The sequence below is a fragment of the Theropithecus gelada genome, chromosome 1, assembly GCF_003255815.1.
Source record: "Theropithecus gelada isolate Dixy chromosome 1, Tgel_1.0, whole genome shotgun sequence".
NCBI classification, from domain to species: domain Eukaryota; kingdom Metazoa; phylum Chordata; class Mammalia; order Primates; family Cercopithecidae; genus Theropithecus; species Theropithecus gelada.
Window position 1 is genome coordinate 87,567,120 of NC_037668.1, and position 128,777 is coordinate 87,695,896.

Consider the following 128,777-nt stretch of genomic DNA (forward strand, 5'->3'; position numbering starts at 1 on the left):
CCTAAACAAATTAAATTAGCTTATTTGTGCAACAGCAGATGATTCATTAGCTTCCTAATTGCTCTCTCTTCCCTGCTTCCCTTCATTAGCATGATGTATAAATATCTAGGAGGCCCCTTTTGAGACTCATTGGTTGATCAAAGTACTGAATTATTTCTATTGGCAAGCAAAGGTAAAGTGAGAAAGCCTTGAGCCATGGAATCATTGAGTCCTGCATTCAAATCACAGCTTCATTACTTAACTACTTTACACAGTTTATGAATTCATCCATACCAGTTAACCTGTTCGTCTTTGTTTCTTATCTATCAAGTGGGAGAAAATCAAATCTGCCTCATGGTTAATGTGAGGATTAAATGGGATAATATGTAAAGTGCCTAGCATAGTACCTGACATAAAGAAGTATAACAAATATCAATTTTTCTCCTCAACTAATTCATATTTTTTATATAGAACTTCTAGAAGTATGGCTTCCAGTCAAGTTGGACAACTTTATATCCAGTTTCTACAGGTAAACGTCTGTGTTCCATCAATGACACCAACCATTACTGAGCTCTTACTGTGTCAAGAGTGCTGGAATGGTCCCTGTTGCATGGTGCACACAGGGGCCAGCACCGGGTTGAAGAGAGAGGGAACGTACATAAAGAACTGAGAACCATGGAAATCTTGTGCCAGTAGCCCATTGAATGCCACCATTGATAGGTGTGTGTGGAAAGGCTCATGTGGAAATAATTAAGGCTGAAACATGTCCAGCCCTGCCTTTCGCAACTCAGCTAAGCTGCACGTACTCAAAGTCTTTTGTCAGCAGCTTCAGCTTTATTCCACCTAGAGGAAACCTAGCCTGAGGCAGGCAGTACAGAACATGCAGTTCAGACCAGCCTCAACCCTTCCCAGCCAGTAGGACTGGAATTCGTCATTCTGCCATGAAGCCCTGAGCACCTGGGGCCACACCAAATGGCAGCTTTCTCCCCGAAAGTACAAACACGTTTGCCCAGGCTGGTTTGAACCCCTTGAAACTGCCACACTATGCTTACACTAGGCACAAAGAAAAGTACATATTGATTCTTCTCGCTTGGTTTGCTGCATTATTTCTCAGCCATTTGTCAAAGTGTATTCCTCACATTACATTTTATTCTGTTTGAAACCCTCCCAGACTCAGGTCTCATGTACTTATCTCATTTTTGGCTCACCACTCCCTTCAAATTTAACTTTTGAAACTGTATCTCTGAGTAGAACCTTGGCTCTCCTTTAAGCATAGGTTAAATTTTCCTTTATGCTAGTCTGACTTATAAGTCATTTCTTCCATCCCGCCTGGCCCCAGAAAGCCCTATCCCAAGTTAAACCATATGGAAGGCTTATGTATCTACACCCACCAAAGAACTGACCAGTACATGTCTGATTTGCCCTCCAGATTCCCTGCTAGGGCCAAATGTTATGTGAAAGGCTACCTAAATGGAATCCTGATACGCTATCTAGCTTTTAACAGCTATCTCCCCCAGGGGCCAAATCCAGTTCCCTATAATTCTCCAGTCACCAACTTGGGCATTGTTTTAACCCAGTCAGACTTCCCAGAGAAAAATCCAAGAGCCTTAAACCATACTTTGTGTTTAGAAACTCCTATGCCAACCACTTTTGATGTGAGTGACAGCTATTTGAAGGTATTCTCTGAATGCGTCCTGATCCACAGCATGAGATAGTATTTCATTCTCTGGTCTCCTTGTGGTTGAAGGATCTTGTGACCAGTCTGTTGAATGAGCTGTGAGACATTATGTGCGTTATTTCTGGACCAAGTCTTTGATTGTCAGTGTGAGAATCCTCAGAGCTTTCTTTTCTCTACACAACAACCAGCAAATGTTCCAGATGGGGAATTCTCCCTCAGCCTGGGTCCAGAGAGAGGATGGCTGCGAGCAGAGCCCCTCACCAGTGCACAGTGAACATGTGGCTTGATGACACACACACTTTTGTTTGTTGAAAACACTGAGGTTTTAAGTTTGTTTCTTGCCTCGGCATAATCTATCCTATCCTAACTGATGTACCTCATGCCATGAGAGCCACACTGACCTATATGGAGGCTAAATTTGCCCTGATCAGAACAGCTGGCTCAGTCTTGCTTGGGGCAAAATTTGCAGTTAAGTGGATCCCTGTGGTCCCAACTCTGAACAACTCCATCACGCTCCCTTTCCTGACTAGCATGTGTTGGGCTCCCAATCTCACAAGAAGTCAGGAGAGCACTTTCTTACTCTCTGCCAGGGTTCCCCAAGAGAAGGTTTATTAGTGGGAATGGTGTTTAGGTGCAAGTAATAATAAGCCTCCTGACAGCTAAATTAATATGATAAGATAGTTGTTATTTACAGGGACAGGCAGCCATCAAGTCGACTTGTGGATTCAACAGTTCCATCAAAGAGCCAGCCCTTTTTATCTTCCTATTCCTCCAGTCTCTGTCAGCTAGCTATTGACCTCAGTTTTGTTACTTCTGATTGCAAGATGCTGTCATCTCTAAAGGCATTTTATTTTCACGGCATCCAAAACATGAGCATCTTCTCTCTATGCCATCCTTGTTTTTTCTTCTTTTTTTTTCTTTGTTGTTGTTGTTGTTGTTGTTTTTCCCAATCAAGGAAGATCCCCCCAGCAGACTTCTCCTTAGGTTTCATTGGCCAGATTCTGCATCATACTCCAGCCACTATGGATTGCTAAAACTGGCATAGAGAACTCATGATGCCTTCCCCGGGACTGGGTATATTGCTGTTCCAATGAAATCATGGTTCTGTTAAAAAGGGAGGGAGGGATTGGCTTTTGTGTAAGCGACTAACACTATTTACCAAAATAACACTAGGTTTCACTTTTAAAAAAGAGCCATGGCCAACTAAGTTTGGGAAGCACTGAGTTAGATATGTCTTGTTACTATAGAATATCTTATACCTAATCTTGTAATATACTCATGTGCATTGTGAGCTACCTAGAGAAAAACAACCTGTGAAGCATTTCCCAGACTTACTCCTTTAGACAAATTTTTTTACAAAGCATTTTATTACATACACATAATGGAACAACTATAGTATTTTCAAGGCTAAGTAACCAAATCATCATGTTTCACCTGAGCTGTATAGATGTTTTTCTTTCATGTTACCTGTTGGAAGGTTTATTCAGCAAATTGATAGCTCCTATAATTAAAAATTTGGTTATCTAATTACAGAATTAAAATGATATTCACTACTGTATCAATTATTGCCTTATGGATCAATGTTGCTAATTATCAGTGTTTAAACTAGTCATTAAAATAGGCTCAAAAATATCTCTACTTGGAAATATAAGAAGTTTCAACTGAAAGTTGTCCTTTCAGTTAAATTAAATTGTAGCTCCAGACCATGGGTCAAACTAATGGGATAGCAAGTGTCACATTAACTAATTATTAACTAATAATACAATCATGCATTTCTTTGTTATCTTTTTAAATTTAATATTTCCATCCATTCTAATTTTGAAGTCTTTCTTTTCTTTATTCTACATTCCATGTAGGAAACTCCCTAGTAATACATAGCAGGCCAAGAATATCACGTCTCTCCAACTTACTTCCTCTCCTTGTGCACACCCTAACTCCAAACCATACATACAACACAGACAACCTTAACATATTAGGTCTTTTGCTAAAAAGAGTAAAAAGTTATTTCCTTAAGATCAAGCAACTACTAAAGGATAATGTAGCTAACATTAGCTATTTTGTGACATGTGAAATTTTTAATACTAAATAGCATGAGTTGCATTAAAATTGTGCTGATTTAAATTTTAACCTTGTATAGATATTTTCATATCATTTCGACAATATACTTCTAAGCTGTTTATTTACTTTAATGATTTTGTAAGAGGTTTCTGCATACACTACAAGATAAAAACTTGTTGCAATTAAAAAGGATTTGAAGAAACGATAAAGTTGAGTTATTTTAACAGTAAACATGTTTATTTTTTGTACAAATGTGCGTTTTCCTTTTTGACATCTACATAGTAATTTTTAAAGTATAATTTCTGAAACATATGGCTTAGCTGTTCTACACAGGTGCTACACAGAGCTGGGGAGCATATTGTGCTTATGTGTATTCAAGCATATGTTTCAATCCTACTCTTTTTACAATAAACCCTTCATCGACTTCCTGCTATTTATATTAGGAACATGTATTTGGCCTTGATTTCACCTGCTCTTTTTGTAGAGAGACTTACAAAGAGACTCTGGGAGATTATGGAATCTACAGGAAATAAATACAATGTTGATTTTGTTAGAAGGTGATTGAGTTGGTAAGGAAGTGGTTAAAAAAATAAACCTTTATGACTGTAAGTGCAGAATGAGATAACAATGTGTCAGTCTTTTCATTTTTTTCTGATTATTTTACTCTCCCCAAAAACCCTTTTACGTTTGTACAAAAACTTAACTCAGTGTTTAAAAAATATTGTTTCTCATACTATAATCACAACTCTAGTTTTAAGAATAAACAGTTAATATACCCATAGGAATAACTAATAATAATAGTAGCTATCAGTGGATAAATGCTCACCATGGGCAGGCTGTGGTCTATGCCTGATCCCACTTAATCTTCGTAACAAACCTGAATGATCAGCACTGTTATTTATATTTTACAGATGAGGAAAACGAAGCACAGAGCAATTAAATAACTTGCCCAAGGTCACCCGAGATGTCTGGCTGAAGTTCTTAACCATTACCTTACACTAATCAACAGCAACAATAATAATAACCACCTTTCTAGGATGCAAATTATGTTCCAAGAACTTTGACTATTTCACTACATTTCCATAGCCCCAAGAGTAAATAATATCCTGTTCTATTGAAGAAGAAACTGAGGTTGCAAGACATGAAATTACTTGCTCAAGGTCACACACTGGTAAGTAGCACTAAATCACCTCCTATGAGCATCAAAAGATAATTGGGGCTGAGATGGAGCTGAGATTTTTTAAATATCAGTGGTAGGAGATAGACAATGTGATGCCTCATTTAAACTACATGGCAGTGGTGTCCTATGACTAGGAGAGGAGAAGCGGGAAAAGCTGAGGCCTCATGAAATAAAAATCAAAACAAAAAGAATGCTTGGTGATGCTATTAGTATATAGTCCCCTTTCGACACTTAATGCTCAGAAAGAGTGAAGATTTACTGCTAGAGGGACTATGTTTTTAACTATTTATACTCCAGACACAAGCTGCACTGCTATAGAGTCAGCAATTTTTTTTTTTTTTTTTTTTTTGGAAAGGGCTAGATAGTAAATATCTTTTGGCCTTTCATATTATTTGATCTCTTTCACTACTGCTTAACTCTGCCATTGTAACAAGAAGGCAGACACAGACAATATGTAAATGAATGGGCAGAACTGTATTCCAATAAAGTCTTATTTACAAAAACAGGTGGTCCTGCAATGTGGCCTGCAGGTTGTAGTGTGCCAGCCTCTGCTCTGGCATCTGGGGTGGTGGCTTTGGGAGTATTGAGGACCAGTCCCCTAAGTGCGGTCACTGGCATTCTCATAAGTGTAGTGCAAACAGCAAGGCAGTGGGGAAGTTCCTTTTGGGGCACTAGATATTAACCAGATGGAAAGGAGTGCCACTTTGGGAATTATACAGTATTTCACAACTCCCAAATAAATGTATGATTTGAAGCAGAAGACTCAGTAATAATGGAGTGTGGCACTTATAATGAATGACCAATGAACATTATATTTTTATCTCCAGACAGAAGATACATATGTGGATTTAACGGTCCCAAGCTCTCTTTCAATTCTCCATCAAGTTTCTGCTCTTGTTTTTTTTTTTTCTTTTTTCCTTTTTAAAATAAGTTTAATATGTTTATCAATAAGTCTGAACTTGATTTGGTATATTCATCAAATGGTTTCATTTTTCTACTTTCACAGCCCTCAACTCTGTGATGTCAAAATTCCCTTCCCCATCGGTAACAGATCCTATCTGGCTACTTTTCATTATTAAAGGTACAGTATACTTAAATTTATACTAAGTTGTGGCATAACTACAAAGAGAATAATTACTTCTGCTTTCAAAACTCTACTTTCATCTTCCCACACCTCATAGGATATATACCAAGGATACAATTAAATATATTTAGTAATCTTATTCTTAGTAATAATATTAGTATTCATATTTTTAAAAATATACTAGAATGTATTTTTCATAAAGCAAATGTTTATGTCTTTAGAAATCAAGACTTTTTAGAGTGAAATAAAAGGCATACAAATATAAAAAGTTAAAACACTATAATCTTTAATTTCAATAGGAAATACCAGTATCAATTTTTTGTTGCTGTTTTGGCTTTGTAAAATTGCTAGCTCTTTTCACCAAGAATACATAGAAGCACTGACAGGCCAATATCAATTAGCAATCAAAGGGCAAAAATTTTAGTCTCTAAATACCAAAAAAATCGAGTTCCCTTGTTGAAACTGCCAGTACCATATTGAGGACGAGAAATATATAAGATAAGCCTGGGATATCTCATTGTAAGTGAGAGCAAAGAAGCTATCAAAGACTATTGCATCACACTAAAATAACATTAGGGCCAACTCGAAAGATCTTCCACTGACCAAAGGCCGACAATTTTTGTATCAAAAAACTATGACTACAATGAATAAACATATGTGTGTGTTTATATATGTATAAATATCCATAAGTGGTCCCTAAATATCAACAGAATTTATACTTACCCACTAAATAATTCTGCATCATACTGGTCATCAAATTATATATCCTGCAAATATATTCAGCCAAATCCTTCCACCTGCATCTAAATTTACAGTGATATCAAACTATAATTTTCTTTAGAGGAATCCATGTTTCTCACCAGAAAGCAAGAATAAATGACAGTTTTCTCAAATTTGAAGAACACGAAGATCATAATAGTTGCCATCCAAGTTCAGATCCATGGTCCCTCTAACTTAAGGATTCTCACCCCTAGCTGCATGTTGGAATCACCTGGTGAGCCTGTGCTTTACCTCTAGAGATTCTGACTGAATTGTTCCGGGATGTGACCTGGCATTGCTATGTTTGAAAAGCTCCCCGAGTGATTCTACCATGCAGGTGGCATTTTAAAACACTAAATTGGATGATGGCTTTAACCTCATGCTACCTGTGGGAGGAGGCCCCATGGAACAGGAATAAGCAGGAACATCCTTCAGGAAATGCACCTAAAAACACCATCACCAACCATAGCAAGTCACGGAATGCCAGACATACCAGATCAGATCCTACTACTTATTTAATCTCCTAAAAGACACTGTAAGGGATATACTGTTATCCTCATTTTTGTAGATGAATACTTTGTTATTTGTTTAACCAAGATGTTAAATAAATAAATTACCAGTGGTCTCAGAGCCAGTAAATAGTGAAGCCAGGACTCACTAGGTCTGCACCATGCAAAATCCATGCTCTTCACCATGCTGCATGCCAGGTATATCTTCTTCCTGAGTCTTAGCTAAGAACAGGCTGCTGTGTAGGTTGAGCAGATAACTGTTCAGTATCAGCCTGTGGTGACGCATTTTTCATTACTCTTCATCAAACAGCCACCTCTGGCGACATGAATACTGCCAAGGTTGCTTTTATAGGAGAGGTGTAGAAGGCAGAGGTGATGCAGACTTACTTGAGAGTACTGCAAATGACTAGTGGTTGTCAGAACCATTCCCTAATGTGAGTAGTTTAAAATAAACTACAAATTGTAAGGGAAGGGATCAATATTTGATGACTACTAAATACTACTTTCAGTAGATAATCTAGAATTTCTTTATAGGAATTGCTTAGGAGGCATAATATGGTGGAAAGGAGAAGCTAGCCAACTTGTAATAAAAGTGCTTTTGCAAAGCCCTTTCCATAGGAAATGTGAACTGTTTAGATCAGGGAATTGAAAGGGAAAGTCAGTAGAAATTGTGGAGGAACTAAAGCCCCCACCTTCTAAAAAAATCTACTTCTTGTCACTGCTGCTGTCCCTCAGACGGGCAAAGATATTTAGGTAACCATCTGATTGGGGTTGAAAGGAATGAATCGGCTCCTCTGCAAGCTATACCTTGTGATTGTAATTAAATATTACCAATCTTTACCTTTAAGAGACATCTCTTGGTATCAAAAAATTATGATTATAGTGGATTAATAAATATGTACTTATACATCCATGAGCAGTCCTTAAATATAAACATATTTAATTTATACCTACCCATTAGAAAACTCTGCAAGATACTAGTCATCGAATCATATATTCTGCAAATATATTCAGCCAAATCTTTCCACCCTGCATCTAAATGTATGGTGGCATCTTCCCACACACCTCCACCTCTTCCACTCTTGGAGTCTAGGTTCTTACCACATCTAACAGCTTCTTGGCTAACCCTTTTGCCTCCATCCCTCTGCCTGACTATTGCTGCCAGTCTCATCTTAGACACCAATCCTGTCTTTCACTTGGTCTCCTATATTTTAAGGGATAAAATAAAATAAGAGGAGGGCCCTGGGTATGTGCTAAATGGGCATGTGGAAGTATAGTCCTACCTCACTGTGGTAGAAGTGTAAGAAGCTCAAAAACAAATGCTGGAATTATACCTGCAAGGGATACTGAGGTCAAAGGCAAGACAGCTGGCCAAGCCAGATTGTTCTTCCAATGGGCCAGGTGAGCAATGGATGTAAGGTGTAGAGCCCAGGTGAGGAAGACAGAAAGCAAGAACTCAAGTAAGAGGTAGTTTAAATGGTTGCCTCACTATCATCATCCAGACAAAATGCTGACGATAGTAGTGTCTTCTTGTATGAAGTCCAGCGAGTATGCCAGGTGTTCCTTAAGGAGCTGGAGTAATGTGGATACCCCTGACTCCAATACTCGGCACACTTAGGCAAAAGGAGTTCTTCAGCCCACATAATCTCCAATGGATGTGACACTGGGTCTGGCTGTTGCATCGCTGAGACTCTAGGACCTTCTCCTCCCATCAGATCTTTCCCTTCCATCAGGTCCAGTTCTGTCCAGGACTCTCCATAAGGCAGTGGTGCATGATATGCACTTCAGTCAGCTCTCATCAGCACCTTCTCCTTCTAAGCTTTGCAATGCTCTGAAGCTCAGGCCAGGTCACAGCACACTGACCCTATAACCAGCGGTTAGGAAAGCAGCCAGCATTTCTCTGGTAGCACTGAAAAACCTTTTCCCCTGAGTTTAAGTCAGGCTGGAAGACAGGGAATTCCATCGTGCCTTTTGTTTCTGTCAGAGTCAAAGCAGGAAATAGCTGCCAGCTGAGTATTCATAACAGGGATTTCAAAACTGGGAATTAGTTGCACAGAAATGGAGGAACTGAGAGCCAAGCATGGGGTAGTGAGGCAACCCAGAGAATCATAACTGAAGGGAACCACTGAGACCCTAGGCCAGAGGGACAGAGGAGGAGGCAGTGTTACTGGCCCCTGGGCGAAGCGGGCACCCTGGCAGGACTGATGACACTGCTGTGGAGTTGCTGCCCAAGACAGAGAGGGAGGAGAGAAATACTCCAGCTTCTTCCCTCTTCCTTCCCTCTAATGTCCCACCAGTGCCTCCCATTGGCCAAATATGCAGAATTCAAGGGTCAGCCCCCTGAAATACAGAGCAGAGCAGGAGAAAGTGAAGAACCAATTTGAAGGCAATATGCCAGGAGAGACCAATTGCCCTTGTTTGTCAACCTTCACCACTGCTCCAAACACAAAGCCCTCATACACACTTCCATAACAGGATCACTCCTGGCTTACATGCCCCACAATTTTTCCTTGTCTTTCTGCCATCCTTGTGCCAACCCACCAGCTATGCCTTATAAAGCCTCCATTCCACTGTAAACAAACTACTCTATATCCTGCCTCTTCTTCAAATATGCTCTCTGACTTGAATTCAATCCTGATTCACACCTAGCAAAAAGCCCTGAATAGTTTATTCATTCATTCAACAATGACATATTAAATGGAAATTATACCCATAATAACTAACCTTGCATTGTTGTATGTGTTTTATATATATTAAGCCCTCCAATTCTCACAACAACCTTATGCCCCTTCTATAGATGAGAAAACTGAGACAAGAAGTGCTTGAGAAACTTGCCAGTCACATAGTCTATAAATAGCAGGGCCAGGAACCTGCCTCCAGAGACCAAAGTTTTACCCACCATACATCACTGTTCCAGAAATGGATATACAGTAGTGACCAATACAGAGATCATCCCTGCAAATAAAGTTTAGCAGAAGAAGACATTTTTAAATTTTCATTTTGTAATAATTTTAGTTTTACGGAAGACTTGCAAACAACACAGAGAGTCCCATATACCCTTCACATTGCTTCCCCTAATGTTAACGTCTCACACAACCATACAGTATTTATCAATACTAAGAAACTTTCATTGGTACAATGCTACTAACTAAATTACAAACTCTAATCGAATTTCACCACCTTTTTGATTATGTTTTCCTTTTCTAGAATCCAATCCAGGGCACCATGTTGCATTGGATAATCATATCTCTTTAGTTTCTCAGACTTCCTTTATTTTTTGTGACCTTGACACCTTCGTAAAATATTGACTAGGGCCAAGCGTGGTGACTCACGCCTGTAATCGCAGCACTTTGGGAGGCTGAGGCAGGTGGATCACCTGAGGTCAGGAGTTCAAGACCAGCCTGGCCAACGTGGTGAAACCGTGTCTCTACCAAAAGTACAAAAATTAGCTGGGCGTGGTGACGGGCACTCCCAGCTACTCGGGAGGTTGAGGAGGAGAATTACTTGAACCTAGGAGGCGGAGGTTGCAGTGAGCTGAGATCACACTGTTGCACTCTAGCCTGGGTGACCAAAAAAAAAAAAAAAAAGGATTGGTTAGGCATTTTATAGAAAGTTCCCCCATTTAGGTTTGTCTGATATGTTCGTACAAGTAGACTAGAGTTCTGAATATTTTGGACGAATGACATAGTGGCAAAGTGCCCTTCTCACCACATCACATCAAGGATACAAGCTATAAACATGGGCTGTCACTGATGATGTTAACCTTATTAATTTAGTTAAGGTGATATATGGCAGATTTCTGTGCTGTAAAGTTTCTATTTTTCCCTTTTCATATTCTGTTAGTTAGAAGTGAGTACTAAATCCAGCCCTCACAAGGGGGGCAGAGTTAAGCTCTACCTCGTGGAGAAGGCAGCAACTACCTTTATCATTTGGAATCGGCAGGAGATATTTGTCCTTTCTCCTCCATTTATTTATTTATTTATCCAATCATTTATCAATCAGTAAACATTCATGAATGTTCATTTTAGTTTTTAGGTTATATTCCAATACTGTCGTTTATTTTGTTGCCCTAAATGGGGCAACAAGTCAGAGCTCCGACTGCCTAGCTTTGGCCAGGTTGACCACTGGCCAACCTTTTTCAGGTTGACCACTGTGCCCTTTTCACACGTCCCCATTTTGTTGAGCCCTTCCTTGCATTCTGTCACTACAAAATGCTCCAGGCTCATCTTGGATTTTCCCACCCCTGCCTTAGAATCAGTCATTTCTCCAAAGAACACTGGTTCCTTTTACTGGAGAATGGTATCAGAAACCAAGATCTATCTGGGTGCTGGAAGTGCTTCTAGTTTCTCTCAGTGGAAAAAGATAGAAAATACATGTATGTATAGATACTAACCCATGTATATACACATAAAAAGACTTTGAATAAATAAAAGCACAAATGGGTTGTTATAAATGCTATGAAGGAAAATACCAGATTCTTTATAAAAGGGTTATAGATACAATTTAATACAAATGGGGTTAGGTAGAAGTCAAGATGGTCTTCTCTGCAGTTAAATACTTGAGGTGAAATCTATTCGACGACTAGGAGTTAGGCAAGTGAAAGGGCAGAGCGACAGCATTACAGGTAGAAAACCCATCATTTTAAAGAACACTAAATAGTAAGTGTTCAGTGTTTAAAGAGTTGGATGAAGTCCATCGTGGCGAGAGTAGAATGATCCAGGGGATATGTAACCACAAGGGGGTCAAGGCTGGATCACGTAAGGCCTTGAAGGCCATGATAAGGAGTTCAGATGTCGTCATGTGTGTAATGGAATGCCACTGAAGGGTTTTTAAAAGAGGAGGGAGGTGCGTTCTACTTCACATAGAGTTGTAGAATCATGTGAAGTGGAAACCTCCTCAATTTCCTCAGCTCCTCAATCCACACCCCACCACCCATAAGCTTTTCCCTGCAGGCACCCATCTCCAGGGAGCTTTACAGTTGGCCACCTCACTCTGGTCCACACTAGAGTCTTATCTTTCTGGTCTTTGGATTTTACCAGGCCACATCTATAAAATGACTTATATGAAAAATACTTGTATACCTTTATTGTAAAATTTGCTCTCATTTACATTATTTTTTCATTCACTCAGTCTTTTCTAGGAACTATATCTGATGCCTCCCAGAACTCCAGGATCTACTAAATATTAAGAAAAGTATTTCCCTCTATTCCTCAGCTGCCAAGGAACTCATGACTACATTTAAAATACACACAATTGTATTTTCCTCAGCTATGAAATCATGATAATATAGTTCTCGCCTTCCCCTTCATTGATTAGTTGCCTTTATAGCATGCTAGGATTATTTTACTATACCAGTACTTTTATTGTAAGCTAATCGAAGATGTTTTGGAAATTAGAAGTTTCACCATTTTTAAAAATTCACAAAAAAAAGAAGTCTTTTCTGCCACTTGATAAAGGAATTTTCTCTTTAACACCAGTAACAGCCTCAGAATGAGGATTCTGGTAACAAGGAACCCCTGAGGTTGCTCTGTATTTTTCTGAACAGTTCTAATTACTGTAAAGTTATTAAATGTTTATTGATTGTAGAACCAAATGAATAAACAATGGTCTGTTGTTCTCCTAAGTTCAAAATACATTAAGAAAACAATTTGTTTATTAAAAGCATGGATTTTTAAAAGCATGGATCAAATATAAAAATAAAAATAGAAGGGCTTTATATAATATGTAAAGTAGTAATATTAGAATGCAATAAAGACAAATAATTATCCCCAGAGGAACACTAGTACAGGCAGGCTTAATAATGGTTTATTTTTTCTTTCCTTTTGTGATAATTATTCACTCATTGGTACTAAGAGATGCTGACAGTTCACTAACAACATGATTGCTTTTGCTTCACATATTCTGGGCTTTCCTCTCGTTTTAGTCCTAAGACAAATTATTCAATTATTTTCAGGTGCTAAATTTGTTTTAATAGTGTCTATTCTACATAGATATGTGATTCTCTAATTTTAACAAAATTAGAGCAATTTTATTTTGGTATTTTAGAAATATACTGAATGCCATTTAAAATGTTAAGGAATTCTTAGTTTTTTCACCATACACAAATTTAAGTTTGAAAGTGAAGTCAGAATAGACTTGAGACTTAGATACCCAAGACTTGGGTCTGAAATGCAGCCATACCACATACTAGCTGTGTGTGAACTTGGATAAATTAATTAATCCCTCTGGGTCACTCTTTTTTTCAATTTTAAGGTAGATTTGGTGGTAATCATTTCTCTACCCAACTCACTGCGTTGTTATGAGGTTCGAAGAAATAATGGCTTTGTATACCATAAATTTCTTGTCAAATATCGGTAACAGTATATGTATTCACTTATTTCAAAAACATTTGTTAAACACGCACTCTATGCCCAGCACTGTGCTCATGCCAGAAATGTGCAAATGTTTGAATAGAAGATTATGAATATGATGATGTCACTGTTTCATAGGTTTAAAATGTACATATCTTACACCAACGTAACAACATGAGTATGCAATAGAGTTATGATATTTCTTCCCATTAAGGCTTTTGATTATCTTTTACTCATTTTAGATGCAATAACTTTATTCTAGCTTTGTCATAGATATTATATACTGAATGTAACTAATTAAACAATGTAGCTGAAAATCTTGTAAACAGGATACCATATATGATTCTCTCATTTCTAGTTAGAAAAGTCAGAAACTGGTTAATTTTTTTTTCTTTGGGACAGGGTCTCATTCTGTTGCCCTGGCTAGAGTGCAATGGCATGATCATGGCTCACAGCAGCTTCAAACTTCTGGCCTCAAGCAATTCTCCTGCCTTGGCCTCCCAAAGTACTGGGATTATAAGCATGGGCCACCATGCCCAACCTAATTTTATATAACTAGTGAATTCCACCAGGTTTTATGTTTAGTTCCCAGTGTTGTCTCTTATTGTTTCTTCTTATTTTGAACTGACAGTGGGCCCAGACAAAGTTTTAATATAAATCGTCACGGGGAAACACTCTTGAGATCTTGTGTGTCTTCCGTTTTTCAAGAGTTTATTTCACAGTCAAGCAGAAACAACAATATGGACACTAAGAGTAAGAGAAATGTGTGCTATAATTACAAGGGCAGCAACGAAATATAATTACTACAGGGGTAGCAAGAGGCAACAAGATAATAAGCTGAGCTCAGTGATTCAAAAAATACTAAATGAGCATTTACCAATGTACTTTGCTAGTGATAGGGAATACAGTAGTTAATACAGACCTGATACTCGCTTCATGGAGTTTAGAGAAGTAAAGAAGGGTTCCGAAAAGTTAGGGGGAGTCTTTTTTTATTTTTATTTTTAGAGACAGTGTCTCACTCTGTCACCCAGGCTGGAGTGCAGTGGTGCAATTACAGCTCACTGCAACTTTGATCTCCCAGGTTCAGGCAATCCTCCTGCTTCCACCTCCCAAGTAGCTGGGACCGCAGGCACAGGCCACCATGCCTGGCTAATTTTGAAATTTTTTTGTAGAGACAGGGTCGCACTATGTTGCCCAGGCTGGTCTTGAACTCCTGGGCTCAAGCAAGAATCCTGCCTCAGCCTCTCAAAGTAGTGAGATTACAGGCCTGAGCCACTGTGCCCCACAAGAGTCTTCTAAGCAGAGAAAATGGCACCTGGGAGGGCCTTGGAAGTAAGAAATGTGGTGCCTTCAAATTACTCCTGGAGCATAGAGGACATTTACTGAAGTGTCCTGTATATCTTTGTATTCCTCACAATGTCTGGAATGGGTTGTCCACAGATATCTTTGAATCTATAATAAACGGTGAACACCAATAAGCATGGCACCATTGGGTCTAACAGTCCTCCTGGAGCCTGTCCGGTTCCGAATGTCAGAACATTAATATTTTCATTGGGAAATGTGAGTCATGATAGTACTACACAGAATGATATGGAAATATAATGAGGTGATAAAGGGGCAAACTTTAAAATGTAAAAACATCAAATGTTTTTGTTCATCTTTGAAACAATTGGAACAGTGGAAAGAACATGGAAAAGAACAAAATCAAGGAAGATACTAGATTGAAAGGGGTCAGAATCTTGAACATTAATTTTAATTCTCCAATATGTCAAAGAATAGCCATTTGGGTGTCAATGTCAGAGTCTCATATACTCAACTTGGGGAGAAACAGAAAGTGCCAGGCTGTTGGCTTAAGCAAGGCTCGCAGACCAACGCACCTGAGTTTCACACAACAGACCAGTTTGCTTAAAGAATATCTTAATGATGCACATCAAGCAGTTTTGATACTTCTCCCACAGAATCAAACTCTTGATTATATATTTATACACACATAGGGAGATATAGATGTTAAAAGGAAACTTGTTAAAGCTTTATCTTGAGTTATGAGAAAATATATGTGAAAACAGATAATCTATAAATATTTATAAAACTATAAGAAACTTATACATCAGTAACATTTTGATAATTATAGTGACTCATGTCAATATAATCTTATGGGCAAATCATTAAATTGTTCTTTGGAAACTTTCACTAAATGGTCTTGAATAGAATCCAAGTCTTGAATTGCTTAAATTAATTCCACTCTCTCCTGAATGGTATTGTAGTGCTGCTTCAGGGTATTAGATAATGGAATTGCGATCCTACAGTTTTATTGGAGATAATTATATTAATAAGGCCAAATAGGTCTTTATCTAGGATGAAAGAACCAAATAGTATAGCATTTTAAAAAACAACCATTGAGATATTCTTGGAATAATGCCACAAATTTAAGTCTGGGGGAGAAAAATTAATTATTAGAAGACAGAGTACATTCACATATTGCTCAATTTGCCATTTACTTAAGTACTTGAAGTATGGGAAGCATTCAGACTATAATAATGCTTATCACATACAAGAAGCTTGGGTTAAAAGCTTTCTGAATATCCTCTATTAAATACAGTAGCTGCTCTCCATAGGGCATTACCATATTAAAGATCCCACAATACTATCAGCTAATTTACTGGTCATATTACACCAAGCATATCAAATTGGTTTTAATTCTTCTGCCAATACTAATTGATTGGTAGTGGCTGCTGGGGGCACTTTGTTACAAAAAGGCTGTGATTGTAAAACAAACTCTAAAGCAGAGATCATGGATATGTATGTTTAGGGGTGGAACTGGGGGGTTCACAACCCCTATATAGTGACAGTAATGGCTCTCTATTAGAGAAAGGGCGGATTAAGCATAGGCTCAAGGTTACAGAACTATTTATTCATTTGTTTATCATTCACCTCATCAAAAATGATATGGAAGAAAATATAGGTAATATACAGTGATAAAGAAATCAGAGCAATGGGAAAGTAAAATAAAAAATTAAGACAAGGCCACTAAGAAATACAAGCTATAAAATCCTGCACACTTAGCAAAGGGGACTTAGAATTTGACTGTAAGTTTCCTGATAGTCTAATTGAAAGTGGAAGGCATAATCATTTACAAGATTCAGGCTGTCTTAAATATAAGGCAGGTCCTATACGTAAAATGTAAGACAGACATTCTGGTACAAAAGAATGTAAGTGGACTTAGAAGATATGAATTTAAATCATAGGTCTGCCATTTAGGAGACAGGTCACTTTTAGCAAGTTATTTAAACTTGACTACTTCAATATCTTCCATTGAAAAATGTGGATAATAATGCTGCTTCATGAATTGTTTTGAAATAAACAAAGAAGTAAATATGCTCTTTATTTTCGTTTGGTCACTAGATCCATTTGCCTTGCTTTTCTGTCCTACTTCCTGTCCTGGGAGGTTGACCCTAAAAACCATACCACCCAGGCTCCCGTTGCCCTCTGGCTTTCTATTTGGTTCAGCCAACAAGAGGTACTCCCTTTCCACTACCTCAATACCACCTGTCTAACTGTAGCTGCTCTTTTTATGACTACAACTCCTGATGGGCAGTTGCCTTCTGCATTAGTCCATTTTCATGCTGCTAATAAAGACATACCAGAGATTGGGAAATTTACAAAAGAAAGAGCTTTAATTGAACTTATAGTTCTATGTGGCCTGGGGAGCCTCATAATCATGGTGGAAGGCAAGGAGGAGCAAGTCCCATCTTACATAAATAGCAGCAGGCAAAGAGAGAATGAGGAAGTTCCAAAGGCGGAAACCCCTGATAAAACCTATTCATTACCACGAAAACAGTATGGGGTAGACTGCTCCAATGATTCAGTTATCTCCCACTGGATCCCTCCCACAACACGTGGGAATTGTGGGAATACAATTCAAGATGAGATTTGGGTGGGGACACAGAGCGAAACCATATCATTCCACATCTGGCCCCTGCCAAATCTCATGTCCTCACATTTCAAAACCAATCACATCTTCCCAATAGTCCCCCAAAGTTTTACCTCATTTCAGCATTAACTCAAAAGTCCATGGTCCAAAGTCTCATCTGGGACAAGGCAAGTCCTTTCCACCTATGAACCTGTAAAATCAAAAGCAAGCTCGTTATTTCCTAGATACAGTGGGGGTACAGACATCGGGTAAATGCAACCATTCCAAATGGGAGAAATTGGTTAAAACAAAGGGGCTACAGGCCCCATGCAAGTCTGAAATCCAGCAGGGCAGTCAAATCTTAAAACTCCAGAATGATTTCCTTTGACTCCATGTCTCGCATCCAGGTCATGCTGATGTAAGAGGTGGGTTCCCATGGCTTTGGGCAGCTCCATCCCTATGGCCTTACAGGGTATAGCCCCACTCCTGGCTGGTTTCATGGGCTGGCATTGAGTGTCTGTGGCTTTTCAGGTGCATGGTGCAAGCTGTTGGATCTACCATTCTGGGGTCTGGAAGTTGGTGGCCCTCTTCTCACAGCTCCACTAGGTGGTTGCCCCAAAAGGGACTCTATGTCAAGGCTCTGACCACACATTTCCCTTCCACACTGCCCTAGCAGAGGTCCTCCATGAGAGCCCTGCCCCTGCAATAAACTTCTACTTGGGCATCCAGGCCTTTCCATACGTCTTCTGAAATCTAGGCAGAGGTTCCCAAACCTCAGTTCTTGACTTCTATGCACCCACAGGGATAACACCATGTGGAAGCTGTCAAAGCTTGGGGCTTGCATCATCTGAAGTCACAGCCGAAGCTCTACAATGGCCCCTTTCAGCCATGGCTGGAGTGGCTGGAACTCAGGGTACCAAGTCCCTAGGTAATGCATGTAGTTCAGGGACCCCGGGCCCAGCCCACAACACCACTTTTTCCTCCTAGGCCTCTGGGCCTGTGACAGGAAGAGCTGCCATAAGGACCTCTGACATGCCCTAGAGACATTTTCCCCATTGTCTTGGGGGTTAACATTTGGATCCTTATTACTTTTGCAAATTTCTGCAGCCATCTTGAATTTCTCCTCAGAAAATGGGATTTTTCTTTTCTATCACATTGTCAGGCTGCAAATTTTTCAAATTTTTATGTTCTATTTCCCTTTCAAACTGAATGCCTTTAACAGCACCAAGTCACTTCTTGAATGCTTTGCTGCTTAGAAATTTCTTCCACCAGATATCCTGTCATCTCTCTCAAGTTCAAAGTTCCACAGATCTCTAGAGGAGGGGTATAATGCCGCCAGTCTCTTTGCTGAAACAAAACAAAAGTTACCTTTGCTCCAGTTCCCAACAAGTTCCTCATTTTCATCTGACACCACCTCAGCCTGGACCTTATTGTTCATATCACTATCAGCATTTTTGTCAAAGTCATTCAACAAGTCTCTAGGAAGTTCTAAACTTTCCCACATCTTCCTGTCTTCTTCTGAGTCTTCCAAACTGTTTCACCCTCTGCTTGTTACTCAGTTCCAAAGTTGCTTCCACATTTTTGGGTATCTTTTCAGCAATGCCCCACTCTACTGGTACCAATTTACTATATTAATCTGTTTCCATGTTGCTGATAAAGACATATCTGAGACTGGACAATTTACAAAAGAAAGAAGTTTAATTGGATTTACAATTCCATGTGTGTGGGGAAGCCTCACAATCATGGTAGAAGGCAAGGAGGAGCAATTCCCATCTTACGTGGATGGCAGCAGGCTAAGAGAGAATGAGAAATACACAAAAGTGGAAACCCCTGATAAAACCATCAGATCTCATGAGACTTATTCACTCCCACGAGAACAGTATAGGGAAAATGCCCACCAGTTCCCTCCCACAACATGTGGGAATTATGGGATTATAATTCAAGATGAGATTTAGGTGGGGATACAGAGCCAAACCATATCACCTTCCATGGTGCTAGGAGTGTGCATTCTCTTTCTGGTTAGAACCCTGACTGATAAAATGAATATTTATAAAATGGAATAAGTGGGAGAAAATAGAGTCTCACTGTTAAACTCCTACTACAGGCCCTGCACAGAGGCAGGCATCTTTATAGTGGATATTCAATAAATGCTGCTAAATTTGAAGAAAAGGTAATAAGACAAGGTTAAGCAGAGAAGATTTCACAAAAATCTGAGACACAGGATTCAGATCTTTTGCATCAGATGACCCCATTTCCCAAATTTGGAATGTGAACAGAAGAAAGAGAGACAATGAGCATTGTCTGTTCAGCTCAGCAAGCCTGGAAAACAACAATGCTAGTATGTATGGAAGATATAAAATACTATTCTAGGTTTAAGTAAGATTCAAAGGAAAATAGTACAGTAAGGGCAAGTACATGATTTTTCACTTGTCATTTTGTGAATTGGGTGTAGAGTGGAGGTGAGCAGACATAAACATAATTAATGGAATGGCCATTTTTCTTATATGACTAACCATTTTTTTACATGATTTATAATTTTCAAATGCTGTTCCCTCAGAAAAGAAATTTTACCTCATTTTCACAAAAAAAAGATCAAGTTGAAGAATGACTTCAACAGTAGAAAAAGTAACTAGTGCCCACAAAGTATATTATTCACAGTGTCTAGCACAGGTACAGTGAAAGGTTCATGGGTATCCAGCAAATTCTGTTGTTGGTCCTGGAAACCAACAAAATCAGATATTCAAAATGTCCTTCTTATTTACAAAAACTATTCTACTTGTTATTGCTGTCAGGAGAGACCCTCTCACTCAGATCCTCTCTATCGAGAAAGTAGAAAACCCTGATAAAACCATCAGATCTTTTAAAAATTTTTAAATTTCTCTTTTGAGCACAAGGTTTTTGTTTGTTTGGTTTTGTTTTTTACAGGAAAATGGAGATGTCTTGGATTCTTGTGCACAAATTGTCCTCAGAACCAAACAAAATAACCAGCATAAGTAGGAGAGAATTCACGAAATAAGAGACTCATAAAGTAAAATATTTTGCTTTTTTTTTTTTTGCCTTTTTCATCCTCCTTTGATTTTCAACATGTGTAAATCATTCTATTACTATAAACTTAATAAAGAAGTAAAAGAGCAAAGACCAAAAATGTAATAATGAAATAAACTTGTTATCATTTATAATTTTTTGGCATGATCAGGTTATCTTTGGTGTACACTTCAGGGTTTTGTATTTCAAACACAACTCTTCTTAAAACTTTTCATGTGTCCCAAATGTGACCTAGTTTCATTCGGGGAAATGAATGGTGAGTGTTGTACAGACAAGTCAAACAGACATGGCTATTTTAGGAGACACTAATGTGGTGCTTACAGAAACCAAATATGTAAACCCACCTGGCCAGGAAAACCTTTGTTGAGTATATACTTTGTGCTGAGCGATATTCCAGGCTTCAGAAATGAAAACACAAAGAGCAAGGCCCAATCTTGAAGAACTCATAAACTAGTAAAAGAAAACAACACAAACATGTTACAAGGCAAAAACAAATTACAAATGTAAATAATAAAGCCAAAGCATAATATGTACAATAATGGAAGCCTGAAAAAGGTAAAGAAGTATTACATAAAATGGACCTATTTGTTCTGTCTTAGGAGAGCTCTTAAAAGGCTCACAGAAGAGGTAGAATGCAAGCAAATTCAAAAGTTTAAAGTCCAGTTTAGAAATTTTCTTTCAATTGTCATGACCTGTTTATGGACAAATATCCACTTGAATCAATAAGAAAAGGAAAATGACTAGCATAATGCTGCACATAAAATAAGAATTAAAATGCTTCTTCTCTCCTCATGTATCTTTTAAATTAAGGTAAAATTCGTATAACATAAATTCACCCTTTTAGTCGTTTTAAAGTGTACGATTTTTTAGTACATTTTGAAGTGTACAGTGGTGTTTAGTATACTCACAATGTTTTGCAACCATTACCACTACCTAATTCTCGAATATCCTTATCATCCAAAAAGAAACCCTATGCCCATTGAGTAGGCACTGGCCTTTCCATTTACCCTGACTCCTCCAGCACGTGACAACCACTAATTTGCTTTCTGTCTCTATGCCTCTTCTGGACACTTTATATAAATACAACCATACAATATGTAGCCATTTGTGTCTGACTTCTTTCAGTTAGCATAATATTTTCAAGGTTCTTCCTTGTTGTAGCATGAATCAGTGCTTTATTCCTTTTCATAGCTGAATAACATTCTATTGTATGCATATGCCCCATCTTGTTAATCTATTTATTGGTTGGAGGACAGCGGGTTGTTTCTACATTTTAGCTATTGAGAATAGGGCTGCCTGCACATTCGTGCACAAGATTTGTTTAAACATTTCTTTTAAATTATCTTAACTATATACCTAATGATACGGTTTGCCTGTGTCCCCACCCAAACCTCATCTTGAATTGTAGCTCCCATAATCCCCACGTGTTGTGGGAGGGACCTGGTGGCAGGTAATTGAATCCCGGTGACTGGTTTTTCCTGTTCTGTTCTTGTGACAGTGATAAGTCTCATGAGATCTGATGGTTTTATAAAGGGCAGTTCCCCTGCACATAGTGTCTTTCCTGCCACCATGTAAGACATGCCTTTGCTCCTCCTTCACCTTCCACCGTGATTGTGAGGTCTTCCCAGCCATGGGGAACTGTGAGTCCATTAAACCTCTTTTTCTTTATAAATTACCCAGTCTTGGGTATTTCTTCATAGCAGCATGAGAACAAACTAATACACCTGGGCCTATTAGTTGGGTTTTATGATAGCATTGTTGGGTCTTATGATAATACTAGGTTTAACTTTTCGAGGAACAACCAAACTTTTTTTTTTTCACTTTGGTTGCACCGTATTACATTCCCACCAGCCATGTATGAATGTTCCAATTTCTCCACACCTCACCAATATTCATCACATTCTGTTTTGTTTTGTTTTGTAGTTATTGTTTTGTTTTGTTTACTTTTTTCCCATCCTAGTGAGTGTGAAGTATCTCATTGTGGTTTTCCTTTGTATTTCCCTAATGACTGATGATGCTGACTATCTTTTTATGTGCTTATTGGCCATCTGTATATTTTCCTTAGAGAAATGACTATTCAGATCCATTGCCCATTTTTGAATTAGATTGTCTTTTGTTATTGGATTGTAAGAGTTCTGTATAAATTCTGGATATAAGTCTCATCAGATCTATAATAGGCAAATATTTTCTCCCATTCTGTAAGTTGTCTATTTTTTTGATAAATCACCCACTCTAGTGATGTAGCCACCATGTGCTCACACATGTCCTATCAGGGGCCCAAGCACCAGCCCATTCAGGGTCTGTCACTGCCAGTGATCCTGTTCATTCCAGCAACTGAGTCATCACACACCTCACCCAGAGGCCAGAGGACTGGCCCACCCAAGGTCTGCCACTGGTGGCAAACTCAGCCACTCCAGTGGCCAAGCCACTGAACAGCTGTGTAACCCCCAAGACCTAAGGACTGGCCCACTCAGAGTCTGCCACCTCTGGAAACCTCACTCACTCCAGAAATAGAGCTACCAAAGGCCTACGAGCCCTCTCAGGGGCCAGAGATCTGGCCCACTGGGTACTCAAACTACACTTTGCAAAGCTGCACCATAGCCTCCACAAACTCTTGCAGCCTAGGCCACTGAGGCACTTGCAGACACTGCTAACATTGAATACATCAAACAAAATCACACAGAAAATACACTACTGCACCCACCTGAAACCAAAGTCAAAACACTACCCAACCAACACTATAGGACAAATCTACAGGAAAAATTCTTTCTTTATGAAAGTTACTCGATAAAATGAGACAAGGCAACTGCTATACCAGATGTGCAGATATCAACACAGGGACACAAGATGTATGAAAAAGCAAGGAAACATGATACCTCCAAAGAAACACAATAATTTTCTAGTAACAGACTCCAAAAAGAAAATCTATGAAATGCCTAAAAATGAACTCAAAATAATTATCTTAAAGAATCTCAGTGATATATAAGATAATACAAATAGAACATTCAATGAAATCAGGAAAACAATTGATCATCAGAATAAGAAATTCAACAGAGATAGGTATTATAAAATGGAACCAAACAGAAATATTAGAACTGAAGATTTCAATGAATAAAATAAGGATAACAATCAACAGCTTCAACTGTTGACTGAATCAAGAAGAAAGAATTTCTGAATTTGAAGACAGGTCTTTTGAAATAACCCAGTAAGACAACAAAAGAAAAAAAAAAGAATTAGAGAGAATGAAGAGGCAGACAAGACTTCTGAGACATTAAGTGAAGAAATATTCAGATTATGTAAGTTCTAGAAGGTGAATAAATAGGAAAAGACATTGAAAATATATTTAAATAAATAACAGCTGAAAACTTCTCATATGTTGAGAGCGATAGGGACAATATGACCCAGGAAGCTCAGAGATTCCCAAATAGATGCAACACAAAAGGTTCCTCTTCAAGGTAAATTGTAGTCAAACTGTCAAAAATCAAAACGAAGAGAATTCTAAAAAGAGCAAGAGAAAGTGTCAAGTCACATATAAGGAAATCCTTGTCAGACCAACAGAACATTTTTCAGCAGAAACCTTATAGGCCAGGGAGAATGGGATAATATATTCAAAGTACTGAAAGAAAAAAAGGTTGCCAGCCAATAATACTACACCCAGCAATTATATCCTTCAGAAATGAAAGAGAAATAAAGTTTTTCACAGATAAGCAAAATTAGAGGAAATTTATCACCACTAGACAGGCCATACAAGAAATGCTTGAGGGAGTCCTAAATCTGGACGTGAAAAGACGATACCTACCAACATGAAAATTCATGAAAGTATAAAACTCACGAGTAGAGCAGACACACAAAGAAGAAAGAGAAAGGAATCAAACATTATTACAAAACCACCAAACCATGAGAAACAATAAGAGAGAAAGACAGGGACAAAAAAATGTAAAAAACAGCCAGTAAAAAATTAAGAAAATGACAGAAGTAAATCCATACCTATCAATAACAACTGTGAATGTAATTAGTTTGAATTCTCCAATTAAAAGACATGGATTAGCTGAAAGGATAAAAACAAAACAAGATAAAACGATATTTTGTCTACAAGAAACTCACTTCACCTGTAAAGATACACATAGACTGAAGTAAAAGAATGGGGAAAGATTCCACATAAACAAACAAACAAACAAAAAAAAATGAGCAGAAGTAGCTATAATTACTTATATCAAGCAAAATAGATTAAATTTAAGTCAAAATATATAAAAAAGAGACAAAGAGAGTCATTACATAAGGATAAAGTGATTAATCCCATAAGAGGATATAAATTCTAAATATATATGCGTCCAACACCACAGTACTCAGATAGATAAAGTAAATATAGTTAAAGTGTGAGATACACTGCAATATATCAATAGGTGGGGACTTCAACACTCCACTCCTAGCATTGGACAGATAATTTATACTGAAAATCAACAAAAAACATAGAACTTAAACTGCATTATAGACCAAATAGACCCAACAGACATCTATCAAATGTTTTAACCAACATCTACAGAATACATATTCTTCTCATCAGTATATGCAACACTCTCCAGGATAGACCATATGTTAGGCCACGAAACAAGCCTCAACAAACTTAAGAAATTTGAAATCATATTAACATGTTCTTTAGATCACAATGGAATAAAGCTGGAAGTCAATAACAAGATGAACTTTTGAAACTGCATAAGTACCTAGAAGTTAAATAACATGCTTCTGAATGATTAATGGTTCAATGAAGAAATTAGGAAGAGAATTTAAAAAACCTTTTGAAACAAATGAAAATAGAAACAAAATATACCAAAACCTATGGGAGACAGAAAAAGCAGTTCTACCAGGAAAGTTCATAGCAATAAATGACTACACCAAAAAAGCAGGAAGATTTAAAAAAAACTTCACTTATACAGCACCTCAAAAAATTAGATAAACAAGAACAAACCTAGCTTCATATTAATAGAAGAAAACAAATAATAAAGATTAAAGCAGACCTCATGAAATAGAGACAAAAAATACAAAAGATTGACAAACAAAACAAACAGTTGATCTTTTGAAAAGAGACTAAGAGACAAAGAAGAAGATCCAAATAAATAAAATCAGAAATTAAAACAGAGACCTTAAAACCAATGCCATGGAAATACAAAGAATCATTCCAATTTGCCAACAAACTGGAAAATCTAGAGGAAGTGTATAAATTCTAGTACACGTAAAACCTACCAAAACTGAACCAAGAAGAAGCAGAAAATCTGAACAGACAAATGGCGAGTAATAAGCATCTCCCAACAAAGAAAAGCTCAGGACCAGATGACTTCACTGCTCAATTATATCAATCTTTTAAAAGAGAACTAGCAACAATTCTTCTCAAACTATTTCAAAAAAATTAAAGAAGAGGGAACTCTTCCAAATTTATTATATGATGTCAGTCTTATGCTGATACACAAACCAGAAAAGGACAAAACAAAAATGAAGACTACAGGCCAATATCTGTAATGAACATAGATGCAAAAATCCTCAATAAAATACTAGCAAACTAAATCTAACAGCACAGCAAAATGATTATACATTATGATCAAGTGGGATTTATTTCAGGAATGCAAGGATGGTCCAACATATGCAAAGCAATAAACGTGATACATCACATCAACAGAATGAAAGACAGAACATCTCAATAGACACAGAAATATCAATAGACACAGAATCATCTCAACAGACACAGAAAAAGTATTTGACAAAATTCAATATGCCTTCCTGATAAAAACTCTAAACAAATTAGGTAGACAAGGAACATACCTCAACACAATAAAGCCTATGTGACAAACTCACAACTAATATCCTACTAAATAGGAAAAAATGAAAAGCTTTTCCTCAAAGAAATCGAACAAGACAAGGATGCCCATTTTCAACACTCTTGTTCAACTAGCCCTGGAAGTCTTAGCCTGAGCAATCAGGCAAGAGAAAGAAATAAAATGCATCCAAATTGGAAAAGAGAATGTCAAAATGTCCTTGTATGCAGATGACATGATCTCATATAGAGAAAAACCTGAAAACTCCACCAAAAACTCTTAGAACAACTAAAAAAATTCTTAACATTGCATGATTAAAAAATCATCATATGAAAATCAGTAATGTTTCCACACATCAATAACAAACTAGCTGAAGAGGAAATCAAGAAAACAATCCTATTTACAATAGTTACAAAAAAGACACCTAGGAATAAATTTAGCCAAAGAGGTTAAAATTTTTTACAGTGAAAACCACAAAACACTGATGAAAAAAACTGAAAAGGAAAAAAAAATGCATGAAAAAAAATTCCATGTTTATGGATTGGATAATTAATATTGTCAAAATGACCACATAATCCAAAGCAATGTACAGATTCAATTTAATCCATATCAAAATGTCAATGGCATTCTTCATAGAAATGAAAAAAAACCCTAAAATTTGTATGAAATCACAAAAGACCCCAAATAGCCAAACTAATTCTGAGCAAAACGAACAAAGCTGAAGCCATTATAGTTCCTGCTTTCAAATTATAATGCAAAGTTTTACTAACCAAAATAACATGGTACTAGCATAAAAACAGACACATAGACCATGGCAAAGAGCAGAAAACAGAAAAATGAATTAATGTACTTCTGACCCACTGATTGACAAAGGTGACAAGAATATCCATTGGGGAAAGGACAGACTCTTCAAAAAATGGTGCTGGTAAAACTGGATATCTATATGCAGAAGAATAAAATTAGACCCCCTACTTCTCACCATACACAAAAATCAACTTGAAATGGACTAAAGACTTAAATGTAAGATGCAAAACTATAAAACCACCAGAAGAAAACATAGGAGAAACACTTCTGAGCAAAGATTTAATGATAAGACTTCAAGAGCACAGGCAACAAAAGCAAAAATGACAAATGAGATTATATCAAACTCAAAACCTTCTGTACAGCAAAGGAAACAATCAAGAGAATGAAGAGGCAAGGGATTAATATCCAGCATATGCAAGCAACTCAAACAATTCAACAGCCAAAAAAAAAAAAAAATTGATTTAAAAATGAGCAAATGATCATAATAGACATTTATTTTTTTAAAAGACATACAAATGGCAATGTATATGCAAAAGTGCTCAACATCACAAACCATTAAGAAAATTTAAATCAAAACCACAATGAGATATTGTCTCACCTAGTTAGACTAGCTGTTATTAAAAACACACACACAAAAATGCCAGCAAAGATGCAGAGAAAAGGGAACTCTTATATTCTGTTAGTGAGAATGTAAATTAGTATGGCCATTATGTAAAACAGTATAGAATTTCTTCAACAAATGAAAATAGAACTACCATATGATCTAGCAATTCCACTATTGGTTATGTATCCAAAGGAAAGGAAAACCATATGCTGAAGTGTGATCAGCATCCCTGTTTATTGTGGCACTATTCACAACAGCCAACATATTGAATCAACCTACCTACATGCCCATCAGTAGATGAATGGATAAAGAAAATGTCATATATACGTATATATATGCATATATACGTATATATGACATATATATATCACAATGAAATATTATTCAACCATAAAAAAGAATAAAATTCTGTCATTTGCAGCAACATGGATGATCCTAGGAGATATTACGTTAAGTGAAATAAGTCAGACACAGAATGATAAATACCACATGTTCTCACTTAAAATATGGAAACTAGAAATGCTGAGCTCACAGAAGCAGAGAGTAGAATTGTGGTTGCCAGAAAAGAGTAGGTGAAGGAGGGAGTTAGAGAAGTTAGTTCAAGGATACAAACTTACAGCTAGATAGGAGGAATAAGTTCTAGTGTTTTATACAATTGTGGGATGACTACAGTTAACAGTAATATATTATATCATTTCTGATAGCTAAAAGGAGCATGTTGAATGTTCCCAACACAAAGAAATGATGGATGTTTGAGATGATGGATATGCTAATTACCCTGACTTATCAATACACATTGTATGCATGTATTGAAATGTCACTCTGTATGCACTAAGTATGTATAATTATGACATTTCAATTAATTTTTTGTTTTTAATTTTAATGAAGTTTATGTTATCTATTTTTTTCTTTTGTTGCTTGTGCTCTTGACACCATAGCTAAGAAACTATTGCTTAATCTAAGGTCATGAAGAGTTACACCTATATTTCCTTTCAAGAGTTGTATAGTCTCAGCTTTTACCTTTGAATTTTTAAATCTGTTTTGAATTATTTTATGTATGTGTTATGAGGTAAAGATCCAAATCCATTCTTTGCCATGTAGACATTTGTTTGTCCAAGCACCATTTTTTGAAAAGACAATTCTTTCCCCCATTGAATGGTCTTGACATCCTTATTGGAAATCAATTCTCTAGATATATTGATTTCTTTCTGGACTCTGAATTATACTCCAGTGACCTATATATCTACCCTTATTCCAATAGTACATTGCTTTGATTTTTGTAACTTTGTAGTAAGTTTTGAAGTATGGGTTTTCTTTTTGCTTTCTTTTTCAGGATTTTGGATGTTCTGCATCTCTTGCAATTCCACATGAATTTTAGAAGCAGCTTCTCTATTTGTTCAAAAAAGAAGTTGAAATTTTGATAGAACTTGCACTGAATCTGTATATCAATTTGGGGAGTATTGCCATCTTAACATTCTATCGTCCAATCCATGAACATGAAATATCTTTCTACTTATTAAGGTTTCCTTTAATCTCTTTCAGCAAAGTTTTATCATGTTCAGTGCACAAGTGTTACACTTCCCTGGTTAAATATATTCCTAAATATTTTACTGTTTTGATGTTATTTTATTTTTGTTTTACTGTTTGTTTTTGTTTAGTCTGTTTGTTTTTGAGACAGAGTCTCACTCTGTCGCTGAGGCTGGAGTGCAGTGGCATGATCGCAGCTCACTGCAACCTCTGCCTCCCGGGTTCAAGTGATTCTCCTGCCTCAGCCTCCTGAGTAGCTGGGACTACAAGTATGCACCACCACACTCAGCCAATTTTGTATTTTTAATAGAGACAGGGTTTTGCCATGTTGACCAGGCTGGTTTTGAACTCCTGACCTCAAGTGACCCGCCTGCCTCAGCCGCCCAAAGTGCTGGGATTGCAGGTGTGAACCACCACACTCTGCCTGATGCTATTTTAAATGAAATTGTTTTATGGTTTCCTTTTCAGATTGTTTATTGCTCATGTGTAGAAATACAATGGAGTTTTATATACAATAGAGACATCCATTGTAGAAATACATGGAGTTTTGATATTGTATTTTGCAACTTGTCTAAATTTCTCTATTAGCTTGCTATAGTTTGGATGTGTGGCCCCTCCCCTCCAAGTCTCATGTTGAAGTATTAACTCTATTGTTGAAGATGGGCCAACGAGAGGTGTTTGGGACATGGGAGCAGATCCCTCAAGAATGGGTTGGTGCTCTCCTCATAGTAATGAGTTCAGTTCTCACTCTATTAGTTTATGTAAAAGCTGGTTGTTTAGAAGAGCCTGGGGCTTCTTGGTGCCTTCTCTCTTGTTCCCTCTCTCACAATGTCACATGCCTGCTCCCCCTTCCTTCTTCCATGAGTATAAGCTTCCTGAGGCCTCACCAGAAGCTGAGCAGATCCTGGTGTCGTGGTTGTACAACCTGCAGAACTGTGAGCCAAAGAAAACTCTGTACAAATTACCCAGTCTCAGATATTCCTTTATAGCAATGCAAAACAGATAATGCATAGCTTTAGTAGTCTTTTGTTTGATATAAAATCATGTCATCTGAGACTAGAAATAGTTTCACCTCTGCCTTTATAATATAGTTGCCTTTTATTTCTTTTTCTTAACTTGTTGATCTGGCTAGAACATTCAGTATAATATTGAATGGAAGTGGCAAGAATGAAAATTCTTATCTTGTGCCTGATATTACAGGGAAAGCTTTTGGTCTTTTACATAGAGTTTGATGTTAGCTATGGAATTTTCCAGATGGCCTTTATCATGTTGAGAAAGCTGCCTTCTATTTCTACTTTACTGAGTGTTTCCATCACGAAAGACTGTTGAATTTTGTCAAATGCTTTTTGTCATCAATTAAGATGAATGTGTGGGGTTTTACTCTTTCTTTCATAAATGTTGTAATATGTTGATTTGACTTCTTTTCATAAGTTGAACCACCCTTGCATCCCTGGAATAAATTCCACTTAGTCATGAGGTATAATCCTTTTAATCTAGTGTTGGATCTTGTTTGCTAGTATTGTGTTGAAAATTTTTGTATCTATATTCATAAGGGATATTGGCATGCAGTTTTCTCTTCTTGTATCTTTGGCTTTGGTATCAGGGTAATGCCAGCCTCATAGAATGAGTTGGGAAGTATTTCCTCCCCTTCTACTTTTTGGAAGTTTGAAAAGAATTACTCTACTTCATAAAATATTCAGTAGACTTTGCCAGTGAACCCACCCAGTCATGAGCTTCTTCCTGTTAGAACTCTTGATTACCAATTCAATATCCTTACTTGTTTTAGGTCTATTCAGATTTCATCTCAAGTCAATTTTGATTGTTTGTTGTGTGTTTCTAGGAAGTTGTTCATTTTGTCTAGGTTATATGACTTTTTTCACATAGAAATGTTTATAGCATTCTCTATAATTCTTCTTATTTTCATAAAGCTAATAGTAATATTACCACTTTCATTTTTTATTTTAGTAATTTGAATCTTCTTTTTGTCTTCATCAGTTGAGCTAAAAGTTTGGCAATTTTGTTGATCTTTTCAAAGAACAAACTTTAGTTTCATTAATTCTCTTTATTATTTTTCTATGTTTTGTTTCATTTACCTCTGCTCAAATCTTTATTACTTCAGCCCTTCTGCTTTCTGTGGGCTTAGTCTGCCTTTTTGTTTTGTTTTGTTTTTTTGCTAGTCACTTAGGAAGGTTAGGTTATTTATATAAGATTTTTTTTTAATGTACGCATTTAAAAGTGTAAATTTCCCTTTGAGCACTGCTTTCATTGTGTCTCATAGATTTTGGTATGTTGTGTTTTCATGTTCATACATCTCTATTTTCTAAATACCCTTGTGATTTCTTCTTTGGCCCATTGGTTATTTAAGAGTATGTTGTTGAATTTTCACATATTTGTGAATTTTCCAGTTTCCGTTCTGCTATAGATTTCTAATTTCATTCCAAAGACACTTGCTATGATTTCAATATTTTAAAATTTATTGAGATTTTTTTAAAAAGTTTAACATATTGTTCATCTTGCAGAATTATCTGTGTGCACTTGAGAAGAATGTGTATTCTGCAGTTGTTGAATGGATGTGTTCTGTACTTGTCTCTTAGGTCTAGTTGGCTTATGGTGTTATTCAGGTCCTCTATGTCCTTGTTTATGATCTGCCTAGTTGACTTATTCATTATTGAAAGTGGAATATGCAACTGTCCTACTCTTATTGTTGAACTGCCTACTTCTGTCTTTAATTGTCCATCTTTGCTTCATAGGTTTTGGGGTTCTGTTTATAGGTTTATAATTGATATATGTTCTTGATGAATTGACCCTTTATTATTCTGTAATATCCTGATTTGTCTGTTGTAGCAATTTTTTTCTTTTCTCTTTTTTGAGATAGGTCTTGTTCTATTGCTCAGGTTGGAGTAGTACAGTGGTACAATCACATCTTACTATAGTCTCAACCTCCTGGGCTCAAGCAGTCCTCCCACCTCAGTCTCTCAAATAGCAGGGACCACAGGTAAATACAACTAAGCCCAGCTAATTTTCTTCCTTCCTTCCTTCCTTCCTCTCTCTCCCTTTCTTTTCTTTTCTTTTTTTTTTCTTTTCTTTTCTTTCTTAGATGGGGGTTCCCTATGTTTCCCAGGCTGGTCTTGAACTCCTGGGCTCAAGTGATCTTCTCTCCTTGGCCTACCAAAGTGTTGGGAGTACAGGCATGAGCTACTGTACCAGGCATAATTTTTTTCTTACACTCTATTTTGTCTGATAGTCATATATTTACTCCAGCTGTCTTTTAGTTAGTGTTTGCATAAAATAGCTTCTTCCATTTCTTAGCTTTCACCTTATCTTGTCTTTGAATCTAAAGCCAGTCTCTTGTAGACAGCATACATTTAGATCATGTTTTTCAATCTTTACTGCCAACATTTGCCTTTTCATTAGAGCTTTCATCCATTTACTTTTAATGTAATTACTGATAAGGTAGGATTTTTGCCATTTTGCCATTTGCTTTCTATATATTACATTATTTTTTGCTCTTTAATTCCTTTGTTACTGCCTTCTTTTGTATTAAATACATATTTTCTAATACACCTTTTTGATTACTTTCTCTTTTCTTTTTCTACACATTTTAAAGTTGTATTCTTAGTGGTTGCCCTCAGGATTACAATTAATGTTTTCATTTATAGCAATCTAGTTTCAATTAAAGTTAGTTTCAATTGTATACACAATGTTTGCATTTATACAACTCCATCCCTCTCTTTATGTTGTTATTGTCACAAATGGTATCTTTATATATTGTGCATTTATAAACATAGATTTATAATTTTTGTATTATACAATTGGATTTAAATCACATAAGAAAAAGTGAGATTTATAAACTGAAAAGACATTAATACTGACTTTTGTATTTATCTTCATATCTACTTTTACTGCTTTTTTTTTGTATTTTTTTCTTTTCTCTTTCCTTTTTCATTTGTTTTGTTGTACCTTTATTCTTTTCTTCCTTACTCCTTATTTTCTTTTTTAAAAAATTGGTAGGAGAAAAGAGAAAAGTGCTTTTTGCTTAGGATAGACTTGGCTCTTTGGGCTCTTTTTTTCTTCTTTATGAATTTTAAGATAGTTTTTTTTTTTTTTCTAATTCTGTAAAGAAAGTCAATGGTAATTTAATGGGAATCATGTTACCTGACTTCAAACTATAGTACAAGGCTACAGTAACCAAAACAGCATGGTACTGGTACAAGAACAGACACATAGACTAATGAAACAGAATAGAGAAATCAGAAATGAGACCACACACCTTCAACCATCTGATCTTTGACAAACCTAACAGAAACAAGCAATGGGGAAAGGATCTCCTATTTAATAAATGGTGCTAGGAGAACTGCCTACCTATATGCAGAAAATTGAAACTGGATCCCCTCCTTACACCATATATAAAAATTAACTCAAAATGGTTTTAAGACTTAAATGTAAAACCCAAAACTATAAAAATCCTAGAAGAAACTCTAGACAATACCATTCAGGACATAGGCTTGGACAAAGATTGCATAACAAAAATATCAAAAGCAATTGCAACAAAAGCAAAAATTGACAAATGGGATCTAATTAAACTAAAGGGCTTCTGTACAACCAAAGAAACTATTATCAGAGTGAACAGATAACCTACAGAATGGGAGAAAATTTTTGCTATCTATCTATCTATCTATCTATGGTCTAATATCCAGAATCCATAAGTAACTTAAACAAATTTACAAGAAAAAAAAATCCCATTAAAAAGCGGACATTAAAAAGTGAACATGAACAGATCCTTCCCAAAGAAAGACATACATGTGGCCAATAAACATTTGAAAAAAGCTCAACATCACTGATCATTAGAAAAATGCAAATCAAAACCACAATGAGATACCATCTCATACCAGTTAGAATGGCTGCTGTTAAAAAGTAAAAAAAACAACAGATGCTGCAGTGGTTACAAAGAAAAAGGAACGTTTTTACACTGTTGGTGGGAGTGTAAATTAGTTCAATCATTGTGGAAGACAGTATGATGATTCCTGAAAGACCTAAATGAAGAAATACCATTTGACCCAGCAATCCCATTACTGGCTATGGACCCAAAGGAATATAAATCATTCAATTATAAAGATACATGCATGCATATGTTCATTGCAGCACTATTTACAGTAGCAAAGTCATGGAATCAACGTAAATGTCCATCAATGATAGACTGCATAAAGAAATGTGGTACATATACACCATGGAATGCTATGCAACCATGAAAAGGAATGGGATCATGTCCTTTGCAGGGACATGGATGGAGTTAGAAGCCATTATCCTCAGCAAAGTAATGCAAGAACAGAAAACCAAACACTGCATGTTCTCACTTATATTTGGGAGCTCAATGATGAGAACTCATAGACATATGGAGGGGAACAACACACCCTGAGCACCCGTGGGGTGGGGAGAGCATCAGGAAAAATAGCTAATGGATGCTGGGTTTAATATCTGGGTGATGGAATGATCTGTGCAGTAAACCACCATGATACAAGTTTACCTAGGTAACAAACCTGCATATCCTGCACATCTATTCCTAATCTTCTATTTTTTTAAAAAAAGAGAAAAGTGTTCTTTATTATTATTTTAAGTTGAAAAGCTTATAATGTTATTGGTGACTAATCCTTTCCCTTGTCTTTGAAACTCACACACTGTGTTACAAATATGTCACCGTGTTATTTATTTGTCCTTTTAAGATGCAAGTCCTGCGACATCAACTAGATGTTAAGTATAATATGGGTAGAAACTCTGCCTTATATTTCTCCACATTTCTAATGTCAAAGGAAACCCTCTATTACAGAAGATATTCAGCATGTGGTTGTTGATTTTGTACTAGATAGCTCACCTTATTTCTTCAGGCAGGCAAACTATTATTGTCCCCATTTACAGTGAGAAAACTGAGAGCCAACAGTTTAGGAACTTGACCAAGATAGGACAAAAACATGTTCTTCTGTGCTTTGTACCCAATATTGTTTCTCAGGCAGCTTGTTTCAGTTATCTCTTACAAGCCTACAACAAGCTTTCCCACCACCAGCACTAACTTCTGGCAACAGATAGTACTTGTAATGAATAATCCAACTGAAACAGCATTCAGTTTGAGATCCTATCTGTTCTTTTTGAATAAACACTGAAAGCAAATGAAATAGGAAATTGTTTCCCACAGACTTTCTGAGCAATAGGGAGAAACATTTGAACCCTATTCTCAGCCGAACGGCAGTGAGAGGGTGACTGTGCATGCAGATCATGCTGAACAACTTCAAGTGAAACACGGAAGACAGCATGACCAGAGTTTGCCCTTCTTGAAATTTGAAGTGGGTGAACTGTGTCTTCTCAGCCCTCAGACCTGCTTGCTTGGCTTGGAGAATGGCCCGTGGTAGTAGAAGTCACAGATGAAGCTTTTGGGGTCAAATAAATAAGGGTTTTAATTTGGGGATATCTACAATACAAAAAGTAACTTTGAACAAGTTACTCCCTCACTTGCAAAAATAAGATTTTTATGAGGATTAATGTAAATCATGTATGTGATGGTGCCTGGAATAGAATAAATTGATGTTAGCTTTCTTTCTTCCTCCATGGGCCGTCTAACTTGACCATTGCCACCATTATCCCTTATGAAATAAATAGGCTGATAAATATGTTCACCTTAAAACGTAAATGACTATTAGGTTCAATATTATAGTTTTTACAAATGTGACCCTATTTTAACAGGTGACCAAAATCTCATTTTCAAGGAATGCAATTATGAAATGGAGCCTACTTTGCTCATAGACATCCAGCCTTACTAAATATCATTCCATGCAACATGGAATCAAGGATCCTTGGAGAATTGGCTGAGTCCAGAATGGGGTCAATGAAAGTACAAAATGATCCTGTAATATCCTGTGCCTGGAAGTACACAAAAAACAATGGATGCATGCAAAAAAGGTGCAGAAGCCAATGTGAAGGTGTTCCCACAGGCTGAACTTGTGAGGGACTGATGATTTAAATGAATCATGTCAGGAATGGATTATAACGTGCTGAATAAAAATATATTTATAGTCCATATTTGCACTTTAGAAAACTTAAAGGTGGATATGAAGAAAGAGGAAAACCTATTTTTATAGAATAATGCCAACTAATAGATATAGAAGGAATAGTGGAAATAGAAAACCACCACCCTTTTACACACCATAGTAATACTTGATTCTGATAATAATTATTAATGGATGCTAAAGGCATTGAGTGAAAAAATGGGGGTAAAAATATACACACACATTCTCAGATTATTTAGTAATAACAATGGGAAAATATCTTTACAACAGAGAGATCTAGTGGACATCTTTCTAATCAAATGGTAAAATTTAATGTCCTTAGTAATTAGACAATCTAATACCATGTTATTGCTAATGTGATACACTAAGTTCACGATACAATCTCTTCCAAAAATAGTTGAACCAAATCTGACCACAAAGAAACAATCCAACAAATCTACTAGACTCTTCAAAAATGTTGCTGTCATTAAAGATCTCTCTCTCTCTCTCTCTCTCTCTCTCTCACACACACACACACACACACACACACACACAGAGTGGAGAACTGACCTAGATTAGAGGAGACTGAAGCAACCTGTCAAATACAATGCATAATCCTGATTCCTTGACTTTGAATCCCAGAAAAAAAGAGAAAGAAAAAAAATTGTGGACAATTAGGTAAATTTAAAGAAGGATTGCACATTATACAATACTATTATGTCAACGTTAATTTTCCCAACTATAATAATTCCATGTAATTAGGTAAGAGAATGTTCTTATTCTTCAGAGATATATTCTGAAATATTTAAGGGCTAAGGGTAATTATTTATGTTACTCTTGAATTATTTATATGCATCCCTCTCTATCTATCAGTGCGGTAATTATAACCTAAAAACGGACTTTGTACATTAAAAAAAATATAGCCTCACAGGTAGGCCAGTTATTTAATTCAAATGGCCAACTTATTCTTCAGAAAAATTTGAGGTTTATATGAAAAAGTGGGTAAAAATAATAATTCAAGCTCATCTTCAGATACAAAATGCCAAAAGCTTAACATATTCAAGGGCCCTGACTCATTTACTGTAGTCATGAACCTTCAGTCAGTAGATTCTTCAATAGGTAATCATTAATTTCACTCATCTACACACAATGGATTGTCTTGTTTCACCGTGTTGAACAAAAAGGATATTGACTCCCTGAAGAACTATTCCAGTAACAAGGGAAAATACAGAAACTGCAATGATTGAAGAAGGATTGTATATGTTTTATTTTATTTGCAATGATTGTCTTTAAAAATCAGCTCTGATCTCCCCAAGGATGAGTCTCCTCTTCACATCTGGAAAGAGGTTTTCTGAGGTATGCAATTTATTAGTTGCATGAGCTTGGGTACCTCTTGATGCATCAGTTCCCTCATTAGTAAGATAAAGTTGAGAAATATTACTTTCTTTATCAGGTTGTTAAGGATAAATGAATTAGCATAAGTGAAGTACATTGAATAGTGCATAGCACCTAATAAGTGCTCCATACGTTTTAGCTATTATTATTGTTTTTTATAGCTTTATGATTGGATATGTTCTCAGTCACCAATTGTGTTAATACAGAACTTTTTTTTTTTTTTTTTTTTTTTTTTTTTGAGATGAAGTCTCACTCTGTTGCCAGGCTGGAGTGCAGTGGCGCAATCTTGGCTCACTGCAACCTCCACCTCCCGGGTTTGAGCAATTCTCCTGCCTCAGCCTCCCGAGTAGCTGGGACTACAGGCATGCGCCACCATGCCCGGCTAGCTTTTGTATTTTTAGTGGAAACGTAGAGATGGGGTTTCACCATGTTGGCCAGGATGGTCTCGATCTCTTGACTTTGTGATCCTTCCCGCCTTAGCTGTCCAAAGTGCTGGGATTACAGGCGTGAGCCACCGCACCTGGCCAGGAAACCTTTTTTTTTTTTCTTCTTTGAGACGGAGTTTCGCTCTTGTTGCCCAGGCTGCAGTGCAATGGCATGATCTCGGCTCACCACAAGTTCTGTCTCCCGGGTGCAAGCAATTCTCCTCCCTCAGCCTCCCGAGTAGCTGGGATTACAGACATGCACCACCACGCCCGGCTAATTTTGTATTTTTAGTAGAGATGGGGTTTCTCCATGTCAGACAGGCTGGTCTTGAACTCCTGACCTCAAGTGATCTGCTTGCCTTGGCCTCCTAAAGTGCTGGGAAGGAAATATTTTTATAGTGGCAAGTCCTTTAATGAAATGTGTAGCTCGCTCTTTTCTGTATAAGGCTAGGTCCTACCCAGCAGTTTTGTTTTTCATTATTTCTTGGTCATTTTGTTTTAAAGATCTCTGGAGAATACTCCCAAATCACATTAGGAAGTACTCATTTACTGGGTTAAATCGTTTCAAACATTTTACTAGCCATGAGCTTCAAGGAATTTTCTGCAAGAGCTTTTTGCACATCTTTCCTGGCATTCCAGAACATTTTTGTTCTTTGTTCTTACAGCCCAGTTTGTTAATGCTTATGATTAAGAAGCCCCCTTTTCTAGTGTCTATAAATGATCAGATAAACTTCTTCCCTCTAATATTTTGATGTTTTAAAATGTATTATATTATATATAAGTTATACTTATCTAACACATGGAGGGAAAGCAAGATATTCTAGCTCCTTAGGCAAATATCACTTTAATGTATTTTCAACTGATACACTGATACACAGGTGGAGGCTTCAGAATACCACATTTTGTAACGATAGTTTCAAATGTAGTTTTCTCAAGTGATAATAAAATATAAGCAATATTTCTAACATAGTGATCTCTATCATCCTTAAACATTATGTTCTTATTAAATCTGTGAAACCAGTCTTGTGAATGTGATTGTATCTATTTTCCATACATATAATGTAATTAAGTAATTTTAATTTTTAAAATATTAATTTTCAACACACTTAAAAACAATAGGAGCAGCCAGGCATGATGACTCATACCTGTAATCCCAGCACTTGGGAGGCTGAAGCGGGAGGATTGCTTGAGCCCAGGAGTTTGAGATCAGCCTGGACAACATAAGAAGACCACATATCTATAAAAAGATGAAAAAACTAGCTGAACATGGTGGCACATGCCCATTGTCCCAGCTACTCAGGAGGGAGAGATGGGGTGATCACTTCAGCCCAGGAATTTGAAGCTGCAGTGAGCAAGGATCATGCCACTGCACTCAAGGGGGACACAGTGAGACCTTGTCTCAAAAACAAACAAACAAACAAAAAACCAGTAGGAGGTACCCTTTGTTATACTGTAATTCTTGCTTTATAGAGACAAACATCTAAGGATTAAGTGATTAGACACTCACTATGTGTCACTGTTTGGTCTTTGTTTTAAAAACCTGCTTACATGGATTAAAAGGATTTTTGTACATAAAAAATAGGTCACCAACTGAATGAGAACCATGGATCATCTCTTCTAACAGAGTGTAAAATGATGACAGGTCTTGTGATTCACTCAGATAAACTGAGATATAAACTCCAGGATTTATACATTAAAATGATACTTTAGATTGGTTACATTATCAGTATATTTTTACTAAATGCCTATTTTTACTTGTTGTTTTTAGGTATTTGAAAATAAATGCTACATTTACCTTGCTATTTAAACTTTTTCTCATCAGAGTTATTAACGACAAGATAAATTATGTGCGATTATATTTGATTTAGAATTTTGGGGTGAGTTTACATATGCTGAATACATGAAATGGTTACATTTATTTTTACTTAATAAATGGCAAGCTAAACACTCTTCCTGTAAGTTTAAAACATAATTGATAAGATTACTCTGTATTGTGATTTATCTTTTTTGTAACTTTTGTTTCCCCAGGAACCCCAGTCTTAAATCCTCCAAGGTGTCATTCATTTAGTTGTTTAACACTAAGCCCCTGCATGAAATTATAACTATGTCTAAAATCCTTTCTCACTTGGAGGTTTGTAATCCAAGAACCAAAGATGCCAACATTCTTCCTCTGTGACTATTTTAACTATGTGGTTATGATACCTATTGCCACACTTTCAGTCATACTTGCACACACTTAAACACCATGCTTTCCCATTCTGAGTGATGGCACCCTCATCCCCACCCAAAGCGACTATGGGTGCTACTGCTGTACAGAGTATACTGTGGTGTGCTGCCTGGATATCTCCATCATCTGGAAGTGCTTTCAGCAGAAAGCCATCAGGCATCAGCCTTCTTTATGAATTGCCTAGGCTGCCATGCCACTTCTCCAGGGCAGCCCACACGCAATGAATGATTTGTCAATATGGAAGCGTACAGACCAAGCTCCCCTCATTCAAACTTGGAACCACTTGGAAGGACATTTCCAGCTTCAGCACTCCCCAGGGATAAGTCAAGACTTTCATTGAGCCTGCGTCACAATCTGCTTTCTCCCTCTGCCCACTACTTCTTCCTTCCCTCCTCTCTCACAGCTGTTATTCCCAAGAGCATTTCTTAATAACTCTCCAACATGCTAATCTCCATCTCAGGGTCTACTTCCTGGAAAATCCAATTTACAATAGGCTGCAATAACCAAAGTCCTTGAAGTTAAGCTTTTTTTTTTTTTTTTTTTTCCTGTTTATGGTACAATTTAAAAATCTCTTGCTCTATGGATGCGTGTTCTCTAGTGACAGAGATGGCATCTCCCTTAATTTGAACTTGCACTTGGCTTCAATTTCTCCATTGAATCCTTAGAATAATCTCTCTTTGGGCAGTCCAACAGGTTGGCAATAACATCTCTTGGAACTAAAATGCATTAAAAGGCAGTTTCATTAAGTGATATAAAATCTGTGTAACTCAAGTCTTCCAAAGCCCTAGAAGTAAAATTTTCAGTATCTCATACAGTTCCTAAATGAATATTAATTTCATAACAAGAGTCAGTTTCAAGCCAGTGTGAAAAATAAATGTGTATTCATTTTTACACACAGTGGAAAGGAATCCACATCCTTGATCATCTTTCTCCAGTCTCTACCTTAATAGTTAATGCTGGCTAAAAATATCCATAGGGCATTTGTCCCTATCTTTCCATTCCCATTACCTAAACTTGCAGATCCAAGTCAATTATGGTCAAGGTTATTCCATTAACAGAAAGTTAAATCTTACCCATAATGTCTGGGAATATCGGGGGAACCCGGCCCTGCTAGTTAATGTGGGTTCTTTTCTATTTCCCTAAGCATTGGCTGGTCTGAGAAATAAAGGGAAAGAGTACAAAAGAGAGAAATTTTAAAGCTGGGTGGCCGGGGGAGACATCATATGTTGGCAGGTTCCGTGATGCCCCCAAGCTGTAAAACCAGCAAGTTTTTATTAGCGATTTTCAAAAGGGGAGGGAGTGTATGAATAGGGTGTGGGTCACAGAGATCACATGCTTCACAAGGTAATAAAATATCACAAAGCAAATGGAGGCAGGGCGAGATCACGGGACCACCAGATGGGGGCAAAATTAAAATTGCTAATGAAGTTTGGGCACGCATTGTCATTGATAACATCTTATCAGGAGACAGGGTTTGAGAGCAGACGACCTGTCTGACCAAAATTTATTAAGTGGGAATTTCCTCGTCCTAATAAGCCTGGGAGAGCTACAGGAGACGGGGGCTTATTTCACCCCTTCGGCTTTGACCATAAAAGATAGTTGCCCCCAAGGGGGCCATTTAGAGGCCTACCCTCAGGGGCGCATTCTCTTTCTCAGGGATGTTCCTTGCTGAGAAAAAGAATTCAGCGATCTTTCTTCTATTTGCTTTTGAAAGAAGAGAAATATGGCTCTGTTCCTCTCGGCTCGGTTCACCAGCAGTCAGAGTTTAAGGTTATCTCTCTTGTTCCCTGAACATTGCTGTTATCCTGTTCTTTTTTCAAGGTGCCCAGATTTCATATTGTTCAAACACACATGCTCTACAATTTGTGCAGTTAACGCAATCATCACAGGGTCCTGAGGTGACATATATCCTCCTCAGCTTACAAAGATGATGGAATTAAGAGATTAAAGACAGGCATAGGAAATCACAAGGGTATTGACTGGGGAAGTGATAAATGTCCATGAAGTCTTCACAATTTATGTTCAGAGATTGCACTAAAGACAGGTGTAAGACATTATAAAAGTATTAATTTGGGGAACTAATAAATGTCCATGAAATCTTCACAATTTATGTTCTTCTGCCATGGCTTCAGCTGGTCCCTCCATTTGGGGTCCCTGACTTCCCACAACAGGATTGGTCTTGCTCCCCTAAAGCCTAGCATGGTATTTGATGGAGCTCAAATACACTTTAGGTATTTGTGCCCACTGTGGTTACAGGTCTAAGAACAAGGAAGTGTTGTAAAACATCAGTTTTCATTCCTGTCTCTCTTTCTATGACTCTGCCTAGGGCATATAAATCTCCTCCCTCAGGGCCTGGACACTATTATTCCAAAGTACCTCCCAGATTCTTGTCACAGCTGCTGCATTCCACTGCTTCTGGACTTTGATGTTGACTTGAGGTAGCCTGAATTTGCTATTTGCTATAATTCTTTGCATATTTGATTGTGGACCACTCTTGTGGGCATCATCCAGAAAAGCAAACTAATCCCTATGGTGGATCTCGTATCGTTCTGTCTATCTCTGTCTTGGTTGCTGAGATTAAGCCTATGTTGTAGTTCTTTCCTTTCTCCCTCTTTCTTCCCTCCCTTCTTTTATGCCTTCATCCTTCCTTCCTACCTTCAACATTTGCAGGACATGTGTTTGGAGGTCTGTGGAAGGGGAAGATTTACCTAAACAATGCTGTCAGAATTCTCTGTGTGTGGGTTCAACAATTTCCTTCAGGAATGAATGCTTTGCTGCTGACATCCAATTGCACTGTTTGCTGCTGGTGTGGTCTCTCTACTAGCATGACTGCAGGAACTGTATGTCTAGATCTGTGTCTGTCCAGGTCAGAGTCTTCTAGCTGATATCCATTCTGAGACATTCAGGGTTACCTAGAAATCAGCAGGGAAAGCCTTAGAATTCTCCATTTCTTCATTTCATCACTTGTATGTGTAAGACACAGATATCTTCTTTACAAGTAGAGCCTAATACAGTTCTATTTAAAGTGCCTAGCTAAGGATTTTCTCCTCTTATCATTTATCTATTTACTTACAGACCAACTTAGAACCTAATATCTCTTTCTGATCCTTTCTCTCTAACACACACAAAAAAGTTTGTTTGAAGTAAAAAATGAATATTCATCCATTTTGTGAAATTGGAAAATACAAAAAGATAATAATTAATTACCATGAATATGTTTACTAATATTTTAATATTTTTTTCAGCTTTCTTTTCAGTGCGCACATGCACACACATGTGTGGTGTAAAGAATAACTAAAATGTACTGAGCAACGACTATAAGCTAGGATTTGTATTAAGCATTTTACATACATTTGACCCTCACAACAACCGTACTGAGGTCATGTGGAAAAAATTGGGTTTGTTTTTGTCTGCAGGCATCATTCCTCCTTTCAATGGGCAACAGCTCTGTGATCTTGCTTTGGGTCTTCAGCCTATGTGGGGCAGCCAGTCTAGGTGCTCTATCCTCTTCTGGGAAAGGGTTAGACACAAATCCCAAAACAGGCCAGTCAGATGCTCTCCCTGGAACTGGAATCTTGAACAGAATGACTCAGAAAGACTGAACAGCCATTTTACCCTACTCATCCAGGTGGTGGTATCCTGAAGAGACTCCCATAGTTTTTGCTATATAGATCCAATGAGCTATTCTGGGACATGCACTTTCCCATGCTGGGTTCTTCAGCTCTTCTTCTGAATCTGTGAACCCTCTTGTATTCTTCCAAAAACTTAAATTCTTAAAAAAGTAAGCTACCAGGTTTGGTTTCTCCCACTTATCACCAAAAAAATTCCTAATCAATACAGAAACACACAGAAATATACTAGTATTATCCGAGCTTAGAGAGACTGAAACTGAGCTTTAATGAAATTGTCATTTGTTCAAGATCACCCAGGCAATAAGAAGTGATATCAGGTCTCCATAACATTAAACTTTGGGCTTAATTTTAGCCAACTCTCTTCTCAATGTCCCTCTGTATGGATGCATACACATGCACACATGCATGGGCACACGTGTGTATGTGTGCATGTATTCCTACGTATATTCTTCACAGTTGAGATTCTACCATATTCATAATTTTAAACATTTTCAGGCTTTACTCCTTTTCTGTGACAATAAAATCATGGTAGAAATTTTCAAATTCACTGTAAATTACAAAGAAGGTAAAACTCACCCATTATTCCAATACTTAGACTATCATCATCACTATCAACATCTCAGTATATTTTCTGTAGTCTCTTTCTTTTTCTCTCTCTCTGGGTGTGTATGTGTACAGTATATATACACACATCCAGGCACACCCAAATAAGGATCCACACACAAATATATATTTATATTTATTTATTTATTTAAAGTATTTATCAATTTATTTATTCAAGGTCTTGCTATGTTGCCCAGGCTGATCTCAAACTCCTGGACTCTAGCTATCCTTCCACTACCTCAGCCTCCCAAAGTGTCGGCATTACAGGTTTGAGCCATTGCACCTGGCCCATATATTTATGTATATGTGGGGATCTATGCTGTATGCACAGATTGCATAATGACTTTTTTTAAACATTATGTGATAAGCATTTTCCTGAATAATTAAACTTATTTTAAAACATTTTAATGCCTATGATACATTTCATTGTATAACTATAACTTACTGTGTCTAATCATTTCTCTTTCAGACATTTAATAGCTGTTTCTTTTCTTTTTGCTTTGATAAATAGTACTGCAATCAACAACTTTGTTGGCATATGATTATTTTCTTAGATTCTGAAAGTGAAATTATTGGCTTACAGACTTTGAACATTTTAAAGGCTCTTGATATATATATAGTCAAAAAACTTTTCAGACAGATTTTACCAATTTGTAATCCCACAGCTAGGGTTGAAGAGTTAGTTTCACTCAACTCCCCAAACATGGAGGCCAACTTCTAAAGAATTAATGCCAATTTAAAAGTTGGAAATGATAACTTATGTTGTATTTGGCATTTCTTCTAAAGCATTTTTTTCTGATTATAAAGTAATATAAGCTAATTGTAGAAAGCCTAGAAAATATGGAAGATTAGAAAAACAGTCATTTTTCATTTGTATATAAATATAACAGTTTTATGATTATTCTTTCATCTTCTTCCTGTATATATATTGAAATACATAAATAATATTTATAATATTGAGGTCATATGGCTGATACTTTCATCTGAATTTTATTTAATAGTATACATTGTGACAACTTTCCTGAATTATCAAATATTCTCCAAAGCACTGAATCTGCTGCAAAATATTTAGCATTTCTTGCTTATTGGGCATTGTATCAATCGATTATACAATTGATCAATACATAGCATTGCCATACATATCATTGTTCAAAGCCTCCAAATGCACTTCTGATGATTTCAATAGGATGTATGACTGATGCAGAATAAATTGGAATAATGGGTTTAAATAATATGGATATTTTAAAGTTTCTTGATAAAGATTGCCAACTTTTTCCTTCCCTGATAGTTTACTCTCTATAAAGTACAGAAGCCTAACTTAATTGCTCCCCAGTTACTCTCATGAATTATTTTATTTGAGTAATTTGGTCACTTGTGACTCTCAGTGATAAATATGTTGAGAAGTTCCCATATGTATATATGATTATAGTAACTCATATTTACAAAGTTCACAATTTACATTTACCATGTATGTTTACATTTTAATTACAATGATCTTAGGAATGTGGAGGTTGGGGGCCATAGGAGAACAGCCAGTGGGGAATAAAGTCAAGATGCAGACCAGGTCTTCAATTCCTAAATCTTGTAGTTTTCATTAAATCACATTACCAATATTCCTAGTTCCAGCATATAAAGTGACTCCAGAGGCGTTAAGAAAGTTCTGGAATAATGTTAAGGGAGTCAATAGAAAACGTACGTACTGTATTTTTAGAATGAGACTGTTTTACACTTGGGGGCTTTTAATTGCAGTCGTCCATCAGTTTTAAACTTTCAGTGTCTAAATATAAAAACGCAGCAATATAAAAAATAAAGCCAGCTGTTTTCTTACTCAGAGCATGAATTGATAAATTTATGAATGAGTGAAGTGACAGCAACACTAAGAATAGTCTAGCCCTTTTCAATAACCTAAGCCATCATTACCTTGGAGAGATTCCAATTTTAGGTCACCTCCCCCGCCCCACTCCACCCCGCAACATTCTCAGAAAAAGTAAATTTTCAACCAAAGGAAAATGGATACGTTGATACCTTCTATGTTTTCAAAACATTTCGTTTATTTTGCTACTTGAAAACCGTCTTCCCTTTTGCCCCATGTAAAATAAAATTGCTCATGGTCTATGGTCCCGTGAGAGCTTATTTAAGGAGCATTGACGGATTTTATTTTCCTTATAAATGTGGCACATTTGCCACGTGTGCAAATGAAAACATCCCATTCCAATGAGTTCTAGGAGGAAATCAGCTCTGCCTTCCTCGAAGAGTTTTAATTCATGGGTATGATCTATTTCTTTCTTTATTTCATTTTATTTGACACAGAGTCTTGCTCTTTTGTTCAGTCTGGAGTGCAGTGGCGTGATCTCAGCTCACTGCAACCTGTGCCTCCCGGGTTCAAGCGATTCTTTTGCCTCAGCCTCCTGAGTAGCTGGGATTACAGTCATGTGCCACCACTCTCAACTAATTTTTGTATTTTTAGTAGAGAATGGGTTTCGCCATATTGGCCTGGCTGGTCTTAAACTCCTGACCTCAGGTGATTCACCTGCTTCAGCCTCCCAAAATGCTAGGATTACAGGCGTGAGCCACCTGGCCCAACCGGTATGATCTATTTCTGAAGACAATGTGGAAGCAGAGTGTGGGCTTCCACAGGTGTAGCCAGGCGGCGTGCTACCGCGAAGAAGGAGGGAAGAAGCCTGAGGCTGGCCGGTGCCCTGCTGCCCCTCTGCCCCTTTGGCCACTAGGGCTGTGCAAGCTTCAGCCTTGCCAATCCCCATCGCGCACGCGCGCTCGCTTCCCGCGCGCAATCTCCCGCCCCCGCCCTCACTGCACCTGCCAGGTCATAAACCTCTTCCCACCCACTCTCACCCTCTCACCGAGGCTCAGGCTTGTCTCACGTTGATTGGTCAGAGCCCACGAGGGCACGTCCAATCAGCAATCCCTCCTGCGCAACCTATCCCGGTTCTTCCCGCCCCCGCCCCGCCCCGCCAGCCCTCCCGGGTACCTACCGTCTCTGTGACTGGTGCGCGGCCAGGTCACTCAGGGCGGCGGGGGGAGGTGTGCGGGAGTGGGCAGGACGGGTGGGAGGAGGGGAGGGGAGGGGTGGGAGGAGGCGGGGCTCAGGTGCTTGGCAGCGCGGCCGGAGCCCAGGCAGGGGAGGGGGCGAACGCTGGAGCGAGGCGGGGGCGGGTGAGGAGGGGGTGACGCCGGACACGTCGGCAGCGCGAGGTTTCGCGCGTGAGCTGCGCGGGTCGGGCCTGGTACCGAGCTTTCCTGGGGGGCTAGCAGGTCGTGGACGCCGGCTCCTGGAGGAGCGCCAGGAGGAGGGAGGTGAAGGTGTCCGCGGCGTCGTCGACGGCGGCGCCGGCCATGGAGGAGACGCAGCCGCCGCCGCAGCCCAAGCTGCCCTTGTGCGACAGCCTCATGATCTGGGTGAGTGCGAGGAGGCGAGGGGGCGAGGAGGTCGAGGCGAGGAGCCTGGGGCGCCCTGTTCTCCCAGGTGAGCAGGGGCTACCTGCACAGGGGTCCCGGCGCGCCCTGTCTTTGGCACCTCGTGTCGTCCTTGACCGAGAGAGTGCCACCTGCGAGTCGCTGGGCAGGTGTGTGGGCGCGGGTTGGTGTCCGGGGGCGGGGGTAAAGGAAGCTGTAGGAGCGTAACGGTGGAGGCTCTGGTCTCAGCCAGAGGATTCTACCTGCCTGGTGTCCCTAACAGCTGGGGTATGAACCAAGCGCCCCCCGCTGCCCCATTTTCTCCCCCTGAACAGCTCTCTGAGCCCTGGGCTTTCTGGATCGCTGACTGTCTTGCCTTCGTCCGCTTGGGCGTGAAGACCCTTTCTGAAACCTAACCCCGCATCCTCAAAGCACCTTGCTCTACCTGGACACAGGTGGACAGCAGGTGGCTGGCTGTTTTAGTTCCCGGACCAGTGCTCCTTCAGGACTCTAGAACATCCGATTTTGTAGAAGCCGCTTCAAAGAGATGTTTGTATTTCCCGTATGGAGAAAAAGATGTGTGGGGAGTCGGGAGTCGTTTTCCCTTTTCTCGCTGGCCCCCTCCTCCAAATGGACAGCATTTTCTTTAAAGAAAATGAGTTGACATTTTTCTTTAGGATTTATCTATGTTTAGGATTTTTGTTAATTTGTGTTGGGTCTAGACAGGTGTATCTGTCCCCAGATGGTTCAATATTCCAGTCAGCAAAATGACATCCCACCTCTTAGAGTTACTTAGATATCAGTGCTGGCATTCAGGTGTGGTTCCTAACCCATATTGAGCAAGGATGGTGTTTGATGGGCCACAAGGTGCTGTTGATGATGCTCATCCCAAACCAGTTGTTTAGTTGTGTGTAGGGAAGTGTTTGTAGAATGGAATGTAAACAGACTGGATCAGGAGGCTGTAATCAGTGGAGATTCCCTAGTGATCTAATGCATCTAATTCCAAAGAATGAGAAATCCAGGTTTATGGAAGTGTGTGAAATCTATTGGAAATAGCCATAATTTAAAGCAACTTTTACACTTTGTAAGTAAATAACTTTTGCTTATAGTGGAATGCAAATATTTAGGGTTCATGAGTTAAAATCAATTAGCTAACTGTTCAGCTGAATTTTCATTTGAAATAGGTATTCGGGTGGAAGTGCTGTATTTAAGACTCATGAAACAAGGCAACATTACTTTTAATGATTTATTTTGTTAAAAGAGACTAATTAAAGGGTGTATCCGAATCTGTTACATTGTTGTAAACCTCTATTGACTGAAGTGTTAAGCTTAGTCTTTGTGATGTCATTGACTTACATGTGAGGTGGTGGAGAAGCACAGGATTTTCTTTCGTGTTGTAATATTTTAAAATATTATGTCACCGTATCCACTCTTTTAACCAAAATTTATTGACTTCCAGTGTTGAGGTAGGCACTGGGGAGGACCGGAGTGGTAGCCAGAGCTGTGTGTAATTACAGTAAGGTAAAATTCCGTAAAAGCTGCAAAAATATCAACCAAATGATAAGAAATCACAGATAACGGAGTAAAATTGGTCATTTGCTTCAGTCCTCTCTTGGGCTGCTGAGCACTGTGGAGAAAATTGAATGACCGTCCAAACTGTTGCCTCTACTAATGCTGTTACTGCCAAATGCACCTTTTCTCATAGCATTGCCCATACTTAAGAATAACCAGACAGTTTCTCTCACATGCCTCTTAGCAAACCTTTATCGGTATTCTACCTGAGCCCCCAACTCTTCTTCCTCTCGGGCAAATCGCCACCTCCTTATCCTTGGCTCTGGCTTTAGGCTCCATCCCTTCCATCTCTTCTAAAACGTTATTGTATCATTTGTTCCCTTTCTGTATTTACAGCTACTTTCTCTCCATTGGCTTCTTTCTACATATAAACTTGCTGAAATATTAACCTTTTTAAACAGAGAAGAGCCACTACTCCATGTTAAAGTCACACCGTATTTCCCCTTTTCTTCACAGTAAAATTTGAGTTGTTTTATACTCACCCTTTATGCCTCGCTCAGTCTTCAACCCACTGCACTTGAATTTCTTTCCTCTAAGACTTTCACTTCATTACCAGTTTGCTAAATCCAGTAAGTGTTATATTACCATTTTCTTACTTGATGGTTCCTTTGTGAAATTGTCTTAGTCTCTGGTTATCTAGTCTGTTGCCTTTTCTTTACCTCTTTAGATGATTTCCAGTGAAGTTTACTGTCTTTTTTAAAAAACTAATTTTTTTTGCCTTTGCCAGCAACCGCACTGTTGATCTTACCTCACCTACCGATCTTTCTCCAAACTCACCTCAAGCAACACTTCTTCAAGCCCATCATACTGCATTGACTTTCTATTTGTTGAAGAAGCTAAGCTGTTTTAATGCAGCCGGGATTTTTTTCCCTCTACCTAGAATATTTTCTTTCTAGTTCTTCCAGTGGTTGGCTGCTTCCATTATTCAGGTCTTGGGTCAGATGTTGCTTTTCGGGGACTCTGTTACAACCATTTCTAAAGTAGTGACCTGTTTGTCTCCAACCCTCATCCCACTGTAACCTGTTAACCTCTTTCTTTCTTATCTATAACACAGTACTTTCTAAAGTAATCCAGTTGACTTTTGGGATCAGAGCTCTTACATGACCTATTTTCTGCTCTGTCCCTAGGAGAACACTGACAACTATTGCCAATAAGACACCAAATCAAAATGGTGATAGTAAATATCGTTGCCTTAGTTCTGACCTCAGAGAGTAGTGTTTCACCATTAAGTATGATATAGCTTAGTTTTGTATAAATACTTGGGAGTGAATTTTTAACTGGGTCATAGAGGACTGTTGGATTTCATCAAGTAGAAATCAGTGGAAATTTGTGCTCCAGACACAGGGAAGAGACACTAGTAGTAAAACAAATGGTCTCCTTTGGCTATAGATTAAAGGGAGATAGTGGAACATACACATTTGTCATGATAACCCTGACCCAGAGATAGAAGATGAAAAAAAGTTATGATGGGGCCAAATCATGGAGATAAGACAGTTGGGAATAACTCTTCTTTCAGTACTAAGAGGAGGAACGGAGCCAACGTCAACAGATTAGAGAAGGCATCAAGAAAAGTTGGTTATGTGAAGGAATGCTTCTTGTGGCAATTTTTTAAAAATTGCATTTTATGATTTGGAACTCACCTTCTTAAAATAATTGATTCTTAGAAATGTCGTACTGCTACTTAGCAGAAAATTCAGGACAAAAGGGTAAATGTGGACATCATTTACATGTTGGAGGACATGTATGAGAGTTTGAAGAAATGTTTGTATAAAGATAAATTTAATTCTGCTACTTGGTTCTGTGACGTGGGAAATTTGTTTAATATCTTTGGACTTTACTTTCACCAATAAAATTAGAAGGTTGGACCAAATATTTTTAAATCTTTTTCTTGGTTCTTGCATTCTTTGATAGGCAGATGATTGAAAGAGTAATAATATATGCCCAAATTTAGAAATTATTAAAAGTTCAATTATTTTTATGAAGATCTTAAAACTCAAAGCAATGGTTGTCTTTTTGTAATGAGGAGCTGGAGGAGGAGAATATGAAAATAAATTTGATCCAAGATTGAGTTTCTGTTGGTTGTCAGTTGTGAAAATCCCATTTTCCTTGATTTCTGTGACATTTACATTAAAGTAGTTTAGGAACAGCATTTCCACATTTCTGATTACTTGTTTTATTTAGAAATGTAGAAGAAAGTAAGGTAGTTATCTGCCAGAACACTGTGTTTAGTGATAGACACCTGTGGAAACCCTGGCTGTCCTTTCAGGTCACTCACTAAAAAGACTTTAGTTAAAAGAATACATTTTCTTTTGTCTGTCTGCTTTGACCTCACTCTCTCCAGTAATTTTTTTTTTTTTTTTTTTTAGACAGAGTCTCACTCCATTGCCTAGGCCGTAGTGCAGTGGCATGATCTCAGCTCACTGCAACCTCCACCTCCCAGGTTCAAGGGATTCTCCTGTCTCAGGCTCCCTAGTAGCTGGGATTACAGGCATGTGCCACCATACCTGGCTAATTTTTGTATTTTTAGTAGAGACAGGATTTCATCATGTTGGCCAGGCTGCTGTTGATCTCTTGACCTCAAGTGATCCACCTGCCTCAGCCTCCCAAAGTGCTGGGATTACAGGCGTGAGTCACTGCGCCCAGCCTCCCCACTGAACTTTTTAATTTATTCACTGTTCTTGGTTGTAAGCCTTTCAATTGAGCCAAATGAAATTACATTCTGTTTTCTAATTTATTTTACAGCTATTTTAAGAACTTCTCAGAGACATTCCAATGTTCATGGCGGTAAGGAGGGGAAATTGATTTTAATCTGAACTCATAGTGGTCATGGAGGTAGTCCCTTAGCATGTGTACCTCTTATTTTGCCTAGTGTTTTTCACTGAAATTGTCCTTTTAAAATCATGAATTGTGTCAATTTTGTAAAAAGTTAAATAAGTAACTCTAAGTTACACATTAAAAATTAATGTGTAAGTTGGAAGGGCTGAAAAGTGGAAGTTACAGTTTATTTTCCTTTTAAAGATGCCCTAATTCTTGGAGTTTCTCTTCCCTGTACATCCACCCAGTTGCAAAAACCTTGTTTTATATTTTAAATATTCCATTAGTTCATCATGTCCTCTCAGTCAACATTATGCTGATTCCCTCTACGCTATCTATTTTTCTCATCAGAGCCATTGCAGGAACCTTCTAACTGGTCATCCTGACTCAAGCATAAAGTTACTCTGTGTCATTATGCTGCTCTCCAAAATATACTAAAGAATGTCACTCTTCCTTATTACTTTTCAGTGATTTTTCATCACCCAGAGCAATGGTTCTCCAAAATTGATGTGTTTAAGAATCAGTTGGTAGTTTGCTAAGAATGATGGTTTCCAGCTGCATCCAAGTCCCTACAAAGGACACAAACTCATCCTTTTTTATGGCTGCATAGTATTCCATGGTGTATATGTGCCACATTTTCTTAATCCAGTCTGTCACTGATGGACATTTGGGTTGATTCCAAGTCTTTGCTATTGTGAATAGTGCCGCAATAAACATACATGTGCATGTGTCTTTATAGCAGCATGATTTATAATCCTTTGGGTATATACCCAGTAATGGGATGGCTGGGTCATATGGTACATCTAGTTCTAGATCTTTGAGGAATCGCCATACTGTTTTCTATCACAAGAACAGAAAACCAAACACCGCATGTTCTCACTCATAGGTGGGAACTGAACAATGAGATCACTTGGACTCGGGAAGGGGAACATCACACACCGGGGCCTATCATGGGGAGTGGGGAGGGGGGAAGGATTGCACTGGGAGTTATACCTGATGTAAATGACGAGTTGATGGGTGCTGACGAGTTGATGGGTGCAGCACACCAACATGGCACAAGTATACATATGTAACAAATCTGCACGTTATGCACATGTACCCTAGAACTTAAAGTATAATAATAATAATAATAATAATAAAGAATCAGTTGGGGATATTCTTATTTAATATGTCTAGAAATTCTGATACATATTGTTTCTAAACCCTATACTTGGAGAAACCCTGACTCATAGCTAATGTGCTAACAGCTGTTGAGCTCATGCCACATGCCAGGCCCTGATATAGGTATATTTGCTGTTTCATTTAATTCCCAAACTATCTTGTGAGATAGAAACTACCCTACTGTTTCCCATTATGTAGATAATGCCATTAACTGTAAAATAAGTCGAAGCTTCTTGTCACGGCCCTTTGGAATCCTGTCTCTGTAACCCTGTTTGTTGTCACCCCTTCCCCAGCCTTCTTTGCACTGCACATCCAGTGATACTGAACTGCATGTTCCCTAAAAATAATATATTTTCTCATGTATCTGTACTTTTTTCATATTCCTATTTCCTGAAGCTTTTTTTCCTTTCTTTACTTAGAAAATTTATTTTCTTTACTTAGAAAATATGCTACTCTTGGCCGGGTGCGGTGGCTCACACCTGTAATCCCAGCACTTTGGGAGGCCGAGGCGAGTGGATCATGAGGTCAGGATATTGAGACCATCCTGGCTAACACGGTGAAACCCTGTCTCTACTAAAAATACAAAAAATTAGCCAGGCGTGACGGCGCATGTCTGTAATCCCAGCTACTCGGGAGGCTGAGCAGGAGAATCGCTTGAACCTGGGAGGCGGAGGTTGCGGTGAGCCGAGATCTTGCAGCTGCACTCCAGCCTAGGAAACAAGAGTGAAACTCTGCCTCAAAAAAAAAAAAAAACCAAAAAAAAAAAAAAAAAAAGAAAGAAAGGAAAATATGCTACTCTTCCATCTAGACTTTCCATTCAGTAATCATCTCCAAGAAGTCTTTCCTAAATACAAACCCTAATTAAATTAGTTGACACCCATTTTTTGCAGAACGTTTTGTGCAGACTGTAATCATGGGACTTACCATATTGTCTAGAAATGATTTATGTCTTTTACTCCTCTCCTTAACTTTTGACTGAAGCTTTAAGGGTAGAAACCTGGTGATTTTCCTTTGTAGCCCCGTCATATACCACAGTGTCTCACATAGAGTAGGAACTTAGTAAAGTGACTCTGTGTGCTTTGAAAGTAACTGGCTAGGTTTAGTTTGCTGGTATCATTCATCTGTGTTGTGTTAGATAATGGATGTCTGAATCTCCAATTGCCAAATCTCAAAATACACAGAACCATTAAGAGTGAATTATAGTGGGAAATAATTTTATTGGATTAAGATAGTTAAATGGTAAACTAAGAAATTATTAGCTAACAGTGAAGTGGGTGAGTATGTGTGGAAAAAGGCAATCATAGTATATTTAATTTAAGATCTTTATAGGTTGAGATTACATTTCTAGAAAGTGTATGATCCATTTTAGCTCTGATGTAATTTGCTTTCTAAAATTTTTTCTATCTCATATTTGTTTATTGTAAAAAGAGATTATTATTCCACTTCTCTTCAATGTATACATGAATATTTAACAGATATATGTGAAAAGTTAGTATACCTAAAGCCAAATTAGATAGAAACAATTTGACATGGTAGGTAGACCTTAATTCTTCAAGATGTAAGGCCAATTTTTAGATAGGAAGTAGAAGTCCTGTCTTATTTCAGAGCGCATGGATAAACTGTAAGTAGCTTTAGATTTGACATTTCTAGCCTTTGTTTTTGTATCAAATGGTATAAGTGAAAATTTAAGTTGCAAATGTTGGGTTATCTTTAAGTTCTTTTTCTGATGTTCTGCTAAATATAGACAAAACACAAGACTAGAGCTATACATCTGGCTTTGTATTATTCCAAATTATGTATTACTTATGCATGGCATCAATGTGTTTTAATGTCTTAGGCATGATTTTGTGAAATGTTTAGTTTATTTTTATAAAGTTACACAGCCATAGAGACATATTAGCATAGTTCCATTTGTTTGTCTGGGTCTACATTTAAACAAAACAGGACCATGTTTTGTTTTTTTTTTTAATCTGTTTTCAATTTATGTTTGTATTTTGTAATGCTACCTTGTAGGTATAAAGAGGCAGTAAGATCATTTGCTTTATGTCATTTTAGCTGCAGACATTCAATACTGCCTCACCTTGTCAAGATGTCAAACAGCTGACTAGTGGAGTTGCCATGGCACAAGTTCTTCATCAAATGTGAGTAGTGGTCAGACTCTCCCTGAAAAGCATTGTAAACCCAATAAACAAGGAAGAAAACTTGGACTTAACTTCCACAGGTTATTGCAACTTTATCTTACCCAGTGACATATTCAGGAATATGGCACCAAGGCATTCTTGTAGCTAGTGAACAAAAAGTTTACCACCTCATTATTCCTGACTTGTTCATAGAGATATATTTTAACTGAATATGTGATCAGGATTCTTATTTATTCAAGTTTACTTATTTTAAACTTGTTATGAGCATGTTCACACTATTTTAAAACTATAAAAGAAACAAGTTAATGATATAATGGCTTATGGTGTTTTCTTTGGTTGTCATTTGAAGGTATCCTTGCATGGAGATTATTATCTTAGAAATAATTGGAGCATAAAATATTGGATTTGGAAAAAATGTTAAAGTATTAAATTTTAAAATGTATTTCTGAATTAATAGTAGTAATTTACGAGTTCACCAATAATGAAATGAGTAATGAATGAAATTTGAAGTCACAGATACTGGGAAACTTTAATAAAGTGGTTGTGTTTAGGTTAGACTCATTTTATGTAATCATATATCAAAAGATTCTAAATCCATTTTTCCCCTAATATTTGCCAGCATTGTGTAAGGGTTAGGGTTATAGTCTATAATATGAGCTGTACCCTAAGTAGGACAAACAAGGCCAATTCTGCACTCACAATTTATTAATTAATAATTATAACAACTTTATATTAGCTTACTTTGAGACTGGAATCCTATCTCTGCTTCACTGTTTTATAGTCAGATTATTTGTCACCATCATCTTGTAAAGATTTGCTGTGATTTACATTGAAAATCCTTTAGATGGGTTAGCAAAAATTCTATGCCTGTCTTAGAAAAACAATTAAAATGATATAAAAATCCTACTTATTTAGAATCATCAAAATGATCTCTTGTGACTAGACTGATTTAATGGTTAATTTATGATTAATACTTTAAAAGACAAACTTAGTTAACTTCTGAGGAGGTGACAGTTATTCTAAAATATTCTTACTCCCATTCTGTCTTAAAAATATTTCTTAAATGTTTTATTTATTTATATCTTAGTTGATTTTGAAATGATTTAATTTATCACAGCCAAGCATTCTGGACATAGTCCTTTTTTGTTTTTTGTCACTAGAATTTATGCCTTGCCTTCTTCTCATCATGCTATGTTGTGAATCTTGGTGTAGATGCAGCAACATTGTGGTTGGTATGAATGTAAGGCTGGTATGCATCACTCATTTCAACAGTCTCATTCAGAGTTGTCCTTTCTATATGTTTTGGTGGGCTTTAGTAGCTTTACGCCAGAATACAATCAAAAGAAACCTGTTTTTACCATGATGTGACGCATATAGCTCTTTGACCTCCCATACTCTAGCACTAGACCTGATGTTTAGAGTAGAGTCAATAAATTTTAGCTAATTTTTCCACGATCTGTTGGATTTTGCTGTTAATGCTGATCTTCCCTCTCTCTGCTTTTTCTTTATTTCTTCTTTCTTTTGTTTGTTATAGTCTTCTAAGAGCTTTTCTGCAGGAAAAATAAAATAGCCAATCAAAAATTCTCTGTCTTCATAATAATTGGCCAGTGCCCTAAAATTAACCCTAAATGTCTCTCTTTATTTCTCCCTCTCTCTGCTTCATTCACCCGATTTTACACGCTCTTAGGTGTCTGAGCCTCCTTATCATCCAGGGGCGACTTTTTATTTATTTTTCTTTTTAAACTCATTTCCAGTTTTGGAACTTTTCAGAAGTCTGGATCCTGAATAGTGAGACATAAAACATACATTTTCTCCCTGGTTGGACCAGTATGTCTTATTCCAGTTAAAAGGTTAATTTTACTATATGTCTTTGAACATTTCAAAGCACTTTAAATATGTTATAATTTTTTTTTGTTTTTTTTTTTTTTGAGACAGAGTCTTGCTCTGTTGCCCAGCTGGAATGCAGTGGTGCGATGTTGGCATACTGCAACCTCCACCTCCCAGGTTCAAGCGATTCTCTTGCCTCAGCCTCCTAAGTAGCTGGGGTTACAGGCGCATGCCACCATGCCTGGCTAATTTTTGTATTGTTAGTAGAGATGGGGTTTCACCATGTTGGTCAGCCAGGTCTGGAACTCCTGACCTCATGATCCACCCGCCTTGGCCTCCCAAAGTGCTGGGATTACAGGTGTGAGCTACTGTGCCCGGCTCAAATATGTTATAATTTTTAACATATTGCATTGATGGCTATTGTGGCTGACATCCTATCACATCAAAATTGTTACTGAAGGTAAGAAGAGATTTTCTGCTTTTTACGGAAGTAGCAAAATTTAACCAATAGTTCTTTTCTACTTACTTGAGGCAGATATTTTTCCAAATAGTAATATCTTTATAAAGTGGTGTCTAAACTGCTTAACTTAGACATGAAGAGCCATGGAGTTATTGCTAGGGTTCTACAGTTCCTTAATTATTATCTTTAATTTGAATACTCTTTTTCAGATGCATGTAGAAGCTTTAGTTTAGTTGTTTTTTTTTTTGTTTGTTTTTTGTTTTTGTTTTTGTTTTGAGATGAGTCCCGCTCTGTCGCCTAGGCTGGAGTGCAGTGGCGTGATCTTGGCTCGCTGTGAGCTCCGCCTCCTGGGTTCATGACATTCTCCTGCCTCAGCCTCACAAGTAGCTGGGACTGTAGGTGCTTGCCACTATGCCCCGCTAATTTTTTTTTGTATTTTTAGTAGAGGTGGGGTTTCACCGTGTTAGCCAGGATGGTCTTGATCTCCTGACCTCGTGATCCGCCCACCTCAGCCTCCCAAAGTGCTAGGATTACAGGTGTGAGCCACTGCGCCCAGCCGAAGCTTCAGTTCTTTTAAAAACACATGGGAAAAATACTATACAACTGTATTAGTTTCCTAGGGCCACTGTACCCAAAGTGCCACAGACCAGGTGCCTTAAAACAGCAAAAATTAGTTCTCTCACAGTTCTGGAGGCTAGAAGTTCTAAATCAAGCTATTTTCTGGACTGTGCTCCCTCCAAAGCTTCTAGGAGATGATTCTCCTTTGCCTCTTCCAACTTCTGGTAGTCCCAAGCATTCTTTGATTTGTGTCAGCATATCCACTCTGTCTTCATATGACCATCTTACCTCTGTCTGTGTCTCTTTTCTTATAAGAGAACCAGGCATACTGGATTAGGGCCCATCCTAATTCTTTATGACCTGATCTTACCTTTATTACATACAAGAAGACCTTATTTCAATCATGTTCACAGGGGTTAGGACTTGAACGTATCTTTTTTGAAGATAGGATTCGTCCCAGAGCAACTATAAACAGTGCATGCCATATCTTCAAAAGAAAGGCTTAGTTTCATCACTTTAAGTACCGGTGAACCTCTCTGTTCCTGTTGTCTTTGACTAAACCTTTTTTTTTTTGCAAGAGGGAGAAGAATGAGACAGAGAATGTAGGATATTCAGAGGCCTTAGGAATCATGCATTTATTTGTTTATTCACTTAGCAGATATTTGAGCATTTAACATGATAAACCATGATAGCCAACATCTGAGTATTTACTATATAAAGGCATCGTTCTAGACCTCATTTGAAGTTATTTCATTTAAATTTTACTAGTTTAGTGAGGTAGATGTTATTTTTATCTTCAATTTATACAAGAGGACAGAGGTATAAGTAGTTGAAATTGCTTTTGGAAGTTAAATGATGAGTAAATGACAAAGCTAGGATTTGTATCAGTTTGGTCTGATTCCAAGTTCAGTGCTCCCAACTAGCTGTAATCATCGAAATGTATTGAAACCATCCTGATAGATTTTTACTTTGGAGTATTAATAAAACGAAAGTCAGTTGCTTCTAAAGTATAGATAGATGTCCATGTAAGTATGGACATAAAGTGTAGATAGTTATGTATACAGTATACATAGATGTCCATGTAAGTATGGACATCCATCTATGGACATCTATCCATGGACATACTTATATGAACATCTATCTATACTTTATACACAACTGTCCAAAATATAGACCATACTTTGATGGGTTAATAGAGAAGATTTTTGGATATTTCTGGAAGAATAGGTTCTGGGTATACATTGAAGTGACCCAACTATATTGTTTGTAGTAACTAGTGGGTATTTCTTACTACCTGAATTCAGTTGGTAAAATTGTTGAAGATAAATACCCTGGATGGAGTTAAAACGTAGTAATTCTTACTTAGTTTTATTAGAAAATAATTGGACCATGTTTTGGTTCATTAGTCCTGTGTCCCCTTTCTTATTCGATATCCCTTGAGTGTTATTGAAATTCTGGGAAATACAAGAAAAGGAGCTAATTATTGGGGGCCAAGACTCTAAGACATGTAGAGGTTGCAGCACGAAATAAATAAATAAAAAAAGATGTCCTGAGATTTCTGAAGTTGGAGATCAAGTTTAATAGTGGAAAAGGTTGACTGCCATTATAGTTGTTTGAGAAGGGTGAATTTGTGTGCAAGAAAGCAGGATATATATTTTTACTAAATTAGAAAGTATTTCTCTGGGCTAAAGTTGATTTGAGGTAGAAAGGAAGATGAGGAGGAATGTAAGACAAAAGGAATTATCTTGGAAAAACTAGAGAAAAATAGGTTATATCTAGATCCAATTTCTAAAGGTAATTATAGCATAGAATCATATACTTGGATTTTTTTTAGCGTCAGAAGACTGGGGTGGTAGTCAGGGTTGTTCAGAGAAACAGAACCAATAGAGGGTGAGTGTGTGTATAATCTGTGTCTCAATATACACGCATGTGCACACACACACAGATTTTCTTTTTTTTTTTTTTTTTTTTTGAGGCAGAGTTTTGCTCTTGTTGCCCAGGCTGGAGTGCAAAGGCAAGATCTTGGCTTACTGCAACCTCTGCCTCCTGGGTTCAAGCGATTCTCCTGCCTCAGCCTCATGAGTAGCTGGGATTACAGGCATGTGCCACCATGACCAGCTAATTTTTTTGTATTTCAGTAGAGACCAGGTTTCTCCATGTTGGTAAGGCTGTCTCGAGCTCCTGACCTCAGGTGGTCTGCCCGTCTCAGCCTCCCAAAGTGCTGGGATTACAGGTGTGAGCCACTGCACCCAGCCTGAGATTTTTTTTTTTAAAGGAATTGGCTCATGTGATTGTGGAGGATGACAAGTCTAAACTCTGTAGAGTAGGCCAGCAGGCTAGAGACTCAAAGAAGAGCAGCTAGAGTTGGAAGGCCATCTGCTGACATAATTTGCTCTTTCTTTGGGGGAGGTCAGCCTTTTTCTTAAGGTCTTCAACTGATTGGATGAGACCCATCTACATTATGGAGGGTAGTTTGCTTTATTCAAAGTCTACTGATTTAAATGTTAATATCATCTAGAGAATACCTTCCCAGCAACATCCAGATGGTTTTTTACCAAGTGTCTGGTCACTGTGGCATAGCCAAGTTGACCCATAACTAATATTAAACATCACAACTGGCATAACTCTTTTGGTTAGGACTTTTTATTACTTAATCTGATATAAAAACAAAGTGAATTGGACAGTTTTGACTCATTAACTCAATTCATTCAGTCATGTCAAGTAAATACCTTGTTATCAGTATAGCATTTACATATTTAAATTGTTTTGGTAATTGCAGCTTTAGCATCTGGGAAAAGTTGAGCACAATTAACATTAATCTGCTCAAAAGAAAATGGTTATGTACAATTATTATGTGTTGATTATAAATAAAAAGTAAAATGATTATAAATTCCAAATAAATGAATTGAAAATAGTGAAGCCATTTTTTTGGTTATCATAGCCTGAGGAGTTATCTTCTGCTTTTAGAACATATGAGCAGAAAGGTTTCAGTTTTGCATTCTTAAATTCAAATTACAACCTTGGAAAAGAAGCTCTTTAATTTTTCCCCATTTTAGTTGGCATACCTGTAAAATAAGAATTTAGATGAGACCTTTAAGACCTCTTCCAGCGCTAACATTCTGTGATTTTGAAGTTGTTTTACCCTTAGAACATTTATCACATTCTCCTTTGAGTGTAGTTATTTGTGCTTTTTACTTTTCTCCTTTAATAGCTACTTCTCTAAGGTCAAAATGGTAAATTATCTTCATATTAATCTCAATTCCTTACCCAGAGAAAGCATCCAGATGTTTGTTTAGAATATAGTCTGTTAATGTAGTTCACTATATATAGTTAAATGTTGTTCTTCAAAACCTTATTAAATACACAAAAATTTAGTATAGCAATTCTTTGTCTTGGCCATCAGTACCAATTTGGGACTTTGCTTTTCATTAAAACTAAACTTGTCTTTGTAGACTTCTCATTTAAACTCATTCTGCTTAATTCTACTCAATTGAATAGATTAATTTTGGGCCTTGCCATGGGTTATTAATAGTATCACCCAGGGCAAATTACTTAGACTCTCTCATCCTCAATTCCCTAAATAGTAAGACTGGAAATAATAATGGAGTATTTGCCAAGTTACCATCATATTTAAATGAAATAACTTGGACCAACATCAAGCACAGTGCTTGATACAGAGTAGACACTCATTAAAATGTTGGCTTTTTACCTCTTCAGAGTTGAGACTTTTGCATCTTCCTGGCAGCAGGGCACCTAGTATTAAATATTTAGTAAATGTTTGTTAAACTGAAGGGGCAAATGACTTAAATAACTTAATATGATAAATTATTACTATATAAGTAATATTCAGTATTGTTATTAAGAATAGGCTTTAAGACATAAAGTAACTTTCTCTGTTGTCTCTATTTAATTTTTTTTGTGTAATAAAAGCATTTTCATCTTTAGTATTTTTGTTATTGTTGTTTCAGTGATGCAGCTTGGTTTAATGAATCTTGGTTAAGCCGAATTAAAGAGGATGTTGGGGACAACTGGAGAATAAAGGTATGCAGAACAAATGGGAGAAGCACTTGATCCAAACCGTGGTCCTAAAATTAGCACTAATCTAACCAAATCTTTTTTTCAAATTAGCTTGTAGTACTTTTTATTGTGTACAGTTTGAGTTTTAACACATGCGTTCTCTCATGTAACTACCATCATAATTAAATAGAAAATAGTCCTATTAACCCAAAATATGCACTTTAGGCCCATTCTTTATTAATCCCTACCCCCAGCCTTGCCCTAGGTAGCTACAGATCTCTTTTATGTCACTTTGGAGTTCATTTCTGGAATTCTCTATAAATTGAATCATATAATGTTTACCTTTTTGTCTAACTTCATTCACTCAGTAATACTATTTTTGTGTCTCATTCATGTTGCCTGCATTAATAGTTATTTCTCTTTTTTGCTAAGTAGTATTTAATTAAACTGATATTTTGTGGTTTGTTTAGCTATTCACTTGTTGATGGATGTTTGAATTTTTATCATTTTTGACTATTGTGAATACAACAGCTGCAAACATTCATATATGAATCTTCAGATAGATACATTTTTAATTTCTCTTGGGTGAATTTCTGGGTGGAATTGCTAAGTTGTGTAAGTATGTGCTTAACCTTATAGGAAACTGCCAAACTGATTTTCTATTTTTAAGTCAGTTTAAGTAGGACATTTGTTTCATATAGGATATATGATTTGTTGATACACAGTTCTTAACTGAATTACTGTGCTAATAATATGCTAATAAATGATCTTTAATGATGTTTCCTTTTCTTTTCTTGCTATTGGTTATTTGTGTCTTTTGAATGTATTTTCCTTGATAAGTCTGGGTAGATGTTTTTCAGTTTTACTTATTTATTTTTTAAGGGATTAGCTTATGTTTTCTATTCCATTGATTTTTCTCTCTGATTTTCATTATTTCCTTTCTCTCACTTAATCTGTTCTTCTTTTTCTTGCTTCTTAAGATGGAAACTTAAATAATCAACTTTAAATCCCTTTTTCTTCTAATATTAAGCAGCATCTTAGCCATATCTCACATATTTTGACAGACTTTATTTTATTTTCATTCAATTCAAAATATTTGGTAATTTCCCTTGTGTTTTCTCCTTTGACCTATGAGTAAATTAGAAGTAGGTATTCAAATTCAAAATATTTGAGGATTTTCCAGTTGCTTTTCTTTTATTTATTGGTTTCTAATAGATCTGAGAACATGCTCTGTACTGAGAAGTTATTTTACATTTATTGAGTCTTATTTTATGACTGAACATATGGTCTGTCTTGGTGAATGTTCTATGTGTATATGAAAACAGCATGCATTCTACAGTTGTTATATAAATATAGAATTTGTCAAGTTTGTTGATAGTGGTATTTTTCACATCTTTATTGATATTTTCTCTTATTATCCTATATGTATGGTATAGTATAGACTCTGAAGAGGGCCCTTAAATCTCTAGTGATGATTTCGATTTTGTTGATTTCTCCTTTGCATTTTTTTTGTTTTTTACTTCATGTATTTTGAATTTTTGTTATTAAGTTTATTACACACTATATTTCTTATGTGTTCTTGAATGAATTCACTTATTATTGAATGCTTTTCTTTATCCCTGGTAATATTCTTTTATTTGAAATCAAATTTGTCTAATACTAATGTAGCCACTACAGATTTTTTATGATTGTATTTTTCATTAGTATTTCTTTTTCCATTCCTTTAATCTGCCTATGTCTTTTTATTGAAAGTGTTTCACGTGGACACCTAATAGTTGGGTCTTACGATTTTATCCAGTTTGACAATCTCTATTTGATTCTTTATTGTAAAAAACTTATTTATTATGTTCATGTTTTTGTTCAAATCCTTGAACATCTTTAAACTAGAAGTTTTAACACTGTCTCTCAATTCTTTTATCTTTCATTTCTGAACCCATGTGTATTGACTGAGTTTTCTCTTAATTTTGCTCCCCATTTTTCTGCTTTCTGTGTAGTAATTTTTTAATTTTACACAAGATATTATGAATTTTATTACTGAGTGCTGATTTTTTTTTTCAGTTGGAATCATTTTTAATATTTAAATACAAAAAGTGAGCACTGACTTCTGTTTTTTTAAACACACACACAGGTGTAACAACCAAACTGTGCAGGGGCAATGAACTCCTGATCTGTCTTCCACAGTCCCCATTCTGTGGCTGAAGCTGCAGCCAGCCTCCCTCCTCTCATACAGAGGGATTCATAGTGGCCACTTTACACTACAGGTGTAATGCATTTTATCTTTCACATTGCGTGCATGTCCCTCCCCAACAGCTCCATTCTTTTTTAAAAAAAAATTAAAAAATAAAAAAGGCAATCATTAATGGTCAGGGGCACATCCCTCCCACTGTCATCGGTTCCTACGCACAAGGGGAAAGTGACATCTTCCAGTTAGGAGCAATTTGGTGAAAGGAGTGGGGTGGCCAGAGCAGGAATAACCGTCTGCATGGCTGCACTCTGGTATTAGAGTGAAGATAGAAGTAAGGATAGTGTGGAGGGCACAGTTGCAAGTTGAGTCTTTCCATAAGACAGTGTGGGGAGAATTCTCCCCACCAGGTTTAGATAGATCAATGTGCCAAAGTTAAAAAAAAAAAAATTCCAAATAATCAGCAGATCAAACACTTGAATTTCAAACTTATCCCACTGAGACAGCTCAAACAGCAGTAACAATCTAGATCTTTCCAGGAAGTGAGGGTAGAGCCCCTGGCATTCCTCCTGAGAGCCCGTGTTAGGCCCTAGAAGTATCTACTGCTGCTGCAGTTGCTGCTGTTGCTCCATTTGCAACTTCTCAGTCTCAAAGACAGTGGGAAGAACCAGGATCATAAAGGAAGTGGTCCCAATCCACAAGGCTGCCCTGGAAAATCTGTACATTTTTTGAGCCACAAAGAGGGAAAGATCAAAAGTGGCTCCGGCCGCGGACCAGGCCTTCTCCGGAAACATCTCCGTCAGGCCCCATAGTCTCTCCGACAGGGTCTCATCTAGCTCCTCATGGTTGTCTTCCTCCAGCTCCTCCTCAGGCTTCTCCACGTCGCCTTTCGGGAGCAATTCGTCCGGGGACTGGGGTTCCCCGGCACCGGCAGCAGCAACGGCGGCAGCCATGACTGAGTGCTGATTTTTTAAGTTTTGTTTTGTTTTGTTTTGTTTTTCCAAGACAGAGTTTAGCTCTTATGCCCGGGCTGGAGTGAAGTGGTGCAATCTTGACTCACTGCAACTTCCGCCCCCCGGGTTCAAGTGATTCTCCTGTCTCAGCCTCCCAAGTAGCTGGAATTACAGGTGCCCGCCACCACACCTGGCTAATTTTTGTATTTTTAGTAGCGACAGCGTTTTGCCATGTTGGCCAAGCTGGTCTTGAACTCCTGACCTCAGGCGATCCACCCACCTGGCCTCCCAATTAAGTATATTCTTTTGAGGAGTGTTGAATTTTGTTCTTGCAAGCAGCTAAGGTACTTGGAATCAGTTTGATCTTTGAAAGGCCTATTTTTGGCTGTGGTGGGGGGCAGAGCTAAAGTTATTCTTTCCTTTAGGACTAAGTTAGACCCATTACTAAACTGTGACCTTTTTAGGGTCTTTAGTGAATGCTTTGTGCATGTAGCGTGGTGTCTTCATTCTGGCTAGTGAGAATTTCAAAAATCTTTTGGCCTATGCAATCTTTGGGAATGGTTCAGTTGATAGTTCCCTGGATTGTTATTTCTTTGGAAAGAACATTGAGTTTCACCCATCCACATGCAAACTGGTATTTAGCCAAAGAGTCAAAGGAACCATTTTACACAAATCTCCAGAGCTCGCTTTTTCCATAGCTCCCATCTTTTCATCTGTCTGCCCTGCAAATTCAAACTGCCCAGGCCTTCCTGAACTTCTGATGTCTGTCTCTTCAGTCAGTGAGAACAGCAGGCTTGGTTTGGTTTCCACTTCCCTACGCTGTAGTCTGAAAATTGGCTCAAGACAGAAAGCTTGTACTAGTGTAGGGCTCATTTTCTGTTTGTTTTCGTTCTTTCAGAAAGCAGAGTTCTGTACTACTAGTTGTCTAAAGCTTGAAAACAATTGTTTAATGTATTTTGTCTTGTTTTCTAGTTATTAGTGACAGGAGAGAAAATCAAAATCCAGTTAACTTGCTCATGACTGGAGGTGGACATGCCCGTATATAAATTTTTAAAGTTGTCCCTTGGGTTCATTGTGGCGCACTTTAAATAGAATCACCTTACTTAACTAAACACTGATTAAATCTCTGATGGTTAAAAAGCATCGTGTGTTTGTATTTACAGAACTCTATTATAATGTTTTTGTTGTCCTTTTTAATTAGGGGAGAATTTTTATTGTCCTTCATGCTGGCATAACTTTTCTTTCATTATTAATCTGAAATAAGAATCTCTTATTTTTTTCACATTAGGCCAGTAATTTAAAGAAGGTTCTTCAAGGAATTATGAGTTATTATCATGAGGTATGAAAAACATCTGACTTTGTTTAAATCCAAAATGCTATATGAAAATTACTTTAAGACTGAAAAATCACTTGTTTTGTTTGCTTATAATATTTTACTGGAATGTAAGTCATAATTGGAACATGTTTTATTGCCATTTTTATGAAATATTCATTTGTGAAAATGAACAAGCTTAAGCTTAGATATATTGATTTGTAAGATAACATTGCTTAGGTATTGATACTCTCCACATTGATTATTTTCAAGTAGAATTACCTTCATCTTTAATATAATTTGATTTTGTGCAATACTATAAAGTAGACTTTAATTGAAGTAATTTTCTATTTAAAGCATTATTTTGACATTTCTTCCTAGTGTAAACAATAGCAAAGACATAACTGAGATTATGCTCATACAAGTAAGTTGGAAAAAATGCAAAACGAAAGTAGTATTATAAAGTCAGTTTAGATAGTACATTAGTAAAACAGTTTGTTTTTTTCTTATTCAGCATCATAACAAGTTCTCTAGTAGGGTTTTTGATATGAGAGTTTATTGCTTAATGATAGGCAGCTTTTGAATGACTTTTCCATTGAAGAATTTTTGTTTCTATTTTTTAAAGTTGTCACACAATTAAACTTGTAATTTCTCTCAAAAATGTTTAATACTCTCTAAAAATTTTCAATTTATTAAATACCTAAAACTAATTTTGAAGCTTTTTTAATGCCAAGAACCATTTTAATCAGGTAAAAAATAAGAAAAAGAAAGATAAGACCAGGAAAAAAAATTAATCCATTAGATTTGTTGTTCATTTGTAAAAGTGCAGTGGTTTACATTGTGTTTCTCTGTTAATTGATTATATATGAAAATATTATTAATATTCTTTGGCTTAACATAAGCTTGTTATTTAATGGACACGAATAAGTTTTGTCATAGTAGACTAGGCCAAGTGCTTCTTAAATTAAATTCTTCTCTCTGACAGTGGAATCAAAGGATATTTGATGTGAAACCAAAAGGGAATATAGTGCTTTCGGTTGGTTACTCAGAATTTTGGAATGTTGCCTGAACATTGCTACCTGGTTTTAATCAATAATTATTGATTTGTCATTTGTTATTTTATCTTAGTTTTTTCATGAATCTATAATTTTTCATTGTAACAATATTAAATGTAGCAAATTATATGCGGCCGACATAAATGAATGATCTAATTTATTTTAATATTGTAGTTTTTGGGGCAGCAGATTTCAGAAGCACTTGTCCCTGATTTAAACCAAATAACTGAATGTTCAGATCCAGTGGAGCTTGGGAGATTGCTCCAGCTTATTTTAGGTTGTGCGATCAACTGTGAAAAGAAGCAAGGTAAGTGAATTTCAATTATTTGAGGATTTCTACTTTCTAGAAACAATCTACATTACTATACAAGCTAGCATTAAAGTGTACTATTAAAACTTGGCAGAAAGCACCCTGAAATGTAAACCAGAAGATCTGAATTCTAGCCCAACTCTGTCATTGAAAAGTGGCATACCTTGAGTGTCCTGTTTGTACCTGGATTCTGATATTCATATTCAGTGGCTAAATTAAATGTATTTTAGTTTAATTAGTTTAATATATATCCAGTAAATAAGATTTAGTAGATACTCAGTAAAAATTGTACTTATTCATTTGCTACGTTATGTCTGTTTTACATGTAAGAACTTTATGTGGATTCAGTTTTCATAAATAAATATTCGGCTACTAATTTATAATTCAGGTTTCTTCAGATAATAGTCTGCTCTTTTCAGAAGCATATCTGTCCAATATATCCTCCAGACAAGTGGTCTAATGATATAAATGGAATTGATGCATTATATTGGTATATCCAAACACAGCGATCCATATTTTGCTGAGTACAAAAGGATCATATTTGGTTGCATGTAATGATGAATGATGAACTGAACAGGCCCAGGCCTCCTTCCCTTGAGGGCTTGAATCTGTCTGGGTGGTGAGACCTTTGACGCTGCTGTTTGTTTTGCATGATTCATCCAAACTTGTTCTTAGTACACTACCTTTATGAAAGAATAATGTTGAGTGCTTAAGTTTGCAAAATGCAAAATACTTCAAGCCAGGGCCTTGGAAAACATTCAACATTGTCTAATGGAGAAAGGATAGAAGTTGGGATAAATTTACTAACAAACTCCGAAAGGAGAAAAATAAAACAAAATACATGAAATTAATTGTAGTTTATCACTTATGAAAGGACAGTGACTAGGTGTCAGATAATTTTTATATTAGTCCATCTCTACTATTTACTAGAAGTTTTTTTCTAGGACAATCCAGCACTTCTCTATAGGCTTTTATTTCTCGCTTATGAATAATGTTAAAGATCTGTATATTGGGTTTTTCATAAAAGCATGTACATTAGCTCATGGAAAGTTAAAACTTCTCTAAATATTTAATTGCAAATTGACAAGTAGTAATTTATTTATAAATCTAGTAATTTTTTGTTGTAATTGTGATTCTTTTTATTTTTTCATTGATTAATGCTTTGTTAATATTTTAATTGCTGGTTATTTGTAACTTATTTTTGCTTAATTAATCTTACCAGGTTTGTAAGTTTTACTAGTCTTTTTCAAAGGGCCAACTTTTGGCTTTGATTCTATTTTGTTTTTACTACTTAATTTTGTTGTCCTCTTTTATCTCATTCGTTTTTCTTGTGAATTAATCAGCTGTTCCTATTCTAAGCTATAATTGACATTTTAAGTGGCACTTTTGCCTTAGAGTGATTATTTTGTTGTGTCCTACAAATTTTAATATTATATGTAATATTTCCATAATTTACTTCTAAGCACTGTTGAGGAATTTTGTCCCATTTTAAAAAGGAATTCGATTCCTAGATACATAACTTTTTAAAAGTTTTGACACTTTTGTACTTTGCCGTGTTAATTGATTTTTGAAATGATTTCAAGGTACTGACTGCAACCATCTCAGTCTTGAAAGAATGAACTCATTTGATTAACAATACTCAGTTTATCTTGGTGAGGAAGGAAGACATATTGGTAGACAAATAATGTATTTACATAAAGGATTATCTGTGGTTAAATGAATTCTTATAGTCTGTTAATTTGATGGCTGAGGTACTACATGTAAAGAGTAGATTTTTTTCAGATTTGATTTTTTTAAATCATAGAACATATTCAAAATATAATGACACTGGAAGAGTCAGTTCAACATGTGGTCATGACTGCTATTCAAGAGGTAAGTTATATCATGTTCCTATGAGTATAAAAATCCTAAACCAAATTATATAAAACTTTTCATACTTTATACTTTTGTTTTTATAAACTTGCTCTTTGTTGTAGGCTTACTTACCCTTAGCTAGCGGGTCTTCGTTTTCTACCCCCCAAAATATTTTAAAAGGCCTTTAAGCCCAATTTTAGTACCTTTACATTTTAAAAGCTAGTTAATAAATTAATATTGTCACGTCTCTTTAAATCAGTGGTCCTCCACCTTTCTGGCACCAGGGACCAGTTTTGTGGAAGACAAATTTTCCATACAACCGGGGTGGCGGGAGGGGGGAAGGTTTTTGGATGAAACTGTTCTGCTTCAGATAATCAGGCGTTAGATTCACATAAGAAGTGTTCACAGTGGAGTTTTTGCTCCTATGAGAATCCAGTGCTGCTGCTGATCTGACAGTGACAAGTCCAGGTAATAATGCTCTCTTGCCTGCCGCTCGCCTCCTGTGCAGCCCAGTTTTTTTTTTTTTTGAGATGGAGTCTCACTCTGTCGCTCTGTCGTCCAGGTTGGAGTACAGTGGCGTGTGATCTCGGCTCACTGCAAGTTCCGCCTCTGGGGTTCATGCCATTCTCCTGCCTCAGCCTTGCAAGTAGCTGGGACTACAGGTGCCCATCACCACGCCAGGCTAATTTTTTGTATTTTTAGTAGAGACGGGGTTTCACCGTGTTAGCCAGGATGGTCTCTATCTCCTGACCTCGTGATCCACCCGCCCCAGCCTCCCAAAGTGCTGGGATTACAGGCGTGGTTACAGGCGTGAGCCACCACACCCGGCCTGTGCAGCCCAGTTTTAACAGGCCACGGACTGGTACCAGTCTGTGGCCTGGGGGTTGGGGACCCTTCCTTTAAATAACTTAACTAAACAGGAAATGCAGGATAAACAGTCTCTGACCTTACAGGAGTTTTTCTTTTTTCTTCTGCCAGTTATGACAATCTTTCCTGAATTTTTCATTTATATATACCATATGCATTTTCAAAATGTTAGATCTGTGAGCAAATATGGTGGTACTTAGGTTTTAGAGCCAGATAAGCTGGATTAAAGCTAGTCTAGTTATGTAAGTGGAGCCAGGAAGGATTCAGAATTAATGTGATGCAGTGTTGATTCTTAATATCAGCCTAAAAGGCTGAGATGGAGTGCAGAGGAGACCTCAGGAAAAGCAGAGTTTGGAAGGGGCATGACTTAGAGGGAGACATCATACAGGACTTTGGTAGTCTGTACTCCCTGAGTTTGCATTGTTAGTTTGGATTCAGAGTGTCCCTGTACATAAGTAAATCTGCCTTTCATCTCAAAGAGTTATTTTACAGGATTTTTTTTTCATATAATCGTAACTTCTACTTTTAAAATGACTTCTCAAAAAGGCTGCATTTAAAAAGTATTAACTTACAATGTATACAAATCCCTTTTAAAATTATTTAATGTGTTCACTCTTCATCAGTAATATGTCTTTTAGAAATTGTATTGAAATTCTTCAGTACACAAGTATTTTGAAAATATCTATGTATTTAAAGCACAGTTTACTTAGGTGTCCTCACTAATATGCTTGAATTTGTGTTATTAAGTTAAACCTCCAATAAAGTTTTTATCTGAATAGTGTTCTAAGAATCCTCAAATTAAGGCAAGGAAAAGCTAAATATAAATCATTTTACTACCCTTTCAAGAAAGTATATTTTACTTCATAAACATCACATTGTTATACTTAATTTTATTATTTTAATTTCCTAGTTGATGAGTAAAGAAATATTGAGCTTTCCTCTGAATGATGCTGTTGGAGAATTGGAGCAACAGGTGAGTAATTTAGTATGGAAGAAAAACGTTGAAAGCAATGTTAGGGTTTCTTTGCCGGTTACTCTCATAAGGCTTACAAAAAGAGCATATACAAGAATATTTTCTTCCATGAAATTTAGTTGATTCTTCTGCAAGATCCCAATTGAATGGAAGTGGTGTTGGTCGCCAGAGGTTTTTGTGATCATGTTGAAAGAGTTGAGTGACATTGAACATTCTTTCTGACACTTGTAATGTAGTTTGGACCATGCTGTATGGTTACACAGTAAAACAGAGGACAATTAAAAACAAACTCTGCTAAGTTTTTATTTATCTAGTAATGTAATTTTTTTCACTGTTGCTCTCCTCTCACTTGATATTGAAGAAACAGCTCAAAGGCCCTGTATTCAAGCCTCCTTTCTTTCAGGACTGTTTTATAGGGGGAAAAGACACTCTTCTCTCATTTATAACCCAGTATGGGTTATAGAATAAAGGGTAAGAGGAGAGGCAAATGCATTAAGTACTTTTTGTGTTATATTTTTAGACACATCTTCTTTTATGAGTGTCACCAGTCATCTCAAGAAGTATTTCAAAAGAAAATGTTTAAAGAAATAATTTATTTAAATGTAAACTTGCCGTGTTTTTTTCTAAACTTTTTTTCTGTGATAAAACTAAACAATGCCTTCTCTAATACTTTTAAAAGTAATTTGCAGGGATTTACATAAAATTTACTTCTGTGGGACCATAGCCTTCAATGTTAATGAGGTCATGTAAATATAATTCACACAAAGACAACAAATTAAGACTCATTTATTATTATTATTATTATTATACTTCAAGTTCTGGGTTACACATGTAGACCATGAGGTTTTGTTACATAGGTATACATGTGTCATAGTGGTTTGCTGCTCTCATCAACCTGTTACTTACATTAGGTATCTCTCCTAATGTTATCCCTCCCCTAGCCCTCACCCCCAACAGGCCCTGGTGTGTGATGCTCCCCTCCTTGTGCCCATGTGTTCTTATTGTTGAACTCTCACTTATGAGTGAGAACACGTGGTGTTTGGTTTTCTGATCTTGCGATAGTTTGCTGAGAATGATGGTTTCCAGCTTCATCCATGTCCCTGCAAAGGACGTGAACTCATCCTTTTTTATGGCTGCATAGTATTCCATGGTGTGTATGTGCCACATTTTCTTAATCCAGTTTATCTTTGATGGACATTTGGGTTGGTTCCAAGTCTTTGCTATTGTGAATAGAGCCTCAGTAAACATACATGTGCATGTATCTTTATCATAGAATGATTTATAATCCTTTGGGTATATGCCCAGTAATGGGATTGCTGGGTCAAATGGTATTTCTAGTTCTAGGTCCTTGAGGAATTGCCACACTGTCTTCCAGAATTGTTGAACTAATTTACACTCCCAACAAAAGTGTAAAAGCGTTCGTATTTTTCACAACCTTTCCAGCATCTGTTGTTTCCTGACTTGTTAATGATCGCCATTCTAACTGGTGTGAGATGGTATCTCATTGTGGTTTTGATTTGCATTTCTCTAATGACCTGTGATGATGAGCATTTTTTATATGTCTGTTGGCTGCATAAATGTCATCTTCTGAGAAGTGTCTGATCATATCCTTTGCACATTTTTTGATGGGGTTGTTTGCTTTTTTCTGTAAACTTGTTTAAGTTCTTTGTAGATTCTGGATATTAGCCCTTTGTCAGATGGATAGATTGCAAAAATTTTCTTCCATTCTGTAGGTTGCCTGTTCACTCTGATGATAGTTTCTTTGGCTGTGCAGAAGCTCGTTAGTTTAATTACATCCTATTTGTCAAGTTTGGCTTTTGTTGCCATTGCTTTTGGGTTTTAGGCATGAAGTCCTTGCCCATACCTATGTCCTGAATGGCATTGCCCAGGTTTTCTTCTAGGATTTTTATGGTCCTACGTCTTACCTTTAAGTCTTTGATCCATCTTGAGTTGATTTTTTTATAAGGTGTAAGGAAGGGGTCCAGTTTCAGTTTTCTGCATATGGCTAGCCAGTTTTCCCAACACCATTTATTAAATAGGGAATCTTTTCCCCATTGCTTGTGTGTGTCAGGTTTATCAAAGATCAGGTGGTGGTAGATGTGTGGTGTTATTTCTGAGGCCTCTGTTCTGTTCCATTGGTCTATATATCTGTTTTGGTACCAGTACCATGTTGTTTTTGTTACTGTAGCCTTGTAGTAAAATTTGAAGTCAGGTAACGTGATGCCTCCTGCTTTGTTCTTCTTGCCCACAATTGTCTTGGCTATGTGGGCTCTTTTTGGTTCCATATGAAGTTTAAAGTAGTCGTTTCCAGTTCCATGAAGAAAGTCAGTGGTAGCTTGATGCGGATAGCATTGAATCTATAAATTACTTTGGGCAGTCAGGCCATTTTCATGGTATTGATTCTTCCTATCCATGAGCATGGAATGTTTTTCCATTTGTTTGTGTCCTCTCTTATTTCTTTGAGCAGTGGTTTGTAATTATCCTTGAAGAGGTTCTTCACATTCCTTGTAAGTTGTATTCCTAGTATTTTATTCTCTTAGTAGCAATTGTGAATGGGAGTTCACTCATGATTTGGCTCTCTGTTTGTCTGTTATTGGTGTATAGGAATGCTTGTGATTTTTGCACATTGATTTTGTATCCTGAGACTTTGCTGAAGTTGCTTATCAGCTTAAGGAGATTTTGGGCTGGTATGATGGGGTTTTCTAAATATACAATCATGCAAACAGGGACAATTTGACTTCCTCTCTTCCTATTTGAATACCCTTTATTGCTTTCTCTTGCCTGATTGCCCTGGCCAGAACTTCCAACACTATGATGAATAGGAGTGGTGAGAGAGGGTATCTTTGTCTTGTGCCGGTTTTCAAAGGGAATGCTTCCAGGTTTTGCTCATTCAGTATGATATTGGCTGTGGGTTTGTCATAAATAGCTCTTAATGTTTAGATACGTTCCACTGATACCTAGTTTTTTGAGAGTTTTCAGCATGAAAGGCTGTTGAATTTTGTTAAAGGACTTTTCTGCATCTATTGAGATAATCATGTGGTTTTTGTCATTGGTTCTGTTTATGTGATGGATTATGTTTGTTGATTTGTGTATGTTGAACCAGCCTTGCGTCCCAGGGATGAAGCCGACTTGGTTGTGGTGGATGAGCTTTTTGATGTGCTGCTGGATTCGGTTTGCCAGTATTTTGTTGAGGATTTTCACATCAATGTTCATCAGGGACATTGGCCTAAAATTCTCTTTTTTTGTTGTAAGACTCATTTGTTAATAGGTAAATTTAAAAAATAATTTCCCATATCAGTGTATATGTGTGTTGTGAGAAGAGTATATTTTTTCTATTTTTCTATATTTGTGTCAAAACACGATTTACTAAGATTTAGGACATTTTGTATTTCAGCTTAAAAAAGCCTTGGAAGAACTTCAGGAAGCACTAGCAGAAAAAGAAGAGCTGAGGCAAAGATGTGAAGAATTGGATATGCAGGTACGGGAAAAAACCCTGAGCTGAGAAAAACTTCCTCTTTAAGTTTACAGAAGTTTTTTATTGTAATTAATTAGTTGGCACTATGTTTTATAGATTAGGTTTCACTTCATGGAGGGAACTTTAAAAGGATTTCTTATAGGCTTGAATATTCAAGCATGAATTTCATAAATACTTTTCTCTGATAGTTGAAATTTGCTGGCTTAACTTTCTTTGAGAAAATCACTCTACTAATTGTAGAATTTCAACTATTTACATAAGGACTCCATTTTCATTTTTGTAAAATGGGAAAATTAAAGTTTCTACTTCATATTGTATATGTGAATATTAAATAGAGGTAATTTATTAAAGTATTAAGTGGTGCCTGACACTTCCCCCACCAATACATTCAAGTACATGTTCATATATATGTATGTAGTCTCTTACGGCAAGTTTTTGCTAACATGTATGTATATATGAACATGTGTGTTTATAATCTTATATGCACATGTATGTTAAAACGAACTTGGCATGAGCAAGAATAGTTAATGGTTAAGAGATCAGATTGTCAAACCAGGCTACCTACATTCAGTACCTGGTCATATTACTAGCTGGTTATTTGCTCCAGGCACATTACTTAATTATTCTGTACTTCAGTTTTTTCTTTTGAGAAATGGAGTGATGATAGCATATATCTCCCAGAGTCGTCGTGAGGGTTAAATGAGTTCGTATATGTAGCACTTAGAGCCTGGCACAGAAGTGCTATGTATATTGTTTGCATATGATGTTACTGTTACATTAAAATACAAATGTGCATATTATGCAATAAGTCTAGAAAAAGGTGTATAGAAGGTTGAGTGTACCTTCATAATATGCTGTATGTAAATGGCATTTTTTTGTTTAAATAATGAGCTAAATTTGTAGTTGATTCTCTGAAAAGTTTAAGGGCAAGGAGCGAAGGTGTGGTAGTATTATCCTTGCTAAAGGAAGTAAATATCTAAAATGACAGGGCTGGATAATGCTTCTAACCCTCAAGCATTTGCAAATAAGGAAAAGGAAAAGACTTGGTTAGGGTGACTAGTCACTTAGTGCAGTGGGAGCACTGGAATTCAGGTCTTCTAAATTCATCTGTAGAAACCAGTCCTCTGTATTTGAATGAAGTAAGTGTCTCAAGTAGGGGAAATTTAATCTGTTCTCCTTCACACCTTTCCTAACTGCACATTGTAACATACACCTTCAAACACATGCAAAGTACCTGAAATGTGTTCATTTTAAATAGGATCATATTCACCCTGTAAAATACTTCATAGGAAGATTGAGCCATTCAGATATTACCATTCTCTCGTAGGATCTAAGTACAGTCTTCTGAGAAATTATTATTCAATAAAGAACACAAAATTCCACATTTAAAGATTTATGTGTTTGTAACAAATAATGAAGGGTATATGATCTGCTTTTAGGTGAAAAGTGCAGAAATCCCAAACAGAGAGAGACAGAGGCAGGTGCAGATGGAACTTATCACTGTGAGAGCTTGCTGAAGGAGATGCCTGACCAGCGCTCTGAGTCATGGTTCTAGGGTGGGAACAAGGAATGTGCCTGTCTGGCACCCTCCTTACTCATGTCTGTGCCAGAAATGCCTCTGGAGCTACATTGAAGCATACGGATAGGAGCAAGATTGGTTATTCACCAGGTGTTCAAAACTAAAATTTGCCCTTGGTCTTATTCTGTTTTAGGGGAGTCCTACCCAGTTTTGATGACTGAGGGTGTTGTTTTTCCTGTCAGTCATTTTTTGACAGCCCCTACACTCAAGCTAGAATGAGATATTTTCTTCTTTGTGCCCTACCCTTACCCTATAGTGTACTTCTATCAAAGCACCTTCAACATCTTTTACATAATTGTTTATATTTCTACTGTAAGGGTCTTAAGGGCAGAAACTCTTTATTCTTTTTTGTATCTGAATCACTTCAAATTATTATGCATGGCAGGTAATAGTAGTCATTAAACAGTTTACATAATAGGCATGGGTGCATGCATTGAATTTAGGAACAGGAAGTTATTTCTTTATATTGTCTGCCCAGGAACAGTTTCCCAGACTTTGTATTTCTCATTTAGAAGACAGTAACTTGCCTATATACTATGTTCAGGGCAATCATTTGATGTTAATTTCCTATTCTTTGTGTCAACGTGTAGTCATATTTACATAACTGGATTGAATTACATGTTTTGAAAATATGGATAGCAAACTTGTTCAGTAATACATTGGAAATCAGAAAAGGTTAATCAATGGTTTTTCAAACTAATTCTTAATCATATGTAAAATTTCTGGCCTTATGAAAAGACACAGCCTTAGCTATGCATTTTTAAAGATGTTTTTAAATGGAAAAGAAGTAGAACCAGGAGAGAAAATCACGCATGTTTTAAAAATATGAGTAAAAAAAGTTGCTCCAGGTATTGATATTGATGTGGTTCTACACTAAGATGGTTTTATTCATTTTAAATCATAAGCAAACAGTTTAAATGTGCAAATGGAAACAGCTTAGCTTTTTGTTATTGATTCATTAACCAAATGTGCTTATTTCTTGAATATGTGATGTGTGACTGACAATTGTGTACTCTAAACCTATCATGATAACGTTGAACATACGTGTGTATATTTTGGCTTAGTAGGTGACATCATTCTATAAATTAGTTTATACCTAAAAGGGGAGACAAATTAATTTTTTGAAGTTTCATTTGTGCATCCAATTTTAGAGACTTGAAAACATTTTCTTCCCCAAACAAAGGCAGGCATAGCATTTTAAAGATATAGTTACTCTATTTTCTCCATATGTGTATTGATTTGATTTCTTTTGTTTGACTTAAACGTCCTAGACTCTGAATTCTACATTCAGAAGGATCCTTAGAACTCATCTAGTATGACAGACCAAGCTATTTAATGGCTTAGTCAAATCTAGAATCTGAACTCTAGACTCTAATAAGAGTTTTTATTTGTTTGTTTTTTCTACTGGTGCTTATGTGTGTGTATTTGTTTCTTAGGTGACTACACTTCAAGATGAAAAGAATTCTCTGGTTTCTGAAAATGAGATGATGAATGAAAAACTTGACCAGTTGGATGGCTCTTTTGATGATCCAAACACAGTGGTTGCAAAAAAGTATTTTCATGCACAGTTACAACTAGAACAATTACAGGAAGAAAACTTCAGGTAGCATTTTTAATGGAAATCATTTTATGGAGTTCTGTCTATTATATTAGTAGCAAAAAGTCACAGTATTAACAACTAATTACTAAGCTTTGTTAAGCATCTTTAGGATACTGATTAAGCTCCTGAAAATACCAAGTGGTATAAGTGGTTCCTGCTCTCACAGGGCTAAGATTCAGTTAGGAAGTGGGAGATACACATAAAAACAAAACTATTTAAATACGTGTTAAGGACCAAATCAAGGCCACAGGAAAGCCAATAGGAGTTCAAGGGAGTGATTGCTGAAACCTAGGGAGAATTGCAAGTTTCCCAAATAGGATAGGTAACCCTGTAATAAATGGAAAAAATGTAAATCATAAGCCAAGTAGATGCTTTTCATTTTAACTTGTATATTCTTTAACAAAGTCATGTATTCTTACCTTTAATAAACATTGATTATCTTTTGTGTGTGGTAGTAGAAGACCTTGAGGACAGGCACTTTAATTGTACTATACATTTTTTTTGATACTTAATTTGGATATAACTTCAAACTCACAAAACAAGTTATAAGAATACTACAAGGAACTTCTTTACACCTTTTACTCAGGTTCAACATTTATTTTCCAGTTTTCTCCATTTGCTTTAGCAGTCTCTGTATATAGTCATATAATTTGCATATTTTTATCTGGACTGTTTGAGAGAAAGTTGGACACATGTCTCTTTACCCCTTTATATTTCAGTGCATACTTCCTAAGAATGAGGACATTCTCTTATAAGCCACGTTATTTTCACATTATTGTGAAAAATGATATAACCATTAAAATTGGGATCTTTTTCTGGACTCTCATTTCATTTCTGTTAGTAAATTTATGCCTATATGACACTATATTAATTACTGTGGTTTACAGTATGACTTTTGAGATCTGGTAGTGTAAGTATTCCAATTTTGTTCTTTCTTTTCAAAATTTGTTTTGGCTATTCTGAGTCTTTAGCATTTTCCCATAAAATTGAGAATCAGCTAGTCAGTTTCTATTAAAAACCTTTTCAGGATTATGATTTGGGTTGTATAATTGGTATCTTATAGAAAATTCCTATCTATGAATGTGGTCTCATTTATTGAAGTATTTAGTTTCACTCGGCAGTGCTGCTTGGGTATAATTTTATACCCAAGTATTTTATGTTTTTGATGCTATTGTAAATGCAAATTCAGAATTATTGTGAAAATTTGCTGCTAATCTGTAGATAGATGTATAATTATATATTGAAACTTTGATCTTACATCTTGAAACTTGTATCTTAAATATATTGAAACTTTTATATCTTGCAGAGTTTCTAAATTCACTTATTGAGCTGGTAATTTGTTTGGATTTTAAAAAGTCCATTCCTGCTGCTTTAACAAAATACCTTAGACAGGGTAATTTGTGAACAATGGAAATCTACCACTCACAGTTCTGAAGACTGGGAACTCCAAAATCAAGGCACCAGCAGATTCAGTGTCTGTTTGAGGGATCCAAGATGGTTTCTTCTTGCTGAATCCTTAGGTTCCTTTAACCTCTTTCATAAGAGCACTAATCCCATTAATGGGGACAGAGCCCTCATAACTTAATCACTTCCCCAAAAGCCCCACCTCTTAATACCACCACAGTGGGGATTAGGTTTTAACATGAATTTTAGAAGAACACAGACTATGGAATCTATAGTCATTTAATCTATTAATAGAACTTTACATCTTCCTTTCATTATTTCTGTCTTGTATTTATTTTGCTTGCCTTATTGCAAGAGCAGCCATCATTGCTTTTTTCTGGTCTTAGAGGGATCATATGCAATTAGGATCCATCAACTATGGTGTTAACTGTAGAGTTTTTCAATGTGCTTTTTGCCAGATTGAGGAAATTCCCCTTGTTTCCACCGTGCTAAAAGGTTTTTGTTTTTTGTTTTTGTTTTTTCAATCATGATTGGGTGTTGATTTTTGTCTGATTTTTCTGCATCTTGAAAAGATGGTGTAGTTTTTCTTTTTCATTCTTTTAATATATTGATTGATTTTTGAATGTTAAAAACCTACATTCTGGAGATAAACCACTTTGTTCGTATTTTATTCTATATATGACTAGATTCAGTTAATAATTTAAAATAATTTTTATAACTGTCTTTATAATAGATACTGGTCTGACTTTTGTCTCTTGTAATGTCTTGTTCAGGATTTGTTATCAGACTTCTGCGTCTTATAGAATAACTGAGGCATATTCTCTCTTCTTCTATTTTATGAGTTTATGTAAAAATGTTATTTCTTTCTGAAATTGTGATACAGTTTATCAGTAACACAATTTGGACCTATGGTTTTCTTTGTGAGTGGATTTTTGCTGACAAATTTAATTTCTTTAATGGTCATAGGACTTTTCAGATTTCCTATTTCATCTTGTGTCAGTTTGGTAAGTTGTATTTTTTAGTGTATGTGTTTATTTAAGTTGTTGAACTTATTGACATGAAGTTGTTCATAATATTCTCTTCTTATCCTTAAAATTCAGTGTATATGTTTATTTAAGTTATTGAATTTATCGACATGAAGTTGTTCATAATATTCTCTTTTTATCCTTATAATGACTGTGGCAGATGAGATGATACATACTCCTTTACATTCCTGATATTGCTTGGGTTTTCTTTCATTTTTCTTGATCACTCTTGCTAGAGGTTCATCAGTTTTCTTAATATTTCAAACATCCTTTATTGGCTTCCTATATGATTGGTTTTAGATTTCTTTCTTTATACTTTCTTTGGATTTATGTTTCTCTTCTTTCTCTAGCCTCTTAAAGTTGAAACTTAGATCATTGATTTTAAGCCTTTCTTTCTTTCTAACATAAACCTTTAAAACTGAGAGGCACTGGTTTAGTGTTGTCCCCCAAATTTGATTGCTTGTCTTTTTGTTATTGTTTAGTTTGAAACATTTTCTAAATTCCAATGTGATTTTTTTTCTTGACTTGTGGGTTATTTAGGAATGTGTTGTTTAATTTACAAAGATTTAAAGCTTTTCTAGACTTCTTATTGCGACTGATTTCTAATTTAATTAACCTTTATTATTAGAGAATATGTTCCATGATATTTCAGTCTTTTGGCATTTATTGATACATGTTTTATTCATCATCAAATATTTTATTGTGTTGAGTGTTATATATGCATTTGCATATATAGTCATGCAAGTTATATAATTATGTAATTATAACAAATCATAGAAGTTATACTTACTTTTTTATTTGTTCAAGGCTTGAAGCTGCAAAAGATGATTACCGTGTTCACTGTGAAGAACTTGAAAAGCAGCTAATCGAATTCCAGCATAGGAATGATGAACTGACTAGTCTTGCGGAAGAAACAAGAGCCCTGAAAGATGAAATAGATGTTCTTAGGTATGACATGTCTTAAAAAGTATAATTATGCCATTTCTGAGCTATTTAGTCAATTCAAGTATTTCATATTTTAATCAGGGATTCATAGGATTATTCCTGTATGTCAAGTATTGATCAGTTTTTAATCCAGGCTGATAGTTTTAACTTCTTTTATGTGTGTTGTTTGGGCTTACAGTTCATGGATAATACTCAATTCTTCTGAAGACATTTTCACATTAGAACCCATAAATCCAAAATGAGACCTTTAATTAAAATTTTGTAAACAGAGTACTTATAGATATGTTTAACTTGACTTGCTTGTACCTATCATATTTTGTGAAATTTTTGTGTAAGGAAATGTATTCTCAATCCATATTTTGACATTTAATAAACTATAGATCAAATATAGGCAAGAATCCTAACTTTCTTTTAGAGAGGATTGTCATTTGGCAATATAAAGTTTATATTTACTTTTTTCTTATGAAATGTTACTCAGTGAACAGTCTGTCCACGTGATCTTTATTTTTTTTGTTAATTTTTCTTAATTATTTTTTGTAGTTCCTAATACTCATTTGAAACCAAATTTGTATAACCATTAATTTGGACCTGCTTGTGACAGTGAAGTGATTTGGTTTATTTGTTTGTTTATTTATATATTTAAGTCAGGTAAGCACAGCTCCAAAGGGAAGTGCTTTGCCTGACAAGTTTATAAATTTAGTCAGCTTCCTAAATACAGTAAGTCAAATACTTAGAAGGAAACTATGCTGAATGTTATACACAAAGGAAGGTTGGCCTGTAAGCTGCAGAGCAGCTGAATTGTTTAATTTTATGTACAAAATTATTATTTTTATTCATTATGCTAATATATGAAATAGTTTGATAATTTAGTGTGTCAGGTGTGAAGCATTTTTATTTTGATGGCTTTATACCAAAGAGGTTGAACTTTAAATGGATTTAGGCTGGAGTCTGTTTCCAAAGTTCTCACAATGTTTACAGTTTCCTCTTCTCACTCACTCTCATTTACTTTTCTTTTTTCTTTTTTGTGATAGTTTGGAAGATTCATTTTACAGCCAGAGTAAAATTATGAGTATATACTAGTTTATATACAGTAATGCTTAGTCTTTATTGTTATAGGGCTACCTCTGATAAAGCAAATAAACTGGAGTCAACAGTTGAGATATATCGTCAGAAGCTACAAGATCTGAATGATCTTCGCAAACAGGTGAAAACTTTACAGGAAACCAACATGATGTATATGCATAATACAGTCAGTTTAGAAGAAGAATTAAAAAAAGCAAATGCAGCACGTACACAATTAGAAACATACAAAAGGCAGGTAAGAAACATCTTAATTTTTAATTGATAGAATTGTAAGAGTTTGGTATTCCTTTTGATTTCTTAAGAATGGTAAAGAAATTGAGAAGCATTCCATATAATAAACTATGAACTTACTCTGATTAATTTCTTTCTTTAATTTTAATTCAAGGATTGATAATTGAGTTTGAGGTATCTGGGTCTTTTACCTTTTTACTACCTTCTGAAATTATTTTTTCTTTTGAGATTTTATGGTTTATTAGCATTTCTGGTAAGCAGGGTTAATGCATTAGAAAATGGAGCTGTAACCTGAAATATTCTGTTTTGCTGTTTACTAAATAACATTAGGAGGCTGACTTTTAATTTTTTTGGCTAAACTATTTGATTATTTTTAATTTTATGTTAATTCTTGTCTATGTGTTATTTTCCACAAGTATTTAGAATTAGACTGCAATTTTAGTATAGATATTTTATTCCTAATCAGTTTTTCATTTACTTAATTCTGAAAGACTGTTGAGATTTATGCACTTATATACTTTTAAGGACTTTTTTTTCCTTTTGTTTCTGACATTAGGTTCAAGATCTTCACGTTAAACTTTCCTCTGAATCCAAAAGGGCAGACACACTAGCGTTTGAAATGAAACGGCTTGAAGAAAAACACGAAGCTTTACTTAAGGAAAAAGAGGTAAGCAAATATATAATTGATAAGGAATATTTCATTGTTCTTTTAGTTTTGTAATGCCCTTCCTGTTTCTATAATGGTGGTGATGTCTACCAGTTCTGTCTTCCTCCAAATTGAATTTTTTGACATAGAAGTGTCTTGTAAAAATGACTTACATCTTCATTCAGTTTTTAAAGTTTTCTTCACAATGGTAGATGAAATGATAGAGCCAAGGTCATAAGTCTCAATGAATATTTTCTGATTCTAGTCTGTCAGTTGCTTGGGATCAAGGACCATAGATAATAATTTTGTATTGGCTTTATTAAGATTTAATTGACATATCATAAATGTCACCTAAGGTATACAAGTCAGTGGTTTTTAGTATATTCACAGAGTTGTATTACCATCATCATAATCATACTTTAGAACACTGCCATCACTCTAAAAAGAAACCTCATGTCGGTCACCATTTACCCTGCACTCTAATCCTCTCATCCCTACTCTTAGCAACTGTTAATCTACTTGCTGTCTACAGATTTTCCTAGTCCTTCTAGAATATGTAATCATACACTTGGTGATTTTTGTGACTGACTCTTGCAAGGTTCATCTGTGTTGTAGCATGTATCAGTGCTTTATCCTTTTTATTGCCGAATAATGCCCCATTGTATGGATATACGGCATTTTGTTTATCCATTCACGCGTTTATGAACATTTGGGTTGTTTTTGATTTTTGGCTGTTATGAATAATGCTGCTATAAATGTTTATGTGCAAATTTTTATTTAGATATATTTTCATTTTTCTTGAGTGTATAGGCAGAAATGGTATTGGTGGGTCATACGGTAACCATGCTTAACTTCACATCTTTATCAACACTTATTATCTTTTTGATTTTAGCTATCCTAGTGGATATAAAATGGCATGTCGTTGTGTTTTTGATTTGCATTTCTCTACTGACTAATGTCGTTGAGCATCTTTTTTGTACTTATTAGCCATTTGTATATCTTCCTTGGAAAAATGCCTCTTCAAATCCTTTCCCCATGTTTTACTTAGGTTATATGCTTTGTAATTATTGAGTTGGAATAGTTTTTTATATATTCTAGATACAAGTTCCTTGTCAGGTATATGATTCGCAATTTTTTTTCTATTCTATGTGTTGTCATCCCACTTTCTTGATGATATAGTTTGCAGCACCAAGTATTACATTTTGATGAGATAAGAGTTACTTGTTTTTCCTTTTGTTACTTGTCCTTTTTGGGTGATGTTTGCAAAAAAAAAACATTGTGTAACCTAAGGTACAAGAATTTATCCTGTGTTTTTCATTTAAACAGTTTTATGGTTTTAGCCCTTATATTTAGTCTGTGATCCATTTTGTATATGGTGTGAGGTAGGCATCTGGCTTTATTCTTTTGTGTGTTGATATCCAGTTGTCCCAGTACCACCAGTTGATAAAACTATTCTTACTACATCGAATTGCTTTGGTATTCTTGTTAAAAATCACTTGGCCATCATACTTTAATAGTGTATACATGTCATTATACATTAATGAAAATTCATAGGGCGTATAACAAAAAGAGTAAACCACAGTATAAATGATGGACTTTAGTTAATAACAGTGTATCAACATTGGCTCATCAATTCTAACATATTACCACACAAATGCAAGATAGTAATAATAGGGGAGACCAGAGTGAGAAGAGGATAAGAGGAATATAAAGGAACCCTGTATTTAATTTTTCCAAAAACCTAAAACTGCTTAGAAAATAACTTCTATTAAAAAGGTTTAAAAAATCATGTGATCATAAATGTAAGGGTTTATTTGTGGTCTTTTAATGGTTTATTATTGGTCTTTATGTCTAATCTTATGCTACTACCACACTCATATATTGATTATTGATTACTGTAGTTTTGTAGTTATATTTTGAAATTGGAAAGGGTGAGTTTTCAAACTTTATTCTTCTTCAAGGCTGTTTTTGTTATTCTGACTCCCAAGCATTTTCATGTGAATCTTAAAATCAGCTTGTCAACTCTGGCAAAAAAAAAAAAAAAAAAAAAAAAAAAAGGCAGCTGAGATTTTTGTAAGAACTTCTTGATCTGTAGATTAATTTAGAAATGTTGCCACTTAACAGTATTAATTTTCTGATCCATGAATGTGGGATATCATTTCATTTATTTAGATCTTAAGTGTCCTTCAACAATGTTTTATAGTTTTCAATGTGCAAGACTGGCACCTTTTAAACATGTATTCCTAAGTGTTTCATTGTTTTTGTTGTTATTTTAAATAAAATTCTTTTATCAAGATCATTTTTGGATTTGTTTACTGCTAATATATAGAAATTTAATGGAGTTTTGTGCATTGATCATGAATCTTCCAGACTTGTTGAATTTGTTTACTAGTTATAGTTTTTAGGTGAGTTTCTCAGGATTTTCTATATATAAGATTAGGACATCTGCAAATAGAATTGGTTTTACTTCTTCATTTGCAATCCTGATACTTTTTATTTTTCTTGCTAAATTGTACTGGCTAGAATTGTCAGTACGATGTTAAACAAAAGTGGAAAGAACAGATATCATTCTTTAGGTTCTGATCTTAGGGGAAGAGCATTGGATTTTTCACCATTATGTATGATATTAGCTGTGAGTTATTTCTTTTCATTTTTGTGTTTGGATGCCCTCTGTAAGGTTGAAGAAGTTTCCTTCTATTTGTAGTTGGTTGCATTCTGTTATAAAAGAGTATTGGATTGTGTCAGATGCTTTTTCTGGATCAATGAGATGATATATAGTATTTGTACTTTATTATATTAATATGATGTATTACATTGATTTTTTTTAAACCGATCTTGCATTACTGAGATAAATTCAACTTGTTCATAATATATACTTTAAAAAGTATGTTGCCAGATTCAGTTTGCAAATATTTCATTGAAGATTTTTCCATAGGTATTATAAGGGATATTGGTTTGTAATGTACTTGTGAGGCCATCACCTGGTTTTGGTATCACTGGCCACATAGAGTGAGTTGAGACATTTTCCCACGTTTTTATGTTTTGGGAAAGTTCATGAAAATTGGTATTAATTCTTCTTTAAATCTTTTGTGGAGTTCAGTTTTCTGGACCTGAGCTTTATTTGTAGGAAGTTAACAAATTACTGATTCAATCTTTTTAGTTGCTGTAGGTCTATTCAGCTATTCTGTGACTTCTTGAGCTAGTGTTACTAATTTGTGTCTGTCTAGAGATTTGTCAATTTAATTTATCTAATTTATTGGCATACAGTTGTCTATTGTTGTTTCTTCTTCATTTCTGTGAGAAACCAGGGAATTTTGCTAAGTAGTGATATCCTGTCCTTTATTTGTGATTTCTGTAATTTGAATTTCTCTGTTTTTGTTTTTTTCTTGATTTGTTTCGCTAAAGATTTTTCAATTTTGTTCATCTTTTCAAAGAACTAACTTGTGGTTTTACAATTTGTTTTCTATTCTCTATTTTATTTATTTTTACTCTAATCTTTAATAATTTATTGGCAAAGGAACAGAAATTAGTTTGTATGTAAGTATTTTTTTTCTAGTTAAGATAGAAAGTTAAGTTACTGATTTGGAATTTTTCTTGATTTTTTTTTTTAATATAGATACAGCTGTAAATTTGCCTTAGGATTTATTTTGCTACGTTACGTGTTTTGGCATATTGCATTTTTGTTTAATTCTTTTGAATTTATTTTCCCTTATGATTTCTTCTTTGACACATTGGTTACTTATGAGTATCTTGCTCAATTTTCACATATATTTGTGAATATCCTAAATCTCCTTGTGTCATTGATTTATTTAATTCCATTGTGGTCAGAGAACATACTTTGTGTGCATTCAGTCCTTTTAAATTTATTGAGCCCTGTTTTATGGCCTACCATATGGTCTGTTCTGCAGAGTGTTCCATGTGGATTTTTAAAAAAATGTGTATTCTACTGTTGGGTAAAGTATTTATACGTCAGTTAGGTCTAGTTGGTTTATAGTATTGTTCAAGTATTCTACCTTGAATCTTTTTGTATAGTTCTATCTATTATTGAAATTAGGATACAGATATTTCCAATTGTTGTTACATCATCTCTTTTTCCCTTTAATTTCGTCAATTTTTACCTTGTGTATTTTAGGTCTGTTAGATTCATTTATGTTTGTAATTGTTATATCTTCCTGATAGATTGATTTTTCTAATGTCTCTCTTTTTTCTGGTTACCGTATTTGTCTTAAAGTCTGTTTTGTTTAATATTAATATAGTCCTGTATCTTTCTTTTGGTTACTGTTTGCATCATTTTTTTCACCCTTTGATTTTCAAACTATTATTTGTGTCTTTGATACTAAGGTCTATTTCTTTCACTTAGCATTTACTTAGATCGTTTTTAATCAATTCTGCCAGTATTTGCTTTTCGATTGGAGTTTGTAATCCATTTACATTTAATGTAATTACTGATAAAAATGGCATTTAGATCTGCCATTTTATTTGTTTTCTATATGTATTTTTTTCTCCTCCATTTTTCTACTACTGCTTTCTTTTGTGTTATTTTCAATATACCAGTTTAGTTCCGTAGTTTCTTTTACAAGTTTTTAAAAGCTATTTTCTGATGGTTGTTATGGGGGATTACAATTAGCATCTTAGCTTGAAACAATCCATTTAGAGTAAATGATAAATCTAATTTCAATAGTATATTGAAAACTACTCCAAAATAAAAACTTTTCCTCCCCTCTGCTTTATGCTATTACTGTCATACAAATTACATCTTTATACATTTAAACTCATTAATACTGTTTTTTAATTAATGCTTTGTACTATTGTCTTTTAAATCAAATTGTAGACTAAAAGAGTTAAAAATACATTAATTTTATGTGTGTGTATATATATTTGTGTATATGTGTGTGTGTGTGTGTGTGTGTGTGTGTATATATATATTTTTTTTTAGAAGAAGTCTCCCTCTGTTGCCCAGGCTGGAGAGCAGTGGCACGATCTTGGCTCACTACAACCTCTGCCTCCTGGGTTCAAGTGATTCTCCTGCCTCAGCCTCCTCAGTAGCTGGGATTACAGGCGCACGCCACCATGCCCGACTAATTTTTGTATTTTTAATAGAGACGGGGTTTCACCATGTTGGTCAGGCTGGTCTTAAACTCCTGACCTTGTGATCTGCCTGCCTTGGCCTCCCAAAGTGCTGGGATTACAGGCATAAACCACTGTGCCCAGCCATTAAAATACATTTGTGTATATAGTTACCTCTGTTGGTGTTTCTTTGGCTAAATTCAAATTACTCACTAATGTCCTTTTATTTCAACCTGAAGGATTCCTTTTAGTATTTTTCTATAGAGAAAGTCTGCTAATGACATATTCTCTGTTTTGTTTTGTTTACTCTTGGAAAAATTTCAGTTCATCTTTCATATTCAAATGACGTATTGCTAGATATAAAATTCTTGTTTGACAGTCTTTTTCTTTTAGCATTTTATGTCATCCTACTGTATTATGGCCTCCATTATTTGATGAGAAATCTGCTGTTAATCTTATTAAGGCTCCTTTTATGTGATGAATCCTTGTTCTCTTGCTGCTTTCAAGATTTTCACTTTGCCCTTGGCTTTCAGCAGTTTGACTTTGATATATCCAGGTGTGTGGATCCCTTTTAGTTTATTGTACTTTGAATTTGTTGAGCTTCTTAGAACTGTAGATTGATGATCCAAGGTTGGAAAAAATTCGATTTCCAGATTTGAAATATTATATTATTTAAATGTCAGGTTTTCAACAAAAATGCAAGATATACAAAGAAACAAGGTAGCCTATACATGGTAAAACAACAAGAAGAAGAAGCAGTCAACAGAAACAGCCAGTGAAGTGTCCTAATGGGTGGATATACTAGACTAATATAGAGAGAGCTATTCTAAGTATGTTCAAAGAACTAGAGCAAACCTTTTTTTTTTTTAAGCAAAAACAAACAAAAAAGAACACTTTATTTTAGGTTCAGGGATACATATGAAGGTTTGTTATATAGGTAAACTCATGTCATGGGGATTTGTTGTAAAGATTGTTTCCTCAACCAGGTATTAAGCCTAGTACCCAATAGTTATCTTTTCTGCTCCTCTCTCTCCACCAACCCTCCGCTCTCAAGTAAACCCCAGTGTCTATTGTTCCCTTCTTTGTGTTCATGAGTTCTCATCATTTAGCTTCCACTTGTGAGAACATGTGGTATTTGGTTTTCTGTTCCTGTGTTAGTTTGCTAAGTATAATAGCCTCCACCTCCATCTATGTTCCTGCAAAAGACATGATCTTGTTCTTTTTTATAGCTGCATAGTATTCCGTGGTGTATATGTACCACATTTTCTTTATCCAATCTGTTATTAATGGACATTTAGACTGATTCCATGATTTTGCTATTATGAATAGTGTTGCAGCAAACATTTGCATGCATGTGCCATTTTTAAAGAATAAGGAAATTTTATAAATTTTCATAAAATTTGGCAAGTTTTTAGCAATTTTTCTCTTCTTCTGGGTTTCCTGTTATGTGTATATTGGCACACTTGATGGTGTCTTATAGCTCTCTGATACTCTTCTGCTGAAGTCTGCAGTGAGCCCATCTACTGTTTTTTGTTGTTGTTGTTGTTGTTTTTTGAGACATGGATTTGCTCTGTCATCCAGGCTGGAGTGCAGTGGTGCAATCATGGCTCATTGAAGCCTTAACCGTTTGGGCATCAAGCAATCCTCTTGCCTCAGTCTCCCTAGTAGTTGGGACTACAAGCACACTCCACCATACCCAGCTAATTTGTGTGTGTGTGTGTGTGTGTGTGTGTGTGTGTATATATATATATATATTTTTTTTTTTTTTTGTAGAGACAGGGTTTGCCATGTTGCCCAGGCTGGCCAAATTCCTGGGGATCTGCCTACCTCAGTCTCCCATAGTGAATTGTTTGTTTGTTTTGCTTTGCTTTTTTTAATTTTAATTTTAATTTTTTTAGACATGGGGACTCACTATGTTGGCCAGGTTGGTCTTGAACTCCTGGCCTCAAACAATCCTTTCACCTTGGCCTCTTAAAGTACTGGGATTCCAGGCATGAGCCACCACAACCAGCCCCAATAGTGAATTTTTTATGTGATTTATTGTTCTCAGCACCCTCACTGGCTGTTTGTTAACTTTTTTTTTTTTTTTACCCTGTGTGTAGGCTATTCTGTTTCTTTGTGTATTTTGTATTTTTGTTGAAAATCTGACATTTAAAATAATATAAAATTTCAAATCTGGAAATCAGATTTTTTCCAGTCTTAGGGTTTATTGTTGTTGCTGTTTGTGTTTTTAAGTGACTTTTTTGGGACTAATTCTGTAAAACCTGCATTCTTTGTATTGTGTAGCCACTGATGTCTCTGCTCATTTACCACTGTGGTTAGTTCATGATTGGTCAGAGATCCTTGAGCCTTTGGTAAAGGCTGTGACATTATGTGTGTTGGAAAACACCTTCATTGCTTAGGCAGTTTGAAACTCTGCCTTTGCCTTCCTGTTTGCTCAGGGCCTCATGTTTATACAGTGCTGAGACAATGGGGGCCCTCTCATGTCTTTTCTGGGCATGTGCACAGCCCTGTACTTGGCTGACCTTCGAGATCTCTGGGAACATATCAGAGCTTTTTAAAGATTCCTATGGGCATCTTGTTTCTCAGATCTTTCTTGCAAATTTTTGGTCAGGCTCTTGTGTACTGCAGCCATTATCATAGCCTTCATACCTGTGGTGGCAAACAGTTGCTGATGATTCTGTTTGCCTAATGTCTTGGAAATACTTCGTGCAGAGCAAGCAGTGACTCAGGTCAAATCATGAAGAGACCCTATAAATGGGGTTTAGGGCGCTGCAAGACAGGTTAAACAGTGACAATTCTCTGTGAATGGGGCTTTTTAAGGGAGCCCCATATCCATCCAGTCTCTACCCATTCTGGTGGCTGCTAGAGCTGCTGGTTTTCACAGCTACAGCGATGGAAAGGCTGTCTGTTTTCAAGGTTACTGCAGAGCTGGGGAGACGGGAATAGTAGTTAGAAAAGTTAAAAGAGCAAAAAGCTTGCTGTTCTAACCAAGGTTTAGCAGGTTTGCTTTAATAAATGCTCACCTGTTATAGGCCTTTGATTTATTCCCAGAATTCTGAAATAGTTGATAATGACAAATGTGCTAGTGTGTGCATTACATTAATGGAGGAACAGATTTACAGAGGTCTTTGTGCCTGCTCCTGCTAGATTTCCAACCTATAGGGTTCAGAGATCCTTAAGGCACCTATGGACCCCTTGAATCAGTTACCAATTTACTGCTAAATTGATTTGAAACATGTAATGGACTAATTAGGGCTTTGTTTATTGACTTGGAACATAACAGCATTTAATACATGACTTTATATTCAGTGGTATTTTTCACATTCTGGGAAAATGATTTAAACGTGAGCCTTCTGTCCATAACCTAGAAGTTTGTCATTGGTGTAGGCTCTAAAATAAAATAGTCAATGATATGAAGTACCAGCTTGCTGTCCTTGGGAAATGGTGTTTTTCTACCAATGTGTACCTCCAGGATACTACTTATCACTTCTTCCAGTTGAGTTTCACAACAGTGGTAAAAAGAAGTAACTGGTCTCCAACATCTCTTACACGCCAACCTATATTCTAGATCCTTGACTAATACCACCTTTGTTATTCAGAATACCTTTGCAAGGTTTATGTATCGGTATTCCTATTTTGAAGTTATATATACTAAAGCCAAAGAGTTATATAAGTTGCCTAAGACAGTATAGCTAGGAAGTGGTGAAATTGGTATTCAAACCATGATCTTTATGCCTCCAAAGTCCATGCTTTTTTATTACTCCAGTCGCATATCTGTCCTCTGTTACATAATTGCATTCATTTTGTTCAAAGATAAGCTATCTGATGGGGAAGTCAAAACCATGTATAAAGACACATTATTTATGTAACTTAAGAAATGAGCCTCTTAAAACTAAAACATTGTCACTTAAAATTAAGCAACAACTATTAAACTAGTTAAGATAAATTATTGTAAGCATAAAGTACATTGTTTATAGGCAGAATTAAATACTTTGCTGATATCAACAATTCTTTTCAGAGACTAATTGAGCAGCGTGATACTTTGAAAGAAACGAATGAAGAGCTTCGATGTTCACAAGTACAACAGGACCACCTAAACCAAACAGGTTACTTTTGTTAGATTTAGAAAAGTTTCAGCCAGGGCAACACAGTGAGACCCCATTCAACAAAAAATAAAAACTTAACCTGTCATGGTGGTGCATACCTATAGTCCTAGCTACTTGGGAGGCCAAGGCGGGAGGATCACTTGAGCCTAGGAGTTTGAAGTTGCAGTGAGCTATGATTGTACCACTGTACTCCAGCCTTGGTGTGAAAGAGAGAAACAGAGAAACAGAGAAAGAGAGGAAAGAAGGAAGGAAGGAAGGAGGGAGGGAGGGTAAAGAAAGAAAGGAAAGGGGAGGGGAGGGGAGGGGAGGGGAGGGGAGGGGAGGGACGGGAAGGGAAGGTTTCTTGACAGAGAGAGACCCTATCGAAAGAAAGAAAAAGGCAGGCAGGCAGGGAGTGAGGGAGGGAGGCAAGGAGGGAGAGAGGATTTTTAAAAAAATAGTTGAAATACTGAAATGCGAATTTATTTTTTGTTATTTTCTAGGTGCATCTGCTGCAAAAAGTTATGAGAATCTTGCTGCTGAGATTATGCCAGTGGAATATAGGTAAATTTGTTTTGTAATTTGATAGAATTATATTTAATATTATAATTTTGTTCTTTTTTGTAAATGTCTTGGCCTTTAAAAACTTATGACTCATAGAGCTGAAAATTACTGTTTGATCTACTTAAACTTTCTAAATCAGATTCTTATTGCTACCACAGCAATTTAAAATTTTATCAGAAGTAAAATTTCACAAACCCTTGAATAACATATTCTAGTTTTTATAACATGACATGACCCCCAAGTGCTATGTTATAATTGCTTTAACTAGGGAGGTTTAAGTATATAAAGTTAGAAAATTATTAGAAAACAAAAATAAATAGGATTTACAAGCCTTTGATGGGGGAAGTGGTAAATGTATAAAGCAAGAAAAGTTACTTATCTTGCTTAGTGGGGAGTCAATCATTAAATTAAAATTAGTAATTATAAAAAATAGCCATATGAGCTTTTTTTGTAGAGTTATGCTGTTGGCATTCAGAAGAACAAAAATTGGGATTAATTGAAATTAGTTGCTTTTGAGGAATGGGATTTGGCAGGGGAACAACTAAGGGAGAGTATTACTTCCGTATTTAATGCAAACAATAAAAGTTGCAGTTTTAAAAAGTACATGTAAATCTTTAATACAATTTTTTTCAGAAACAAAAGATCTAGAAACTGTCTTATTGCCATTATAAAGTATATCTTAAAAGTTTAGTCAAACTATAGTTTCTTAAATCTATTGCTTTTCTTTTATGTGTTTTCTAAGCATATACTATTTGTTTCCTTTAACAAATATTTTCTAAATTACCAAAGTAAAATAATTTCTATTATCTCTTCAGGAATGGTATAATATACAACTTAATGATTTATAGCATAATCCTATGTGGTACCTATAAAATTTTACTGCCTTTTTTAAAGGCACAGTCTTGTAGTATACATAATTTTTTCTTAAACACTTTCAGAAGTTTTTGCTGCAGTTTGAGAGTTTCATGCCCTACCAGCTGTGCTAGCTGGTCCGGCTTGCATCTTAAAATGGTAGCTATTGAGTGAAAAGGAATTTCCTTTTTTTTAACTAAAGAACATAATGACTCATATTTTTAAAAATTAAAAAAAGATTTTGTTTTGTAACATCAGGGAGGTGTTTATTCGACTGCAACATGAAAATAAGATGCTTCGCTTACAGCAAGAAGGCTCTGAGAATGAACGTATTGAGGAACTTCAGGAGCAGCTAGAACAGAAACACCGTAAAATGAATGAACTGGAAACTGAGCAGAGGTGATGTGCTCCTTAGTAATTGAAAATATGGGTGATTTAATTACTGAGCCACAAAATCTTGATTCACAGAAATGGAAAATATTATTGTAGTTAAAGTAATTAGAATTACCTAGAAATAGTTCAATTTTTTTTTTTGTTAGTAGTCTTTCATTACTATAAGCTTCACTCTGTGAAATAAGTCAAGTGATTCATTTCAGTTATGTTTATAAAATATATGGATAAGCTGTTAATTTCAGCAGTCTTGGTTAACCAGGCTACTTACTCTTTTTATTTTTTTTGAACAGTCTCGCTCTGTCGCCCAGGCTGGAGTGCAGTGGCACGATCTCTGTTCATTGCAGCTTCCACCTCCCCGGTTCAAGTGATTTTCATGCCTCATCCTCCCAAGTAGCTGCAATTAGAGACATGCACGACTATGCCTGGCTAATTTCTGTATTTGTTTCCTTTTCTTTTCTTTTTTTTTTTTTTTTTGAGATGCAGTCTTGCTCTGTCACCCAGGCTGGAGTGCAGTAGTGCGATCTCAGCTCACTGCAACCTCCACCTCACGGGTTCAAGTGATTCTCCTGCCTCAGCCTCCCAAGTAGATGGGACTACAGGTGCACACCACTATGCCTGTCTAATTTTTTTTATATTTTTAGTGGAGATGGGGTTTCACCATGTTGACCAGACTGGTCTCGATCTTCTAACCTCATGATCCACCCGCCCCGGCCTCCCAAAGTGCTGGGATTATAGGCATGAGCCGCTATGCCCGGCCAATTTCTGTATTATTAGTAGATAGGGGCTTCACCATGTTGGCTGGGCTGGTCCCGAACTGCTGACCTCATGTAATCCACCTGCCTCAGCCTTCCAAAGTTGCTGGGATTATAAGCATGAGCCACTGCGTCCAGCCCACCAGGCTACTTATTCTTGAATTTCATTTAGATATGTTCACAATTCATGAAATTTGACAAATGAATAAATGACAGTTTGGCTTTCTACTGAAGTCTAGTGCATAGATGAGATCTAGATTGTGGAATCAAATTTAAATCCCACTTCTAATTTAACTTATTAACTGTTTCTGGACAGACTGCTTAAACTTACACTCAGTGTCTTCAGGTGTAAATACAAGTTATTAGGAAGACTACAGATAATGAGCTTAAAGCAAATGATGTGCTTATGTGGTATCAATGAAGTGCTCAAAACTTATAATAATAATATGCTTTTCTAAGTACTTTTTTGCTATTAACTCAGTAAATCGTCATAGTAACTCTATGAAATAGTAACCATGATTAGCTCTTTTTCTATGGATAAGGAATATGGATACGGAGAAGTTAAATAACTTACCTAAAGTTATACAGCTAGTAGTTCTAGATCCTCCATAATGAACTCTCTGTCAATCTGATTACTGAGTCTTTACTCTTAACTACTATGGTAACTTGCCTGTTATAAATGGCACACTTACTATAAGGGTATTTAGACTTATTTAACTTTTATTGAATCCTAGACACCAACAGAAATTTTAGACACACTTGAATCTTACCTTTCTCAAACTTGTGTGTAACTTGTGTGTATAATGTTACATAAACTGTGGTTAAAATAAGAATGATAATTTAGTTTTCTAAAGAGGCCATTAAATATTACTATTTTATTCAGTTCAATACCAGTTGTTGGCACTTTTCTGAAGAGACCCTTAAATATTACCATCTTACTCAGTTTAATACCAGTTGTTAACACTTTTCTGAAGAGCACTAAATATTACTATCTTATTCAGTTCAATACCAGTTGTTAACACTGGGGAAATTATTTAAGCTTTTAAGGAATTAACATAGGAAGGTAGACATGTAAATAGATAATTGCTATATTATGTGATAACTACAACAATGGGATATTATAACAGGCAGGTGAGCGTGTATGTGTGGATATACATAGAGGGAGAGGGAGATGCTAACTGTTGCTGGTAACTTCCTGTGGAAGTAACTCTTAAGCAGAGTTTTAAAGAATGAGATATTGCCACATTAGAATCTGCATTAGTTGCTAGTGGTAGTCCCTTTAATTTAAATTTAAAAAAACATGTGGAAATGATTGGAAAATGGGGACTTTCCTCTTCCAATACACTGTGAAATCTGAAACAGAAGATGGAAATCTAGTTTTCATTCATTGAAAATACAACTATAGAAAAATTGAGCTGGTTTTCTGATTTTTCTACCAGTGAGTACAGTGTAGAAATGTTTTTGCCACCGACATTTAAGTTCCTTAAAATTTTAAATGTAGGCATATGTACTTTCAAGAAAAAAGTTTTCTTTTAAAAAATATTTCCTTAGAAGCAGTCTGCCCTACTTCCTATTGTACCTAGGCACAGATAATTATTCCACATTTGTCATTGCTATAAAAACATATTTTAGTTAAATTGCTAACTGAATGTACCTTTGTAGATCCTTAACTGCTTTGACTTTCAATACAAGTAAATGCTTATGACCCATCTTACAATAGGCTGAGCAAAGAGCGTATTAGAGAATTGCAGCAGCAGATTGAGGACCTCCAGAAGTCTTTACAGGAACAAGGTTCCAAGTCTGAAGGCGAAAGTGTAAGTAACTTAGAAATTATAATTCTGCTGTGTATGGCTTTTCTTTAATAGGTTATGATGCCCAAACTAATCTTGTATTAGAAAGTGCAGCCCTTATCATTGAGAAAACCCTTAAATACCGTATATATCTGCATAATAGATGCAGTGATTTTGCCAACTTGGAGCCTGTCAGTTGATCATCTACATTGGAAGGTGATTTCTGTCTGTCCTACTTCAGCAGCTATACCAATGTTCATGATGATTCTTGATCATCATTCAGCATCATTCAACAGCTATACCAAAGTTCATGATGATTCTTGATTGAGAGCATACTACAATTGAGGGCTTCATAGTTCTGCTGGAATTCCAACAGGGCTGGCCTGAGAAAAATCCAAATAATTAGCAATCAGAATTGAGGAAACCTTCTAATAGGAAAAGAGAGAATGGGAAAATGATTTCTACCTAAAGAGCATGCTAAAAATGGATTATATCCATCTCTGAAGGACAGAAACCTTAATGCAGCCTTGGAGGCATCACTCATTTCTTCCTCCTTCCTTAATGATTCATGGCCTTACCGTTTTCTGATGATTTTTGATGGCAGATATTGTGAGGGCAGAGATAAGAGGATTTAAAAGATATCAAACTTAGCCAAAATCTGACTATACCTAGCAACTATTCTATAGTTTGATCTTTTTATGTGAAGAGAAAGAAGTAGTGATTGAGAGAGTGATTAACTTAATTAAAAATAACAAGGAAAAGACTAGATATGTGTTAGGGATATCTTGATTGATTGAGATTAGATAGAATGTAGATGATTATACCTGTGTTGATGGGGGAGGAAACCATGCAGAGTAAGTAAAGAGATGAAAAGGAAAATTGAAAGAGTTGCATTTCCTTTCTGTCTTTTATATGCTTTATATTATTTTCTTTTTTTTTCCCTGGGGGCTTGGAAAATAGAAATCGTCTCATGCATGGCGGCATCTCATATGTGCATATATACGGTATTGTAACTTCTCTAATACAAATATTATTTTAAGCCACACTAGAGAATACTTTTAAAATGAGGTCTTTTTGGAAGAGCACATTTTGGCTTGCAGTGTTTTAAAGACAAATGTCTTTATTATTTTAATATATTGGTATCCAACTCATATTTCAGATTATATATTTTAAACACTTCACCTATACAGTAGGTGTGGAACGACTATTGCAATTTAAAGTACTGTTTTTTAAAAGGAGAAATTGTATGTTTAAAATTTTGCTTTTTAACAATATTCAGTTGCTTCATTTTGGTGTTAGTTATTAAAGGATTTGCAACTATAATAATAAAATTGTATTATAAAGGTAATTATTTTAGATCTTTAAGTTTGTTCCTCATAAGAGGCTCAAAATCTTAAAATTTTTATTCTGAATAATTGAGTTTCTAAATATTTTAATGTTTGATACTCCTCAGTATGTCACATTCAGCTTGCATTTGCTGTTTTTCAAGTTCAGATTTAATTTTTATTACATTCAGAAATATGAGGCATTTTTCTTTCTGTCGTATGCTTTTATATTTCATTTTCTATTTTTCCTTTCCTTTTTGAAGTAAAAAAAAAACCTAAAAAGTTTATGCTTCTTAAAGTGTGTTACTAGAAATACAAATTTAAAAAATATTTATAATTTTGCCTGGTACACCTTCAAAAGAAGGTAAAGAGATTTAGATGTCTGGAAAATTGACCTTTGTCAAGATAGTCATCTTACAGCAATTTTTTTTAAATTTTATAGTCCAGCAAATTAAAGCAGAAGTTGGAAGCTCATATGTAAGTAAAACTGATATTTCTTTTCAAATATGAGAAGGGAGGAGTTGTAAAAGCCTCTAAAGTTAATCTCCTTTTTGTATTTTGTTTAGAAAAGCAAATATCCTGATGCTAATTGATATACTTGCTGCAAAAAGTGAAAAGCACGCTAAAGATTCAGCCTGCCTGCTACCCCCATCCCAAACTCCTACATTTTTCAGTTGTTAATATCATTTCAAAAGTTTAAAAAAACAGATAACTATCACAACTAGATTATATGGGATGTTAAACGTGTAAAATATTTTACTTTCTTAGGAAGCAAGTGTGGCAAGGGAAACAATTTAACCTTTTTGGCACCTGCTATGTGCCTGTTTACATCCTCATGACAACCCCTGTAGTCAGGCAGACAGTATTCCCATTTCACAGGTGTGGAACCAAGGGTCAGAAAGCAACTTGCCTAAGATCCACAAATGTTATATGCCAGAGACCAGTCTCCATGCTTTTTCTACCACTTAGGGAAAAACTCACAGAGGTCCATGAAGAATTACAGAAGAAACAAGAGCTCATTGAAGATCTTCAGCCAGATATAAATCAAAATGGTAGGTATCTGTGAAAACTTGGATCAGACAATAGTTTATCCAAAGACTTACTCTTTTTTACTGAAGGATGCAAGGTCTATGTGTAAATTTTTGCACAATGTGTAGATACATATATTGTAAATAAGGACTATGATAATTTTTAGTGCTGAAGTCAATAAATGATATATTATTAAAGCAAAAAATAATAAAATGAATTGATGGATATATGGGAGTATCAAACATTAAAAAATAAAATTAATCTGTGGAAATGTGGATAAAAACGATTTCAAATCAGATTGATATGACCTTTAAAACATTGTGTGGAAATTCTTTGTTTTTCCTGTGATTGTGCTTACTGTAAGGTATATTTGCTACTTATACTTGATAGAAAGGAGAAAAACAGCTAAATAAAGCAGATTGTAGATTTTTTTTTAAGGGTCAAATAAATGATTGAGGATGTGTTGGTTGTATTTCAAAACTTTTAGATAAGAATTCACTACAAAGAATAAATAACAGGCTTTTCTTTTAAGTTCTCTTATCTGTCTTTAGAAAATAAACATAAATATAATTTTATGTGAGGATGAAGTATTTTAATAGGTAGTAATTATTAATAACTGATTATGTTTCATTTTATTTTTACTAATAGTACAAAAGATCAATGAACTTGAAACTGCTCTTCAGAAGAAAGATGAAGATATGAAAGCAATGGAGGAAAGATATAAAATGTACTTGGAGAAAGCCAGAAATGTGAGTGACTTATCTTTCAGAGTTCAAGACTTTGTGGCCTGTGTTTTAGCAAGGCCCATTTCACCGGATTTTTCTGCCATTCTTGTATCTGTATCTAATCACTTCTCTCTTAACTGTATTACCTTACCTGTCAGGTTTCTGTGGTATTTCCCGATCAGTTCTCATACTCTTAGTCTCACTCATCAGTGTCAGATAAAATAAACCATAGCTAATAGGAACTGTTTAGACATAGACTGTAGTGATGTCAGAGAGAGTGATGGCTATAAAGTATGGAATCTTTAGTTCTTGGCAAAATAAGCCTAGAATTCTTTTTTTTTTTTAATTGTACTTTAAGTTCTAGGGTACATGTGCACAACGTGCAGGTTTGTTACATATGTATACATGTGCCATGTTGGTGTGCTGCACCCATTAACTCGTCATTTACATTAGGTATATCTCCTAATGCTATTCCTCCCCCACTCCCCACAATAGGACCCGGTGTGTGATGATCCCCTTCCTGTGTCCAAGTGATCTCATTGTTCAGTTCCCACCTATGAGTGAGAACATGCGGTATTTGGTTTTCTGTTCTTGCGATAGTTTGCTGAGAATGATGGTTTCCAGCTGCATCCATGTCCCTACAAAGGACACGAACTCATCCTTTTTTATGGCTGCATAGTATTCCATGGTGTATATGTGCCACATTTTCCTAATCCAGTCTGTCACAGATGGACATTTGGGTTGATTCCAAGTCTTTGCTATTGTGAATAGTGCCACAATAAACGTCCGTGTGCATGTGTCTTTATAGCAGCATGATTTATAATCCTTTGGGTATATCCCCAGTAATGGGAAGGCTAGGTCAAATGGTATTTCTAGTTCTAGATCCTTGAGGAATTGCCACACTGTTTTCCACAATGGTTGAACTAGTTTACAGTCCCACCAACAGTGTAAAAGTGTTCTTATTTCTCCACATCTTCTCCAGCACCTGTTGTTTCCTGATTTTTTAATGATCACCATTCTAACTGGTGTGAGATGGTATCTCATTGTGGTTTTGATTTGCATTTCTCTGATAGTGAGTGATGATGAGCATTTTTTCCTGTGTCTGTTGGCTGTATGAATGTCTTGTTTTGAGAAGTGTCTGTTCATATCCTTTGCCCACTTTTTGATGGGGTTGTTTGTTTTTTTTTCTTGTAAAGTTGTTTGAGTTCTTTGTAGGTTCTGGATATTAGCCCTTTGTCAGATGAGTAGATTGCAAAAGTGTTCTCCCATTCTGTAGGTTGCCTTTTCACTCTGATGGTAGTTTCTTTTGTTGTGCAGAAGCTCTTTAGTTTAATTAGATCCCATTTGTCAATTTTGGCATTTGTTGCCATTGCTTTTGGTGTTTTAGACATGAAGTCCTTGCCCATGGTGATGTCCTGAATGGTATTGCCTAGGCCTTCTTCTAGGGTTTTTATGGTTTTAGGTCTAACATTCAAGTCTCTAATCCATCTTGAATTAATTTTTGTATAAGTTGTAAGGAAGGGATCCAGTTTCAGCTTTTTCTACTTATGGCTAGCCAGTGTTCCCAGCACCATTTATTAAATAGGGAATCCTTTCCCCATTTCTTGTTTTTGTCAGGTTTGTCAAAGATCAGATGGCTGTAGATGTGTGGTATTATTTCTGAGGGCTCTGTTCTGTTCCATTGATCTATATCTCTGTTTTGGTACCAATACCACGCTTTTTTGGTTACTGTAGCCTTGTAGTATAGTTTGAAGTCAGGTAGTGTGATGCCTCCAGCTTTGTTCTTTTGGCTTAGGATTGTCTTGGAAATGTGGGCTCTTTTTTGGTTCCATATGAACTTTAAAGCAGTTTTTTCCAATTCTGTGAAGAAAGTCATTGGTAGCTTAATGGGAATGGCATTGAATCTATAAATTACCTTTGGCAGTATGGCCATTTTCACAATATTGATTCTTCCTCTCCATGAGCATGGTATGTTCTTCCATTTGTTTGTGTCCTCTTTTATTTCACTGAGCAGCGGTTTGTAGTTCTCCTTGAAGAGGTCCTTTACATCCCTTGTAAGTTGGATTCCTAGGTATTTTATTCTCTTTGAAGCTATTGTGAATGGGAGTTCATTCATGATTTGGCTCTCTGTTGGTCTGTTACTGGTGTATAAGAATGCTTGTGATTTTTGCACATTGATTTTGTATCCTGGGACTTTGCTGAAGTTGCTTATCAGCTTAAGGAGATTTTGGGCTGAGACACGGGTTTTCTAAATATACAATCATTTCATCTGCAAACAGGGACAATTTGACTTCTTCTTTTCCTAACTGAATACCCTTTATTTCTTTCTTCTGCCTGCTTGCCCTGGCCAGAACTTCCAATACTTTGTTGAATAGGAGTGGTGAGAGAGGGCATCCCTGTCTTGTGCCAGTTTTCAAAGGGACTGCTTCCAGTTTTTGCCCATTCAGTATGATATTGGCTGTGGGTTTGTCATAAATAGCTCTTATTATTTTGAGATACATTCCATCAATACCGAATTTATTGGGAGTTTTTAGCATGAAGGGCTGTTGAATTTTGTCAAAGGCCTTTTCTGTATCTATTGAGATAATCATGTGGTTTTTGTCTTTGGTTCTGTTTATGTGCTGGATTTTGTTTATTGATTTGCATATGTTGAACCAGCCTTGCATCCCAGGGATGAGGCACACTTGATCATGGTGGATAAGCTTTTTGATGTGCTGCTGGATTCGGTTTGCCAGTATTTTATTGAGGATTTTTGCATCGATGTTCATCAGGGATATTGGTCTAAAATTCTTTTTTTGTTGTATCTCTGTCAGGCTTTGGTATCAGGATGATCTTGGCCTCGTAAAATGAGTTAGGGAGGATTCCCTCTTTTTCTATTGATTGGAATAGCTTCAGAAGGAATGGTACCAACTCCTCCTTGTACCTCTGGTAGAATTCGGCTGTGAATCCGTCTGGTCCTGGACTTTTTTTGGTTGGTAGGCTATTAATTATTGCCTCAATTTCAGAACCTGCTAATGGTCTATTCCGGGATTCAACTTCTTCCTGGTTTAGTCTTGGGAGAGTGTGTGTGTCTGGGAAATTATCCATTTCTTCTAGGTTTTCTAGTTTATTTGCATAGAGGTGTTTATAGTATTCTCGATGGTAGTTTGTATTTCTGTGGGATCGGTGGTGATATCCCCTTTATCATTTTATATTGTGTCTATTTGATTCTTCTCTCTTCTTTATTAGTGTTGCTAGCGGTCTATCAATTTTGTTGATCTTTTCAAAAAAACAGCTCCTGGATTCATTGATTTTTTGAGGGTTTTCTATGTCTCTATCTCCTTCAGTTCTGCTCTGATCTTAGTTATTTCTTGCCTTCTGCTAGCTTTTGAATGTGTTTGCTCTTGTTTCTCTAGTTCTTTTAATTGTGATGTTAGGGTGTCAATTTTAGGTCTTTCCTGCTTTCTCTTGTGGGCATTTAGTGCTATAAATTTCCCACTACACACTGCTTTAAATGTGTCCCAGAGATTCTGGTATGTTGTATCTTTGTTCTCATTGGTTTCAAAGAACATCTTTATTTCTGCCTTCATTTTGTTATGTACCCAGTAGTCATTCAGGAGCAGGTTGTTCAGTTTCCATGTAGTTGAGCGGTTTTGATTGAGTTTCTTAGTCCTGAGTTCTAGTTTGATTGCACTGTGGTCTGAGAGACAGTTTGTTATAATTTCTGTTCTTTTACATTTGCTGAGGAGTGCTTTACTTCCAACTATGTGGTCAATTTTGGAATAAGTGCGATGTGGTGCTGAGAAGAATGTATATGCTGTTGATTTGGGCTGGAGAGTTCTGTATATGTCTATTAGGTCCACTTGGTGCAGAGCTGAGTTCAATTCCTGGATAGCCTTGTTAACTTTCTGTCTCACTGATCTGTCTAATGTTGACAGTGGGGTGTTAAAGTCTCCCATTATTATTGTATGGGAGTCTAAGTCTCTTTGTAAGTCTCTAAGGACTTGCTTTATGAATCTGGGTGCTCCTGTATTGGGTGCATATATATTTAGGATAGTTAGCTCTTCCTAATGACTTGATCCCTTTACCATTATGTAATGGCCTTCTTTGTCTCTTTTGATCTTTGTTGGTTTAAAGTCTGTTTTATCAGAGACTAGGATTGCAACCCCTGCTTTATTTTTGTTTTCCATTTGCTTGGTAGATCTTCCTCCATCCCTTTATTTTGAGCCTATGTGTGTCTGCATGTGAGATGGCTCTCCTGAATACAGCAAACTGATGGGTATTGACTCTATCCAATTTGCCAGTCTGTGTCTTTTAATTGGACCATTTAGTCCATTTACATTTAAGGTTAATATTGTTATGTGTGAACTTGATCCTGTCATTATGATATTAGCTGGTTATTTTGCTTGCTAGTTGATGCAGTTTCTTCCTAGCATCAATGACTTTACATTTTGACATGTTTTTGCAATGGCTGGTACCTGTTGTTCCCTTCCATGTTTAGTGCTTCCTTCAGGATCTCTTGTAGGGCAGGCCTGGTGGTGACAAAATCTCTTAAGCATTTGCTTGTCTGTAAAGGATTTTATTTCTCCTTCACTTATGAAACTTAGTTTGGCTGGATATGAAATTCTGGGTTGAAAATTCTTTTCTTTAAGAATGTTGAATATTGGCCCCCACTCTATTCTGGCTTGGAGAGTTTCTGTGGAGAGATCTGTTGTTAGTCTGATGGGCTTCCCTTTGTGTGTAACCCGACCTTTCTCTGGCTGCCCTTAACATTTTTTCTTTCATTTCAACTTTGTTGAATCTGACAATTGTGTGTCTTGGGGTTGCTCTTCTCGAGGAGTATCTTTGTGGCATTCTCTGTATTTCCTGAATTTGAATGTTGGCCTGCCTTACTAGGTTGGGGAAGTTCTCCTGGATGATATCCTGAAGAGTGTTTTCCAACTTGGTTCCATTTTCCCCGTCACTTTCAGGCACACCAATCAGATGTAGATTTGGTCTTTTTACATAATCCCATATTTCTTGGAGGCGTTGTTCATTTCTTTTTACTCTTTTTGCTGTACACTTCTCTTCTTGCTTCGTTTCATTCATTTGATCTTCAATCGCTGATACTCTTCCAGTTGTTTGAGTCAGTTATTGAAGCTTGTGCATTTGTCACGTAGTTCTCGTGTTATGGTTTTCATCTCTGTCAGTTCTTTTAAGGTCTTCTCTGCATTGATTATTCTAGTTATCCATTCATCCATTCTTTTTTCAAGGTTTTCAGTTTCTTTGTGCTGGTTACGTAGTTCCTCCTTTAGCTCTGGGAAGTTTGATCGACTGAAGCCTTCTTCTCTTAACTCGTCAAAGTCATTCTCTGTCCAGCTTTGTTCCGTTGCTGGCAATGAGCTGCTTTCCTTTGAAGGGGGAGATGCGCTCTGATTTTTTGAATTTCCAGCTTTTCTGTACTGCTTTTTCCCCATCTTTGTGGTTTTATCTGCCTTTGGTCTTTGATGATGGTAATGTACTGATGGGGTTTTGGCGTGGGTGACCTTTCTGTTTGTTAGTTTTCCTTCTGTCAGTCAGGACCCTCAGCTGTAGGTCTGTTGGAGTTGCTTGAGTTCCACTCCAGACCCTGTTTGCCTGGGTATCAGCAGTGGAGGCTGCAGAAGATAGAATATTGCTGAACAACGAGTGTTGCTATCTGATTCTTGCTCTGGAAGCTTCGTCTCAGGGGTGTACCCCGCCATGTGAGGTGTTGGTCTGCACCTAGTGGGGGATGTCTCCTAGTTAGGCGACTCGGGGGTCAGGGACCCACTTGAGCAGGCAGTCAGTCCGTTCTCAGATCTCAACCTCCGTGCTACGAGATCTGCTGCTCTCTTCAAAGCTGTCAGACAGGGGCATTTACCTCTGCCGAGTTTTCTGCTGCTTTTTGTTTAGCTATTCCCTGTCCCCAGAGGAGGAGTCTACAGAGGCGAGCTGGCCTCCTTGAGCTGTGGTGGACTCCACCCAATTCGAGCTTCCCAGTGGCTTTGTTTACCTACTTAAGCCTCAGCAATGGCGGGTGCCCCTCCCCCAGCCTTGCTGCCGCATTGCTGCTGCCTTGCAGTTAGATCTCAGACTGCTGTGCTAGCAATGAGGGAGGCTCCGTGGGCGTGGGACCCTCTGGGCCAGGTGTGGGATATAGTCTTCTGGTGTACCATTTGCTAAGATCCTTGGTAAAGTGCAGTATTAGAGTGGGAGTTACCCGATTTTCCAAGTGTTGTGTGTCTCACTTTCCTTTGGCTAGGAAAAGGAATTCCCTTCCCCCTTGTGCTTCCCAGGTGAGGTGATGCCTTGCCCTGCTTCAGCTCTCGCTTGTCAGGCTGCACCCGCGGACCAGCGCCAACTGACATGCCCCAGTGAGATGAACCCAGTACCTCAGTTGAAAATGCAGAAATCACCCATCTTCTGTGTCGCTCACGCTGGAAGCTGGAGGCTGGAGCTGTTCCTATTCAGCCATCTTGGGCGCCGCCTTCAGCCCAGGATTCTTATTTGCTAGAATCTTTGCAGATTTTCTAAGAATACAGTTTTTCTAGAAACAGCAATATGAACATTTTATCTTTTGTAAAAATTTAGCGTTTTAAACATATTTGAAATTGTTGTATCATTTAGTTTTAGATTAGTCAGTTAAACACTTTTCAAATGTTCATCAGACTCAAGGTTTAACAAGGTAGAGGTTTACTTCATAGTCACATTGAGTCCAACCATAAATGGGGAAAGGCCACCACTTCTCCATGTAGTCATTCAGAGTCCTAAGCTGACAGAGATTCTGCCTTCTTCAGCATAGGGACCCCAGGTTCACTTGACCTTGTCCGACTAGTACAGAAGAAAGACAGCCTAGATTGCATAGGAGATATGTAATGGGCGAGGCCTGAAAACAGCATAAATCACTTTCACTCCCACTTTGGAGTGCAGGCATGTGACCACACCACATTTATGGAACAGACTTTGCAAAAGTGAAATAATGCCTACATAATACTTAGTTGTGTGGGATATAACATAGTTTACTTAAGCATTATCCTACTATTGGAAATAATCTGTATTCATTCCCTTTTCCTTTTTTGCTCCTATAAATAAGACTATAGTCAACATAATTATACAGAAAAACTTTCTCTTTATTTTGGTTTATTATCTTAACCTTATTTCCTAGAAATGGAAGTATTGAGTCATAGGATAAGACCATAAGATGCTTGATATGTATTTCTAAATGACATTTTAAAAGGACTATAATTAATTAAAACCATGACAATGAATACCATATTCTTGCCACCATTGAATAATATCATTTAAAAGACAATTGCTTGCTTTCATAAATGTGATTTTTTTTCCCATTACCTTATTTGGGGCAAGAGGTTTAAATACTGGTTAAGATACTGGTTAAAGTAATAACATATGTCCATTGTAGAAAATTCAGAAAATATACAAATCACAACCATTTATCCCTTAGAGATAATAAACTATGATTTTATTTTTGTAATTAAATTCATATAAATTATTCAATGTATTCTGCTTTTATGGTGTGCATTCCATGAGGGCAGCCACCATGTCTCCCATAAATTGCTGAATCCTCATCTGCCAGTATCTGCCAGTATCTGCCACATAGTTGTCACTCAGTAAATGATTTTTGGATGAAAGAAGGAGCCACAATAATATTTTGGTATTTTACCATCCAGTCTTCTTTTACCTCTATAAATATAGATGAAATTGTCCTAACTCATTAAATAATTTTAAATATTTTTAATAGTTTTATAACTACATCATGCTGATGTCCCTGTTTGAAATTTATGGTTTCGCTGGAAATATATTCTTGACATTTCTGAATTGGTTTTCTAACAGAATGCTATCTTCATAGTTTAGCTCTTTACTACATTCTGGTTAAACATATCTTTTTACTCAATTTTTAGTAATAACATAAATGCGATTCAGCACCCTACCTTTTGCAAATAAAATCACCAGCATTTATTATATTGATCTTATATATTGAATTACACTTGACTAGATAATAATAGTAAAAAAGATTATTGTTAAGAATTTCTTCTGTGTGTGTTATTCTTACTTTATAAAATCAGTAAGTTTCCTTAGAGTTATTGAATTCATTTTGATTTTTTTAAAAATTCTCAAGTCAAATAAATATAGAAAGAGTTATTTCAAGACTTTAATTTCTAAAGTTTGAGTATTGAAAAGGCTGAATAACTATGTCCATGTACTGAGCTTTGGAGAAGGGAAATTTGATTTTGGAATGGGGACATTTATATTTTTCTTGTTTATTTATACTGTTTCTTGTATATAGAATGAGTTATTTTTGTTATCCCAGTTAGGATTGTAAAACAAGCTACAGTTAGCTCTTGGATGAATTTGTGGATTATTTTCCACCTTACACAGTTTTTGTAAGATATGTTCTATATGTTTTAATACTTTAAAATATAAAGTGAGCATAAAATTGTTTTCTTTAAATAGGTAATAAAAACTTTAGATCCCAAGTTAAATCCAGCATCAGCTGAAATAATGCTACTAAGAAAGCAGTTGGCAGAGAAAGAGAGAAGAATTGAGATTCTGGAGGTAAAACTTTTATATTTACCCATCTCTTAATTATTTTATAGAATCCTGGTAATTAACTGTTGTCATATATTTGCCATTAATGATGACGTTTTACAAGAAGTTAAAAATGTCATGTTTTAGCATCCAGGGTGTTTATTACAAAGCATCTCACTGGCCACCCAGTAGATGGTCTGTGTGTAGCTCATATACCCTGTTTATATGCAGCGTTGTAGCTCTTCTTGTCAATAACGGGCATTATATGGATATCCCTGACTTTCTAATAGAGTCCTGCTATAATGTTTCTTTTTAAATTATGCAAATATGATTTCATTTGGGGGATAAAAACCTGACCTTTACTGTCTAAAAAAGATACTGTGCTGACTCAGTCAACCACATTTTTCTTACCTTCAGCCGTTTCTCACCTGAACCTAAACAAACTTATTAGTAGTGGAATTTCTGGCAGAAGGAAGTACTCACAGAATCCTAGTGAACTCCTGAACTAAAGTGGCAATCTTAGTTATTAATCATGCAAAATTATATTAGTAATGGCATGCTCTCATTAATTAGCTGAGTCTAAATTTTAAAGATATTTTAGTGTTAGTGGTTATATTATTTTTATGATACTTAGGTAAGTATGTCACTATGGAATTATGTATTCTTAGATTTATAATTGAGCACGTTCTGGTTTCCTTTGCAAAGTGTTTTACAAAACTACTATATTTAATACTGTAGTGAGATTTGATGCTATTCTTGAAGTAAATATATACTACCTTTCAATAACATATGCATAATTGCAGAGCCATGTTGAATTCTACATACTGGCCTTGAAATTCTCATAAATGGTATTCAGTTTCTTTTTTTTTTTTTCTTTTGATATGGAGTCTTGCTCTGTCGCCCAGGCTGGGGTGCAGTGGCATAATCTCGGCTCACTGCAGCCTCTGCCTCCCAGGTTCAAGCAATTTTCTTGCCTCAGCCTCCCTAGTAGCTGGGATTACAGGTGCATGCCACCATGCCCAGATAATTTTTGTATTTTTAGTAGATGGGGTTTTGCCATGTTGGCCAGGCTGGTCTGGAACTCCTGACCTCAAGTGATCCACTCTCCTCAGCTTCCCAAAGTGCTGGGATTACAGACATGGGCCACCACACCCAGCTGTATTCAGTTTCTTTTTAAATCATCTAGGAATGTTATATTTCAAAGAAATGCACTCTATTTATGTACCTTTTTCTTGGTATTTGAGCAAGTAAGTATGAACTGTGGTAGAAATATTTTTATTGAAAGACTTAAAGACTTTAACATCCCCTCCTCCGTACATCCATATACAACACCATTCTTCCTACATCCATAGTACAACACCAACTTGATATGCCCTTGCTATTAATGCTTGTCCAGGCTATGTTGTGTGTTCTCAAAAGCACTGAGTAAGGAGATCTGTCTGAATAAATGCTATTAATTCTTCAAGTTCTAAGTCAAATATCTCTTTCTTTATTAAACTTTTCATGTATTCTTTAGGGGAAGTTTAATACTGTCTCACTCTCCACAGTGAGTCCATGTACTTTGAACTCATGAATTTATTCCACAACAGCATTGGTTTTCTTTTTGGTATATGTGTACATGTCTTGAGGGCAAAGACTGTATCTTTTATCTCTGTACCCTAACATTAAATATTACATAACTCAAAGGCCAGGGTTGCAGCATTATTAGTAACTTCTTGTCTTAAAATTGTTGCTTCTCCTGTCTGGCTCGCCATCTTCTCATCTATAAAATGATGAGACTGGGATTGGATAATTGCTGAAATCTAAGTTGCTCTGTTTATGTCCCAGTAAAAGTCAGTGAAAATATACACTATTGTTGATGTTTGAAATGTACATCCCCAACAGATATAATGAGAAAATAGTCCCTGTAACTGTAAGACTCTGAGGAAAAGCTTAGGTTAAGTCACAGCACTTGGGCGTTTAATTTGTGTGTATTCATCTAGACCACACTGCAAAAAGTAAAAAGAAGAAATGTAATGTAAATAGCAGAGACTGTTCTATCTGCCATCCCTCTTGGGAATTCTGTGCCTGGACTGGGTGTGAGTCTGAAGAAGAGCATCACCTCTCTTTTGGGCTTGGTTCTTATATACTTTTTGTATCATGAACATCCTATGTATCAAGATAATAGTATTTATATAAACCAAACTATATCTGGTACTCAAGAAAAGTATGTCAGTCTCTGTGATGGCACATAAATATGGCTATGGAATCTAGTACACAGGCCACCAACAATTAAGAGAGAAAAATTTGTATTAAACTTTATAGGCAACTTAAAAAGATTTTTTCCAGGTATTTTTGACTATGTCCTCTTTCTCCTTAGTTTTGACTCCTCCACAGGTGCAGCTCTGTTTTGTTTACCTAGGCCAGTTGTTACTTTTTTCTCTAGATATGGGGGGCAGTAGCCTTAAGATCACCAGTTGTGTATATTTATGTTTAAATCACTCTCTTCTACCAGTAAATTTCTTGAAATAAAAGTTTATTAGTCACAAATCTTATTCCTTCCTAACGGTGTTGTGCATGCATTTGTGCTTGATTCAGTTTACATTTGACTACATTGTGTGTCTCACAAGTGCAATCTTTAGATTCTCTCAATAATGAGCATAGTGAAGAAATTATTCTGTCTTTAGTAATTTGGGATAATTTCTGGGATTTTAATTGTCCTCGTATCTTTTTTCAGAGTGAATGCAAAGTGGCAAAATTTCGTGATTATGAAGAAAAACTCATTGTTTCTGCCTGGTATAATAAGGTGAGCTGAAGTTCAGCAAATGATTGGATGAGAACAGTGTTTAGCAAACTTTTTTGACCAAGTACAACATAAGAAAATATATTTTATTTTATACCATAAACCAAGACATAGCATGTGTATGTGTATGACTGAAACAAAAGTTACCCTGTGTATTGCACTCAGATATTTTGTCATATTCTTTTTTAATGTTGATTCTAATCCACTAAATTGATTTTGTGACTCATCAGCGTTTAGCTGATACATATGAAGCACAGTTGTAATAATTCTTAAACCTCTTTTAATTTGCCTTATTTGAGCTGAAACATTCAATTTTTGCCCATAAAAGATTTCTGAAGAAATATGAAGATCTGTGTAATGCAAAATTAAATGCTTCTAGTACTCAGTATTTATTTGAACATCCTCTAAAGCCTCAGTGGGTCCTTTACTGTATTTGTTACTTTATTTTTTCTATCCAGGGGTCACTCCTCATCATTGTCTCTTTGTCCTACCAAGGAGAAAATAGCATAGTTTGAAATGTGTTTTATTTTGTCATTGGTAGTATCAGTGGGATATTTTCAAGAGTAGCATTTCATGATATATGGGGTTCTTTTGTATTATTCTAGTCAGTCAGATACGCTATTATCTACTTTTATCTCTTCTTATTTATACAAAGCCATATCACTTATTAACTTCCCACGTGTGAATGTTGTGCTCCACCAGAAAGCACTAGCTATTCTTCCTGAAACATGGCTCATGCTTTCATGACACCATGCTTTTCATCTGAGCTCTTTCCTTTCTTCTGTTGGGTAAAATGTGGCTTAAAGGGCCCTGAAGGAAATTACATGTGAGGTATTCTCAGAACTTTCTCTCATGAGTCAGTCACCCTAGTTGAGATCAGTGACTATGTATTATTTATTTGTTCTTCCATGACCTCTTAATACATACATCAGTGAAGATATTGTAGCCAAGTTGTCCATGATTGATTCATTTTTTAACCTATATTTGTTGAGCATCTAATATCCATGTACTGTACTAGTTACTAGTGATGCTAAGCTCAGTAAAATTGTGTTATGTGGTCTAGTGGGAGAGTAATGACTTCCCTTATAAGAAACTCAACAGCCAATATATGATAATTTATCAGGTATCAATATCGAGATAGACTATAGTAAATTTAAACTATACTGGTGGTTCTCAAACATTAACATGCCTCAGAAGACTTGTTAAAACACAAATTGCTAGACGCACTGGCAGAACTTCTGATTCAGTAGGTCTGGGTAAGGCCCCTAAATTTGTATTTTTAACAAATTCCCAGGGATGCTGATCTTGTTAATCCAGGGACCACCCTTCAAGAAACTTTGATCTAAGCTGTTCTATTGTGACATGTCTGCTCATAGGTGATAGAAGGATGGCCCAAACACAAAAATTTGTTATAATTAAGTCTAATTCCAGGCCATTATTTTAAGTTACTATTTTAAATAATTTTAAATTTAGTGGATTAGAGAAACTGGATTTTGTGCCTTCTTACTAGCATTACCATTTCACAGATTAATCAGCTTCTGAGCCCTTATTTTCTATAAAAATGAGGAAAGCCTTAGCTTTATAGGTTGGTTTTAAGGATTAAATGCCTTTGTGAGAAGCCCTTGGCAAACTCTGTTTAGTCACGTTAAATAAAAAATATATGTTTTTTTTTATTTTTCAGAGTCTAGCATTCCAGAAACTGGGGATGGAATCTAGACTTGTGAGCGGCGGTGGTGCCTGCAATGACACTAATGCATGTACTCCTGCACGGTCTTTCTTAGCACAGCAACGGCACATCACCAACACCAGAAGAAATCTCTCTGTTAAAGTCCCTGCTACAACATCTAACTAAAAAAAAAAAAAAAAAAAAAAAAAAAAAAAGAAGTGTCCTTAAAATATTTTGTACCTTTCAACTAAGTACCAGATTGATAAAGAAGGTTTATGATGCTGGATATCAGGTATTTTAAAATCAACATGCATCAAATTAATTTTGCCAGTTGACTTCAAAAACAAAGTATATAATTAGCCATCTCTCTGCAGGAGCACATTTGAATAATTGGGGATGTAATTATACACACATTTCAAACAAACATTTGTCTTTTGAGTGTATTATAATTTCAAATTGGCCTTGTGTATTTTAGTTAAATGTTTTCAGTTGTACTAGTAACTTAATTAATTTTCAATAGTTATTCAGTAATACTTAATCTTAAAACATTATCTAGATTTGTTTAATTTTTTTTGTTTTTTGTTGATTTATATAAAAACAGTCGAGGCAGGCACATGGAGAACTATGCAAGGGTGATTTGAGTTAGTATATACAAGGCTTTACTTCTGTCCCCTAATTCTTCCATTGAATGTGTACCTCTACCTTGTCATGTCATGGAAGATACAACATTTGGAAGATTTGACAATTAGAATGACTTTGGAATAATAAAATTGATTAATTGGAAATTTTACATATTCTGAAAATCTCATACTTCTAATTTGTACCTATGGCAAATAAGGGCTTCTGGACATCATGTTTAAAATGTTAAGCATAAGAAATAAACTGACATTTGTAATAGGCAACTTTCTGATGGAAAGCAAGCAAAATATATATATACTTTTTGTGAAATGTCTATATACTTTTTAAGGTAATTAATAAAGATTTCAGTTACTGCTTTTAAGCATAAAATTATATTTAGCTTCTGCTGAAAAATTGTATCATGTAATAATTTTGCTTCATTGAAAAGGGATGTTGCAGTGATGAAACAAGGTGGGGTCAGTTTGATTTTGTTTACTTATTAAGGAGTTTATCTTGGGCTCAGTTTGTGGTATTCAGTTTGTTTCTGCTCAAAGCTCTTATTTTCAAAGGCGTTACTTTTGAACTTTTGGGGTCATTTTTAAAAGTTAGCACTTAAGAATTTTAGTTGTGTTAAATATGTGCTGTCCTATATCATAGCCATGAGCCATATATGACAATTTAAATTTAATCAATCATAAACTCAGTTTCTTGGTTGCACCAGCCACATTTCAGATGTTTAATAGCCACATGTGGCTAGTGGGTACCACACTGGACAGGGCAGCTATAGAATATTTCCATCATTGCAGAAAGTTCTAGTGGATAGCACCATAGTAAGTCTTTTTAAAGTAACTTGGAAATACTATTTGATATTAGATGTTAGACCACAAAAAGAAGAAACATATTAGGACTATTTCGGATATAAAAAGGAACTGAATTGTGACATAATTAGCACCTTACATTCCATACAGTTGAATACCTTATGCTGTGACAACCGTAGTTAATCATTTCAGTGCTGTTCAGCGTACATACCTCTCAGCAGTGTGTCTAGAGCGGGATCAGCAAACTTTCTGTGAATGGACAAAGAGCAAATATTTTAGTAAATGTCTTAGGCTTTGTGGACTACATGAGCTTTGTTGCAGGTACTCAACTCTGCCATTATAGAGTTAAAGCAGCCATATACAATATATAAACAAAATGGGCATGGTTGTGTTTCAGTAAAACTTTATTTACAAAGACAGGTGGTAGGCCAGATTTGGCTTGCATGCTGTAGAGCTGTGGTCTAAATTTTATTCATAGCCTTTCTTTGCAAATACAGTGTGAGTATTGTTCCATTTACAGTGTTATTATTTTTTAGATATCTGGTTTTTAGATTTTTGCCTGGTAACTTTTTACTGAAAATACAAGAATTTCATACTGCATTTGCATCTCCGAGATTAGGGAGCACCTGTCAGGATATTTTGTTCTATCAGGGTTACTTCTGTTGACTACCTCCTAGATTTTGATACAGTTATATTGTTGAGTTTCATTTTCATATATTATTGTAGTATCTGCTTGCCTGTGAACTTCTGGTAAAATAAAATAAGCCTTTGAAAATATTTTAGCATGGTATTTAACATTTTCTAAATATTATGGCATTTTGACATATTTTAGTCAGTGAAGACATCTGCCCCTTTGGTGTTTCTACTTGCTTATGATTGAGATTTTACAAACTCTTCAAGCTCCGTTTTAATGGAATTTATTGTAAAACATTAACTTTAATAAATTAGTGTTTTCACAGATCAGATCATTATACTTGGAATTTCTAAATCATGCAATTTCTGGATAAGGACATAAGGCTAGATTCATTTTTCTTAATAGAGGAAAAGCAAATTTTCTGATTTATCACTTTTCTAGTTGATAAGTAGAATTTAAAATGTTTGATATGTAAGTATTTATATAAGACTAATGTAATTTAAAGTTCTGTATTATTGTGATTAATTATATAGAAATTCAGGAACTGATCAGAAGTGAGATTCTTTTCCACATCTGATTAATGTAGTGAGTTGACACCCTGTGGGTGGTAAAGCATTATAAACATTTCATCATGAACCATGATTTATACACATCTGTGTTGTAAGGGAGGCTTGAGTACATCTACCAATAAAGAGATATTCAGCATTTGTGTATTTGATAAGGAATTAAATGTCCTAGTGATTATAAAGTAAAACCACAGACCAATTTGAAAATGATCTTCAATGTTGAGCACTTGCTTTAACATTAAAATTCCTTTTCTTTTTAAGGCTAAGCGTGTGTACATATGGCATTGATGTCTATGTTGAGATTAACTCATGTATTGAAAAAAATTTGAAGTTTATTTTTTCAATGAATAAGGCTGTCAAATGATTTAGTATAGATTAATGATGTCTTTTTTAGAAATATTATAGTGAGTATTCCTCATTATGTCATCATTTCTGATAATTAGAGTGCTAATTTGAATGTTAGATAATGTTTTCACATCTATACCTATTTCTTTCTAGGGGCACATCTGACCATGGGGCTTGGGGGTGACTTTTAGGCCACAGTAGTGTCTGTGTTAGGTTCTCTAAATGTGTATTTAATGAAAAACATTCCTATGTAAAAATGTGTGTATATGAATGTATGCATACATTCTTATTGTGCACCTGTACATTGTGAAGAAGTAGTTTGGAAATTTGTAAAGCACAAACCATGAAAGAAAATAGTGTGGAGTTATTAAATGATGTAGCACAAATGTAATGTTTAGTTTATAAAAGGTCCTTTCTATTTTCTATGGCAAAGACTTTGACACTTGAAAAATAGAACCAATATTTGATTTATTTTTGTAAGTATTTAGGATATTATTTTAAATAAATGATTGTCCATTATCAATATAATAGTTGTGAAATGATTTAAGTAAATAAACTTTATTCTTCTGTGTCTGTTGATTTTGATGGGTTTTTAGTGGGCATAAATGCATGTTTATTTGCTGCATTAAATAGAGGACTGAAAATATTTAGGTTGGTAAAGAAAAAGTAATTGCATTTTTCTAATTTTGTTTTTCCTTTTTTTGGGGGGGAATGAAAAGATACATTAAATGATTTGGGAATATATCTTTTTATGTCTCCAATTTCACCTCTGGAACCTAGACATCTTGCATTAACATGGAATCAAAACATTTCTGGGGCCGGGCGTGGTGGCTACACCTGTAATTCCAGCACTTTGGGAGGCCGAGGCAGGCAGGTCACTTGAGGTCAGGAGTTCGAGACCAGCCTAGCCAACATGGCAAAACCTCATCTCTACTAAAAACACAAAAATTAGCCAGGTGCGGTGGCGCACGCCTGTAGTCCCAGCTATTTGGGAGGCTGAGGCACAAGAATCACCTGAACTTGGGAGGCAGAGGTTGCAGTGAGCTGAGATTATGCCACTGCACTCCAGCCTGGATGATAGAGTGAGACTGTTTAAAAAAAAAAAAAAACCCCAAGACATTCCTGGGTAATATAATTTTAGAGACTGCTATTTATTCCTGAATATCCATTCTACCCCTCTTACTTTAGTGATAGAATCCCATATTTTAGCTTGTTAATCCAGGAAAAAAAGAGAAAACCAAAACTGTGCTTCCCAGATTCCTATATAATTAGGTGGGATACAGCTTTGTTCTAGATATCTAGCTTGAATGTACACAATTCACATTCCTCTGAAGTTCCAGGGGATATGGAACTTTCAAGCTTCTCTCATTGGCTTTGGCTTTTGACAGCTTGACTATCAAAGATGGTCAATTGTGGATCTAGGTGTGGACTTCTTCAAATTTATTCTATTTGCAGTTGAGTTTGGATCTGCAGACTAATGCTTTTCATTAAACTTGGGAAATTTTTGGCTATTATTTCTTGAAACATACTTTCTTCCCCTTTCTATCCTTTTCTCTGGTACTCTCATTATGCACCTGTTTATACTTGGTGTCCCACATGTCTCCAAGTCTCTGCCCATTTTTCTTCATTCCCTTTTGATTCTGTTCCTCAGAATAGATCATCTCATTGATTTATCTTCAAGTGTATCTCAAATGTGCTGCTGAGTTCCTCTAGTGAATTTTTTATTTCAGTTAGTGTACTTTTCAAATATAGAATTTCTAGTTAGTTTTTAAAAATTATTTCTAGCTCCTTATTGTGATATCTTGTACTTACTGTACTTTTCAAATCTAGAATTTCTAGTTAGTTGCTGTTTTTTATTTCTAACTCCTTATTGTGATATTCTATTCAGTGGAAAATCATTCTCATATTTAACTTAATTCTTTAGCTAATAATTAATTCTTCAGGCTCATTGAACATACGTAAAGCTTTTGTCTAGTAAATCCAATGCCTGGGCTTCTTTAGGGACTGTTTCCAGTAACTTCTTTTCATCCTGTCTATGAGCCATTGTTTTCTGTTTCTTCACATGATTCATAATTTTTTATTGGAAATTTGGCATTGTAAATAATATTTGGAAACTCTGGAAATCAGACCCCACCCCATGGTTTATTATTGTTCCTGTTGTTGCCTTTTGTTTAGAGACTTGAACTAATTCTGTAAAAATTCCATTCTTCATTATGTGCAGCCACTGAATTCTGTGCTTTTTAAGCAAAGTGTTCAGCTAATTTTGGCCAGAGATTTCCTTAAATGTTTTGAAATAAGTCTCTCAGCCTTTCCCAAAGGGCTCTACGTGTGTTTTGGGTTATACCTTTAACACACCAGCAGGTAGTTTACAATTCTATCGTAACCTTAGTTTCTTGCTTACACAGACCCCCACAGTCAGTCAGAGATGAGAGATTAGGGTCTTTCCAGGCCTTTGCCTGGGCAGGCATGTAGCCCTCATGTGTGCATGGCCTTCTAGATTCCTAGGCATATGTTAGAGTGTTAGAAGCCCCGGTGGGCATCTCTATTCCCAGTGTATCCTTTTAATCCTCTGTTAGCTCCAACTTGTATTGCTACCTTGGCTTACTGTAATGTTGCACAATTGTCACTGATTTTTTTTTTTTTTTTTTTTTTTAAACAAATGTCCTGTAGTGTGGTTCGCACAGAATGAGTGTTTAGTAAGGTAAAATAAAGACAAGTTCTGAGAATGGGGCTTTTCAAGGAACTGCCAGAGAGGTCATATAATGATAACTTTCTGGGAATGGGGGCCTTTGGGGTGCTCTAAACCCATTCTGCTCCCTCCAGTGGCTGCTTGATCATTGTTATTCACAGGTACCAAAATTGTGAGACTGTTGCTTTTAAGGATACTTGAGAGCTGGGGAGAGGAGAACTGGCATACGGCAAGTTAAAACAGAGCTCCCTGTTCTTGCTGAGAGCAGCTCTTCTTTTTTTAAAACAAATGCTTAGGTTGTTGGGTGACTTCGTTTAATTTTCAGCATTCTGGAATGTTGATTTTGATTATTTTTGCTCATGTTCTCAGTGCCTTTATGGAATGGATTTTTGGAGCTCCTTAACTTACCATTTCAGAAGCTCTCTCTACAAGTCAGATTTTTGAAAGTAGGAGTGACCTTAGTAACCAATATTTAAAACCCACCTTTTCCAGAATGTGAAATTAAGGAATATAGAGGTATAGGGCTTTCTGCATGGCTACAGAAAATTTATGGCTCACTGCAGCATTATGTCACTTGGCTGCTTGCTCTCCCCTACCCCTCACCCCCACTATATGTCCAACAAACATTTCCTGAGCATCTGCTAGGCATGAAACAGGTACTGAATGTGTGTGAACAAGACACAGTCATCTCTGAAAAGCTCATTTTAATTGGGAGACTATATGGAAATAGGAAATAAAATATTTTAAATTATCAGGGAATGGAGGAAGAAGCAACTAACCAAGAGTTAAGAAAAATGTCATTGGAGAGTTAATATTTAAGCTGGCCTTTATAGGATGAATAGGAGTGTACTAGGTATAATTAATCATTTCTTGCAGAAAAACTAGCTTCTATAAAGACGTGAAGATGCTGAAGGAGCTGGCCTATTTAGGGAAGTAATAGTTCAGTACTTTGGCAGGAGAAGTACTAAGAGATGTAATTCAAAAGGTGAATAGATTTCAGATCACAAAAATTACCATATGTCCACCTAAGGAGCATGCCCTTATATATGGCTGTGCAGGCCCTACATCGGGGTGTCCAATCTTTTGACTTCCCCAGGCCATGTTGGAAGAAGAAAAACTGTCTTTGGCCATGCATAAAATATACTAACACTAATGATAGCTGATGAGCTAAAAAAAAAAAAAAAAAAGAAAGAAAGAAAGAAAGAAAGAAAAAGAAAAATCTCATGTTTTAAGAAAGTTTCCGAATTTATGTTGGGCCGCATTCAAAGCCATCCTGGGCCGCTTGTGGACAAACTTACTCTACATGGTCCAACTTGAGGGCACCATTCACCTAAACTACAAGTGAATGGCAGCCTGGGGTTTTTACAACATAGCAGCCATACCGAAGAATCTTATCCTATAGTCAGCAGGAAGAATATCTTGTTCTGTGGTCACAGTGAGGAAAAGATCAAATTGCCTGGGGAAAAAAAAAAAGGTCTAGAAATAAGTTCTCCAAATTGCATAACAGAATAACCAGATGCTTCTCTGAAATAACCATACAGCATTACTACTGTAATTGATTATCATGTTACTTTGATCTCATGTTTTCACAAGAAATACAATGTGTGTATCTGACAGCATAGGGTAAGTTATGCTGCAGTAGTAATTCTGAAATTTTAGTTTATAACAAAATAGGTTTATTTCTCCCATCATATGTTCATCTTGAATAAGCTGTGACTCTGCTTCGTGTCTTTGTCACACTGGACATAGGGTGAAAGACCCTTATTTAGAACACGGGTAGTCTCATGGCAGAGAAGAAACATGTTGCACTACTTGCCAGCTTGCAAGCACTTAGAAGTGGCTCGTGGAACTTTTGCTCTCATTTTATTGATCAAAGCCAATCACACGGCCATTCCTGAATTCATGAAGGTGGTTGTACATAATCATCCCACAGGGAGGAGCACCACAAGGAGAGGCACCCCAGAGAGGAACAGTGGACTTTTGACCAGTCATATACTCCACCTCAGCAGGTTTGTTCTACTTTTCAGACTAGGAAACGATTTCAGGAAAGTAAAGTAACCTGTTTAATTCACAAGCAAAAGGTAATAAATGGTAAAACCCAGGAATGGAATTCAGGCCAGCTTAGCTACAAAGATCTGACCTCCAGTTCATCTGACTCCCAGTGCTACCCCACTGAGTCTTTTAATGTTGTTTTGTGTGCATCAGAGCCCTGTGATGTCTTTGGACTTCAGATGTATTTTGGCAAAGAGAAGCCTTTGTTCGGACCCTAATTGTTATAACGAACATCATCAATGACAGAGCCAGTCTCTGAAAGTGACCCTTTGCATTCGACCCCTTCTTGCTTAACTTAATTCCTTGTCTGTTTCAAAAGAGGAAAAGGTCCTTAGCTTTCCAGAGCAGAACAAATAGCTCGTGTGAATACACAAAAACTGTATGACCCAGAAAGTACAAAATGTTCATTCAGGGCATCAGGCTGTTGTTGCGAAACAAGCATGGGGAAATGGGCTAGGTGGCACCAGTCCAGAAAGCCAGCTGGGACTGAAAGAGTGAGGTAAGACAGAAGCCTGTGCTCCTCCACTGCATTCCTGGAGGGTAGTAATAGAAGTTAGCATGAGGGCTGTGAAATAGGTCATGGGGTGAGATGACAAGGACAGAGGGGTAGTGGCAGAGATCTGACTTCTGGTGATAGGTCCCACCTAGCACCAACCCACAATGATTCCACTGATTTTGTTCATTAATTCACTATTAAACACTACCATGTTGCAGGCACTGTTCTTAATACTGTGGACCCAGAATTGAACAAGACAGATACTGCTCTTGCCCTCAGGGAACGTAGTGTATTAGTTAACTGTTGCTGTGTGGAAATACACCTCAAACCTCAGTGGCTTAAAACAGTAACCATGTATTTAACTCGCAAATCTTAGGTTGGAAATTTAGGCTGGCTCAGGCAGTTCTTGTCTGGGCTCACTCATGCAAGTGCATTCAGCTTCCAGATTAGCTTGGATCCAACCCCTCTCAGGTCCTTATGCACAGCTCTGGAGGCTGGCCAGCTATCAGCTAGGGCAATGTGATGGCAGTGACGAAGCCACATGTTTCTCATCCCGCAGTAAAGTGGACTTGTTTAAGTGGTGACAGGAGAGTCCCAGAAAAGCAAGCAGAAACACACACAGTCTCTTCGGCCCTGGGGTCAGCCAGGAAAGTCATTTCACCACCAGGCCAGCCTCAAGTAAAGGAGACTGTGAGTAGATGCTAGCTCATGAGGAGAGAAGGTGTAAAGTCACATTTCAAAGGGTGTAGACACAAGGAAGGGAGTTATTGTAGCCTCTTTTTACAGATAAATATAACTCTCAGCCAGACTTAAGTTCCATGAAAAATACAACAGAGTGGAGAGACTTCTGTTTCATGCTGTGACAGTAACTGGACTGGACTAGCTCCTCTACCACAAGGAAAACCAGAGAAGTGGACAAGGTAAATAAACTTTTCAGATATTGGAAAACTGAAAGTGCAGGACCGTGCTTCCCAACAGAGAGGAACAAATGAAGTGAGCTCTACAATATCTGGCTTTCTAGCTGGAAGGATTTACTAGACTCCATTTCAAGAGGCAGGGAAACAATCAGAACACAGTAGTCTTGCTAAGATGAGAAAATAGACTGGAGTTTAGGGTGACTGACATGGGTAGAATTTGTAGAATAGAGAAAGAAGCAACAGCAAGAGTGAGCTCCAGAAATCTTGAAAGAGATCAGCTGAATACCAACCTCTGTGTGTGTAGAGCGAGACTCCATGAGGTTGGGCAAAGGATACCTACCAGAAAACACCTACCAGAGAGCTATAAGCTTAATGATTGCCGTAGCTGTTTTAAAATTAATTTTTATTATTTCCCTTTAGGGTCTGGGATACATGTGCAGAACGTGCAGGTTTGTTACATAGGTATACATGTGCCATGGTGGTTTGCTGCACCTATCAACCAGTCATGTAGGTTTTAAGCCCAGGATGCATTAGGTATTTCTCCTAATGCTCTCCCTCCCCTTGCCCTCCACCCCCTGACAGGCCCCAGTGTGTGATGTTCCGCTCCCTGTGTCCATGTGTTCTCATTGTTCAACTCCCACTTATGAGTGAGAACACGTGGTGTTTGGTTTTCTGTTCCTGTGTTAGTTTGCTGAGAATGATGGTTTCCAGCTTAATCCATGTCCATGTGAAGGACATGAACTCATTCTATTTTATGGCTGCATAGTATTCCATGATGTATATGTGCCACATTTTCTTAATCCAGTCTATCATTGATGGGCATTTGGGTTGGTTCCAAGTCTTTGCTATTGTAAATAGTGCTGTAGTAAACATACATGTGCATGTGTCTTTATAGTAGAATGATTTGTACTCCTTTGGGTGTTTACTCAGTGATGGGATTGCTGAGTCAAATGGTATTTCTGGTTCTGGATCCTTGAGGAATCACCACACTGTCTTCCACAATGATTAAACTAATTTACACTCCCAACAACAGTGTAAAAGTGTTCTCATTTCTCCACATCCTCACCAGCATCTGTTGTTTCCTGACTTTTTAATGATTGCCATTCTAACTGGTGTGAGATAGTATCTCATTGTGGTTTTGATTTGCATTCCTCTAATGACTACTGATGATGAGCTTTCTTTCACATGTTTGTTGGCCGCATAAATGTCTTCTTTTGAAAAGTGTCTGTTCATATTCTTCGTCCACTTTTTGATGGTTCTTTTTAAAGTTTACACCTTATACAAAAATTAACTCAAGATGGATTAAAGACTTAAATGTAAAACCTAAAACCATAAAAACCCTAGAAGAAAACCTAGGCAATACCATTCAGGACATAGACATGGGCAAAGACTTCATGACTAAAACACCAAAAGCAATTACGACAAAAGCCAAAATTGACAAATGGGATCTAATTAAACTAAAGAGCTTCTGCACAGCAAAGAAACTATCATTAGAATGAACAGGCAACCTACAGAATTGGAGAAAATTTTTGCAATCTATCCATCTGACAAAGGTCTAATATCCCGAATCTACAAGGAACTTAAATAAATTTGCAAGATTACCATAGCTTTTACAGGGCTGGAATTAGCTATATTCATTGAGAGTGGAGAGACCACACTGAATACCTCAGGCAATCAATAGAGACTCTGGAAAAATCACTCTTTAGGAGCCCTCGAATGAAGGCTACTTTAGACCTACTCTAATAAAGCTTTAAAATGAGCTTCAAAAGGATTAAGGTGTCCTACAAGTAAATTAACTCCCTATTAAAATAAAACTTAATACTCTGCAAAAGGAAGACAAGGAAAACACTCAACAATGAAAAACTTATGTAATAATTACCTGACATAAAGAACTGGGAATGTGTGACCTATAGCAAGGAGAAAAACTCAGTTAAGAGACACAGACACAACAGACAAGGACTTTTAAATGAATAGTATAAGTATATTCAAAGATCTAAACAAAAATAACAGAGAAATAGAAACTATATTTAAAAAGATGCATTGGTACTTCTAGAAAAATAAAATATATGAAATAAAAAAAATTAATGGGTGGGCTTAATGACAAACTCGACACTGCAGAGGAAACTAAGAGTGAACTTAGTTGAACTTGAAGACAGAAACTTGAACAGAAACTATCCAAACTATCTCATAGAGAGAAGAAATGCTGAAAAATATTAACAGAACCTTATTGGCCAGTAATTCAACATCGAGGGGGCCTCATATGTACGACTGAAATCCCAAAAATATGGGATCAGGGAGTGGGTTAAGAAAAAGTATTTAAGGAAATAATGGCCACAATTTATCCAAATTTTCTAAAAACAATAGACTCATAAATACAAGAAGTTTAATAAACACCAAGTAGACAATGCTAAGATACATTATTACCAAATTGCTGAGGATTAATGATTAAGAAAAAAATCTTAGTAACAGCTGGAAGACAAAAGCCTCCTAATGAATAGGGGAACAAGGATGTGAGTGATTGTGGCCCTTTCATCAGAAGCAACATAAGCCAGGAAAAAATGAAATGACATCTTCAAAGTGCTGTAAGAAAAAAAAATGTTAATTTATAATTCTATATATGGTGAATTTTTTATTCAAAAATGAAGGCAAAATTAAGACATTCTGTGATGGAAGAAAAAGAGAGGAGGAGGGAGAAAATCTGGGGAGAATTCAAGGCACAATATATTGTGGTGGTTTTCAAGAATAAGTGAGATGGAGAGGAGTCAGCTTGGGGGACTTCGTCAACACATATCCCTCCCCCAAAGATGGTTATGCAGTGATGGCAGTGGTGAAAGATGTTGTGAAGCCATGTGTATTTCACAAATGTTTCCTTTGGTTTTCATAACCCAGTGGGAACCACTAATGTCAGTTGATTTTTATGTTTATAATCCCCCATTTCTCACTTTCATCAGCACTGGAATGAGCTCTAAGAAGGGATGGTCTTGTATCTCCCTTTGTTAACCACTATCTGATTCATTGTATGTGCTCAGTAACTGTTTGTTGAATTGATTTAAAAAGACTATTAATGTGAGGCTTGGTATCAAAAGCACAGCTCCATTTTCTCTTTCCAAGTAGAAGAAGAAATTCATAAGGTTTGGTTTTTCCACACTTACGGAGATACCACCAGCGTATGGGGGTATTGAGGAAAGCAATGCAAGTTTACCAAGTGAGAAAACATTATTAGCAATATTATAGGATGCTGTCATACATTCAAAGCTAACCAGAATAAAAGGAAGGAGCATCTTCCATTGCAGATGTACTTGGAACTGTACTTTCAGATAGTTAATGGCAGAAACACCCATGTATATGTGTGACAGAGTAAAAATAAAAACATGGCAAGGAATCTTTCATAGTGAATGTCACAGCCCAGAAAAGCAGGCTCCAGTGTTTGCCACATTTATATCCCAGTCCTCTTCTTGCTGTTCACAGCACTGATCCTGAGCCACAGCAAGATCCTAGGGTGTCCTGTGAGTCATTTATCCATTCCTTCATTCAACACAGAAAGAGAAATAACACTCATTAGGATGTCACTGTGGGCTGGATATTATATTTGTAACAGGATATCAAAATGGGGTCTTCATCTCTCAGTTTCACTGGAGTAACTGGAGTCCCAGTTACCGCAAATAGTACATACTAAGTGCTATTAAACCCACAGCTGTAAAGTAGGACACTTGAAATCTTATGTGAGACTTGCCACAGGGGCCTCAGATAACTGTTTTTGTCACCCTTATAGCCCATTGCCTACATAGAGGACTAATGGAAGAGGCAGAGACTTCTGTGGTGAGGAGTGACAAAGACTCAGCTCCTTTAAACCCTCTAGGCATTGACCTTGGCATCTGTCCATGTTGGGCCTAATGGCCAAGTTGCAGCAAGAATCTTGCCAAGTCAGTTTAGAGGCAACCCCTGACCCCTTGATCTCTGATCCAAATATTCATCTCCCACCCTTGGTACCGGATCACTCGGGTTGGTCTTCAGCAAGAATCCTGTCCAGTGGATTTAGCCAGAATCTGTCCTTACCCCTAATATTTCCTCTGAGATTTTCCATTCCCAACCCAGCTGTATTTGGAATTGAGCCCGGTTCTATACTGAAATCTCCTTTCCCCTATTGCAATAGTTCCTGACTAAAATTTGTTTTCACTGCTTTAAATGCAGTTCAGCTCTGGTTTTCATTGACAGGCAGATCCTCCTGACCTCCCACCCATCTCCCAGCAAGCGGGAGAGGCACATGGTTTCCCCTCACCAGGTGAGAGGCTTCTAGCCAAGAGAGAGTTACCTGTGCTCTGTATTTCTCTGGGAGGCAAGAATCAGTGGCACACAGAGGCCTGAAAGTTCCTCTAGGCAAGAGGTTGGGTGAGGCTCCAATGGTAGCTGAGGAGTGGGGGCTCTGTTGGAGGAAACTGCACTGCTTCTCACACTGCGACAAGGGTGTGGGACTCCATGTGGGCCCCATGGCACAGCCAGCATGGGGCTGTCTTGGATCCCAACAAGAGGAGTCCTGGAGGGATAATGTGTCCTGAAGAGGAGCTGCACTGGCAGATGCCCCAGAGTGGGAGAGCAATGTTAAGCTAAGGAAAAAACACTGTCCACGTCAAAGGTGCTGCACATGAAGGGCCCTGGTGGGATGGGGTAGGTGGTGGATGAGGTAGGAATGCCCATGAAGGAGGGAGCACTGGACCAGAGAGAAGGGCTGGCGAACCCCTGCCCACCCGGCCTGGAAACCTTCCAGTTCTAAAACTGAGTTGAGGGAAGCTAAATCAGTGAATGTATGGAGTTATATAAATTGTATATTTATTGGGCTGCAAATTGTAAGGACCAAAATGACACTTAGGAAGGACGGTGAGGACAGGGATGTTTGTCGTATCAGAAATGTAATGAACCTTGCCTGAAATTTCATTCGGAGGCAAAACAGATATAGTTCACAGACTGTGGTGGTGGGGTGAGGTGGAAATAAAGCCACTTTTGTCTTGCATTCTAATGAGTCTTATTCCCCTTCAATCTGTTACTCAGACAGAATTTCATGTTTTCATATTTATCCTTATTACCACATAGTGAGGTACTGTTTTAGAGAAAAATTGGAGGCTTGAAGGTTTAAATGTCTTGCTCAAAGTCACAGTAAGGGGCTGTGGAGTGACAAATCAGGATAAGCCTGGACACTCATAACTAACACCCTACCTCTTTCCTTTAGGTGGCTTCGAAAAAAGTTGGCTCAGCAGGCTTGACTGAGCTCAAGGGGTGTACAGCTTGACACTAGGGGTGTCCAAAGTTTCCCCATTGTAACAAAGCCACATCTTCACCCAGGAAGCTGTCCTTGCTACTTAGCCACCTAGTCAGCCCAGCCTTCTGTCTATAAATATGTAGGGCACTGTATTAGTTCATTTTCTTGCCGCTGATAAAGACATTCCTAGGAATGTGCAATTTACAAAAGAAAGGTTTAATGGACTCACAGTTCCAAGTGGCTGGGGAGGTCTCACAATCATGGTGCAAGGCAAAAGGCACATCTCACATGGTGGCAGACAAGAGAGCTTGTGCAGGGAAACTCCCCTTTATGAAATAATCAGATCTTGTGAGAACTCACTATTACAAGAATAGCACATGAAAGACCCACCCTCATGATTCAATTATCTCACACTCCATCCCACAACATGTAGAAATTATGGGAGCTACAATTCAAGATGAGATTTCAGTGGGGACACAGCCAAACCATATCATTCTACCCCAGCCCCTCCAAAATCTCACATCCTCACATTTCAAAACCAATCATGCCTTCCCAACAGTCCTTCAAAGTCTTAACTCATTTCAGCATTAACTCAAAAGTCCACGGTCCAAAGTCTCATCTAAGACAAGGCAAGTCCCTTCTGCCTATGAGCCTGTGAAATGAAAAGCAAGTTATTTCCTAGGTAAAATGCAGGTACAGGCATTGGGTAAATACCAATATTCCAAATGGGAGAAACTGGCCAAAACAAAGTGGCTATAGGC

The 128,777-nt window shown here is 36.5% G+C and overlaps 1 protein-coding gene and 1 pseudogene across 4 annotated transcripts; one reads left to right on the plus strand and one right to left on the minus strand.

Moving 5' to 3' along the window:
• Nucleotides 1–47,616: 47,616 nt before the first annotated feature.
• Nucleotides 47,617–117,179, plus strand: HOOK1 (hook microtubule tethering protein 1). Of its 3 annotated transcripts, XM_025362169.1 has the most exons (23): nucleotides 47,617–47,652; nucleotides 47,884–48,027; nucleotides 55,627–55,712; nucleotides 62,526–62,598; nucleotides 66,998–67,048; nucleotides 68,251–68,383; nucleotides 70,191–70,258; nucleotides 72,018–72,080; nucleotides 75,475–75,558; nucleotides 78,571–78,737; nucleotides 81,971–82,111; nucleotides 83,225–83,426; nucleotides 83,979–84,089; nucleotides 93,157–93,244; nucleotides 93,727–93,787; nucleotides 94,898–95,038; nucleotides 97,505–97,598; nucleotides 99,342–99,376; nucleotides 99,869–99,951; nucleotides 100,577–100,677; nucleotides 109,105–109,206; nucleotides 111,896–111,964; nucleotides 113,643–113,970. In XM_025362169.1, exons 2-23 carry the CDS (start codon nucleotides 47,965–47,967, stop codon nucleotides 113,811–113,813), a joined length of 2,187 nt encoding a protein of 728 aa, XP_025217954.1. In that variant the 5' UTR covers nucleotides 47,617–47,652; nucleotides 47,884–47,964; the 3' UTR covers nucleotides 113,814–113,970. The 3 variants fall into 3 exon arrangements, with proteins under 3 accessions (XP_025217954.1, XP_025217945.1, XP_025217963.1); XM_025362160.1 differs by lacking the exon at nucleotides 47,617–47,652 and having other exon boundaries at nucleotides 47,708–48,027; nucleotides 113,643–117,179; XM_025362178.1 differs by lacking the exons at nucleotides 47,617–47,652; nucleotides 47,884–48,027 and adding an exon at nucleotides 49,461–49,545.
• Nucleotides 64,923–65,709, minus strand: LOC112609439 (annotated as a pseudogene). The gene has a single exon (XR_003116202.1). The product of XR_003116202.1 is annotated as a mitochondrial import receptor subunit TOM22 homolog pseudogene (transcript).
• Nucleotides 117,180–128,777: the final 11,598 nt, after the last annotated feature.

Bases quoted from the DNA above. Each gene is read 5' to 3' on its own strand.
- HOOK1 (XM_025362169.1), top strand. From the start codon at position 47,965: ATGGAGGAGACGCAGCCGCCGCCGCAGCCCAAGCTGCCCTTGTGCGAC. The intron at 70,259-72,017 runs GTAAGTTATATC...TTAATTTCCTAG, and splicing joins TCATGACTGCTATTCAAGAG to TTGATGAGTAAAGAAATATT. The intron at 100,678-109,104 runs GTGAGTGACTTA...TTCTTTAAATAG, and splicing joins ACTTGGAGAAAGCCAGAAAT to GTAATAAAAACTTTAGATCC.